Source organism: Strigops habroptila, chromosome Z (genome assembly GCF_004027225.2).
Source record: "Strigops habroptila isolate Jane chromosome Z, bStrHab1.2.pri, whole genome shotgun sequence".
NCBI lineage: Eukaryota > Metazoa > Chordata > Aves > Psittaciformes > Psittacidae > Strigops > Strigops habroptila.
In genome coordinates, this window is record NC_044302.2 from 4404896 (window position 1) to 4549074 (window position 144179).

Consider the following 144179-nt stretch of genomic DNA (forward strand, 5'->3'; position numbering starts at 1 on the left):
TTCCTATTCACACCATGCTCCTCACTTTAACCAGGAAGGGTGAAGGCAGCTTTGTGTCCCTCCTCTACCCCCTGTCAATGCCTGAGTTGGCACTGCTGTGGCTGGCACCAGCTCCTGGCATTCGCAAGGGACTAAGTGTTGGATAAAGTGCATAAGGAGCTTTTCAGAGCATTCTTGCTCCTCCACTCCACTCCTGGTCTGTGGCTTTTCTGAGTCATCTTATAAACATCAGCAGCCTCTGCAGCAGGACCAACAAAAAAGAAAAAGGAAAGAAAAAAAAAACCCAACTAAAATACCAGAGAAATGGAGAAAATTGAACCCCTCCTCCTGCTTCCCACCAACGCCCCTCACATTTGTTATTGCATAGGATCTTCCTGGCCAGACTTGACCTGCAAACAGTGGTCACCAGTGAACCATCAAAGGCCTTTCACATCTCCAGCAGCTGCAGGGAGGGTTCCTGTAAGCGCTCCTATCACTTTGACACCTCCAGTGCCGACAACGCCAATTGTACACTGTCATGGGCTGTGTTTCAGGGACCACCTTCAATGCTTTGGCTCCAAAGAGCTGCTTTTTTTCCAATTCATTGACACAGGGGGATATATATCTAAAAACTTGGCTGAAGCAGTGAGTGCATGCCTTGAGGATTACATAGCAAGTGAACTTTGTCAGTGTAAGCCCTAGTCAATAGGAGGAATTAAGTAGAAAGACCTCTATTGTTCCAGCCAGCCTTCTGAAGGCACTGATTGGCAGTAAAATGTCTTAAGTGACAGATGTAAAGTAAATATTACCCATGCCAAGTCTCTATATTACTTTGATTACCCACCATCAATCAATTTGTTCTTTGCCTTGTAACAATAGCAGCTGCTGTTATACTTTAGAGCCCTCTGATGAAGCCCAAAGTATAATTGATTAACAAACTGAAAAGAAAGGTTACACAAATGACAGGAAAATGTATATTAGAAGAAAAATGAGAGTATTGTCTCCCTGCACATGTGTGTGCCTTAAGTACCTTACAGAATGATATACCTTCAACAGAATATATATATACACATACACACACATGCATACACATATACACATGCCTCATTAAAATTAGGTCAATATTTGTAATATCCCCATGGCTTTTACAATGGCAAAATGTCAGAAAGTATAAGGAAAACTGCAGTATTGAGGTTATCTTGTGAATGAAAGCAAAACTGGAGGTGAAGACGCTGTACAAGAAGGAGATACATTTGCCCACTGCAACATCCCTTTTCCCCTTCATTTTTTTTAAATTAACCAGTGCTTACAGCATTGAAGGTCCTTTTGCTTTACTTACATGATAGAGAATGGCAAAGAGTTTTCAACTCCCTCAAGGTGAAGGGAAACAAGTTTTTGGAAGTGAAGAGTTCACACACTCACGCAGGAGTTTCTTGAGGTGGCCCATGTGTGGCTATGCCCAGGTAGAGTGGGAAATGCTCTACATGCACACTGCCTCAGCAGACGTCCCCCAATGCCCTCAATCTTCTTCCCACTAGCCATGAGAGCAAATTTAAGACTGAAAGCATTTGTCTATGTGGAAAGATGTAAGAATAGCCACACAGGATCATGTTTTCTTCCTCTGACAGGGCCAGTAACAGGCACTAAGGGGAATACCACAATAAAAAAAGAAAAACTAGGAATAGTGTCATCAATATTCTCCCAGTTTATGGCTAGTACCAGTACAGGGATTTCCTCAACTGGATGCTTCATGTGTGCCACTGCTATTCATGGTCACTGATGGATATGTCCCATGGGGATTCCTCTAAACTCTTTTTCAAGCCATGTTTTCTGTCTGATATCCTGTGCAATGGGTAGCACAGGGTTTGCACAGAACAACACTTTCTGGATTTGTGCTTAAACCCTGCTATCTGCTAATGTCACTGAATGCCCTAAGGTCAGCATGCGCCCACGGGGTTCCCATTCTACTCTGAGGGTGATTGCGCAGCTCCTCTGGTGACCCAGGGGTAGGCCAGCAGCCTTGTCCTGCGGGCACACAGGGCTCTGGGCCATTATTTGGACTACCAATAGAAGTACGTGACAGAGAACTGTGACTTTGAAATGTAAAGAAGGTAGAAGATGCTGTTTCGAAGGGCTGCTCCATCTCAGAAACATCTGCAATGAAAGAAAGCCCACCATGCTCTGTTAATAGCTGTTAACAGCTGGTACTGGCTTGGTTTTGACCTCATATTTGTGTTTAACGTGTGTTGCAGCCCTCTATAACCCTGTGAATCATGACAGTCAAGCACCTTGCTTAATAATACTGAAAATTAAGTATATTTCAGGATTCACTTCACATGGTCCCTCTCATGGGTTGATTTGGGATGAGCCTTTGTTGACAGTGGAACCAAATTTACATGACAGTGATTTTACACCTCTTCTCAGTTCTAGCAGCCTCTGTTCAGCATGTGCCTAAGTAATACAGATAAACCCTTTCATATTTCTAGGTGTTCTTTATCAGTTACTGTGTTTGTGAGGTTCATGAAAGTGTCTTTGATAAATTGGTTTCCTAATTTTCCTTCATACATGGGGACCAAGCCAGTGACAAGCTGAGGAGACAACATGGTAAGAGAGAAAGATATGTTTGGGAACACTAAAAGATCAAAGAGGAGGAAAAAGCAGGCATGGGAGAGCCACTTCGAAACAGGATGAGATGCTCTCCCAAAAGTCATGCTCACCCTTTGTGACTTGGTCCCCACAGGGACTTCCCACAGCTGTTGTTAACAATATGGATCTTCATGGTCCTTTCTGTCCTTGGACTCTGTGAACCGCAGAATTTTCCATAAAGCTTCAAAGGTTCAGGAGAGCTATAAAAAGAAAAATAAATCTCTGCATTGCAATATCATCCATGCAATAATGGGGGTGACCATGCACCATGAGGGAAAGGACTCCAGATAATATCCTATGAACCTACAGCACATGCTGTCTCCTTGGCTTTCTGTCTGAGAGGAGATAATGTTGGAAATGACATAAAAATCAAGCTTCCCGTGTGACTTTAAGCAAGGGCACCACACTGGCATTCGTGCCAAGACGGTTTTAGTAGCTTTAATACTGCTGCTTTACCACTAATAACTGCCTGGTTACTATATTGGTTCACACACGACAAATCTAGCTGCAGAATTAGCTGGAGACCCTGATATGTGTATTTTTGGAATTACTTTTATGGTAAAATCATTAAGGCCACCCACCAACCAACATATTATCTCCCTATTGGCTTGGCTTTGATTAGCGGCATTACCAGTAAGAAGCTAAACATTTTCCTGAAAATAGCAATTGTTCGGTGGCCTTCAAGCAGCAGATGGCCACAGCAGCAAGCACTTATTTATGACTGCTGTGTGGTAGCTCTACTTTGTTAACTTGTTGAAACTCTATTTTCCAGCCAAACTGGGAGCCCAAATGGCTATAGAAATGGTTGATTAGGCGGCCACAGCCTTGTTTGCTGGCAAATGGCTTTACTGCTGCCTGGCTTGCATAGGTGGCAACCCAGAGAGATGTGAAGTGCAAAAAAATAAATCCCTGAGCAGTTCTATTGTTGGTGGATGGATTTCTTCTCACCATTTTGTGGGTGGCTTCATTTTTCATTAAGACCCACATACCCAAGGCGAATTAGGAGAGGGAGGTAACATAGTTTTCATCAGAGTTTAGACAGATTTCCTTCTGAAATAGACTCTCTAGGGGATGGCCTTGCACAGTGAAAAATGGCTGCAAGTTCATATAAATAAAAGGGCAGTGTGCCAGAGCAAACAGAGTCACACAGCTCTGCCTGCGACAAGAAATTCTGCCCCCAATTCCTGTCGTTCTCCTTCTTCCCTTTGTTGTAAAATTCAACAACTCTTATGGTTTAGATGTGGCTGCTCATATAGCATGGAACCATCGCTGTCATCCTTGGATGGGTTATAGTGAACATTGGTTATAGTCCTAATGAGAGTAAGAGTCACTCCAGTGATAGATTCAGAATGAACTAATATGCACTAAAGACCTACTACAGCAAAGAGAAACTTCTTTAATGTTTTTTCATATTCACAAATCTTCAGTGAAGTACCAACATTTGTTGAGAGTCTAAACATTAGGACACTTGGTTGTCCAGCCATGGGAGGGTGACAGAAGAGCGGGCTTAGCACCATGTCCCTACCTGGCTCAATGGATGATTTGGGGTGTGCTATTTCAAATCTTCCTAGATCTACTGGGAAATAAGGAAGGGTTTTGTGAAAACAAGTTTAAAAAATTGCAGATTTTGTAGTTGTTGGCAAGTGAGCTACCAGATTTTGACTGTAACTCTACTACATTGTGGCATGTATCATTTCTCAGCCTTCATTTTGCCAGATAGCAATCTGTTGATCTAATTTTATGTTATAACCCTTCGTTATACCTAAATATATCAAGAACACGGACCTCAGCATTCCAGAGTTATAACTCATGTCAAGCTAACCAAAGTAAGCATATTTAGCTTCTGATGGCCCACAATCTATCTCAAAGGTCACCACAATCTCCAGGGTCTGAGGAAACCCACTGCAATGTCTGTTTTCCTTGAAATACAGAAAAAACCCTCTTCTCCTGAAAAATAAGTCTTTTTTTTAATTTCTTGCCCACCGCTCCCAGCCCAGGTGATCTGCAATCCCAGTTTTTTGGGGAAAGTAAGGCTAAATGGAAGAATAAGTATCAGATAAGACAAGCAGCCCAGTCTTCATTAAGTGCACAAAGTTCTTCTGGTTGTATCTATTCTATGAACAGGCTGAAATTCAGAACAGCAGACTGAAAATGAAATGTGAGCTGTAAATTTATTCTTGGTGCCAATCAAGGAAATTCATACAACTTGGCTTGTCGGGACTCTACGTGTCAAGGGCAACATGAAAATAAAAATGTGAGCATGGACCAGAGACTGCTTGTTTTCCTGAAAAAATAAAAAGAAAGGAGAGTATCCTCAAAATATGGTGCTGATTAAAGGTTCTCATGTGAGCTTTTCAAGAGGGTGCATAACCAGAAGAGTAAAGGGTGTTTGTGCTTCACAAAGAAAATATTTAGACCTCATACATAACCATAGCTGAGAAAAATTATTCAAGGTCTAAATAGCATGACTACATGAATTAGACTGATGTCTGTTGTGGTGGGCAAAGGGCATATTTGGTGGAGCAAACTTAACACTGCAGTAGATGCAGTGCAGCAGCACAGAGCTGTGTAAAGCATGTCGCTTGGTAAAACAGACCTTCACCAGGACAACGTGAGTATAAAACTTTGCCTTTGTAGTAAAGCGAGCGTTTTTGTTGATTTTTGTAGCAAATTACAAAAATGGTTCTTCTTCTTCTTTCTGAGGAGTTTTTGTCTTTTCACAGGAGGTTAGCAAGTGCTTGGGTATTTTTTTCCTTCTAGAAGAGCAACTTCATTAAAGCTCTGTATCTAAAATGAAGATGTGTGGGAGGGATGTAAATTAAATATTATGTGTAAATGTAAAGGGGGAAACATGTAAATATGTAAATGACCGGGCAGCAGCAGCATTTTCCCAATACACTGTCACTGTTAATTGTCTCTTTTGCATTGCTCCCCACTTTTGCTGGGCAGTGGCTGGGGCAAGTGAGAACTCCTGCACTGCTAAGGCAAAAAAAGAGTGTGTTAGAGGGAAAACTGAAGCACAAGCCTCCCTGTTTGTTAAGCAAATAAATATGGATATGAGCAAGAGAGGTTTCTGTGCAAATCGTGTCAATGGCAAACAAAGGATTACCTCCTGGCTTTTGCAGAGAGTACTGCTCAGTTGTGTAGCCCTTCATGATGCTGACAAACCTATAGAAAGAGAAATGTAAATACACTGGGGACTCAGACAGCTTTTAAACACCAGATTTCAAGTCAGAGAATGATGGGAAGGGAGTTGAGATTCGTTCCCCAGCCCTGTGGCTGCATGATAGCACACACTTGACCCTCAGTGATAGAGCTGCAGGAGTCATTTTGCACCAAGGACTAACACAGAGGCATTGCCTTTGAACCAACTGCTTTCGATGCTAATAAGTCTGCTACACTTGCTACTTGGATAGCAATCCTCGGCAGAAAGACAAGGGGCACTGTAAGGGTCAGAGACATCTCAGACAGCAAAAACTAAACTTGTCAGAGCTCATCCATAAAGTTTTTTCCAGTGGTGGTCACACAAGATCTCTTTGGTAGGGCTGGGACATGGATCAATCCCTGCCCTTAGTTGAATAGCTGGCTGGGACAGCTTAGTCTCCTTCAGCCTTGCACTGCTTGGTCACTGCTCTCCACTGCTCCACCAGAACAGATTCCTCCCTCCCACAGAGTCCATTTTTCTTGTGATTTCCTACCATAAACCAGTCAAACATTGTTCTGTGTCAGGTTAAGCAAACCAGCCACACTACGAAGACGTAAAAATGAGTGATATATTGCATATATATGAATGCATACTATAAAAAGTCTCAAATGGACCAAGATTTTCATTAAATAAGAAAGTTGCAAAATTTAATGGCCTGGCAGACTCCACCTGCTGCCTTGCTCTGCAAGCTGTTTTTCTGTGGTTTAGTCATGGACAAAAGTATTACCAAGTAGGAGTGACAAAGAGAGAATTCACCCCCTGCTGCCCTTAGGTAAAAGGTTGTGTGCAGTGCGATAGCCATGTATTAATGCTGTTGCTTCAAAAAGCTTCAGTGCTCCTTCCCAATGCTCCTTCCCATTTGCACTCTACAGGATGCCCTGTTGGAAGAGGTCCCTTTTTCTAAGCAGTAACGTCAGGCTTTAATCTTTTCCAGTCATGGTTGAAATGAAAAAGAGAAGAAAAAAAAACCCAGTTACAAGTTTTGAGATCGGGAATAAGAAAGAGAGACAGATGCCAAGACATGATGAAAAAATTGTGTTTCTCCTGCCCACTGCTTGTACTGAGACTCATGTTTCTCCAAGAGTGGAACTGAAGCTAATTAAAACAGGTTTCAAACATTGACTTCATAGCTAAGGCTTGCATGACAAGACATGCAGATAGCATGAGACAGAGCCTCTATTCTAAGCATCTACCTTGGAGCTAATTTCCAGAGTAGTCATTGGGAATCTTTGCACTGATAGCTGAGAGATTCAAATCCAGTCCAACTTCATCACAGGAAACTCAGTGTGTATGTGTCATTCCCAGTGAGCAAGCACTCCTCGGGATCTCTGGCACCATAGTGGATGCAAAAGTGAAATGATGTCAAAACGTATCTTTATGAGGCAGTAACTCAGGTGCTTGCACAAAGGACTGACTATGTGTTAATATTCAGGCTTGAGTGAAAGAACTCAGCAAGACTCCCCCCTCCAAGTTCACTTTTCATGTGGCCCAATTCTTGTCAGTTTGTCATCTTTGTTAGAAAAAACTTTCTCATCATCCCGAAGATGCTTGGGTGAAGAGGTCAACAGGAATCAAAGATTACAGAGACATCTGGCTTTAAAAAGTCCCAAACACTTCAACTTCAGCCTTGACAGAAAGCTGGGGTCCACTGGGGAGGATAGTTTATAGATTAATTGCAGAGCACAGAATCACAGCGCCAAGACCCGATGCCACAGCTTGGATGCGTGCAGAATATTGTAAAAGTGTTTGAGCAATCAGGCGGTCAGCACGCTTGTGTCCTGAACAAACTTATTCTGCTATTTAAAAAAAGCTGCTATTTAATTGCACACACGTGACAAAAATTAGGTTTGCCAGAATGTTTTCCAATCTCCAATGTGCTCCAAAGAAGGAGACGTTTGGGAGACTTGTTTTACTTGGTGCTCTGTACCTGTCCCTTTGTTTCTTTGATGGGAAACAAAGAGTCTAAATGCTAAGGATGAAAGGCAAAGAGCAATCCCATTTACATTTCTTTCAGTGTTGTTTTTTAACTTCCTGTGTTAGCTTAAACAGTTCCCATAAGAGCTATGTAAATGTAATGGCTAATTTGAAAAGCTTGAATGAGTCATCTTTCAAAACCATTATCATACAAAACGTAACATGGTTTGGAACTGTCTCCTGTCTGTGTAAAGTGATATTGCTTCTTTTTGCCTTTTTCTTGAATCAAAGGCAGATGCAGACGTCAATGTTTCTCTGCCTATACAAATGCACACATGCAAGAATAGTTCCTCTTTACCCACTGGGATTAACAGTTGGAGCTACAGACTCTTTGCAGACAGTGATTCATAGGCAAAGACCCACTCAGGGTTCTCTTCCAAGACCATCCTTTCAAGGAAATAACTGTAGATGAAAAGCACACTATTTTTCAGTGTATTTTGCCATTAGTACAAAAATAAATTGCGGTGTATAAGTAGACCGTGTTGGAGAACAGGTGGTGTTAAAGCAGCCGGTTAAACCTACTGAACACTAAGAGGCATTTCATTGCTACCAATCTATGATAAGTCCAATGCTACATTAATGTTGTGTAGCTTTTGGACCTCCAAAAGGAAGTGTGTAGAAAATTCCTCGTGAGTTGAACAGAATAAGAAGGAAAAGGAGGAAGTGCTGCGTGTTTGGTAGAGGAATACCACTTTTCCCTAGCATAAAAAGAGAAGTCAGAAAGAAAAGTGGACTTGCACCTTTGCATTTCAAAGGTAGCAGGGCAGAGATATTTTACACTGAATATCTCAGTGTAAAATGAAGTTCTGGCTTGCACATTGCCTCTGCCAGATGTTTAGTGTGGAAAGTCTAAGCCAGTAGAGCAAGAACTATGAAATCACAGAGCTGCTTAAAAGATAACTTTAAGGCTGCAGGTGCTGACAGAAGGGTTGCAAAGACAGAAGTAGGAGTAGAGCCCTGGGGGAGTGAAGTTAGAAAGAGGTGAGTTTTATAGTGTGGCAGATGACCAAGCCCTCAGGAGTGCTGGTTTGAAAAGAACAAGTTGGACTTGATGATCAACTGCTAAATGGGAGGAACAAATCAAGAAGAAAAAGAAGGACACGAGCAGATTGCAATGCAGCCCAGAAAGCCAACCGTATCCTGGGCTGCATCAAAAAAAGAGTGACCAGCAGGTCAAAGGAGGTGATCCTGCCCCTCTACTCTGCTCTCGTGAGACCTCACTTGGAGTATTGTGTACCATTCTGGTGTCCTCAACATAAAAAGGACATGGAGCTGTTGGACCAAGTCCAGAGGAGGGCCACAAGGATAAGAGGGCTGGAGCACCTCTCGTATGAAGACAGGCTGAGAAAGTTGGGGCTGTTCAGCCGGGAGAAGAGAAGGCTGCGTGGAGACCTCAGAGCAGCCTTCCAGTGTCTGAAGGGGGCCTACAAGGATGCTGGAGAGGGATTCTTCAGTAGGGACTGTAGTGATAGGACAAGGGGTAATGGCTTCAAACTTAAACAGGGGAAGTTTAGGTTAGATATAAGGAAGAAGTTCTTTACAGTGAGGGTGGTGAAGCACTGGAATGGGTTGCTCAGGGAGGTGGTGGATGCTCCATCCCTGGCGGTGTTCAAGGCCAGGTTGGACAGAGCCTTGGGCGACACGGTCTAGTGCGAGGTGTCCCTGCCCATGGCAGGGGAGATGGAGCTAGATGATCTTAAGGTCCTTTCCAAACCTAACTATTCTATTATTCTATGATTCTATGTTTGCCCTTATATACCAATACATGGGAAAAATACAAGAAAACCTGTGACCAGGCAGGACTTTCGGGCAGGAAGCATATGGAGAAAGAGGAGGACACAAGCTCCAAGGCCTTAGCAAACATGGTGAAGAAGGATCCTAAATAACTGATCTAAAAAATCCTGGGAGAACTAGAAAAGGGTGAAGAATTGGTTAAGCAATTCCAAGAGAAACAAGCCAAAGTGGAGGTCAATAGTATGGAGGAAGGAAGTGCCAGTGGTAGAAATGGTGCAACAAGGAAACATCTCCATGTCCAAAGTTATTTCTGAGAAACCCAAAGTGAGAGTAGAGCCAGGGCTGCAGAATAATTGCCTACAAAATACTGTTCCTATGGACAATTAACCACAAACATAGCAACAAGAGTCTCTGAGATACAAAATAATGTACTCACTGGTCTTTCCTCACCATGCCCTGCTGCCCAGGGAAGGGTAGTTTTTCACTGAAGGATGCCAGTCAGACCTGGTTATTAATTTGGAACATCTGAAAATCCCAAGGAACAGTACTTGAGGGGTTAATCCATCCTTCTGTTTTGCAACTGGATTAGTCAGATCGGTTTAGTCTTGTCCCCATACCTCCCCAGTGGTATTGTAGTGTGTTTATAAAAATAGCAAACAAATCATTTGACAGCAAGGGTTGGAAGTAAAAATTAAAAAATGCTATACTTTCCCTATTAAATTTTGATAGTCTCCCAAAGGCTTTCAATATATTGCACACGTCCAAGCTCTACCGCAGCATAATTGAATCATAAAGACTAATACCATGTGTCTTTTGAGTGTGTACACGAGTTAGGGAATGCTGTGAGCAGGAGCGAGAGTACGGGAGGATATGGCATCATTATCTTTGAATTTTTCCAAGTGGATGGGAAAGCAATACATGTCCTCTTGCAGTCCAAGGGGCATCTCCTCTCCAAGAAGGGAGCTTTGCTATGTGTTCAACCATTTTTTAAAAACATAAGTGTTTTCTTTGCATGGCTCAGATATTTTAACCATTGATTAAATAGCTCTTTGCAGGCTATTTTTGGGGGTACTCTTAGGTGAGGTGAGCTGACATGGGGTTGCAGCACTACATCCATTGAAGCGTGGTGGTGGGTCTATAAACTGCCCATGGCTGTCCTCCAGTGTTTTGGGTTTTGTGAGACACTGGTCTGAGCTGAGCTTCAGACTCTGGAAATTGGTATCTGGCTGAGCTCATCCAAGAGACCCAACTTCCCAGAGCTGCAGGGAAAAGTTGGCTGGATTCAAGTATGTTTGGGCTTGGGCTTATGTATTCCTATTGAAAATAACAATGGCTAGTTTGTAAAAAGCTGCCATAGCTGGTTATAGCAATGCTGATGCCAGTGCAGTGATACCAGTGGGAAACATGTGAGAGAGCGAGCTTTCCACAATCATCTTCCACTGACAAACAAAGCTCATTCACCCTCTTAGATTAACCTGTTGGCTCTATAAAGGATGATAAATGAGAGAAAATAAAAGTAAGAAAACATTAGCAGTTATGTTACATTCAATAGGATCATGTTCCTTAAGTCCAAGCTATGTAGGTTCAAATCCAGTGAGAGCAGTTGGACTTCCCTTCACTTAGACCCCTAATAAAGAAAAGCCCTGCAAACATCTCCAGCTGATCCTGCTTTGGACTTTCCTTAAAGAAGGAGGGGGGCATCATTTTTTGCAAGCAGTGTAAAAGCTCTTCATGTTAGAAAGTCTGAGAGAAGCTTTGGCTTTGGTCTAAAAGCTTCAGTGCTTTATTCCAGAGATGACAACACCCAAACACAATGTGTTTGTAATAGCAACACTGCCCGTTAACGGGACAACTAAATTCTCTCTCTGGAGCTGACCTTTCTTAATTGATTTCACTGAGCTAAGAACATGGAACAACAAATGAATCTTTCTGAATGTCTCTTTCTTTAAAATACATTTCTGAATAGGAAAAGCCTGGAATTGATCCAAAAACTTCTAGATTTTTTTCATTTGCCTTATGACTTTATGATCATTCAAATAAATTTCACCTGTAACCACTCAATGCCTGAGGCTGTAACTGTTGGATGCTCTATTGTATACAGGGTTAAGCTTTTTCTACTAAATCATTTAACCCTATTGAATGCTGAAATGTAACCTAGACACCACTAGTTTTCACAAAAGCATGGGTGCACCCATCCAATTTAGTTTCTGCATTTGTTATCATGACATGTAAATAATTATAGCTTTGACCTTTTAGGTAGGGGTCAAGCTATAAGTATAAGAGGTAAACACAATAAATAAATACATGTAAAATACAATCTCCCTGCTTTGAAAACAGTAAGTGTTTTCTGCCTTTCCAAACTAGTTGTGGGAGAGTTAGCTGAACACTCATGCTCTTCATAGAGGCACTGGTTTTAGTTACTAGAATAATAATGCAGGGACTGTAAATAGGGTTTATGACTTTTTATGAGAAAGCCATGTGATGCTTTTACAACTCTCACAAGTAATAAATGTCTACATCAATTTGATTGTTTTATGTGGGTTTTCTTCTTGCTTTACACCATGGAATGGGTTGAACTTCACTGGAAGTCCACTTGAAATTCTGACATTTCAAAATTTGGTTTAGAGCCAAATCAGAAAAAAACCTTTTGAAAACCGTATTTTCTCTTCAACCACATTAAAAAAAGTTATTTGGGATGAATTCAAATAGCCTATTCTGAAAAAACTAAATCAGAACAAAATAACTTCATTTTCAACATACATTATTCAAAGCATAAAATTGAATCGCTTTTGTTACGAAAAGACACTTAGGACCAAAAAATCAAGTAATTTCTCTCCAACAAGCTCCAAACACAATACTTCAACCTAGTCAAAACACTACTTTTTAAAAAACTGGAACAACACTTCATTGACAACAACCTATTCTGATCGGAAGTCTTGGTTTCAACTGGATGGCATTTTCTATTGAGAAATTGCCAGGGAAAGGGTTTTTTTTTCCTGCTAGCTCTAATCTGATATTATCATGTAAACAGCACTTGGAGTTAAATACTACAGCACATTTTGAGGTCTCCCAGAACATATTTTCTTCGGCTCCAGCAGCACTCCTGGGCTTTGCCAGCTGTGAGGTAGAACACTAAGCAATGGAAACTATCTGTCAGCAGCCAAGGTGCTCTGACAGATGGTTAACTAATTGGTAAGCATCACAGAGCAGTGGCATGAGGTTAGTCCCAGCATGGAAAGAAGCTTTTCAGGAGGGTCCGTAGTTTGTTTCACAGAAGGAGATAATCTGTGGATACCCTCTTGAAATACCCCTAACATGCAGCTTGAAGTCCTTGCTGTCTTTTCCCATGCTGTGTCCCAGCAAACTGCCTGTAAATAAGTGGGAAATGGGAACACAGTCTCTGGAAACAGGAACACAACTTCTCTCTTCCCTCCCACTTGGTGAAACCCATTAGATCTGCTAGCAATATAGCATTATGTGTATGGGATCATGACAGATCCTAGAAAAGGTTTACTATTCATTGCTAGAAACCATGCAATTGGCTTGCAACAGTGCTCTGCAGCTCTGAATAGGTTGACCATAAAGAAAATTCATCTTTAAATCACAACTCACTAAAATTGGTGGGGAACATACAGTTGTGCAGATAGAGACACGTACAGAAAAGATATCAGGGTCTATATAAAGAGATTTCATTATGGTTGTATCAGAGAAAGTGATATCAAAGTGGGGTTTATACAGTGGACCAAGATCAGTGAGTTATTTGGTGGTCCTTAGCTCCTATAGAGTTATAACGCCGTATCATCCATCACTAGGTACATCTGTCTCTGTCTGGGAGGGAGGCACAGCTGTTTTTATAAGCAAACTGTTGTACTGCTGAAGACAAGTCCAGGAGTTTGCAAATCTCTGCATAACTCTGAGTACTGTGCAGCAAGCACTCTTGGCAACATCACTGCCGAGGCAGGTCTCATTTCACACATCGGTCTGAGTCCACACAGTGCCAGGTTTGAGACAAGAGTTTACAATCACAACTTGAAGCCTCTTTGTACAGAAATTAAACTCATTCATGCACTCAAGGAGCTAGAGTCGTTATCTGCCTTTTGAGGTCACAGTTTTCTGTGCAAAGGGTGCTAGATGAGGCGACCTGGCTGTGTGCTGGCACAGCTCCCTTGGTCTCGTGGTGAACCTGCTGCTCCACAACATCCTTCACACTGCTCAAAGGCACAAGGGTGCTTGGAGACACTGCAACTGCCTCAGGTCACTTGATGGAACAGCTATCCAGAAAATATCCTTGTTGGAAGAGTGTGGTAGCCCCACGTGACCTGTAGAATCACACGCTTTCATTAAAATCTCAGCTACTGCTCGAATCAGAGCTCTTAAGATGCTACAAAAGGCAGCGAAGGATCACTGCCAGGGAAAGATAAGGGCATTATAAGAGAGAAATATCCCAAAACAAATGGAAAAAACCTGCCAAAACATTTATAGGATCCCTGATAATTAATCTAGGGTGGGGAGGTTCAATTTACAGATAGTGTCTTTCTCTCTTCACTTCTCCCTACAAGAAAATAAATGATGAACTGAAAAGGCGAATAAGCGAGAGAGTAAGTTTTGGAGAGAGTAGCCAAGAGTTTTATTACAAGCCTGTTCCTCATTAAGGCCTTAGCAGCCTCACACACAAAAGCTAATTGCTGTTTTTATGTCATGTTATTTTGATTCATATTTCCTGTCTGGAAAACAGACGGGAGTTTCAGGCAGCCGGCCAAGGCAAGGGCCACAGTATAGCGCAAGCGGGAACCTGCCCCGGCCGTGGAACAGAGGAGACAAGAGCCTTTTTTTTTTTTTGTTTGATTTTTTTTTTGTTGTTTCGAGGAGGAAATGGGAACTTTCCATGTAGGCGTAGTTTGCTCCCAAAAAACTGTTGTTCTCCAGGGGTAGTGGAAAGAAAGAGATGTCCCACCGTTCATTTCTGGTCAGGAAGTGCCCCTGCAGGCAGGGACGTGTGGCTTTTAAGTCCTGGTTACCAATGCTTGGATAAAAGGGAAAGTGATAGCTTCACAACCAGTGGGGTTTTTAGGAAATACAGAATTCTCTGAGGACTAAAATGCTATTCTTGTCCCTCTTATCAACACACAGATACCATGCGGTGCTCTCCCGGTATCTGCTCACAGATACCAGGCTCATGTCTAAGTGCTGTGGTGGGAAAAAACAAAAACAAGTCACCACTGCTGATGCCCTGGTTTTCCATGAGGTGGCAGCAAGGAAAAAAAAAAGGTCCAGCGAATTACTTCTCTCGTCCACAAGAAATTAATCCCAGAATATTTTCTGCCTACATAAATATTTTACCCTTATTATGTATCCTACCTTCTGACCATCATTTCTGTAGCATCCAGGTGCTTCACAAGCAGACCTCTTCACAAGCAGCCAACCTCTTTCCCCTTCTTCAGGGAGCAGAGTGGAGTTAATTTACAATCTGGGAGAGAAAGAACAGACTAAATGAGCTGTCCGAGGCTGCATAATTTTGCCTTCCATTCGATCGATTAAAAAAACAATCTCAGCCTCAGGATCTGTGGAGCTATTCCTCTCCTATATAGTATTCCAGACTCTCTGTAAATGCAAAGATATTGTGTGTATTTTTAGAGCCCCAAATTTTAGCTGAGAAATAGTGATGGCTAGGAAATTATTGATCAGATCTATTACAGATATCTGTTATAAATGAGTAATCATAAAAAAAAATCTATAAAAATTAAAAGATTATATATAAGCCATAATTAATCATTCCATTTCTGAATGTCAGCTCCATTTCTGTTTGCTTGTTTTCTGCATACTTCTTGCTTATGCTAAATACTTAATTACTCCTACTAAGTTAGAAAAAAACCCAAACAGTTTAAATATATAATTCAAAATTCATGGGGTTTTACCTGAACAAATAGATCACAAGAAAGCTTTGTTTTTTTCTGACCTTAGGAGCAGAATTCTAATTCAACAACTTCTAAGTTAAACTTTGCGTGTATGTATTCATGACTACCTATCGCCTTGCAAGATATATGGCCTGGAAACTCATCCCTTGGGCTGATGACGAAGACCAGGCAACGAGCAATTTCTAAGAGGATTCTCCTTTTAAAATGTACTTATTATGGGAGTTTTTCATTTTTTCTTTTTTTGCCAATGCTGCTAATAAAACTATGTGTAATAAACTTATTCAGACTACAGAAAGTGCATTACAATGCTTGGGGCAGAAGTAAGCTTTGCTCAGAAGACTAGTAATAGATGGAGGATCAGGATGAGGCAAAATCCCAGAATAAGTGATCACAAATTAACTTTCATATTTCTTCTATCCTGCTTCCTAGCCTGTGCCAGCAATGGCTCATGGCACCCTGAACTTTTTGACCAGACAGTTGGGTTGACCTCTTATTCCCATTGCATGGATCGATGTTACTGCCAAATACCTACCTTTTGACCAACACATGCCAAGAGGAAAAAGATGACATCTTTTTCCTAGGGGAACTTTTTCCGTAATCTGCCTTATTGCAGGTCAGAGTTCATTCCTAGAAGAATTTAACCTTCTTTTCTTGCATCCTCCACTGAAATGATTCAGCTCCAGGGTGGAGCACACCAGCTTTTTGAGCAAGTCCTAGGGAAAGGGTCCAGTGCAAACCAACAGGCAAATATCTGAGGGGCAAAATATCCAATTACCCATGTGAGCACCTTGCCAAACATCAGGTGTCATATCCTCACCCTTGTCCTAAAACACATGGGGATATTTAGTGCAAGATACGAGCTTTATTTCTGACAGGGAGATGCAATCAGTGTATCACCTCTCCATGCTCACTTATTGGGGGTGAAATGTCATGAGTCTGAAGCTTATCCTTCCTCTTGGACCCTTATATCTCTGCCTGCTCCCTGACAGGGTCCTGCCAGCAGGGAGGGGTAACTGCCATGTGCAAAGGAGGCATCTGGAGGAGACGATGTGGATATCTTGGGGGTAAAAAGGAAGAAACGAAAGAAATATTACAAAGATTAATGTTGCAAAGATCACATTGCAAAGATTAATGTTTGACCCTTGTAGCTGTTTTCTGGAGTCTGAACCAGTCTGAACCTCACCCCCTTTGGAGATGCCACACTGCCTTCCAGACCTCATCCCTGTGAAAGCTGAGGGGATGCCATGAAGCTTAACATGACAATTGGAATGTTTCACACCAGAGTAGGAAAACAGCCTCTTTTCTTCTTTCTGTATTTTTCTTCTTCATCGATTTCTATTGCTTATTCCCGCTTTCTCTTCTTGCTGTCTCCCACCCTGGCAGTCCAGGTATGTTGCATCACCTTTTCCAGCCTGAGCACTGCCACTGCACTGGGTAAGCAAGTGTTTTACGAGTGAACTCCAACACAGTGAAACATGGGTCTGCACAAAGAGAAAACTCTGGTTAACTTTAATTAAGTTTGCATTACTTTTCCCAGTAGGACCTCAAATTTAATGGTATTACGGTTTAAGCTGTTTGGCAAGTCTTGAGAAAACAGTTTAGTGTATTTCACTAATAAAAACAAAAGCCGTGTAATAAACCAGGCCTCTGCAGAACCAAAATAAGAAGACATTGATCCTTTTGAGTGCGCAGAATTTTCTTTTGAAAGATGACACTGCTGACTGTGTGCCGGGACTGAGGGCTTCTTTCCCAGTTTGTCCTTATTTTGTCCTGACTCAAGCAAAATTGTCATCTGCTTCATTGTGGACCCGACTTGAGAGACTGGGCAGAAATTTCACCAGCGCCTTAGAGCGACTGGTTTTTCTAAAACTTTGTTTTCTTATTTGCAGCCCCCCTAAAAATTATCCTCTGCTTGGGATTATAAGAAGGGGATGAGCAAGGAAAGATGCTCTTCTTGCAGCCTGCTCCCCTCCCTCCTGCTACTGGGTCATGAAGCACAGAGCCCTGGATATACTGGACTAGGGTGAAGGTGCTCATTTGGAGGTCAGAAACACCAAATGTAACCACTGGATGATACCCCAGCTGTCACCACTTCCCTATACTGGGAACAGGAAATAGCTGGAGGCATCAGATATCACTTCTGGTAAATGCTGAGTTGTTAATGGTGAGTAAGAACCTGGTCCAAAGCCCATTGAAGTCAATAGAAAAGGTGTCTCCTGACTCTAGTGACCTCTGGATGAGTCTCTAGCACTTCTGCACTGTAACTTCTAAAACTCTGTTGGAAAGAGATGGGAGATACTCATTGGCAAGAACAAACTGCATCTCTGGCAGAGGCTAGGTGCAGAGTTAGTGGCCTCATTAGCAAGTCAGAATGGCCTCAGCTGTTGAAAAGGACAGAAAAGGAGACCTCAGTAATCATTTGAAACTACTGCAGAGAAATGGTAAGGTAAAATGAATGAAAAAGTCTTAGCTTTTACTTCTCCTTGCTATGCAAATGCTTTCATGGTCCGTGGGATGTACGACCTCAGATAACATTGAGCTAAGGGAGTGCATTTTCTCCTGCAGTGACTTTGGGTCCATCCTGTGAAATGAGATACCCAAAGCCATGCAGGGCCTGATCCAAAGCTCACTGAAATGAACAGGAATGTTTCCGTTGGCTTGCCTGGGCACTCAATCTCTAAATATTTGGTAACTCAAATCTAAAATGAAAGCTTTTTTTGAAGATTTAATTAAATTCCTGTGCTAATTCAGAAAAAGGATCATTTCAAGGTCAAGGACACTGCAATTATTTAGTTAAAATCTTGCTATGACTATTTATGGGGTTGACTCTTCTCTTTCAAAAAATTATTGCAAAGATCCTTATTTAAACTATAAATTGAATTAAAACCTCACATTTAATATTTAGTTATGATGTGGTTAAAAATGTTATGTGCCAGGCAGTTGCTCTTTTATTTGCTTACAATGTTGTCTTTAATGAATGCCAAAACCATGCAGCTCAAATGAGCAAGCAGATGCCAAGTTATTAACAATTATTACCTTTTACAGTAATTTTTGGCAGCCTTTCACTTTTTTGGTGGTCTAATAATTTCAAAACAGGGAACTTTGAAATATTACACCAAAACCAAACAGCACAGTGGATTGGTTGACTTCCTCTTTTCTGACTTATTCCAACTTGTTTCCTATTGTGAAATATTTTTCCACCCAACATTTGCCCAGCATGGAGTGAGGTTTACCCCTGCAGCTAAAAGCCATCTTCCTGATGAAAAATAACAACTACAGAGGTCTACAAACCATGTCCAACTACTGTGTACAGCATACAGAAAGGGCAGTCAAAAGCACAGTGCAGGACTCAAAGGGAGTCCTGAGCTCACTCTCAAGGTAAACAAAGGTGTGTGAAATTAATGCATCCTCCCAAATCAGGATTAATTTTGCTATGTCAAAGGCCAGATTTAGAGCCCTGGGTGAGGCCCCTTTATTCTGCTGAAGCAAAGCAAAAAATCCGAAGGCCAGCAACAGGGGTATTGCTAAAAGCCTGTGTGCTTTTGAGAAAGAGAAATGGTTTAAAACTGGGTTGAAGCTAATCAATGGTTGCAACTTTGGTGTAGGAGCAGGACTACATAGTACTGTGTCATCTGCAGAGGCTCTGAGGATCATTTTTCCATTCCAAGTCTTCTAACGCTCTTTATATGGTCTTCAGACCCATGTTTTGACAGTCCATTGATGTGCTGGCTGGAAGCAGGCAAGGCTAAGTCATGCTGCACCCACCTGTGATATGCACTTCATTTTCTGCTGTCGAATTAGGTTGGTGTTAGTGCCCCCCCCCCGCTTCTCGATTACTCACTAATAGCAATGTCTCTAGTTTTCTTGTCTTTTCAAGAGTTTTTCTTGGTTTGCTTGTGGTTCTTCTTGGATTTTATTACGGAAATAACCATGAGTAACCTTAACACATCTTCTGTTTACTCTCAGTTGTTACATCTTCCTAAAGTAAACCTTTCACTCTTCATTTCTTCTTGGAAAAAAAGAAAATTTATTAAATTACCGGCAAAACCCATTGGTAATTACATCATTTTATGAATAATATTATTGATAATGGTCAAAACCTGTGAAAAAAATGGAAAAAACCTGGAAGGCTGTGCTGGTGCCATGCTCACTGCGAGGGAGCTCACACGTGTATTTGTGTGGGCAATGGTATTTAACAACTGGCTTTTTCTTCCTCCCTCCCTCCAGTCCTAAATTGCAATTAGCATCCCCTTGTCTAGGGACCCATGCCCAGAAACCTTTCCTGTGAAGCTGCAGCAGAATGGAAAGCAGGATCAAGTGCAATGCTGAAAGTCACAAAAGTAGTAGAGTTCACTCATGCATGGCTGAAGAGCCTGTGCTTGCTTCTGAAGTGCTCAAGAATCATGGCCAAATTCAGGCTTGGTCTTAATGGGAACACCTCCTGCTTTTCTTAGGTTTGAATTTGACCTATACTGTTTATGTATAACTGTGGTTATAAAGCTGCTTTGGATTTGCTAATCTTTTTTATCATGACTTTTATTCCTTTTAGTGCTGTGTCTTGGTTTCCATAGGGTGATTAGTTTTCCATCAGCCCCTGGAGTAGGCACAAATGTTTGTTTCTCCATGGCGAAGACCAAGGCTTTCCAGTACTACAGCCATGACTATGAACACTTGTAGTAGCAGTTGTGGAAGGCAAAATGGGCTCATTCAAAGCCCCAGAATTTATCACCATATCTGCAGAAGTAGCTGTTCAATTTTTGGGCAATGGTCACCTGCTATGGGACCAATAGAAGACTGCAGAAGATGGTCACAGGAGAGTGATCATTTGGCTTTGAAGCTTTCTATTTCTCCTCATCTTCAGGTCCGGGGCACTGACATTTACTGAAAGTCTATTTCTGGGTGGGAGTCTTGTATCACTGTTGAAATAACTTGATTCTTTTTTTCTTCTTAATTCTTGGACTAGAATAAGATTTCAGGGCAAAACAACTTTTGCAGCACTTTCTTAAGTTAATTTGTCAGTGTCATAGATACTAGATTTTTAGGACAAAAAACAGCTGCTGAATAAAATGAAAATGAAATACTGACCCTTATTATCAGCTATCAAAGCTGCTTGTCTCCTTTTTGTGTGTATCATAATTCATTCTGAAGAGAGGGTACATTTTATTTATTTATTACACTTTAACTTGAGTGGATTAAATTCTGTTCCTCTAACCTAAACTTTTGAAGAATGTTTCCTATTGCAAGATGATGTTGCATAACCAAAGCGAGATTTAAAAAGTCACTGGGGTAAAGTCTGTAAAATTTATGGTGCAATTTATTAAAGGGACACAGTCTGCTACTTTTTATAGTGGTGTGAGTATATGCTGTGTACAGGAGTAGCAGTACCCTGGTGAGCAGCTCTGGGTGGGTATTGAGAGTGAACAGTTAGCATTTATATATGGTAGCAGTTTATTAGGAAAGCAGTTTATTAGGGAAAGAGATTCAAATATTTAAAGTTCTACCAGGGGAACCCCCCTTTCCCAGATTCAGAAAAGACCCAGGGAGGGGAGCTCATTCCCTGAGCTTTCCCATCCTATCTGGACCAGGTGTTTTCCATGCAAATCTGTTCTTCTAAGACAATTCTTGCAGACATCAGGACAAGCAGCCACTGCAGATTTGTTTTCTCCAGAACAAGCTGTGGACAGTGCAAAACCTTTAAGTAAATTCCCATAAGAAAAGCAGAAGTGGCAGGCACTGTGTTCATGATATAGCTCTGGATATTTATCATTGTTTGGTGCCTGTAACACTCAGAAGCCACATGCCCTGAATTCCTGAGAAACTCCTTCCAAAATGAAGCACTTCTACTTAATAATCCCTAACTAATACTGTTATTTTTACTATCGTTATGTTCATCAATAATAATGCTCCTACATATGGTACAATTAGTTTCTGTGTTACAGTATCACCTACTTACTCCACGATTAAGGCCCTGTTGTTCAAAATGTTACATGGACAAATAACAAAGAGGTCCCTTGTAACAATTCCTTTGAAAACAATGTTTCCTGTTTCTATGCTGAACAGAAATGAGACCACACAAGATTTACAATGAGGGAAGAATTGATTACAGATCTTAGCAGCCATTTTAATTTTTAGGTTTATTTTTATTGTTATTGTTATTATTAGTTCTAGGCTAAATAATTCAGGAAGAATATACTTCTCACTTGGACTTTCTAGCTCACAAAGAGCTTTTCGTAGCACTGATACTTTGCAGAAGTTTAAGAACAAGCTACACGCAGTAAAATACCTACACTTCTTTCACATGTGGTGTTTGCTCCCTACCCTGTACCCACTGGAGACTTACAAGAGGCCAGATTTGGTGCTGGGTGAACTCTTTAGCTTTCGTAACTACTTACAGCTTTGGAAGACACCAAGATTATAGCCTTGACAAGCCTAGAAAATACATTTTAGACATTTTTATTGAAATTGCTCTTTCTGTAATTCTAAGCCCTGTATACTCATGGAGTCACGAGCAAGCAACAAAAAAGTTACCACTGACTTCAATAAGGGCAGTATTAAACCAAAGGTTATTGGGGGTGTTTGCTCTCTTGCTAGGGTTAAATGAAAAGTAGCTCTACAGCAAGCTTTAAAAATCCCCTTAGAAAGGTTCTGCTGTGCATGCAGAGGGCACGTGTTAGTTTGCTGTGGTGCAGGAGGGTTCTGTGTTTTTCACATCCCTCCATACCCTCTGGATGGCTTCAGTGTCTTAACACACTTTTTCGCATCCTTGTCCCAACAATGTGCCAAACCCACACGCTGGTATTGCTGTGTCCTTCCAAATACCTGATACCCATTCTCACCTGTAACAACACAACCTATGCCTCTAGGGATAGATTTGAGACCCATGTTATGTAAGGGGGGGGGGGGGGGGGGGGGGGGGGGGAAAAAATTATACTGTTATCAGAATGTGAGGTTTTATTTTAAATTTATTTTCATGAAAACAGTTGTTTCTCCCCTTCGCCTTTTTGGGATCATTGCAGGTAGAGGAGTCCACCAAGCAGCCTGATCTGATTGAATTTTCTTGAAGATTTCAAATTTGGAATGTATGTGTTTAGAAAGAGACACATTAAATTCCCTGCGATGGCACAGGATGGGCACAGGAGGATTTCTAGTGTTACCCACAGAAGGTAAATAGGACAAGATAATAATGATTGATTGCTTGTTTGTATCCCTGTCATTTTACAAAACCTTTCAGAAGTGGAACTGTTTGAGAAAACCACTGGAAATGCTGGGATCTCTGAAAAGGAGAGAGATATTTCCCTTCTCTGTCATGTTCCCAGGTCTGCACAGGAACTTTCTGTCTGATTTGCATTCTTAGACTCCTTTCCCTTTTTCTTGTTGTGTTTCTTTATTTTTTATTCTCTTGCCTATTTTTGCCTGTTTTCTGAGAGGAAGGGCTAGAAGGGAAAAAGGGCTTTTCTAGCCATCAAAGTATGTCACATCACTACATTTACAGCCAGAAAGGGAGGCAAAAAGACTGAGCCAATGCTTTTATACAGCTGCTTGCAAGATACAGGGCCAGCCTTCCAGGCTCATTGCACCATCTCCCTCCAATGCTGGAGACATGTAAGGTCCATGTCTGCAGCCATGAAGAGGGGAGAGAATTGAAAGGAGAGCCTTTGGGGGGTCTGTTATAACAGATTTCTCTGGGACTAAGTGGTAAATATCTTATAATGTTATACGATGGTGGAAAATTTCTTGAGGGCCAGATGGAAACATCCTACTGGCTGCATGCAAAGTAGTAGCTGCCAGATGGAAAAAGGCTGGCTGCAAATATACCAGCACAGTTAAAATAGAATAAGCATTCCCTAGAGGCAGTTATATCTGCAGAGATTAAACATGACAACAGGAGTAAGATGCTCTGGTGTAAAATATGTGTAAAACAGCACAGACATGGTCAGCTTGTAAATGCAGCTCTGGGTTGACAGAGGTTGCTGAAAGAAGGTGGAGATGCTGCAATGGTGTGATGTGATCTGGAGCTTGAACTGGTGCTAATTGGGGGGATTAAAGTCACTCCTTTTCCCCTGTAAACTAGTCACAGCACATTAAAGCCTACTTTTATAGCAGTATTGGTAAAAATTTGCACATCCATAGCCAACAATATTGGCACAGAGCCACAGATAATCCAGACTTTAAATGTTGCACTAATCCCTCTGTGTTGGAGACTCTGTCTTTAAAAGAAAAAAATAATATAGAAAAAAAAAGGCGTGCTAGCTCGTTTAGAAATGAGAACATAGAACAAATAAATTATTCAGGTATCTGAAATCTATAGGCAACAGTCATATTTTATAGTATTGCTTCCCTTTGCAAATGACTTATAAATGGCAAATAAATATTGAAGAGATTTTTATAAGAAAATTGCAAACATGACTAGAATGTGTCAAACATCAGCTAAAACACATCAATCTGAGTTTTTATAGCTAGTTATAAACCAGGGTTATAAGCAAGCTTCTGGTCTCTATAAAAACGATTTGCCATTTATTAAAATGGCTATTTCCTACAGATAAATAAACTTAACCTTTATTAACTATTTATAAGTGCATTATTAATAGACAATGTTGTTATAGTATAGCAGAAACATTGAATTTCTGACTTGCTCCCTGCCAACATTTGTAACCTGTGAAGCAGGGCAAAGCGTATCTCTGTGCTCGAAGTGCAGCCTGACATCTTTCCACTAAGTGTGCAAATAATCCAGCCCCAGTGGAGGTTACAGGCTTGGAACCTAGGGACAAACATCTTTGGCTTCATTTTGCCTAGAAATAAAAAGCTGACCCGCAGCAATCTGATAAGTATTCTGGTAATTTGTGTGTCAAATCTGAGGACTCTAAAATTCGCAGTGCAGGGGAATAGAAGTATAGGGTGTTTATCCCAGGTCAGAATTCCAGCAGTAAGGATTTATTCCATTCTGGAACAATGGCCAAATACCACCAGCTGCGGTGTTTTTGAGCAAATTTTGAGTGTTTTAGCCAACCTGCCTGGCTGTGTTTGCAGAGGAAGGGCCGTGGACAGGAGCTCACCCGTGTATTTCAGGGCATATCTTTTGCCTCTCCCTAACCCCCTCATGATTTGGAAAGCAGCCCTAAGGGCACATACCATTGTTCTGAAGTCAAGCTTTATTATTCTTTTTCTTAAGAACAGGCTACTTGAGACCTCATTTTCTTTTGAACTAGGGAAAGTCCATCTGTGAAGTAAAAAGATCCTATATATCACCCCGCTAATAAGTTTTCCTCAGCAGTTGCTAAAGTCAAGTGTTAGTCTTCAGCTGGAGTCTCATTAAAAAGAAATAAGATCAATAAATAGATACCACTGGCTAGAAGATGAAAAGTATCCTTTCAGTCACATTATAAACTTACCTCCTGCTCCAAGAAGAATTAATATTTCAATTCATGTAGCAAAAGGATTTCAGGGCTGCATGTGCAGAGGAGAGAGGATTTGTAGGGGGAATTGAGATCTTTTTAGCCACCAAATAAAAATACCTTTCTTAGGTAATTCGACGCAGCAAAACAGTTAACACTGTATTGATGCAATGGCTTTTCCTACGAATCTATAATGTGAAATAACAGAGGTAAAACGTATTGATGATGAGCAGCAGCCTCCAATTGAAGGCAGAATAGGAAGGTCAAAAGAGAACATTTTCTTGAAGATGTTGACACATCTTAAATTTACAGGTTGGACACCGGTAAGAGGGAGAGATCGAAGCCTTTTTTCTTCAGATGACCTTGCCACCATCTGATTTCTGATGTTAACACAAACACAGTTTTGATCTCTTTGATATCTTTTTTCTCTCCTCCATTTTCTTTGAGGGAAGTCCAAGTTTTTATTGCTGGGCTGTGAGTTAGGACTCTGTTGTTATGTGAACTGCAGGGAAACCTATGGAAAGGCTTAGTGAAGTCTCCAGGGTCATAAATCCCTCTTAAGCCCACCTTAAAAAGTCCTCATCTTAACATCTCGTGCTTCATGGGTTCCCAAGGCCTAGTCTGAACCCCCTGGAATTGGAACACGTTTCATCACACCCGTTCAGCTACCCCTGAGATGAAGTGCTTGAGCTGGCCACCCTTCCCAGCTTGCTTTCATTCATGCAACTGAGAAGTACAACTGAGAAGTGAGGTTTTATATTTTTTTTATGCATTTCCACTACAGAGATAGAGAGAACTGAACTCATCTTGAAAAAGAGTTTGGAAAATGTGATTAATATATAATATATCAATATTCATACACATCCTCTTGAGAAAAGGACCACGGTATCATCAAGAACTGAAGGTATTCAGAAATTAACTTTTTATTGAGTATCAGAAACACTGTGTCATTCAGCAAGGTCTTAGCAGGCAGATCTTCAGATAGTCATACATTGTGATAGACATCCCATGCTGAGGACTCAAAGGCTGTTTATGCAGAGATTTTTGCAGACAGGGATTTTACTTCTAAGTGGCCATTTGGAACTTGTCATCCATGTTATCTCTGAAAAGAAATATGGAACATAATCCTTCCTGTGCCCTGTGTCTGCAACGTCCTCCCCAGGCTGCTTTGTCTCATCACTACCCTTGCTGTCGCTGGACCTCCTTCAGGATAAACTATTGCCCATAAATTCAGGCTGGAAATTTCTAACCATTACAGCATGACCTGCATTTCAGTGGGTTGCTTGTGTCTTGCTTCCCAGATGACCTCGATATTAAGGATGGTGCTGTGATATAGGGAGGTTTCCTGAAGGTTTGGATTTGTTGACTGCAAAGAGCAGTAGATCCAAGGGGCTTGTCCATGGCTGAATTAGGGCTTTAATTAAAACACCACCTCCTACGCAATACAGTCACATAATTACTGCTTATAGCCACATTTAGCCATGGTTCATGTCAAACGCGTAACATGCATAAACTCCAACAGTGACAGGAGGCATTTATAGTGGCTTGTTTGGCTTTGAAAATGGAAGATGTTGGGTAAAGCCATCTCTTTCACCGCAAAGGGAACAAAGCAATAAATAATGTGATGAAAGGAGTGGAAAGCTTTCTGGTGGGATATGCCATCTGTCGGGCACTGGAACAGGATGGCGTTTTCCTGGTGGGGGGCACTGAGCTTTCTGGACAGGCGTTTGCATGAAAAGGGACTTGTTTGTGAGGGCAGCCTAAGGAAGGAACCCTCTGCTCAGCTTAACACAGGGGTTGCTGTCTGATGCAAACAGGTTTCCAACCCATGTCTCCATCTGTCTCAGGCACTGACCCAGGGGCCCGATCCACTCTGAAACACCCTTTCAGCTGGGATGGACCTGACCTGTGATGTGATAGAGCTCATCCTCGGTCTTCTCAGTGCCAAAATCTCCCCGACTTGCGATGGGGAAGATGAAGGACTATGGTTCCTCTCTGCTGCGTGGCTACAGGGGAGAAGAGCTTTCTCAGGAAAATAGTATGTGTCTTTTTCTCATTAAATATCTAAGTTTCCTTACTGGTTTACGCTTATGGAGCTGCCTGGTGGGAAAGAGTCAGTGGTACCATTCCCCTTCTGGAGTACCCCAAATGGTCATGGGGTTGCACACACATCAATAAACTTCTTTTCTCACCTTTAATGCATATTTATTTGAGTAGGAACACAGCAATATAGGGACATAAAAAATACCATCAGCTGTGCTGCACAGAAGGCCACCTAGCTCTTTTGGCAGGCTCCGCTTGCTGTTGGCTGAACCCTGAGGTCCCTGTTAATAGGATAGCACTGTTTATTATCTCATAGAGATCATTATAAATAGATGCTGTTAAAGATAATGCCACATTGTAAATAAAGGCGCCATATGAAATCACAATATTTAACTAGTTGCTGTTGAGGTATTTCTTTTCAAGAGAAAAGAGTTCAACGGTCAACATTTTGCTGAGGCAAAACCATCCAAATCATCTTGGTGACAGATCCTTTGTAAAAATACTTTCATTTATACAAGAAATAGTTCCTTGCATGTGTCTTTTTTTGTCTGGTTCAGTGGGTGTATTGATTTGGAGCCCCTAACTGATCCAGATCCTGTCATTTTAAAACCCTACAAAACCTTATAACAGAGGGTTTGTTCCTCAAACAGGAAAACTGAGACATGGGAGACATAAACAGGTCATGTTGGCACCAGTTTTTTTTTACCAGGTTGCACATTCAGATTCAGATTTATTAGTCTGGAGACAAATGTCTCTTTGGGGGAATGGAAACCAAATGTTGCTGCTGGTATTTTAGGTATCACATTCAGTGCAGAAAATACAAAGTTAGCAAAAATAGGAAATGTACCTCCCAAAAAATTGTTACTCCATTTACCTCAAAAGTGTCAGACTTCATCACACTCTCAGCACACATCCCCACTCTTTCCCCCTGGTTCCTAAATGAATGGAAACCAAAAATTATTTGTGAATTGCTCCTTTCCCAGGATTTGATGGCATCCCCCTTAGTACAGTCATTGGCCTGGCTTGGGTAGCAGCTTGGTCCCTTTGCTTGCCAACAACACGAATGGGATGTTTCAGTATCATTGGGAGGCCATGGGGCTGAGATGTGATGAGGATTCATCCTGAGCTGTGCAATTCCCCCTAGAGGGTCCACAGAGACATGACAATCTCTTCACAAGGAGGTTGGGGATAGGGAAGATTAACTCTTGCATCACCTGAACCAGCTCTAGAAACCTCTTTTGGGGTCAAGAAGACAAAATTTTGTTTGCATTAGAGTATTAATGTTTAACTTGAGCAGTGCTGGTGGCACAGCCCTTGGTTTGTAATGTGACATGTGCAACAGTACAACTCCCAAGAAAATGTTGGATCTTGCGCTTCTGGCCCACATTGTAGCTTTGGTGTACATTGCCTGGAGAAGACAGTTGATCAGTACCTGCCTTCTATATTGAGAAAGTTTCTATGGCAAAGGAATAGAGCCATAGAAAAATGCTCTGTTGCTAAGTAAGGAACTGTACATAGGTAGGACATATTTCAAACTTATATCCTTGCCAAGTGATTCCCATATCAACATCTGCAGAGACCAAAATCCCCAGCTCACATTCTTTGAGCTGCCAAAGCAGCATCAGGATGGAGTTATAATTATGCAGGACGAAGGATTTCACTTAACAGACTCTAGAGGAAGCCTGACTTGGGCAGAAGCAGCAGTATGATAAGTCAACCAGGGCAAAAGGTCTGATTGCTGTTTCCCTTTCAGAGAATAGGAATAGTCATCTGGGCAGAGAGAAGCACTTATTGTCCTGAGTCAGCCTGCAGTTTTACCCTGTAAAATACCTACCCAACAAGAAATGACAGATGTTTCATGTAAATCTGCCATAGGACAGAAATGCCCAGAAGGTCAGATGTACAGATAGGGATGGGGAGACAGAGGAAACTGCCTTTCCCCTGGAGGAGTACCAGGAAGGAGTTTTCATTAGTGCTTTGGATGCAGGAAATGCAAAGCCTGAGAACTATTAATAGAAATGGCCTCATACATGGATGCTGGAGAAGAGCGGGCCTCCAGGAATGAGGAAATGACAAATCATACATCTACACAGGCTGTTTCACACATGAGTGAACCTGCAAGAAATTCCTATCCATGTCCTTCCACCAGGACCAATAGACCAGGCTGCTGGCATTCAGTTCACTTTGCAAACTCTCCCACTGATTAATGTCTAGGAAAGAAAGGGAAGATGCAATTTGGCTGTGGAAATGCTCACGAGAACATTTATCCAAAGTCCATAAGGCTGATTAGGGTTCACACACACAGGCTTTTCAAGAAAGGTGGCTGCCTTTGCGGAGTGAAGAGAGTGTCCCTGAAGATGGGATGTGAATTTGGGGGGAGTAAAGGACAGCTTTTCAGGAGTCTTATCATGCGTATGAAGGTCTTGCTGACCATATGCTTCCTACAGTGCATGGCCAGTATTACCCCTGTGAAAGATCTGAAGCGGGCTGATACGCCTGTGTCAAGTCAAAAAAAATAAAAGACAAGGGAGTATTTTACCTTAAAAATTGCATAAGGCAGTAGAGCTTCCCTGGGGCTTTTCTTTTAGCCTCACAGGGAATACGCTTTTCCTCTTCCCAGCTGCACTGTAGCACTAATGTTCTTTATGATCCCAAATATTTACTCATCTCCTTATTTTCCTAGTCTGTGAAATGGAGATAATATTTAGCTACTGCACAGATTAATGTCAGGCTACTACAGAGATGTAATACACTCTGCTGGTGCTACATAATTACATTATTATGGTCCTATAATAACACAGGCAAACCTATTTCATTTAAGAGTTGGCAAGAGTAACATCCCACTGTATGCAAAAGTTCATTCAATTTCTTTCCAGTCTGCTAAAATGGCAAAATAATTCTACCTATTCCCTGTGGCAGTAGCATTTACAGTAGTTAAAAATAGCAAAGCAAAATTAGTTCAAAATAATGAAACCAGAGCATTACATTGTCATGCTGCCTACGTTGCTGTTACTGAATAGCTGGCATTGAGGAAGAGAGGAAAAAAATAAAATTGTTTGACTTTGCCAGTAGAATGTAGATATTAAAGACTTTTTTTCTTGGGCAAAGTTTCAGTTTTCCATTATTCTGTGTACACCAGTTGTTTCGGACACCTCAGCTCGTCTGATCAGGTTTTATGGCATTCCCAGATATGTCACCATTTCCATTTGTCACCTGCCCATTGCCTCACAGACCTGAGTTCACCCAAGCTAAAAATCACATGGGTGCCTAAAGGAGGAGAAATATAATGGAGATAGAGATGCCTGCCCATTCCCAGGGCTGGGTGGTCTCAATGGTGGTAGATGGGCACCAGTATGCCCCGCCACCATCCTGACAACTAATATTTGATTAATCCCAAGTCACATCTAAGATGGAAAAAAATTGTGTGAAAGGGGAAAACCTGACAGACAGGTTTGCTAAAGCTGATAAATAGAGGACACCTTTTGATCAGTTCTATGAATTAATGACTGAACTTTATCAGCTTCAATAGAAGCTCATGAGTAAGTTCTAATCGAAAGCCTGCTGCAACCAATGATCTTTCCACTGAAAATTACTTCAGGAAACCAAGAACTTTGGCATGGAGGCTGCGATATCCACAAGGGCCATCTGTGGAAATTCTTCCCAGGCCACTGAGGGATGGTGAATCCTTTCTCTGGAGGTGTTTGTCACCTAAAATATGCGTTCCTCAAGCCAAAACAAGACCCCTTGGACTTCACTGTGTCTTCACCCAATATGAAGCATACCTGCAAAATCTGAGCATCTTGCATACACGTTCAAGCTGGGGAGAAAGAAATAAAAAAAGAAAAAGGAGAGTGGAGAAATATGGTAGATTTTAGGAAAAATAGACTGAGTAATTTTCCATCTTGGCCTGGCCCTGTTCAGAATGTGTGATTTTGCTGGCCTATGCCAAAGGCTCATTTTTTGGGGGTTATTTTTGTTTATATAAAGGAGTATATTTCACTGTCAATATTATAGCAGAGAAGAAAATCTTTTGGAAGAGAAGTATATGCTCAGTTGCTGGGCATTATATCCTCTTCTTTTCCTTGCTCTCTATTTCTCATCAAGCTCTGTGCCCTTTCACTACTGGAAGTCACAATAGTTCTCATGCCAACAAACATCTTTCTTTTTCTCCTTCCGGAGGAGTTTTCAATTTTTCTCTCCACCTTCAACAGCTCAGTGCCATTAGAGGCAAAAAAGGCCTTAAGCTGCTTCTTCTGGTGGCGTGATTGAAGGATGCTCCATTCGAAGAGGCATCACCAATCATGCTTCTTGGGTAGCTGATTGACAAGGGCATTGTCAGCTTCCAGCTGGCCCCAGATGGACAAGCACCTGAATTCACCTGTGATCGAGGAACATGCATCACTGCTTGACAGCCTGAGCCCCATTAGTGGAGGAAGGGTCATTAAAGAAGCAAACTGCTGGCTTGTTCTTGCCATGACCGTGTTTCGCATGGTCCAACTAAAACAAATGTCCAAATTGACATTCCAAGCATAATAAAGAGGTTTCCATATCCGTTGTGCTTTCATTGCACAACACCCTTCAATAGAAGTGTTCAGCTAATGGAAAACCAAAATTGCTCAGGAAAAAAAAAAAAAAGAAGAAAAAAATTGTCCATTTTTTCAACATCCCCCTTGCTTTCAGATGAGAAAGGAAAGGGGGATGTAGAGAAGAATGCAAAGAGCAAACATCTTAAAATGCCAGCAAGGGCCTTTTGGAAGCTGATTAGAACCATTTGTGTGTGGTCAACAAAAAAAATTAGAGTTTGCAGAAAATGGGAGACAACCTCTGCTCTGTTCCGAGTCACAGAACAGATGCCAGCGTTTCTTCTGACTTTACAACTTTTTCTTGGCCATCCGGGTGAAAGACTGATTAAAAATGGGGGCTGAGAATGCTTGTTAAAAAACCTCCCAGATTGTAATCCTAGCACAAGGGCAAATGGAGACTTGCAGTAAATCGTTCCTGGCTGTCTGGATCACTTATCAAATAGAGCAAGCAAAGACATCCAGTCACGGCCGTAGGAAATCGCACATCCAGCGGCCAGCTCCTTGCAAAGGAGCCTTTGCCTAGTGTTCAGTGGGAAATAGAGAGTAGAAACCAGACAATCTGAATTACAGCTGAAAGAAAAAAGAAAAGAAAACCCCAAGATTTTCTGTAAAGAAACCATAGACATGGATGGAAAGAGATTTATCTACTCCAAAACCATTTTTCCTTCACTCCTTCAGTGTCTTAGGTAAAATGAAATAAACCAAGAAGATTGAATTTCACTGGGAGAATGAATGTGAGGTCTGCTGTGCAAGCCAGATTTTCCAACCATACATTTAAAAGCGGTTACTCAAGTTTGTGTAAAAAAACCCAAACCCAACAACAACAAAAAAAAAAAACCCAACCAAAAAAAGCCCCACTTACCCAATTTCCGAGCAGTCTGTGAATTGTTAGGTTCAGAGATGCAGAGAAACAGAGCACTTATTTACGACTTGCACAGAGACGTTCTGAAGGACAATCATGTCAGGACTTTTCTTGCTGCCCTCTTGACCTCTCAGAGGGTTTGTATTGAACTGTGTTTTATTTTTCACCATCAGGGGCTTTAGTGAACATAAAATTCCTTTCCCCATGAATGCTCCCAAGAAAAATGGGCAGCCAACACAAGCTGCCAAAGGTCTGCTAGGTGCAACAGCCACGAGCATTTTGAATTACTGGAGTGTCAGTTAACCAAAGGCAGCTCAAACTGGAAATATCGTGCTCATGGTGAATTTAACACCCATTATACCCACTAGTAAAACCAGCAACAGCTGAAAACACTGAAGACAGAAACAAACTCTAGAAAGCAAGGAATCTCATTCAAGAAGAGTGTTCTTTATAAATGCAAGAGGGTTAAAACCTGGAAAGGGTAAAACTGAGAGCTCAAAGAGCATTGATTTACAAGCTGAGAGGCCCATCGAGCACAGGTAAAGGAAGAGCCTCTTCTGTGTTGTTGATTTTTACAGGATTAAAGGAGATAATTAATTTTCTACAACTTCAACCAAAAGACAAAAATTAGAAGTTTAGCCTCAAATCTGGTGATAACGAAGTGGCTGGGAATTAATAATGATCCAAGATTCAGACCTTACAAATTATCCATGAGATTCACTAAGTTTTTCATTAGCAGTTGTTAGTAATTCAGTCACACTGGCTCAATGTTGAACCAAAGTGCAATGGTTAAATCCCTGATGGGGATTTCAATCTATGAGACCTTATTAACCCCCAAAAACTGGCTTCTATTTTTATCTGGCATAACAAATCTCCTTATAGCACCTGTGTCTCCATATAAATCAGTCAAAAAATTGCATTCATTTTTCCTAGCAAACTGGTTTCTATATTTAATCTGACTTTCAGCATCATCACCATAGATTTTGTTTTTGTACTGAATGTTTATGACTTTTTGGCATATCATAATCTCTTGGCACACCCTAATGCTTCTAATTGTGCTAATATAAATCACTCCTTAGCCTTTTTAATCCAAAATGCTGTATGACTTGATCTGAAATAATGCAGCCAAACTATGCAGCAGTGTTGAAATGGTACAAAGCAGAGAAAGAAACCCAAAATTAGAGTACGGAACAGTATTCCTCATCTATTCTCCATAGGTTTGCAGCTAATAGATATGAATTCATCAGTGGGGAGAAGCAAGCACATTCTAAACACCTATTTTATATTATTAATGTTATAAATGATACATACATGTATATATGGTATATATCATACATATTATATTTAATTGCATTGTAACAGAGAGCAAGATAGGTCATGGTTCAGCTTTTACTGACAGAGAAAACTACTACATTTGGGATTTCTGAGACTGCCATTAGCTCTGTTGCAGGAAATGTTTTCCGAAACTATCACTAAATTACATAGGAGACTTACCTTCTAAGATCTATCATATGACTAAAACCCTCTAATACTTGCACTTGATTCCTAAACTGCTTTAAAAATAATCATAATGTTTGAAATTTGTCTCCCATGAGCAGAAATCCAGAAAGAAGTTATCAATTTAACAAATTCTATTGCTAATTCATCCCTAATTCCAACACTCCTTAAAGTTTACCAGATTATCAGTGGTGAGGCAGTGGATTCGCACATCAGCATCCTTATTTAAACAAGTAGCATAACTTTACAAATTCATCTATATCTTTTTCCTTTTTTTTTTCTTTTCTTTTTTTTATTTCCACCATGGCAAAACCATAATAACCCAGTCATTCTCCAGCACAATAACTTTATTTTTAACCAGGGGCGTGGTCAGAGCCTTTTATTCGTGGAAAGGTTCCCCCAGTGTCACTCTCACACCTGGAAATGCATTAGGTGGGAGGAAGAGGAGGATGATCCATCACCAGCTGCATTAATGAAGACAGAATAAAAGAGAAAACAGGGCTTTATCTTTCTGAGTTTTCTGCATATTTTTCAGCTGCCTAGATTCTAACAAGTTTTCTATAAATCTGCTTAATTCCCTTTTTTGCAGCCTCTGCACAAAGGAGTTGTGGCGAAATTGTGCTGTCACAGGGTTACCTCTGCTAATTCTGAGGGTTTTGTCTGAGACTGCCCTAAGCTAATGCTAGGTACCTTTTAGAGGCTTAGCTGATAAGTAGCTGTCAGGAAGCAGGTAACAGATCTGCTCTCCTTTTCTTTCTTTCTGACAAAGGAAATTGCTTCTGTTTTCTGTCTCTGAGGACGTAGCTTGATTTTTTATGGTCCTAGTGGGGAAAACTAAAACTTCAGAAACTTTCTTTTTTCTGATTTTATTTTTGTGGAGATATTTTGTCTTTCTTCCCAGCTTCAACAAAGCTGCAGCAATACTCTAACAACCAATTACCTCTTCAAAATGGATTTTTTTTCAAGATCTTCTTTTTTGCCGCTAGCGGAGTGAGGAAAGAATTCAGCTGTATCTCTTTATCTTCACTGTAAGGAAAGAAATCAGACAGATATATTACAATTCTTCTCTGTGTCTCATACATATGCTATTGGAAGGAAATTTCAGTTCAGGGAACGTACTAAAAGCTAAAACAGGATAACTGTGCTCAGGGGAGGAGATGGAGTCTCTGCTGCTGAGAGTCTGGCTGCAGAGAGGTACAATAACAAGGCCGCAGCAGGGATAGTTTAAAGTTGCTGCTCTCCTAATATTGAAAGGAGAGAGGGAGCTGCCACTTGCACTCTTTCATCTTTTCTAATTAAAAAGAAATTTGCTTTCTCTCTCTTCCTAACTTGCCAACAGTGCAAAGTGATGTCTCTCAGCAAATAGAATTATGAATAGAATAGAACAGAACAGAACAGAACAGAATAGAATAGAATAGAATAGAATAGAATAGAATAGAATAGAATAGAATAGAATAGAATAGATTTATTTCCTCAGAAAAACTATTGCTGGGCTCACCTTCTGTAATGAACCCTGGCAACATCCTGTGTACTCTTATTTTTCAGTCTTTGGCTATAAGATTTGGTTTCTTTTAAATGGATGTGTGAGAAGCTTACAGTGATATTGGAAAACAAGTTTTGTTCATCATAGTAATTCTGCATCATAAGAGCCATACTAAACTGAATATCTAAAATAAGCCCAGTATCACAAAGGAAAATATTGGCATGCGTTAAATTGTGGCTTTTATTATGCCTACCAGCTCAGAAACACCCTAATGTATAGCAATACCCTCCCAGAAAGCAAAGTGTATCCCATACACCAAGTTTGCTCTCCTGAGGACAAATATCTTTGTTGCTGCTGTCTTTGAAAAATAAGAGAAGTATTTTGCTAAGAGATATTAAAGTCAAGCCCCTGATGTTTTCTTGCTCACTTGGTGAGAAGTCAAGAAATTACTGCTAAAGGGGAGTCACAGATAACAGCTGCAGAACCATGCAAGTGTTAAAATAATTACAGAAAGGGGGTTCCAAAATGCACCTCCTTTTTAATACTCTGTAGGGTACTTCCTATTCTTCGTTTTGGATATTTCAGATAAATTCCTCTGGAAGTGAGAGAAAATGGGTGAGGAAGTAGTAGAATGCCTTTTAGAAATTAACACATCTTCAAGCCTGAAGAATTTTATTTTGTCTGTCTATGCGGGGAAATGCATTTCACACGAGTTCTCCTACCTCATTGAGTTCTATGCTGTAATGAAGAAATGTGACAGAGAATTTGGAAATTCTGTGATGAGGATGAACAGTTTTCATAGATGAGTTCTGATGCTCAGTAACTGAGCCTGAAGGTGACTTGTTTGCTTCCAGCCAAGGCACCCATGGGGATAAGTGAGGTTTCAGAAGCCCAAAGGACAAGGTTGCCATCCCGTGACCTTGCCATCTTATTAAAAAGTGGATCAATATTCACCCTCCTATTGAATCATTCATGTCTCAGCTTTCCTTCCCTGGCAGCAACTGGTAGTGATGCCAACTTTTGCACTGAGAAAGATTTGAGCTGACATGGACAGAAACACTTTTTCAATAAATCTGACACCAGACACCAGAAATGTTTGCCATGAAGCAAGACTGTTCTCCATCCTACAAATGCGGATGGATCTCTTCTAAAGCTCTGTCAACTTAACTCGCTGCAACTTCTTTTGCAGTAATAATACTTTACTACAAGGCGAAATCCAGCAAGTGAGATCTGATTGAGGAGCACTGTCAGCCTGCAATGGCACTCAGGAGAGTGTGTCAGCATTTCTTTTGTTTATAAGCCACCTGATGTCAGGATAACAAGATGATAACATGAGAGTCCACCCCTGTAATGTGCCAGCTACTGGCTGCTCTACCCATTTTTGGTTCAGAAGTTTTAACAAGATGTTTCTGGTCTGTAATCAATGTAAACTTCCCATACAAAACCTGGTGGAAAGTCTTGATTCCTGAATAAAACACTCAGTGCTTCATTTTCTGTCTAAGCATATTGTTGCCCTGCTTTAGCTAAGGCTCTGGAAATGAAAGCAGTTTCTAATCTTTTTTGTCATCTAACATTCTTTAAAACAGGATGAAGCTGGCAGGTGAGATATCAAACAGCACAGCTGGAGTATCTTGGAACCAAAATGCATAGCACAACCTTATCAACATGGGCAGCATCTCAGACTGAGTTCTATTGATAAACTTAAATCTCTTTCATTTAGGTTTCTCCAATGCCAGAAAGCTGCAGCCTCAGTGGGACCCAGGCATAAAAGTTATTCACATGCATAAATACTCAGAAATGAGACGTTCAGTGTGTTCACAGATGACTTTTTTAGTATTGTTGTCACTGTCAATAAATGAACTAAATTAAATGAGCAGCATTAAAAATATATATTGGTTCTGCACTATATTTAGGCACAATTTATTACGGCACTTTTGTGTCATTTTACCAGGAGACACACCAGGAGTGGTATATTTAATGGCATAGCCCAGCCTGAACTCTTGGTGTTCACAGGTGCACAAGGGCGAGATGTGAGCAAGACACCCCTGACAATAAAGATCACAAATTGAGAAGTGCTTTAGAAGTTAAATCAGTGGCATGTCAGGAATACCAGCTTGACCTAAAACACAAGGTTGTATTTGTGTTTGACTCCTGCAGGCTTTTGTGATGAGGACGGATAGTCAACAGCATGTGCCCAAAAGCCTCAGCTGACACCCTGTGGCTTCTGCTGGGAATTAGGATTGCTCCCTGTGCTGGTGAAACCTCCAGAAACGATCAAGTCCATGCTGTGCATTGTGTCACTCTTAGTCTCATATGGTACTCAACCTATTCAGGCAGCACTCTGGGAAACAGGTTTCCTTTCATGCCTCCTCCAAGAGCTCATAGGAGTAATTACTCTCCCAGTTCAGAGGACAGAGGCATAGAAACCCTTCAAGGACTACCAGGGTCCACAGCAGTGATGATTTCCCAGCGTGAGCTCTTGTAACACAAAATTGACTTCCTTCTCCTGGGGCTCAAGCAAAGCAACTCAACATTGCGATATTGTCCCCCCCTTCACTTTAACCCAGGCCTCCCAGCTGCAAATTCAATAGAAAGTGCCTGCTTTCTATTGAAAGTTGCTTAATTGGCTGCTGTTCTTGCTCCTCCAGATGAATTTGCATTAAAGAAAGACCTGCGATCTTTGGCATTCCCTATGCAAAACTCCATATTTAGCATATAGAGCTGGCAGTTCTCTTAACGCCCACATCTGTCTCTGTTCGCCACAGCTGATTTATGTTTAATATCTCAAAGGCATGTGGTGCCAGTCCCACATTGAGCTCTGGATTGTGGTGGTCCGTCTGTATTTGTTGAAATTGGGCCCAAAGAAGCTGGCTTGGAGCAGAGACTGCAAGGAATGCGAGCCAGTGGCCGTCCAGACAGCTCTGTCAGCAAGCTCAGGAAACTGGCTGAAAAATACTGGGAAGAGGCCCAGATTTCAAACAACCTGTGGAGCTCTCATGAGAACACACTGTTTTAAAACAGAAAGTTGAGTGATATTCTTAATTAGAGATTTTTGGGGGAAAAAAAGGGTTAATGATGTCCCTTGCCCTTACAGAATGCGAGGCATATTCCCCAAATTGTGGTCATCGAACAAGCAGCCTTCGTCCTGTTGTGTGGAGTTCTCATTTTCATGTGTTGCATTAAACGTTTTTAACTCCCAGGCAGAGATAAGATCAGGACACTCTGTGGGTTCCCCAGCTACGGGTTAACTCAGGGGTTGGCATTCATGGGCTTGTGCAGGCAGTTCCCCACCATTTCCCATCAGTTACCTCAGAGCTGATGGAAGGTTTTACTTGTTAAGGCTGTCACGCCATAAAACAGAAAGCTATCAGCCCTAGAGATTCAAATCCAAAGGGTGGTTTTATCTCCTGAACTAATGAGGTCCATGGTCTTTTATCAGGGACAGGATACCTTGAGCACAGATATGATTCAACTAAGCACTCGCTTTAGGGCTGAATATTGGAGTTACAGGGTGAAATGCAAGAGTCTGGGTTGTTTGCTAGATGATCTAATGGTCCCTGTTGGTCTTAAATTTTATGAATTTACTCTGTGGATGAAATCTGGTGTATTGTGTCGGTCAGATTCTAGCCTGAAAGAATGAATTACAGCTTTTAATCATGAAGAGGTACCTTGTACCCTGTCTGCACAGTTAAAATAGCACATAGATGCTTTCTCTTGAGAAATACTTGTTGGGTTTTTGCTTTTTTATTTATTGGCCATGTGATTGGGTCAGCATATCTGGAGCTTGGGAAATTGTGCAGATTTAATATCAGGCTGCAATTCATTATACCTGAGCATTTAAGTCTATATATGTTGGGACAGTGTTTCATTGCTTTTTGAGGTCAGGAAGTGACTATCCTGCATCCTGACTTGCACAGAGCTTGCAAAGAAAGATCAGTTAAACCTGTATTCCTCAGATTTTATTCATAGTTTACTTGATTTTCAAAGATTTTATCTCAATTAAAACGTACTCAGAAGATGAATTTTGAAACATTGAAAGGGGCTGCTCATAAAATCTAAATTGGGAAAGCCCAAAAGCAAACTTGGTAAGAGTAAACTATTTTATTTGAAAATATTTCATATGAATGGAAAGGGATTTTTTCCTGTGTTTATAAACTGATCTTCTCTTTATTATTCCACATGTCAGTGCTCTACAAACTTTTTTGAATGTCAGTGATGACATTAGAAAAGGGAGTAAACAGAGAAAAACACAGTAAAAATAAGCTCTTCATAGATGACTCAAGGCTAAATAGGATAAAGCCTTCCTTGTAATATTTGTTAGAGGCTAAAATTATGTGGCTCTGTAAAAACTGTAACTACTGCTGTCTCTCACAAAAATTATCTGTTAAACACATGCTTCTTTTGGTCAGCAGCTTGGTGGCAATGATTTATGCCAATTGGCCTAGAAAACATGAAAATTAGTTTATGGATTAGTCCTGATTCTCTGTTAAAAGTGTCTGTTTGAAAAGTAGGGTTGTGAGGGAAGGAGAGGTCTTAGGGATTTTCAAGTGGAATGGAAACCCAATATAACAGAGCACTGGACTATTTAATACCTATATTTAGAACCTCCTGATCCCTGATGGCTGTTATATGGACAGGTATTAAATGCTGGCCTTGATGGAGAATTCTGCAGAATTTAATAAGCTCTGGACAAAGCCTCAAATCACTGGTTCGGAAATAAGGAACTTCAAAGAACTTCTGGGGTCTGTTTCCTCTTTTTGATTACTTTGCTTCTTACTTTGCTACTTCTGCAGGAAGTTTGTTCCAGAGCCTCTTGATGCCAATGGAAATGACTTGGTTTGAAAAGACCACCAAATTCAGCAAACTAGACATTTTCAGATCATTTATGTTCCCTCTCTACCCATAAATGCCTTTCTGGCCAGCATGTGTCGTGTATGCCAATATTGTTCTTTATCCAGTGAGTTCTCCCTCCTCACCAGCATGTTTGCCTGGATGCAGTTTCAGGGGCCAGCTGTGCCCTGCTCTGTCTCTGCTTTGCTAAGCTAAAGAAAGCAAGGTCCCTGTTCCACTGAACACCCTCATGTCCTTCCCACTGATGCATTCATGTTCAGATCAGAGAACTAAAAGCACATGATATTCCAGGTGAGGACCAGTACCTTTCACCATCGCATTCCTATTTCCCCTTCTCAATGCGTTCATTAGTGTTTCACCTGTCTCTCCAAAGCAAGTCACACTAGCAGCTGCTAGTCTTACTGAGAATGAATACATATGTCAGGTCTGTCTTTTCCTCTATTGTTTCGCACAAGTAAGAACAGAACTGAACTGAACAGAACAGAACAGGATAGGACAGGACAGGATAGGACAGGACAGAACAAAATAGGAGAGGACAGAGCAGAGCAGAACAGGACAGGACAGGACAGGACAGGACAGAGCAGAGCAGAGCAGAATGGAACAGAACAGAACAGAATGGATTCTGACTTGCAGAAATTCTTATTTTCATTCCCTCAACTTCACACTTAAATCTTATATCTTTTATATTACTCAACCTTCAGGGTCCTCTAGTTCTTTCTAGGTGCTATGTTGAACCTCTTTTGAAATGATTAGGTCTCCAGGCTTAATTTTGCTTCTTTGTCTAACTTTATCTGAACTTGGTACTGATACTTGAGAACATCACTTAAAATTGGTCTCAAGATGGATCTTTGGGAATCGCCTATAACCTCCCACCATCCAACCATCCCAGACAATGTGATCAGCTCCTGTTTAGCAGGTTTCTTACTGGGTTACAATATGGCGCAAGCTCCCATCTTCTTCACTTTAACCAAAGGCTTCCCCTTAAGCACTAAATGCTTTTTTTAGCTCTGCTTAGAGAATGCAAAAAAGATCAGGGAAAGACTTAATGTTAGAATCACTTCAGGTAAACTCACATCACATTTTGTTTGTTTTCTTTATCTTGATGTCTGTAATCACTCCCATTCTCTCTTGTCTTTCCTAAAGCTTTGTGGAATACTGAAGACAGTTGCAGACATCTGTAGTTGCTCCAGGTCACCACAGTTGGATATATCTATTTCTATCCTGGCTAAGGGACTGAGCCAGTTTTTCTGCTGTTCGGTGTGATTTTTTTCCCCCTCTGTACACTGATTTCAGCATCTCAAGTCCTCTGTGTTTTCTTTCTACCTCAGATGTGGTAACTTCCATTCCCAGCCACTCACGAGCCATCCATCCTTTACCCCATATTCTATACACTTTTCCTTACTGAAAACACATGCAATGCATTCATTTAATTTTGGGAATTATACTCAGTTTCTTTTAATCTCAATGCCGTCCCTACTGCATAGCAAACTCGTGTCTTCTTTTCTAGTTCCCTTTGTATTCTTCTGGTTAAAGAACTTCTGTTGTTTATTTTAATATCCTTTGCAAGTTCTAACTCAGCTTGACTTTTGGCAATTCTCACTTCACCCCCATGCTTTCTGACCTCTAAAATTCAGCTTCCTTTGCAGATTCATCTTTTTTCCGTTCTTATCCCTAACAGACCATATACAGTGAGCCAGTTAGCTCTGGACCCTTCCTGTTTTTCCTCTCTTATTCACAATGTGAACCCCACATCAGTTTTCCAGTTCTGGTGCACAGAATTTTCAAACGCTCTGTGAGTACAGGTCAGCAAAAGCTTGGTTGGAGCAGATTGTCCTAGTCAGAGCATTTAATAATCAGAGAACACTCTTTGAAATAAAATCAAGCAAGCAGGCAGACGTCATAGCTACAGACTTTGAGATTTTTTTTCCCTCTCCTTCTTTGGGTCAGTGGCTGAAGTTTTATTCTGATTCTCAATCTCCCCTTCCAGAAGATCAGCTCTAAGTGCCAAAAAAAGGGCTTAAAATGTATTTACTTTAGTGGTTTTCTGCTAAATGTATCTACTGGGAATTACATCCCAGGATAACCAGGTCTTGCCATCAGCAGTAGTTTTGCCCTTCTATGTGTATCTGGCAGTTAAAGTCTCACATGTTGAAAAAATTCCTTGTGGTATTACATTGTATAACAACATTTCAGATCTTTATTGAAACCCTGAAATGTTAACAATTTTATTAGAATTAAAAGATATAGCACTAATATGAGCTTGACATTACTGCCATGATGATAGATAATGTGGTATACCTTAAACAACAGACCAATTTACTACGACGAAATGAACTGGGGTGTTATGAAATGAATAAAATAAAGCTATCTCTGCCTCAGGAGCTCACCAACAAATGCTAACAATACCAGAACTGAAGAGCTTTCATATGATATGGCTGTTTACATTCACAGTAACTTGAATCCCTGTGTTTAGAGAATAAGCAAAATTACTCTAAAAATGTCATGTGCACATATTTAGCAAGACCAAGATATATACTTATTGACTTCAGAGGTGCTATTGCACTTACATGAAAAGCTATCCCACTACCTGAAAGCAGGAACAACTTCCTTGTTTGAAAGAAACTTCCATCGTATTGCCTGAGGGTTTAATCTCAGTAAGGAAGTAAAGAAATGAAAGTTACTCATTACTTGGATTCCCCAAAAACATTTTTCCAAACCATTATTTAACCAAAAATTAAAGGCTTTAATTCAGTGACTTTTTCCAAAAGGTGTCTGCTTTGGTTGCCTTCATTTTTGATTAGAAGCTTGCAAGGTTTCTGCAATCTTTCCAAAGAAAACTGAAATGTGGGCTTTCTTCGTAATTTTTCCATTTTCGCACCTCAATTTTTGCATAATTTTGCTTTTGTGGTGAAGGTTTGTAAATGCATGAGTAATTTTTAGGAAAACAATCTTTTTTTCCGTGTTCTTTTTTTTTTTTTTTTTTTTTTTACAAATATGCCCCTGGGATAATAATGTGCCCTTGTCCAAATTCTGTATTGAAACCAGGTAGCTCACACAGTGCTGAACAAAATGTAGAGGAACATGCAGCTCCTGTCCAACAGAAACGCCGAACTGCAAATGAAACTGAGCAGCTGAAACTCCCATTGAGATACATGCGGGCTGATGTTGCACAATCATGATTTAATCCTATGTTACTGTTTGGTTTATGCTTGCAAAATCTGAACAAATATCCAGAGATCATATTTATTCAATATTTCTGCCACAGAATGTCATGGGTGCCAAAAGAACATATTCAGGAAAAGATTAGACGAATTAAAGGTGTATAAATTCACTGATGGCTACTAAACATGGGAGTCTGGATGCAATATCTGGAAGGACAAACCAAGGAAAGGATCATTCTGTTCTGTTCTTTCTTTGTTTTTAATCTCTTTTCCCTAACCAATAACTATCTGCTACTAATAGAGCATTATTATAATTTTACAACAAATTATCTATGTTTAATTTAAAATTAGAAATAACTGCATTCTGTTGCATCTTCAAATCTTATATTTTCTCATGCTTCAAGACTAGGTTTTTTAATCAAACATAATTTCATCAGGAAAAATATCATTCTCAATAGCACACTAGGTAGCGTCATAATCCCATCTGAATACAAAATATCTGTTACTATATCTTCATTAGAAATAAATGACTTTCATCATTGAGTGAAATATTTATGAAGCACGAAACAGTTTTTTGTTTATTTGTGTTTTAAATGTACTTCTATTCATGTGAGTTTTCTCCCCTGACTAGTTAGAAAAGTATTGATCCCTGGGCTACATTTTACTGTGCTGCAACTCTGTCAACTAAACAGTAAAGATATAATCCAAGCCCACTGGAACTGCAAAATATCAATACAAAGACAATGGTAGATACCAATTCACTTTGTAGTTTGACTATTCAAACTGGATTAGAAAAGAAAACAAAGAGGAAAATTTCATTTTCAGCCAACCCACATGATCTTATATCACACCAGTTTCATTCTTCCTACCCAAATATATAAATGTTTGCAGCACTTCACTCAGATTATTAAAACTGCTTTCAGAATATATAATGAGTAAGTTGGTTTCTGGTTTACCAGATGAAAACAGAGCAGAAAGAAACCCCTTCTTTTTTAACGGACTAACATTCAGCCAGACAAAACTGGATTGCTGGCCACAAAATGCCATTATAATCAAATCTGATTTAAACAGAGATTTTTTATTTGCTATATACCACTAGTAATTTTATGCCCACTACCAGTTAAAAACTAACAACAAATATGTCTTGAAATGTGTTTTTTGTACTGGCTCATGGAATATCAGTTTGTAATGCCCTTGACTTTATTTGTTGTCCTGCTTTGTTTGATGACAATCTATAGATATTTTATTTCATTAGACCCTAAGTTTGTTCGGGAATTTTGGAATTAGAACTTTGTTTCTCAGTCTTGGCAGACCATATAGCATTTTTCACTGAAAGAGCATAGCAAAGATATCTGAACCTTGAGACTGAAGGTCTGATTTCTATAATACCTTGCAGATTGCTTTTCACAAATGTTTTCCCAATATACTTCAATTCTTATAGCCCCTTAAAAACCGAAGTGCTTGAGGATTTATTTAGATGCTGAAATGTGTTGATGAATTTAACTTAAGAACATGCTTAAAGTTAAGTACATAAGTAAATAGTTTGCTGAATTAGCCCAAAAGATTGCAAAGTGTGATCGTCCCCCACCCCCATAAATTCAAATGAATGCTCAAGGAAATATTTTGCATTAATTTCCCATATGGTATTTGAACAAGCAGGCAGGGAGGCATCACTGGCTACTGTAGCCACAAGTAAACACTGCAAAGAAGGTTTCATCCTCTGGACCCGTCCTTCACAGGAGCAGACCTTTGGGCAGTGGGGAGTCCAGCAGGTTTTGGCACCAGACAGGAGCAGCAGTCCCAAGGGAGCTGCCTAATTGCTAATTACCTGGCAGGTACCAAGGTTGATCCAAAGAAGACACATGAAAAGATTTCTATTTATATGAAAAAACAAATTTTAAGAAGACACATTTAAAATAGTGAGCATAAATTCGCATTTTTTAGATAATCTGTTTCTCTGGGAGCTAATTGAATAGCTAATTATCAGATTTCCTAGTGCTGCTATGATACTATGGAATATTGCACAGATGTAAAAACTGTGCCCTTTCTGAAAAAAACTTGTTGGTGAACAAACTCAGTTCAGACAGCAACCTGATGGCCATGAACTCACTGATGTCATCCGTATTCAGATGAGCTTTCTGATGGCTCCAGAGAGAGTTTTGCCTTAGTAAAAGAATAATTCAGAACTTCAGCATCAAGCCTTGGCTGCTCCCAAAAAAGTGAGTCTTTATGAATGACTTTGTCTGTCTGTACCACACCATTGGTGTGTTTCATAGCCCCTTCGTGGAAAGAAAGCAGGAGGAAGAATTTCTTTTCATAGTGCAAAAGATTTTTCTAATCGTTTTGTGGTCTGTCATGCTCAAAGCATGACAGGTCAGTGCTCTTGTATTCCTGCTCCGACGAATGGTCAATGGGCATTCTCTGCTTTCCTTTATTAACTTGGAGACCTTGGTGGGCTGCTGGAAAAAAGAACATTGGGAAAGGGGTACCGGGGAGGGGAGTGTGAGCGCGTGAGAGAACCACATGTTAACCTTGCCTGTGTATGAACAGCAAGCTTTCTGGCTTGACATTTATTGAAAAAATAGATCTTACACTGTATCCACCCAACACCTGTTGAGAAACACTGACCCCATTACAGAGGTTGGATTTACACTGGCTCTGTATAACACCCTATAAAGGAGGCCACTGGTGCAAAAGATTAAAGAATGCTGTTAAGTAAGTTGTTTTATTTCTTTTGAGACTGAAAGAAAGCTGAAAAGTGAGAGAAAGCTTTCCTCGGTTATTTACTCTTCATTACTGGGGATCTTGAAGGGCCTTGTATAAACTGCTCTAGTCGGGTCATGACAACACTTTATAAGGTGCAAATGTTGAGGTGGAGCCAGTGCTGTACTGCCGGGGAAGCAAATGGAAAGGTCCCTCCCGACTAAATGGAAAGTTAGTGCTAATAAAAGCTCATGACTTTGGCACAGCTTCCCAGGCACAAGGGGCCCATGAACACGGGTTTGCACCAGGACCACTGAGCCCCAAGCAAGTGCCTCAGCCCCGCACATGGCCGATGGCAATATGCACTACCCTTGGTGAAGCTTCTCCACATGAACTTCGTAAAGTCCTTCTTGGAGCTAAAAATCATATGTTTAAAGGCTGGAGGGAAAAATATCCCTTCTTTTTTACTAGCTGCTGTATAATGAATAGCCCATTTCAAGAAATGTGTGAGTTCCTATTAGGGCTGAGTGAATGCTGCAAAATATTTTCAGTCAATGTGTGTCCCAGTTCTTAAACAAATGGCTTTCTGTGTATTTGCTCCCTTCTGTTCTCTGCCTTCCTCAGTCATTTGTGGGGTCTGGTTCTACCTGAGTAGAGGCTGATGGAGGCAGCTTGCCTGCATGCACCAGCGGTGGGACCAGAGCCTACATCTCAACCCTTTTTGTTCAGTGAACTATTGCTCGTGATGGGAACACTCAGCTTTTTTGGGCCAAGCAGACTGGAAAGCGAAGCAAGGCTTGCAAGGGGTCATCAAGTAGTTATGTCCAAGTAGAGCAATGGAGGATTGGCCTTGACCCAACCATAGACTTTTGGGGCATGATATATTGCCTTGACACATCCTGAAATATCTGAGGCACCTACAAGGGCCTGCCAGATTTGATATGGGACCTCTGGGAGACCCATATCCTTTGGGATTAACTGTTTGGGCTGGAAAGACCCCTGAGTAGATCCCAAACAACATTAAACAACTACATGTGGGTTGATAATTTGAGCTCTTTAATCACCCTCTGCCTGGAGACTGTCTGGAAGCACGGAGACTCAGAAAACCCCAGCCAAAAAAGATAAACCAAAAAAAGATGTGTCCACTGCTCAAAAGAGGAAAATGCAAAGGAGACACAGAAGGAGGAGGTGTTTGCTTTCATCAGCAAAGATGAAGACTCCTTCGAGAAACGAGAACCCTGATAGGAAACTGTTTTGCTCAGTCATCATTCAGCAGAAGCTTGCAGCTCTTCTGTATTGCCTCAGGATAAGCCCTTTGCTTTGGAGAAGATACAATGCAAAATCTAATTTCCTTCTTCTGTTTTCCCATGTGACTGAAAAAAAATTGAACCACAGCTTCAAAAAGCTCTGGAGAAATGGGCAAAAGCAGCTCAGAAGCCTCTGGAGCTTCTCTGCTGGCTTTGGGATGTCTCCTGTATGATCTGGGACATGTTGCATCAAAAAATCCACTTTAGGCAATGAGTTCCTGTCCCTCCTCCTGTGACTCCCATCACTAACAACTCTCTCTGGCTATGGGGAGGGATGATGGACTCTGGGCAGCAGACATCAGGGTGTGAGAAAGTTTCCCTTTATTCAGTGTGCCTTGAGGCAGGCTTCTTTCTCATCCCACCCTTCCACAGCTTTGTTTGGACACAAACAGTTTTTGTGAAGGAATAATTTCTTCATAGCCAGGAAATACACCCTCAAAGAGACCTTCTTTAAAAAAAAAAATAAAAATTGGGTTTTTTTAAGTCTCTCTGGGTTGGGAATAGTCCCTTATTTCCCATGTAGAGATGCAAGGCTGGCATGTGCTCTGCGTTTGCAATAGGCAGAGCAGCTGTGTGGTGCTTGGAGAGTTGAGCTCCTTATGTGTTAGGAGAACTAAGCCCTGCAGGTTCAATTAATAGACTCTGGAAATGAACCAATGCCTGACGATCCCCAGGCTTGTTTTAAGTGAAGGAAGGTGGCTGTCGGAGAAGAATTAGGCCTGCCAGGGTCTTAATGCAGCTGGGACACACAGTGAGAGCCTGAAAAGCCAAGAGTCTGGAACCTGTGCTCCAGTGGCTGCTGAGCCAAGAAGTCCCATTGCTGAGACAATAAACAAACAGGAACAGTCTGTGCAGATGAATGCCTCGTCTTTCGGTTTTCATGGACTGTAAAATCCATATGCTTCCCAAGTCACAAGCCCCAGTATTTAGCTCTGAGGTCTTTAATGAGAAGGATGAACAGAAAGTAGTTTCATAAAGTGGGAAAAGGTTGGGATTTATATTAAAAAAAAAAAAAAAAATTCCAACAGTCCTTTTCAAACACTTGAGGGCCCATTAAGTTAAAAAATCTTTCCATTACTAATTTCGGTTAATTACCATCTCAAACAAATAAAGACCTTGGTTACTCAGATCAAAGACTGGTGCTTCAAACTAAGGCAAATTCTCTTGAAGTCAGAAATTTGGAAAAGCGCCTGAACACACAGTGTGGAGTTGGTGGTACAGAAGGCCCAGGAAGGTGTGCATCATGATTGCTGATGGGGAAGACAGACCCGTCCCCACGCCTCCCTTCACCTGGAATGTGGGCACACTCCCCTGTTGTTTCCACCATCCAGATCCAGAAGAAATCACAAGGCTATTTGCTGTCTGCTGGTCATCTGGGTGTTACTGTTCCCATCCTTCTCGTTAAGCCTCTGCATTTTGGCTCTGGCAAAGCCCAAAGTCAGAATAAAACGTACTTGGTTGCTGATGACTGATGACTAATTTGGGGTGAAAAGTCCTGCGTAAGGAGTTTTCCACCCAAGAACCTAAATTCTCTGCTCCGGCACTACTTATTTTAGAAGAAGTGCATTCCAAAACCAGATTTCAGGATGAATCAACTGAGCAAGAGAAGCTGGCATACTGGCTGAATATTTAATTGTTGTATCTGTGCAAGCAGTAAAAGACTAGGAGGGGGGAGGCAAGGAGGGAGGAACAGAAATGCCCTGGAATGACTGGGAAATGCACAAGTTTTTATTTATCAACTCTGTTTACTTTAAAATACATCCAACTGGAACACTAGGTGCAGATGTAAAAATTAAAATAGAAAACATCCTGGGCCAACCTCTTAGAGGATGCAAATTGGCATGGGAGTTTCCATGGCTTCCAGCAAAGCCTGCTGCATTTACACCAGCTGTACTCAGTTGTTCTCAGTTAAGTCAAATAAAGTCAACTCCATGGCTGGAGCTGATTTTGCAAGGAGAGAGAAGAAGGGAGAAAGAGATGAGGTCTCTGAGGTACCTGTGAGCTAAACCTTTTGGGGCACAATGGGTCTGAACGAGACCAGAGATGAAGGGAAAGCCAACACAGGTCAAGGAGCGCAGGTGTGCTCCAGATACGAGCAGTGCTACGGCTCGCTGCCATTCCTGGGTGGTCCAAAGGTGTAGTCCCACCAAGGGCTCATTGCAGTAAACCAAGCCCTTGCTTCCTGGACTTGCCATGGACTTAAGGGAAGCAAGTTCAAGTGGGGTCAGCAAAAAGAATACGACCATTGAGTGGTAACAATGCATACAAATTACCAACAGACCATGAAATTCAGCCTCAGTCTGTTGAAAATGTTGAAAGTGTGGAAAAAAAGAGTAAAGTTAAATTTCATCTGCACAAAAGGTGGTGTTGAGGCCTTTCTTAAAGTCTGTGTGATACTTGTGGCATGCTATTTATACAGCATTAATAGGAATAATCTCATGTTTCCTTACTGCATGGATTAATCCCTTCCTGAAGTGTCAGAATGGCTGGACCAGTCTGTGATGGAGTTCTAAAGAGCACCAAAAATGCCAACAAATCCATGGCAGCCCTGGCAAATTTGAATGACTACAAATGGCCAGATCTGCAACTGGAAATACATTTTCCCTCTCCTCAAACAAGAATGAGTCTCTGAGGAGATTGGAGTTGCCAAAAAAACCTTTTCTGCAGGAGCCTGGACTGTAAATCATGGAGGCTCCATGGGAGATACCCATCTGGGAATTTGCATCAATCGATAAATAATTTGCTCCTCTCCTAGCAAGGACTTCACGGTTGCTGTGGGGTGCTGGAGAGCTTTTTCACAGTCAACATATCGCCTTTTCTAGGATAGACACAACTACATGGGTGATAGTGGCTGTGAAGAACTGAGACAGACACTCAAATCGTCCTTTCCGAAATGAAGCCCCTCTAGTTTTTAGGAAGGGAAAGCAAAGCAGAACCATTTAAATCTGAACAAAAGATGTGAGAAATAGAATATCTACTTATTACAAAAAATCTCAAACGAAATTATGGTCAAGGCACATTTGATCAGCTTTTCCTGCTCAACTCACCTTTATTAGCTGAAGATAAAAGCCTGCTGACTGCGCTTGCAATAATACTGTCACAGAAAAATACCCCAGTGAACTCTCTCTGAGATAACATCTTCAATAATCTTTCCCGTGTTAAATAAACAGCCTGAAAGGAAAACAAGAATGGATCCAAATATTCATTTCTCCCTGGCAGTTGTGTTTTTGGGAGTGGAATGGTTCTGGATGGAGGATCCTACATATGGCTTAGTTAATGGATCGTGATATGAGTGAAAACCTTCCTAAAGAGGAATTTAAAAATGAGGGCTCAAAGAAGAGCCTTTTTTGCAATAATTTATGGGCTGAATGCTTGCTTCAGGAATGCAAATAATCCCTAGCAGACATGACTGCCATTGACATCTACGGGATCAGGCACTGCAACAAAGGGAGCTAGGTTTGGGCTGCTGAGAGAGATTAGAGAAATGTGGCAGCATGTGGTAGTGCCTTTAAGGAAACTATTAGCTGAGGAAGCAAGTCACATTTCTCTAATTTTATTAGTATTGGCCAAAACAGGGAGTTCTCACCTAGATTTTAATTGGCCAAAATTTCTCTTGAAGTCGGTTGGAATTTGCTTGAGTAAGGGGCTCTGTAACAGCTGAAAAAGGTCTTCAGGACTAAAACCCACTATCCTTTCTTGTACCAGATGCTCTGATTAAGTGTCAAGAAGTCCCCACAAGGCAGTTTATAGGCAAAGTATATGGGCTTGGAGCTGTTTAGCCACTGTGGCTGATGATAGTGAACAGTATTTTCCCTCGCATCTGAACACTATTAGAGAGAGAAAAGAAGACAGAACCATATTTGAAAATGTGAAGCACAAGCAAAAATTTAGATGGAGACATCTCTGGGTCTGCTAACACCATTAAGAGCACATATTTTGCTGTTTCATCTCCATTTCTACTGTTTTCCATAAAACAACATGTTAGCCTATTCTGGCCCTCAGGGGTGAAGGTAGAGAAATTACCTCCCTGAAGATTAACCACTTGAAGAGCAAGGACAGTAATACTTGCTTTGGGTTTTTTAAATGGTCTTTCAGATTTTTGATCTCTGTGATGAAAAAATTGCTTCTCCAAACAACACCTTCAAAGAAGAAACGTCAGAGTGTATAGGTGAACTATGCTATGCCCATCATGCTTTGGGTACCAAAGTAGCTAATGTGCAGATGGATTACAGATTGTTGCTTCTCAGGCACAATTGTAGAAAAGGACAGCACATGAGGTCCATGATATATTCAGTCCCTTCAAGGATTCCCTCTGAGCTGGATCTGAGTCAAGATTATAGATGTTTGTGATGGAGCCAAACTCTCAACCATTTCTCTAAGCAAGATGCTGAAGACTGTTATATGTTTGTAAATGAAGGCCCTAAGATCAAAGCATGAAGATAAACAGCAATTCAAAAATGAAGAAAACTAATCATAAAATGTCTACTAAAGAGAAATCTTGGCAAAACCCAGAGAAAAGATTGAATGAAAATTGTCAAGTTTTTCTTCTTTTCTCGCTGGAAGCAATCGTAATTTGGTGTCTCTTGGAAGCTACTCACATCTGAGATTGGAAGCCATGGAAAATGGTCAGCAATGCATCTAAACGAATGAAGTTTGGAAGGAAAATGTTATGGATTCATTTGCGATGGAATCCCATTGTTATGGATTCCGACTTGTGACAGAATTTTTGAAAGACCTTTAAACTAATGATGGCTGCAGTTTCAATTCCATTAAGCTATTACTTGACCTAAACACCTGTCTGATCGCTTGTATTTCAGCATGCTTTATCCACTCAATTTTTTTCTTAATTTCCCCATAGAATTTTGTTATAAAAACATCAGTGCGTGTGTTTTGATTTAAACTGCTAAAATGCTGGTTAACATTGGTTATTTTAAATAGTTAAGTCTTGTTTAAATACTTGGAACTTTTCTTTTCTATGGAAAATTGTAGGAAATTAAGAAAATGTTCTTGGATTCTATATGCTTATATATACTAACGTTTGGGTGGTGGTCATGTGTGAGTGTGTAGGCACATACACATACATGCATGCATGTATGCATGTACGTGTGTGTGTGAATGAAGAAGACAAACATACTGGAAGTTTCCTAGCAGTAGAAGTAATAGGCCATTATTCTTAAGACTTTTACTGGGATCTATTTTGGGGGCTAAGGAGTGAAAATTGGCAGCTCTTTGCATTTTGTGACAGATGGCTGAAGACTGGCTAATTAGAAATAAAGTCCGATTCCAAGTCAAACAATCTGAGGCCACTAAGTCTTCATAGGATGTTTGTCTGAACCATTTCAGTGAGCGCTAACATTTTCAGAAAGAACAATATTGTTAACCCGTGTTCACAAGTGCAATATAGTATTTGCTATAAAGCAAAACTGGTATAAAATTCGCTTTATGTGAGTGATCAGTCTTCACGCTCCTTCCAGGCAGGAAATAGAGCCCAAACCATATGATATGTTTGTTATTTATGTAAGTGATAACACTGATTTAAGTGCAGAAGCTGGCTTTTTGGCAAAGGGTTTGATGGTTTATTCAGTTTCCCAGCTGGGGTGATTAAAGTCAAAGGACTTCCCAAAGGTCACAAAATTCAGTGATGCACCAGCCTCCATGGAAGCCCCCCATCCTCCACCCCTTCTCTGCCCTCTAACAAGCACCACACTGGTAAGGCTGAGGACAGAATTTTGGCCCCGTTTCCTCAACCTTATTAATTTCAAAGTGCTTTTCTACTAAACACACACCATAGGCTTCACAAATCCACATTCTGGCCAGAGAGACCTGTTAGACAGTGAAATAATTATCCCCAAAGACATGATGGAAGCGTCATAACTCAAATCACACAGAATTGGGTCTGACAAAGCATGGGTGAACACGCTAGTGTGAACAGAGTTACTTTGGCAGAAGGAATCACAGTGGAGGACTTAACATGCAATATGCTCTTGTGCACCATTACTCACCCTGCGGTCTGCAAACCACTGGTGGTCCTTGAGGCATCAGAACATGGCCCTAGAGATGATAGAAATTTCTTTGTTGTGTTTATTTTTAATAAATAGGCACATTCTGAAACAAAAATAAATGAAAGAGGATAAAATGTAAGCCCAAAGCACTTAAAACTTAGGCTCTTTTATTTGTTTATAAAGGAAAGCCCTCACAGCAGCACCACACAGGATGGCCCTTGGATTTTACATCCATGGATTTGAGGATGCTGAAAAGCATTGAGGCAGCAGATGCAGATGAAGACTGAAGACTCATTCTGCAGAGGGGCCCTGGGAGTGATAGCAAGCTTTCCAAATGATTGGGTCATATCATTTCCCATTTCTGTATCACATCATGGTGTTGATTATAATACTATGTCCACTTTGGGAGTTGAGAGTTCTGCTTTCTTCCTGCCACGTCTGCTTTTATTTGGCTTGTCACTCTACATGATTTCTTGTGCCTCTATTTGCTTGTAGTAAAATCAGGATTGTTTCAGAGAGGGTCACATACTTTTACTGTTTTGGGGGCTGTCTAAACCATGCAAAGCATCTGCAAATGCCTGAGATGCTGTTGGAAGGTCTCTCAATCATGCAGTCTGATTCTCTAGTCCGTCACAATTAATATTATGAATTATAATGACTGAAAGGTTTGTGATGAAACTCTGGATTTGGTGTTCAATGGATGGGTACTATGCAAAGTGGAATTATTGTGAAAAACATGTTTGACAATTTGCATTTTCCACAAACAGACAAAACAATAATTTCATTAATTGTGATGTTACCTGGTTTCATAGTCGTAACACAGAAGAGATTATCCTAAAGTATTTTAAGGATGAGACAAAGCTTTGGGAGAAAGCAAGGAGGGCAATTCTCTGTCTCTGAAATCAGCTATTTTTATTCATTCCTTGTTGAGACTGAACCCACACAGAAACATCCATTTTTCCCACTGTGAACAGTTAGCCAGAATAATGCTTAAAGAATGGGAGCATCCCCCATCCTCTCACATCAGAACTGTTGGATTCTTTAGGCTTTGTACATCAGCGTGTTGTTAAAATGATATTAAAGTGTCTGTGACTTCATGGCCACCATGGAGCCATGCTGAGGTGGCCTCGGAGGCCATCTGCATTCCCGAGATATGTGGTCTGTACCATGCAGGCTTAAAAATGCTCTTTGTGGTACAAAAGTTAGCCTTAAGCCTGTTTTATTTATTCTGACCATTAAAACCACCATCTTCTTCTGAACATGGCCATTTTTCGTAGATTGTGGAGATCATTATTTGCACAGCTAACTGCTCTCTCTTTCACTTTTAACTGTTTTTCTTATATACATATGAAGTACTTTGGATCCAGCAGAGTTCATAGAGTACAAAGACTTGTGCTGGAAAAAATATTTGCATTTCGCTAGTATTCAAGAGAAAGGTCAATAAAATAAAGCAAGATGAGAAATCACGGGGTGAAATGCTGGCCCCACTGTAGTCAATGGAGGTTTGCCATTGACTTCAGCGGTGGCCAGAATTTCACCCGCGTTGCCTCAGATATGGTGAATGGCTCCTTTTTGTCCACATATTTCAAGCATTAGGAGGCAAATGGAGTAGAAATAAATCAATATCCCATCAGAAATGCAGATTTCACCTTATCCTCTATGTTCTGAATCCATAAAACATAAATTATGGGCAAACTTTGATCTCTGTGTTTGACTTAGATTTTTGTTATTGCTTCAGATTTCAGGAAGGGTGACTGTTACAGAGGTTGTCTGGATGGGCTCTATAGGTGGAACAACCTGAAAGACTTGAAATGCACAGCATTCTTAAAAGATGAAAGCATCCATCGTATAGATTCAGGACCGGACAGGCTGTCTGCTCCACACAGTAACAAAGACTGAAACCATATTGGCGTGGTGCCTGATACAACACTAAATGCTTCCCTGTGGCTTTCTACTCCCAGGGAGAAAGAGCAAAGGAATCAGCGGGGAGACCAGTGGAAGTCATGGTTTGACAACATCAAAGAGCAGCTTGGACCCCATCCTTATAGAGAGAAAAAGGTTGCCAGGATCCCATGAGTTGGCTGACTAAAAAGTGAAGTGCTGCCAATGCTCCGATTCAGGATGACTTGGGGTGACCCAGTGAGTGATGGCCATTGCTGGTGGAAGAAGTTAACAGAAGAAAAGCAGGGAGATAAAGAAAAATAACTAAGCAAATACAGGAATTGGGAATGTATAGGAGCACAGGGGGAGTCGCCTCTTGAATCAGAAACGTCTGTGTGAGTAGTAAGGTCAACAGTGACTTCTGAGAAGGCATTTGCAGCCTTCGTTGCTGCTTCCGTCCTCTGACAGAGACACATTGGTGTGTGGTGCTATTTGTCTTGTCCACACTGGTCAGGATAATAGACAGCATACATCATTTAAAACCCAAGATGGCCAGATGTGCATTTGTACTGGGATTTCGCATACTGCATGTGGGTCAGCTCCTGCTAGTTATTACAAATGACCTTGTGCTCCTTTATGGAGACCAAGTCCCCAGTGAGGGCTGAGTGAGTTGATTTGCTCATTTATGTGAGGGAAAGCAACTGCAGCATGTGGCATTATTGGAATGGCACGCTGCTACGGACAAGGGACAGGCAGTTGCCTCTGGGCAAGAAAAGGCTTAGTGACTGTTTATTGGGTAAAGGACTGCCCACAATGTATAGAAAAGGTTTTGTGGCTCTCCAGAGGTTGAAACATTGTGACCATAGGCAGTGCCAGGAGCCCTTAGCACCCACCGGCTTGCCACCAGGATTAGCTTTCGTCAAGAAGAAGTGCAGACAGGCATTGGATCTTACAGGGCATTACAGATATAAAGACTCCTTGCTTTGACTGGATTCCTGTTTCTGCACAAAGAACTCAATAGGAAATAAAGGGGCACAAAATAGTGTCATATTTAAAGAGATGAGGAAGTAATAGTTCAGCACCCTTGAGCCTTAGAGTGCTTATTGCTAAACTCTGATACCCTGCTGCTGCATATCTGATTAACGACCGCCTTCAAAAACTGAAATCAATGAATCTCCTCCTGGATTGAGGTGCTGCCAACAGAGTATCCACCTCTGTTCCCTGTCTTCTCCAACGCAGGTCCAGAAGGAGCTGCTCTGTGACTCTGAGGAGCATCTGCAGGGAAATCGGGAATCCCCATAGCTGCTGAGAGCTGAGTTTCCAAACACTGGTCCGAGTTCATCAGTCTTCCTCGCTGAAAGACTCAAAGTTGGAGTTTATCGTCTCAGCTGGTTCAAATTGCAGAACACAAGAAGGGAGAATGGTTTTCCAGCTTTTAAGCCAGGATAATTTGTTTCCCCCTTTTTTTTTTTTTTTTTAATAAATTGCAAGAAAAGTTTTAAATCCATCAAGTCACTCTTCAGAATTATAGAGCTGCAATAATTTCTAATCTGTTTGGACTCAGTTTCCGATTAATTGTTTTGCCAAGCACCCTAATAAAAATGGATTAATTTAAAGCTATGCAGAGAAAATATATATAGAATTTTACAGCAGCCATTTTTTAGCTGGAGTATGCTTTTTTTGTATGCATGTTTGAATCATTATAATAGCAATAACAAGAACTGGTGATTACATTGCCTGTAAAAAGTCATTAAACAGGAATGGAAACGTATTAAACCTCACAATTAATGGTAGATGAGTACATACACACACGTACACATATGTACTTGAAAAAGTATTAATATAGAGGATAATTATGGGATATGGACAGGAAAGGAGACTGTTCTGAGATTTAAATGAGTTGTCTTCTAGGTTTGTGGGATTCTATGAGTCTTGGGGAGCCTCATACATTCTTTAAAAATGAAATTCATCCTGTACGACCGCCAAACACATCTCTGCAGCAGATTCCTGGGCAAGGAACAATGTGGGATGACAGAAGGACACCCCATTCAAGTGCAGTGGGCATCCTACCCTGCAAAGCTTGCTGGATGGAAACACCCACATCTGGAGCGGATCCCGAGAGCTGCATAGACAGGTTAAAATGAGGAGGGACAGTGCAATTTCTGTAGCCACCGTAAAAGCAACCTGCCCTAATTTCTCAAATGAATTTTGTATAAAACTATGAATGTCAGCGCTTGACATTTATTGTCCGCAGTCCCGATCACTGTCTCAAATCAGGGACAGCAAATAAACACGCGGCTTGAAAGAATCAGTTGTGTGCAAAGACCTGAATATTTCTCCCTGGAAGTATTTATGAACCCCAGTGTGATAGCTGCTGCCTGGGCAGGCAAAAATCATCATTATCCTTTGGATAATCTGGGAGCAAACACAGCATGGTGAAGATTTTTTTAGCCTAAGGGAAATGAAACATTGCCAACCCACGGGAAACCATGGAAAGAGATGGGATCCCATCACCCGGGAGCAAAGCAGGGAGACCTCTGGGTTGCACACCACATAGGTGGTCTGGGCCAGTCTTAATGAACATATGAGAAACTAAAAGAAAAGGCCGGGGAAGAAAATCATCCCTCCCTCCCTCAGTCATCACAGTACAAAAGGATTATTCTTAAACATATGTTTTAAAAGCGTTGTCAGTCCTTGAGGCCAAATTCTTAAAAGAGCAGCAGCAGATGCTCAGAAGTTGATCAGAGGGGTTCATTTGCATGCTCAATTCAAAGAAAATTTAAAACAAAAATATCAAACTTCAAGAAAAATAAGCTCAAACAAGTGAGATTTTCTTGCCAAATTCATTCAAAGGATTTTTTCCCTCCTATCAGCTGCTCTTGCATCCAACGTCAATGTTCTTTTCCCCTTTTTGAAAAAGCTTTGGACTGACATTTGTTTATAATATCTTATTAGAATTTACTAAAATATTTTCAGCATAAGACCCATGGCGTCAACTCATCTTTCCTCACTAAACCAATATGCACACATTAAGGCACAACGTGTTGGGCTTCCTGTTTACATCCGCAGATGGCGAACTAATGCGTGCTCATTCCTCCAAAGTATTAATCTCGCCTTTTCCCACATAATCCGTAAATGAAGCCCAGATGGAAAGAATTAGCTTGAAATCCCTCTCTTGTCCTGCCCCTCTCCCTGCAAAATGTTGGGAGAGGGGTTTTGGTAGCGCTGATTACACTGCAGAATTTTTTTCTGATTCCTTCAGTTCTTAAGTATATCACTATCTCCTAACAGCAATATAGGATTATACTGCTGGTATAATATAGCACATGATATATTAAGGTTCCTATGCTACTTTTCTGCTTACAAGACAAGGGATATTAAAAAGAAAGCATTGAAAATTTGTAAAGCACTTAGCTAGAAACTAACAGACACTAATCTGAGCTCAGTGAATTCAGTGCAGAGACTTCTAAACAACAGACATGGGATTAAATTTTTCCAAGTCTTACAAAGCTAGGGTTGGTATAGGTTCTAAGCTCTCACATTGTTTATACACTTCAAGAACTTTGGATGGCTATTTCCTACAGTATCTTTGCCAGGTGGCGGACTATCAAAGCGGTATGACCAGTTGCGTTTTAATCACACTGGCATTTCGAGCTGTTTCACAGTGTAGATCTATCCAGTAGTTTACAGGTCCAAAAGCACAACTACATGATGGATGCCTTCCCCGCATAAACTAGAAGTGGAGGAATTACAATGTGAGCTCATGCCTTAAGAAAATGGACCGGGAAGGGTCACGTCCAGCACCGTCTTCTCCATAAAAGATTTCTTGTGCCTGTTAGGACACACCTGTCTTATTAACAATATTCACCACTTTCCAGGCTCCAGAGGCATGCCTGAATCTCTTGGTACTCTTTCCCCACCTACTCCACTTGGTTATCTTCAGCTCCAGAGATGTTGTATTGATTGACCCTTTAAGGGTGGGGAATATCCCATAGCATTCATTTTCTGTAACCACAGTTATGTCATGGCCAATTCCTGAAGAGCTGAAGCTCAAGTGAGTCTGTGCTAACATAAAGGCTTTCCAAACCGACAGTGAAATTTACCTGGTTAGTGAATACCTTGGGAAAAATTCATCAAAGGGAATTAAAGAACTGGTCCAGTTACACATTCATCTCATTCTAGTAAAAGCAAAACCACAGATAAATTATTTTAATCCTCAATTATTAAATTGCTTAAAGGAGTTTACTGTACTGGAGAACTCTGAAACATTTTAGACACAATGCCAGCAATTTGTCTAAAGCCCTGCATGCTGCCGCACGCACTGAACTACTCATGAACTCAGGGTGGCTTCAGCATTCCTAATACCCAGGTCATGCAGCAGCATCAGCTCAGACCACAGAGGAGTTTGAATCCCAAGTGGAAGAAATTGCTTTGTAGAGAGTGCAGGACCAGGCACAGCTCTGAAACCATGTGCCAGGGGTTGAGCTGGCACAAATATAAGCCAAGAAGCCACCTCATTTTGGTTTTATACCACAACACTCACCTCGAGGCAGAGCACCTTCCTGCAGAAGTTGGTAAATTCAATGGAGAAAGACTTCTTCAATAGGTAATGAATAGGAAAAGCTGAAAGATCAGAATTAATTGCCATGAAACAACATTTTAAAAAGCTTTTGTACATGGGTGATTTTGGAGTTCTTTGGGGGATTTTTTATTTTATGTGTATTGTAATAGTCAGAAATGTTATTATGTTAATGTTATGTGAGTGTTTTATTTCAAAACATTTCTTTTAACTTGAGAAACCCTCCTCAGCAAGGAAACTGAGAAATCTTTGCGGGCAGAGAGGAAAACAGATCTGAACTGAAAACCAAACGAAAAATGAGAATCAAAATGAGCAAATTAAAATTACCAAAAAATATAGAAGCAAACCCAATTTAATAATGGTCAGTGACCTTTACATCAACCCTCAAAAAGGAAAAAAGCATCCAAACAATCAAAGTGTTTGCAAGAGATCTTGCAACAAAATTACTCATCTCTACTCCACTAAACATCAAGGTAGGATCCAGTGGAGCGCCCATTATTCCTCCTCCGAAAAAGCGCTGAAAATAAAAGGAATAAAAGAGTTACACAACTTTAGTTGAGTAGTTAACTGTTCAAGGAAACAGAATTTCCTCCAAGACTGATAAATACCATAGGCTATTTCAAACAACAGAGTAGTAAATCAAAGAAGAGTGCTGTTAAATTACACAATGAAATCAAAGTGATTTGCAGAACCCTAAATGTTTCTTCATTACCCTTAATCCTATACCATTAAAGTAATGAGGAACTCTGATAAGGTTTTCAGACAGTGACAAGGGAACCAGAAAATTATGGGCATTTTTATTTAAAGCATTTTCTCTCAGTGCTTTTGGTTGAAAAGATAATGAAATATTGTAAAATCTTTTATGAGGTTGTAATAAAACCACCCTGTAAATGAACCTAAAACTGTAAGCTTTGTCAAAAGTTGAGAACAAGACCAAGATATGATACTATCTTGGATTAAAAAAAAAAAAAAGATAATTTTTTTTATCCTAGTATGATTTTTGCGTTAAAACCTACCAGAATATTTAAACAAACCAAGCCATTATTGTTCAGTGGCACAGAAAACATATTAAAAATGTAGATAACTAAAACCTAGGGTTTTTTTAACAAGTATAGAGAAGACAAGTGAATAATAAGTTATTTGCTTCCTTAAATCACAGATGTCGTGTACTTTTGACACAATGTATAATACAAATGTACATTACACTAGATGTCTTTCATATATTGACATGTACAGAATGACTTGTAAAGACATAATATAGTTAATACATTTAGTGGATGTGCTAGGATACAGATCCTACCTATTTTCATATAATTTAATTGTGTGTACAGTCACAGTGGAAATAAATATATATTTATAAAGGCATAAGACGCCTTTATGCTACAGACTTGAAGACATCTGTACTGACTGGCTGAACACACACACATACAGAGAAGTGGAAAGAAATTCAGAATATCAGGCATGACTCTACTTTCCTTTTCTTATGAAGCTGGGCTTAATTCCATGGCAGAGGAGGACACTGCCTACTTTCTGGTTCACTTTGGGCTCTGCCAACTCACTGGAGATTTTCCCAATACAGATGATATTCTCCATCAAAACCAAATGGAGCTGCATATGTGATTAGATCTGAGCATCTCTGCATGCAGCAAGAGGGGACCGCTGACAAACCCTTATGACTATTCACTGGCAGCAAACTGCCGCCTGGGCAGATCTTAATCTGGGTAGTTTATAAAATGCCACGCTTCTCAATGCAGGGAACACTGCTTTAATTCTTCTGAACTGGATTAAAAGAAACATATGCTAATAGAGGGGTTGCTGTTAGTGCAGCTGCTGTATACAACCCCGCGTAGCAGTGACAGAAAAGCCATAACTCACTGCTACTAGTGAGCTTTCTGCTATTTATTTATTGAGTTCAGCCAACAGACTTCTAAGTGATTTAGATGTTCCTTAAGATAAAAACAGTATAGTAGTCAGGATTTTTTACAAATCTACCATTGCATCAGCAATGGAAAGGGAGCGGGCGAGAGGGCAGAGAGGGGGGAAATGACTTGGGTGTAAATGGGCATGGTTTAGTCTTTTTGCTGACCAGTATTAGCACACACCAGAAGGTTTTAGTGCTCTACAGGCATGTCTTTTGTTTGTTTTTAGTACAGAAAAAGAGACAATATATGTACAAAGATGCAGAGTAGCACACTAGTGGAATGGTGGCAGTTCTCTGAGATGCCAAGTAAAAAGGAAAGTAATAAATGGCAAGAATCAAAACAAGGGAGGTTCTGGGGAAAGGAAAAATAAAAATAAAAATTAAAAAAAAAAACAATTACAAAAGGGAATAAAAGGGTCACTGTCAGAGGATGACAGGAATTCCTAATGAAAGGGATTTAGCAGTGAAGGACAGATTCCTTTTCTCTTTTTCTACTTAAAGGCACAATATATGTTAACCCTGACGAGCATTTTTGAACTTTGAACTCTCTGACCTTTAAAGCCTCCAAAATAAAACCCAGCCAACTCGGAAGAAATGGCAACAAACAGCAGAGTCTGTCCCTCGGGTGGCTTCGGCTGCACACCCGCGGCATCGCTTGTCTGCGTCCAGCTCCACCGCAGTGACAGCAGCTCCTGTGGACAGACAGACAGATGGATAGTGGTCAAACTCTGCTCCCGCATCCCAGCCTCTAAACGGAGTCACGTGGTGACTGTCCTGGCACTGTCCTGTCCAAGACGGGGTTGTCCTGGCACTATGGCAGAGGGTAAAAGAATTAGGCTGGGTGCACAGACTGTTATTACCTCTGCTTTATAATGGGTGCTAACTATTCTGTGAATCTATGATTCTATGATACCAAAAAAAGTCACATTTTGCCCCAGTTTGCACCTTCCCTCCTTCCTGTAGTTTGCCCAAGTGAGGTTACAATACAGTATCAATCATTTATGCAGTACAACACGGTATTAATCAATTTATGCCAAGATGTAAAACACCCAGAGCCATTTTATATTACAGAGACCTTTAAATCCTGCTGAACTGAAAAAAAGAAGTCTATTCTCAATCACTACGTAAGCAACTATGGGCCTTGGAGGAATAAAAATGCCACCCCTTTTAGCCCACTTGTAGCAAGTTTCTAGGAGCAAATAAGACTATCCGCAGTCATTTGCAGTGATTTGAATATTTCCCAAGCAGGATTAGCTAGAGATCTTTAATAAGCACATGAACACATCTCTGCCTTCACATGGTAATGGGTGCTTATCATCCCAAGAACCATAAATCACAGGGATCATCCTTAAGTTAACCTTTGCAAAAGGTTTGCAAGGAGAAAGCAGATCAAACTCCTCACCTCTTCTGCACTGATCTCGGTGGCACATTTTTGCACCAAGTGAGAAAGAGGAAATCTGTCTTTACAACATCTCCTGAGCTTTACTGCTCTGTCCCTACCTGCACCGTGTCTTCATAAAGTATAAAATAGTGCCATCTACTGACACTGCACTTTAACAACTCATAACAAGACCTTGAAGGACAACTTTTCTATCCCATCACTGTACTAAGTGTGTAACCAGGGCATGTTCCTCAGATGTTACTAAAGCAGTTGTAAACTGATACTGGAAGAAAATATACTAGGGCTAGCAGGACTGTTGCAAGGGATTAAACCTACTGGTGCCAATCCAGAGCCCCTAATGAAAAGGCAAAGCAATTGTGCAGGTCTGGATTTTCCTCTGGAAAATGCAGGAAGGTGTAATGAGGAATGCAAGGATGGTTAGCTGTCCTCAGCAGTGCTCAAAAAGCATGTTGTTGTATGAGGCTGTCATGGTTTAAAGGGATTTGCACATGAAATCCCTTGTCATGTTATTTAAGACAAGAGGAAGCACCTGAAAGGAAGGACCAGAGACAAAGCAATGCAGCTTGCAGCAGTAACGTGAGCAGGGCCACCAGTGTCTTATATATGGGGGAAAAAAGCCTACTTGGGAGCTGCACACCTGCAGGGAGGATGTGTCATCTCCTGCCACCCGTTGTCAGCTAAGGCACTTTCTCTAAAGGTACTTCACTGAGCTACCATTTACCAGATAGCGTAAAAAAAGGGGGACAGGGGGAAAGGAGTGTGATTTCTGTGTTTTGGAGATCTGTGATCAGAACTGGTTAGTATTGATATGAACATTAGCTTCTGATAACACCAAAATCACAGGGTACAAATGAGATCAGCCCCAAAGGTAGAAATGCTCCTCATAATTTCACATTGCTTATAGACATCCTACACCCAAATGCCAAAAACAGAGCAAAACAATGTGCCATGGGCATACCTAATACTGCTGAAGAGGGTTTGCTTTGAGACATACATATAGGCCAGGTTTTCTGAGCATATAAACTGTATAAAAAATGTGTACACATGTCAAGACAACCTTGATTTAGGAATAACTTCAGTCTGCAGCACCTATGGTAGCATGTCCTGGAGGCTGGTGTCCCAGTCCTCAGCAGAATTATTTAAAACTTGATGTTTCCTGCATCTCCCTGTGCTGGGTGAGGTGCACCCCATGCCTGCTGGCATCACATTATTGCTCCTCCATCCTCCCACCCATCTAATTGCAACAGGCTTTGGCTCCTTGTCCAGAAGTCCCCAAGTGACAAATGAATCTGTGTAACTTTCCATTTACCAGCCTCCTCAAAGAGGATATGCAACTGCTTGATTACAGCACGTTATCAGATACCAGCACTGGGATTTTTCCCCTCTCCTGTTGTTTTTACGATGATGATAAGTTGTTACAATCTTTACTTTACAAGACAGCGCTCATTGCCTGAGCCGACTGAGCCGGGTCACTGATTGCCATGACTTCCCTGCAGGTATAAAGGCCGGTGATTTATGGCAGGGGAAATTCATATTAACCATAAATATCTTAATAACTAGCCATCTGGGAGAGAGAGCAGGCTATGCATCCAACACAGACTGATTGCTCTTTAATGGGCAGCATCTACAGCACTCTCTAAAACAATGCTTTTGGCAGCGGGTGTTGCTGAGGTTATAGAAAGGGCTTTTAATCTGCAAGAGGAAATATGCCACAGTGGTGCCGACTGCTGCTCTCAGCTCAGGCCTGCTAGTCTGCATCCCACAAGAGCTGATTATCTTGTATTAAACAGACAGATGCAGTCTCCCACCCTCGGCCAAAAACTGGACCCGAAACACACAGCCGAGTCTGCTATCAACATGGCTGTGTTCACCCTCCAGCTCCCATGTGCCCAAAAAGGACCTGGTATCTCCCAACCTCAAGATGAGGATTGTAAACTCAGCTAAAGGCTGAGGAGTTTGGTAAAATATGACATCTTCTTCATCCAGGAAGGCTCATAGGTAGTTTGGTGCAAAGTTGGCAGAGGAGGCGGAAGGTGGACACTGGGATGTTGTGCTTTTCTAAACTAGCTTCCTTCACAGTAAGATGGGAGGTCTGGAGATATCTCATATCTGTGTGACCACCCTGAGGATCCTGTGTCCAGAAAGAGCTGCATCTTACCACCTCACCCATTGCTCTTTTGTTCTTAACCCAGGAGAGATTACTCTTTGGATCAATGTCTTTCCCCAGATATCAACCTCCCTCCTCCTCTCTTAATTCAGACTTCAAAGTAACCAGATCCCAGCAACTCTTTCACTGCAGGGGGAGATAAATGAGTCCAAGAATAGTTTTCATTTTTTAACTTAAACCCCATTGCTTTTGGTTCACAGGGTCTCTTTCAACCCATGGGGAGGTTTCATCTGTATTGCATCCTCCACAGAGGTTTAAGCCAAAGGACCTCCTCAGCGTTTGCACCCAGCTAAGGTATTAGTGAAAACAAAATGACTTCAGCGTAACCCGTGGCTCTGCCTGGATGTAGGATCATTTACAGTTTCTTTGAGATTAGCTGAGGTCTGGCAGGAAACGTTGCTCACTTATTAAGTATGCCTCCTGCCTTTCTATTTGGGATCATTGTTATGAGGGAGTCCTGCACAGAAGTGAGTGATGAGGAGCCACAAAAGTAGTTCAGGGGTCTGGCTGTTTCCCTGTTTAGCCACACTATTTGATGGAGTGTAGCTGAAAACATTGTTTAAGGACTCTGCTGTTTTAGCAAAACTTTTCAAAGTTCCCTGGATCAAGAGGAGAATAGCTTTCCACCGATCTTGCCTTTCCTCACTTCTGATGAACTTAAAAGCAAGAGCTATTAAATACTTGTTTTAATTTTTTATTATTTTTTTTTACCTTAAAATTAGTCTAAATTTCTGAAAATGGTCTACAAAAAGATTGTTTGGGTTACCTATGGTACATGAACAGTAGACACTGAAATAACCAAACCCTGGGGCAACTAGAAAAGTCCCTATACAGGAAAGAAGAAGGGGAAAGAGAACCAGTGTACCCCTGGAGAGCCGAACATGCCCTTTGAGGCGTCAGGTTTCTTTAAGCTAACAGTCAAAACAAGGTGCCACCGAGGAGTAAGGCAGTTGGTGAAACACTTGTGGAAAGTGACAAATGCTCCATGGTGCGGTATTTATTTTCCAGCCCTGCAGCTAGTTTGTGTATGCTGCACACAGCTACCCGAAGCCAGGCAGGCTCCTGGAGAGCATGTCCGCAAACACGCCAAAGCCATAAATGTGGGCTGCAGATGCTGCTTTATGGGACATATGTCCAACAAATCCCTTCTGATAAGTACAGAAGGTGTGGAGATGTTACTCCTCCTTCTCCATGCGTCATTTTACTACTTGTCATGTAGTTTTCACTCAAGACTTTTGCTTGGAGCATCGGTATTGATGGATCAATGTGTTGGCTGCAGATTAAGCATAACTGTTTAGGTGTTTAAATCCTCTCATAGTCTCCCCAGCATCACCAGAAATGCTTAATGTGTCAGAACCTCATAAGAAAATTGCCGTATTCACTGCCATGATGAATAGAACCTACCTCTTCCACAACTGCCTGGAAAATAAAGCCCAGATCCAATCTGCCCAGCAGAGATCAGTGTTTCCTGCAGAGATATTAGTGCCTCGTGATGCACTCTGCGATTCTGACGCATGAGATGACAGAAACCTCAGTGCTGGTTTTCATGTACTAAAAAGCAGCTTTTTCAGCTCCTCTGGAATCAGGATCTAATGCAAAATTTCATCAAGCTCTGACTTCTTCAGGTGAAGTGACTTGGCTATGTTGAAGGTGAGTCACCTGCATGAACAACTCTCCCTGTGAAGTCACATGCCCCAAAGGGAACACATCACTTCCCACCAGGCAGAGACACATTTAAACCATTGTGCGTTGGCACAGGGACTTGAGCCTCTTCTTGGTCTGTTTTGGTTTTAAACAGTAAGATAATGTATTATCATGCTGTAAAGCCCAAAACAGAGGCAGAGGGGGTAGGATTTGTGGAAAGAAGAAACTGATTTCATGAGATCAAGCCAGAAGAAGTGAGGCTCCAGGTGTGCTGACTGTGAGTTCCACCTGGGAGATGGATCAAGTGCCACAACAGCTGAGTTTACTCCACAGAATTTTCTCATCTCCATTATGGTTTTGCACTGGGAGTGCTGATATTTAACCCTGGGAAACCCAACACCACCATCTTCCCAAGACAAAGACTGAGAGCTGGAGGTTTTACCAAGCTGTTATTGTTAGATGTCCTCCCAAATCCATGTCTTAGCAGATGTGGAGGCTGCTTTTCAGCACATTGCCTGAAGTTACAGTGCACCCCAGCTATCTCCACCAGCTTTTCTTCTGTTGTGCAATCAGTGCACAGCAAATGCAGGAGGCATTAACCTTCTCCTGAAACCTCACCACAATTTGAGCAATTTGTAGCCCATGCCTTGTTTTCGTCTTTGAAATAAATCTGACTTGAAGAATTGCTATGAAAAATGGACTAGTAGATTCATGGCATGGAGGTTAATCACTAAGAGGACTGGAAAGAATACAGTTTGGCAGTAAAATGCCAGGCATTTGGTACATAAATTTCTCACAAGCATGAAGACAACTGGCAGGCAATGTCAAAGGCGTTAGCACCTACCATTGAGTGTAATTTTTTCAGTCTGTTACCAGTCAAGGGGTTGATATGCATTTCAAAAACTCTGTGAGAAATCAAAGCCTGGGAGGTCTGTGCAAACCATTTCAGGAGGCTGTAAATTTTATTTTAAAAGGAAGAATTTAGAATTGCACAAACAGTGAACCTCTTTCTACTAAAAGGTGGAACATTTTACAGCATCAGCTTTAGTCAATAATCAAGTTGTCTTTTCTATTAAAAAAATCTTTGAATTCAGAATTATATACACATTTGAGGGAAAAACACAAACACTAACAGAAAGCCTCAACAATATGTCTATTCCCACAGACATGCTTTTCCATTTAAACTCAGTGTCTGGATTTTAATAAAACCCACCTACAGATGCAAATCATTCCTATTCCCAAGAAATGTTATCCTCAGACGCAGCCATTGCATCTGATTATGACCACCATGGACCTCATGAGCAGCCAGCTGATGAAAACGTCTTCTTCCAAATAACAAGTACAATACTTGAACAACAGTGGCAACAGGAAAACCTCAGCTGATGGCTGCAGGGAGCATTATCTGCAGTGCATATCCACACTGCAGGGAAGAGCTATTCTACTGTCAGCGTTTTCCACTAGTGTTTTACACTTGGAGATCACCTGTATTTAGCTATGGCAATAGGAAGCTCAGGGCAGGCTTTAAAACTCCTCTGCGATATAAGGTACCTGTTTTGGAGCTAGTGACCAGTTCAAAACTAGTGACCAGTTCAAAGCCAACACAGTCACACTAACTACATCATGGTCACATCCCAAGGACTTCTGTAACTGTGATCTTGGAGGACTTGAGCATCCATCTCTTGGAAAACCAAGAAACAACGAGGAAATGCCATTTTCAACAAGATCTTCTTCCCTCTCCTTACATTGGATTTACTGCTATTTTAAGATTTTTAAAGACCACAGATATTTTCTACCAGATAGTAGTCAAACTTATAAGAGCATTTTGCCGCTGAAACATGTGTGCAGGGAAGAGGGACTAGATGCTCATCAGGGTCAGAGAGCAATGGAAAGCACTGGTTTTTCCAGAAAAGAATGAAACCTTGAGACTCTTCTTTGCTCTGAAGGACGATAAAGGATGATTTCTGAAGGAGCTTCCACTTAGAAGAGACACAAGCCCTAGTAGGGCCTTATTATTAATTCTGTTATTATTTTCCTTTTGTGATTTTGCAAAAAAATACCACTGACACCTTTGGTGTAAGACACACTGCTCTTTCTCTCTGCTCTAACAACACTCTTTTTGTGTGCACAGGGGAAAATCCATCAATTGTCTAGCAGCCTTCCTGAACTTTGTCTGCTTGGAGTGAGGAATCACAGAAAGGAACACGGGAAATCTTTGTCATTCTGCATAACTCTTATCTTGGTTTCTCCATTTCACTTCTGACACATCTTTGCCCTTCTGTATCCACAGCCCCAGGGATGCCAGTTCAAGGCTGCAGCACCACCAGTTGCAAAAAGCTACATTTATTAGTCCCCACGTAACTTAATTTCTCAATGCCAAACGCAATTTTACACAGTTCAGAGACCATTTCTCCAAATACCAGTTTCATTGCTTTTTCTTTTTTCTCCTCAGCTGAGGACAGCAATCTGGCTGCACTTAAAACACTTCATTTCCCATTTTTTATCCCTTCGAAAGGACTTGAGAGGTTTATTGCATACTGTGATCTTATCACCAGCTACTCCAGCACAGTCCTTGGCAGTAAATGGAGATGGAGTCTGGGGTGTCCCATGGTGGTTGCGACTGCACCGTGGCATCCCTGCAAAGGATCCATTCCCATCACAAGCTTCTCCAAAGTACTTCTGAAAATACATATATCTGGACATATATATACATACCATCCTTTTCGAGCAATGTTGGCAGTTTATTTCAGCACCAAACGGTCACTGGAAGATTTGGGTGGGATATTTATGAGAGCTTTAACCAACTTGGTCATAGTAATGGTGATGTTACACTGTATGCTGAAAGCCTTTCCAGCTAAAGGCTGTTGGGCACTCATAGCGCTTATGGCAGCTACAGCAAAAAGGAATTAATCTCCTTTTAAGTTAACTTATTATTTGTTGTTGGTATATCTTATTATTAATTGTTGGTATAGCCAGTGGATTGAGTAGCCCCAATGTATCAGTCACCCATCATGAGAAAGGTTTAATGTCTGAGGAGCAGTGCTGAGAAAAGAAATAAAGAGATCTGAAAATTATCTTCTTCCAATATGTTCAGCACCCACCACGATCTGTATATGCAGGGGAGAGCATAATTTCATATTTTCCAGCACACAAATTCATCAAGATTAAACACCTTGAGCTAAACCTTTGTCTGATGGAAGCCAGCTTCTGTGGGACAATGTTGATTTACACCTGCCCAGGAGCTAATCCTCTGAATCCAGCCAGAAAGCTCTCTCAGATCTTTAAGAAAAATAAAACCAACAACAGTGATTTGCTCTATTTTTAAAAAGGATAAATAGATTAAATGATACAGGGGAGGACAAAGAACTCCCCCATCCAAAATCAAAGTTCAGGGCAATAGCCAAAAAGAAACGGTATCATTTAGGGGCAGATGAAAGAACATGTAAGTTCAGCATGATGTCATGGCTGTTTATGCAGTTAAATGGCTCTTTATCATACACCAGACACATAATGACTTTCTAAGGCTCCCACTGGACGGATGGTCCGTCTCCGTAATAAATGTTGACAACTTTTATATAAAACTGTATATCATTTTCAATTCCCAGTGTAGCCATTTGAACCTGTGATTAATAACCTCGCAAATCTTATCTGTTTGAAAATAAGAGGAGCTGGGTTTGTTTCCTTCAGATTAGGGTTCAGGGCTTAACAACAGGAAAATAGCCTGCTGAGATCACTCTGGTTTTCATGGCACATAAAAGTAAGAACCAAGAAAATAGAATTTAAAAATACGCTAAACATTCATATCACAAAGCAAATAAGATACTTCACAAGTCGTGATAACATTGATTCATGAAGTCTGTAAGCAAACAATTGTTTTATATCGGGCAGAATAACTGTGAACAGAAAGATAGGCACTTGTACATTTAAATTAAAACCCTAATTGGCCGATAAGATGTACCACAAAAAAATAATATCTAGACTCAAACTTCTTGGTGGTTTGTCAAAGTGAAATGAGAAAGCTTTAGGCAAAGATAGAGAGCAAAATGGGGCAAGAATTTAGGATTCCAGATCCATGTTTGGCTGGGGTACAGCTGATATCCAGGACTGCAATAAAAGGGTCAAAAAAAACCCAGAAAAAAAATAATTAAAATCCCCACTACCACATTGCTCCAGTCTAAAAAATACCCAGAATTTTACTGTGGGAATGTGCTTGTTTACAGTCAGCACAAGGACAAGAATAAATTAAAAACTGGTGCTAAAAATTACACAGGTGTAGGAGCTGAGGAGAGAAACCCGCTGAAGAGAAAAATTTACTCTAAAATCCACTTAAAAATCCACATAAAATATGCCTAGAGCACAGTAAATAAAGCATTTCTAGCACAGTCTGGGAAAAGGAGAGCCAGCTTTGAGCCTCAAGAGCTTTACCCCCTTTTTCCCAATTCCCATTAGAACATCGCACCAGCAACCAGCGCCACAAAGGACATTGAAAAAATATTGCCAGGTCCTTTTCCCAGCAGAAAAATAGCAGAAAAGAATTCAAAAGGAAGTGCCCAATCTGTGTTTTTCCCCTGCAAAAATCAAAGTGTTTTCAGCTGAAATATGTCCCGCTCGTTTGGTTTTTAGCTTTCTGGTACATTGAAATTTTCCTGTGAAATCAAGCTCTTCCTGCCAAGATTTTAATTTATTTTTGAAATGTAGCTTTCTGTCCAAAATTCTCAGCAGATTTGCTCTTAAAATAGCTTAGAGTTACTGCAATATTAAAAAGAAAAATTACCTTGCCTTTGACTTCCACACAGTGGGCTGCTCACAGAGGCTGGAGATAAACACTGAGAACTGAGTGCACTCTAATTATATCTCCTCGGTATAAAATTTTTTGTCTGCCTTTAATTTTATGGCACTTTCATGCAAAGCCAGGGCAGCGAAGAAAACAGCCATTTCTCCTCATGTTTTTCCTTAACTGAAAACATCAAGGGTCACCAATAATTCACCTAAGTGAGGAAAGGATGGAACTGGAAAATGAGGCGGATCATGGAAAAAGTTAAATAATCTCTCGAGAAAGAGCAATTTATCCCTGCACTAGCAGATGGGTACAGACATGTGGATTTTGGTACAACCTCTCACAGGAGACACCTCCTGGGGCTTGGACCCAACCAGGTTAACACATTTTGCAGGCAAAAATGTTGAACTTTTTCATCAATAAATAAAAATTCATTCTCTGGTTTATTTCTTGTTTAAGAGCAATGGCTTTCAACCATTGAACACCTCCTGTCAGCCTGAAAAATGCTTGGTAACTCCCAGATTCCTCTCTGGTTGATGGAAATTTTCTGCTTTCTGGCAGAGCAAAAATTGTCATTAAAAATGAGGGGGGAAAGAGTCAATAAAATTGATTAATCTTCATAGGTTTTTAGGATGAGAAAAATTACTACATTCCAAACATTGTCAACAATAAATACATAGGAATAAAATCTAGTATTTCTTTTTTAATTCTTCCTCCTATAGCATCTATATTGTCTTGAAAGCTAAATTATTAAGAAAAACCAAATCCATTTTGGCGAAGAGCAGTAAGTCAGCTTTGTGAATGTGAATGACTTTCACTGTCACATACCACTTTAGAATACAAAGATCCTTACATAAAAATAAATTGCAGAACAAGGTGATGGAGAAAGTAGATAAAATGATTCAAAGAGTTATTAGCTTCATCATCACCATAGAACCAGAATCAGCCTTTGTGTCACTACAGGCAGCTAATAATACCACACTGGGTTAAGGCTTGGGGAATAAATGCAACCCATCTCTAAGGCAACCATGTCACATGGAGGAAACAAATATATTTGTCCACGAGAGGTCTCTAGAGCCCTGTATAATCACAGGACATTTCCATGGATTACTCTTCTGCTTTGAAATGAGACAGTATCTGGATGCTTATGCCCCTTCACCAGCTCATGGGGACTCCCATGTGTGCTCCCTCTGGATCTGGCACATTTTGGCCTTCCTCAGCCAGGATGAGGAGGAGAATGGAAGGGGCATCTGAAAGGAAGGATGGGCAAATGTCTCCAAAGGGGAGAAAGAAGTAATTTGTGGCAGCAAGGGGTTGCATCCATGCTCCACCTGGACAGAGAAAATATACATTAGCCCATGGCTTGTGAGAGCAGCTAAAGCAGAAAGCAAGTATTGCTCCCTTATCCCACAGATAAAGAAGGGAATAGGTATTTTTCGTTGTGAAAACATTTTATCTAATACCAAAAAACTGGCCAGGCAATGGTGGCATTGCTGGCACTTCAAGGGTGGGAAGGATGGGAAAAGTGTCTTTTTTTAAGAATTTTAACTGGAGGGTATTTGCAAAAGGTGCTATCTTAGCAAATGAGCAGTTATTTTAGCAATTTCTCTGCTGAAATAATGGCAATTCCCTACAAGCTGTTGAACCTTTCTAGAATGTCAACATTTTCAAGGGTTTGCACATCTCTACTATCGAAACATTAATATCAGTTTTGACCTCCTTACAAATATTTCTCCTACTCTTGTAGAATAGTTCTAGAAAGTACGTTTTTATTCAGAACATTCAGAAATCAAATAAAATTACATTTTGGCTGTATAATTACCAACTCTTTCTGCTTTACTCAGTTACTGACCAGCAAGCAGAATAATTACCAAATGTTTACAGCACAAACATTTTTATATGTAAATCCCAATTCCAGGAAGACTTTGTAAACAAACATATCTTGAAAGTATTTATAGGCGATAATGGACACATCTGGAGAATCTATTCTCACAATTTCACAAGAAAAGATTATGCTTCTCTCTGCTTGTCTAAACAACAAGTTGAAAATTGTTGGCCAGTCCATAATTTACTTCCTGTGGGATATTGTTTCTTCAGTCTCAGTAACTGCCCTTCTGAGTACAGGTAAGATTAACTCTACGTTAATCATTCCGACAAAATATATCTATACATCATTCCCACAAAATATATCTCCTTGCTGAAGAGCAGGAGCATTTTCGGCACCTGACAATTCCTCTTACCACCCTGTGACCAAAGACTAAAGCAGAAGACACATATTAAACAGCTCACTTGAAGACAGCAGAGAGCTCTTAACTTTTCTGTGTTATTCAGTGACTGAGGTTCGCAGAGAGTACAAATGGAGAACACGAAGCTGCAACACGCTAGTTTTACCAAGCACGTCTGAAAATCCCAGCTACTATTTCTGGCTTGGCCAGCCTTGGAAACTGCTAAGCCTCATCAAAGTATATCACAAAGAGAGTAGAATTCAGCTCCAGGAGTTTTACACAGGAATAAAACAACCCTTTACCTCTTCTAACACACATTTCACCAAATCCCCATTGGCTGTCATAAGCAGGGCATAAATCTCCATAACTAATACCTTTGCATATTCTTCCTTGGAAATCTTTTCGCTTGCTTCCTTTACCAAAAATGGGAACATATCCCTGAAAGATAAACAGTGTGTGCCTGAGAGCGGCAGCCCCATCCAGCCCCGGGCAAATGGGGTCTTGGAGTCGGATCTCAGCACAGACTTCCTCAGATCATGGCCTCATGGAGCCTCTGTGAAGACGGCGGCCCCCAGAAGATCTGGGCTTTGAACAATGAATGCCTTAAGTGTGGGTTTCAATCTTTTTCCCTTTTTTTCTTCTTTCTGATTTGTGGACCATTAAAAATATTCCAATGGGGATACAGGATACCTTTTAAAATATGGAGATTTCTGTGTAGCATATGTGAACTCTTCTTCCTTACTCCCCTTTCATGGAGCCCTAGGGAGCTGCTGGAAACGACAGCCCTGGGAGATCAAACAAGCTTAGACCCTGTGAATCAGACAGGGGAAGCAAATTCAAGAGACAAGGTCCTCCCGGAAACACCCTCTGGAGTCATTCGAGAAGATGAATTGGAAGCGCAAGTCCCTGCAGAGGGAAAGGGAGAGACAGCAAAACCATCCCAAACTCATAACAGGAGAAAGCAGCAACTTGAAGTGAGCAGAGAACAAGGTGGTGCGTTCCTCTGTAACTGCATCGCTAATAGATGCAGAGGAGCTTTCCACCAGGACTGACTGTGCTGTGTCAACACAGCTCCAGCTTATGTGGAAGGCAACGAACACATCTGGGTACTTTCCTGTGCTTGGTACCCATTCATCCACACTCCTGCATGAAATTGCCTAGAGTTCTTGCTCCTCAGTCACTGTAAACTGATATATATAGTCTATATAGCCATAAGCCATAAGCTATATAGACTATATAAACTATACAAACAATATATTTTATATAAACTGTTTATATATATATTTATAAACTATATAAACTATGAGATATTGCTAAATAATGGTAAAAAATAGCATTTAAATCAGATGCCTGGTGAGTGAGGAAAGATTTAAGTAAAATAAATGCAGAAAAGAATCTCCATGGAATCCTTTGATATTTTTTCCCTTGAGACAGAGCCAGCCAAGTCCATGTAAAAGAAGATGCAGAATCACAGCTCGTCAATGAAGCTGAGAAAGCCTGAGGGAAAAAGAGATGGTTAGAAATGGGTCTTCATCATCCAGCCTATGCCAGTTCAGAAGAGCTTCAAACATCAGCAGAGCTTGTGCTCCAGTGCTTCCCAAATGCTGCATGAGCCTTTGAAGGGCTTAGTGTTGGCCTAAGTCAGCTGAAACCAAACTCCATAACCACTTCCCACAGAGTAATATTTAGCATATCTAGCATCCTGCTTATATCAGGACTTGCATATCCATGGGAAACTACCGTGTTTTGGAGATCGTAAGTGTGAATGCACATCCCCAGTCTTCTTCTGAGCAGCACTCCATGCTTATTTGTGCTCAGAGCTGGACTTCTTTTGCGTGCTTTGCCACTACGTCCCTTTCTGAGACAAATGTAAAAACATGGAAATAATGCTTTGGAACACTATCCACAGTTCATTAAGTTGAGGGATAACTGAGCTAATCATCACTTATTTCAGTGCTTTTCCATCACTTCTGGGATACTAAATTATCCAGGAACAAGGTGCTCCACTAAATACACAGATAATGCTAACTCTGCTGCTTGAACTGATCCAGTCACCACTATGAAACCCCAAGACTCACAGTGATTTGAATGAAAAATCTTGGTACTATCATCACAGTATTCATAATGTATATCAAAACTGAGGATTCTTCATAGTCATGGGGCTCTTCAGAATTCAAAGCAATGATTTACAACTGATAACACGCACAACTTCTGCAAAAATATTTTGCCATCACTGTTTAAACTTTTTCACTGGGACTGACTGCACAGCATTTACATGATGCAACACACATTAGGTATCTATTATGGGTGCTGCCTTGTTTCATGCATGGGTTTGACTGTGTTTTGTTTCTTTTGCAGACTTTTCCCCCTTCTTCATCTTGCCTGATCCTCAAAATGTGTGAAGGCTGCTATAGGTGTGGGCAGAGCTCACAAGATGCTCTGAGGGAGTATAGGAAGCTGTGACAAATGTAAAGTAAACTCTGAGGTTAGCATTTGAAGAATGGTGCTATAGAATTGGCCAGACAATTTCTTCCCCAGCATTTTCCCGTGGGTAAAAGACAGACCATAGCTCTTCCTTCCCATGAAAGGCACTTTGATCTCCCTTGATGACATGCTTTATGTATTTTGGGAGTTTAGTGTAATTGGCTCTGATAGCTCTTCCCCATCCCCAAAACGTCTCTATGTTGGTATTTGTTCTGTAAGTCTCACACAACACACGGCTCTTCTAAGTGCACGACAGATCAAAAAGAGAGTATTTATGGATTTTGGAAAATCTTATTAGAGATCATTTAAAATACTCCTTCATTATGAAAAGTGTTTTGTGTGGCTGCTTTGTCTTTTTGGGAGCCAAACTCCATGTTGTCAGAAAGCTGCCTGACATGCACAATTATGAATTGCTCAGTGGTGGCTGCAGAAGCACTCAGTCATGTCTGATGGGACTTATTCTTAGATATTTGGACCAAACATTATGTCACCCCTCCTGTCACAGCTGAGGGCTGCCAGCCCAGCAAAGCAGTGGTGTGATACCAGGGCTCCCATGAGCAGAACATGTCAGGAAAGCAGAACATTTCTCATCAGCACGGAGATGTACAGATACATCTTACCTCAGTATTTAGGCTGATCAGCTCTTATTTTCTCACCTCTCTGTGAGTTACGACATTTATTCACAACGATTGTTTTGGTGTGGAGAGTATGGTAAACAGGGCTGTATCTGAAAAGTCACTTATTTTGTTAATCTAATAGAGGAAGGAAAACATTCCTGGCATTATGTTTTTATCAGCTTATAAACATGTGGTAGAAGCCTACATGCCTTAGAACAACAGCAGAAACAAGACTGGGAAAAGAAACATTGAGATCTGGATGCTTTAGTAAAGACAACCAGCAGCACAGCACATTGTGTAACCTCAGAGATTTTCCCATTCCTCATCCCTGCAAAATGCTATTAAATATTCTTAAGCTTTGGGGGCCTGTAGTTCATTTTTTTTTAGTTCCTTATCAACTGGTTAGCCAGCCCTTACTCAAAGGACGTTTAGGATTGACAACAAACGCAACAAACAGCGGAATTTCCTATGCTTCATCCAAAACGAGGTTTAAAAAGTTAATTAAAAGGTATTAAGTGTGCGTAATTTGGATCCTTTTGCAGAAGGAAAAGAAATGTGATTTCCAAGGTAAAGGAGTCACAGAAGTAAAAAACATCATTGTTTCCTTGAATGAATAGTTACTACTTGCCTGTCATTAGGAGTAGAAGAAAAAATATAAATAGCATTTTTGACTTGTCCTCATAGTAACTTTTTCTCTGTTTATAGGCACATACACAACACTGGCTCATGTCACCACAGAAGTGTGCTTGGTACCATGCCCTCAACCATGACAGTTCTCTTTGTCTTGCCCTGTCTCTGTGGCTCACTGGGCTTTCTGGGGCTTTTACCCTACTGGTGCTGAGCTGAAAAGCCCTGTCTGGTTGTCCTTTTCCCCTTGCCACCAGACAGGACCAAACCTGGCCTTAAGCAACTTAGATTTTATGGTAGAACTCCTTCTGAAAGCGATAATCACCATTTCCACTTGCACCCAGATATCAGTGTATGTAGTCACCCACAATGGCACTTTTTCTGCACTGGGTACAATATGCAGAATGCAGATCTGCCCCTTCAAGATACAAACAGGATGAAACCAAAGGCTTTTCATCCTTTTCCCATAGTTTTCATCTTCTCATCCAAAAGCATTCATGCCTCCTGACACATAGAAATTTGCTGGTTTCAGTGAACTAACTCAAATGACAGTCATACGAGGATTGAAACCAAGGCGGCATCTACATTGAGGTTTATTTGCTTATGAAAGTCTCCATTTCTGATGGTTAAAGGCACTGCCTTAAGGCTATTGTAATTATTCAGTGCTGTTTTCTCCTTGTGTGGGTGTTTACTTCACCAGTAGTGTTCATGCTTTGGCAGAGGCTGCCCAAGAGCTCCTTTCAGCCCTGTTTTGAAAAGTCAGACTTTAAAGGGGTATGGGCAGTTATTTATCCTTGCAATTGAAAACATCTGAGACATCTAATTCGCATTTTATAAAGCCACTTTTATGGGGTGAGCTCTCTACGTGCTGCAGAAGGTTACTGCATAATCATAACACCACAAAGGCTAGAAATTTGCAACAAGACAAACAGATGACAATTAAAAGAAAATCCAAAACCCAAGAAGATGCTTAAAGCCAATGCAGCGGGTGGGAAAAATTCTTAAGCTGAGGGGAAAAATAAGGCCATACAGTTAGTTGAAGCGGTGGGGCCCAGATGTGCCAGAAATGCCCCTGAATGAAGAAACAAAAGTCACTTGGTCACATGCAAAAAGAAATTTCCACCCTGTTGAATGTCTCTATGCAAATAATGGCAGAAAGACACTCTGTAGAGGTAATAACTTCTCTCCCTCATGCCCCAGCCTTCCGAAGCTGGCACAGCCATGGGCTGCACCGCACTCCTGTTGACATCTCCTTGCTCAAATGGCATCTAATGGAACTCCTGCTATAAATCACATTTCTAACATAAATAGCAACCAAAAGTTCCTCACTTGCCTGAGGTGCCCCAGGGGATGTGACAAGGTTCAGCCATGAAACTTTCCCAGGTTTATTGTGCACAGGGCCATTTCTAAGTTACTTTGGCCAAAGCATTTGGGGTCAGCACTTAAGACATGCTGTCTGATGCACAGCTACGAAGCAATGTAGGAGGATACTCCAGGAGAGCATGGCACTCCTACTTTCTCCTCCCTTATCTTTCCGGGAAAACATGATAAATACATGAGCGAAGCTGCTGGGACATGTCAGATATGCATCTCCACCTCCCCACTGTGGATTAAGAAGAAAAAGTCATTCACCACTCAGCATACTTGGAAAGTCTCTTGTGCACAGGACAGACACCTCCAGACGTCTCCATCGGTGATGTTATTTATAAGTGGACCAAACAGCTTTTTAGGCTAATTGCTCCTGGAGGGATTTAACTCTATTGAGAAAGCCTGAACAGGGCTCAACTGTTCCAGAGCATTAGCTGCCACTCCTCCTTTTGATTTACATCCCTCATAAAATTTTATGGCCAGATTAGAATGAACTTCACTTGCACTGTGTTTTTAGTAAAGTTTTTTTATGCTGAATGGAAGCAAAAAAAAAAAAAAAATCAATGCTGTAACTAATTATAGCCTCAACCAGGAAAGGAAAATACCTCAAAATGGGGGGGAATAATGTCAAAAGCCCTGCAGAAGAGATCCCTTTGGAGGCCCTGCTTCAGACACCTGAGCTCGAACTCTAAGTATGTTAAGAGAGCAACAACAGTTAAAAATGCCACAGTTTAAGGAAGAGCAATTTTGAATGGAGAAAGACTGATGTGGCTTTTTATGGTAACAAAGAAGGAGTGTGAAGCAGTCGGTTCCGATAAATGGGAGAAGAGAGTGGGTGCTTATCAGTCATTTTGTCTGGAATGTCTTTGAGTCATTTGGCTGCTGACCTTGTTCATGTGGAGGGAAAAGTCTACTTTTGAAATAATTGGTTGCTTGCAGAGATAATTAGTCTATATAGTGCTTTTTCTTCTGTTGTTGATAAATTACGGAACTCCCTGGGCTACAGTTTGCTTCACCAACTGTAAAGCTAGGACATAAATCCAAACAGAAAAAAGACTTTTTTTCTTCCTTTCTTTCTGACAGTGAAATACAGTGTCACTGAAAATGGCCTTTATATCTATACTATGAATCCATGAGAGATTGCAGAAAAGAAGGAGAATAAATAAGCCTAGTAAAATATTTACCATTCTAGACATCGGTAGCCAAGGCCAGATTGATGGGAAATGCTTAGTTTGGGGCTGACAGCCTTTAAATGACCTCTTTACAAGTGCCTGAATCTTGAAATTCAACATGCAAGTGAGTTCCACTGGGACATACAAGTATTTTGTGCAAGTATTTTGCCATGTCAGGCACTGGCCCATTGACAGCAGCAGGAATTACAGGTGTTCAGTTCCTCCCAGATGTGCAAAACGCAGATGCTGGAAAGCAGCTCATCCCGACGAAACTCCAGCTGACTCTCTTCATGCTGGACGAGGGAAGATCATATGCTACATTTCACTTCTGGCCAGGACTTACTTCCATTTACTGCTTTTTTTGCTCAAAATTAATGCTTTTGGGCTGCAGAAGCACTTCCCAAGATGGATTTTTCCACCGAGAAAGGAGCCGCAAGAGAAGGACCACTTCATATGGTCAAAGCGTGGGGCTTGGTAGATTTATTTTAAATTAAATAAGTTATTCCATGTGTTCTGGACACAAACTCACTATAAACTAATTTAAAATCCAGGGAGAAAACCCCTGACAGTCAATTTTTCAGTCCTTCATGCTGAAATACCGTACCAGTAGTTCATCACCTGGCAAATAAACCTGCCAGCTCAAAACTTTATATTAATCATTTTCTGTACCCTGCTTGAACTTTTCAAATCTGAACTCAGGAGTACTCTAATTCTCTATCCACTGGTACCAAAAGAAACAAGTAAAGAGGAGAAAAGGAGAGCGATGAGGAGCCATCCTCTTCTACCTCCTCCACTGAAGGAACATGAACTTCACAAACTGTGATTTAAGGGAGGTACCTGCCATTTGCCCCACAGCATCTCCAGCTGTAGCCCAGTCTCAGAGACAGAAACAGCCAGACCTTCCTTGATGGGATGGATTTTTAATTTCTGGCCTGGATGAGGGATTCTTTTAATAGTAATTTCTCAAACTATCATTCCACATTAATAATTAATATTTTTTCTCATTATCTACGTTGACATCTACAAAGACCTTGCTTGATTATGTGCCTATATTACTTCTTCTAGATGTTAATGTTTTAGTCTTCAAGAAAAAAGAGAAAAGGAAAGAGATGACAAAAACTCCACAGAATAGAGGAACAGATGTTCCTGAGATCATAGCAAAACAAGCCACAAACTTAGTAGGAACGAACTGTGATGTATAACATAGTTACTTTTCTAACCTTTCTAAAATTACCTATTTGACTGATTTCTTATGTGTAAAAAGAGGCATAAGGCCTTCCCTTCTGTCGAAGTACTATTGTCTTGAGTAATTTAGAAGCTCCGTTTTGATGCATTGAGACTTCCAGCACATAGACAGATTTAAGGCATCTCTAAGTGTGTGCAAGAGTCACAAGAATGTATTTCTTAATACCACTGTAACTAGAGAAGTACTTATAGGGGAAATATTTATAGGGGAAGTCCAGCTAAAATCCAAAGCTCTGAATCAATGACTATCCCATAAGCAATGCAGTCATAAGTCTGCTTCGCACTTACAGATGATGGTTTGGGGTGCAAGGAAGGGCACAGCATCTGCACCACAGATCTGTGCCTTCAGTGGGGTTCAGCTTACAGGCACAAAAGCAGAACAAGGTCAATGTCATAGATTAGGGATTGGGAATCTCTCTACCCTACTGCACAGCTGCAGAAGAGACTGCTGATAAATCAACCTCTTGCATCATATAAGGCTGTTGCTTGTGTCATCCCAGCCTGGTTCAGTAATGCATTCCAAATTTGAACATGCAGTCATTGCTGTGATATATAGGCTGAATAATTTTCCGTTCATGCACCTACTCTGTATTTAATGCTCTTATAGTAATAAGTGTAAGAACTTTCTTACAAAGGAGAAAGTCTTCTTTAGAGACTATTGAAGTCTCCTCCAGTGTCAGCCTAAGCAGAGATTATAAGCATATATACGCACCCAGATTTCTCTACTTTCTTAAATGGAGCAGAGGTATGATTATGACATGATGCTCCCAGCAAATGCATAGCATTACTGCCTGGTATAGAGAATGAGCTTCTTTCCTTAACTCCTTCTGTCCAGATCTTCCACTTGACTTTTTTTTTTTGACATACTGTAAGAATGTTTAATTTTCAGTACTTAACGGCAAGACATATCTAGGTAGGGAATGCACTTTGGGCTACCTTGGGCCAGCAGCTATCAGTGAGTAACATGGATATTGTGGTTAATATGGCATCTGAGTTCAAGTGAATGATGAGAAATTCGAATCGTCTTCTGAACTGGACTGCCAGACCTATTTCCTTCAGACAAGGGAAAAATGTGTTTGTACCATGTATTTCACTGGCCATTTATGCTATTCCTAGAAGACACCTCATTTAAGTGTGCTTTCTCCTCCTTCTTCCAGGTCAGCTCTCATACAGTCATAAGCAAGACTATCAAATCAGTGTTGTTTCCTATAATGGTTTTTTCCCATGTTTTAATGACTATAACAACCAGAGAGTTCAGAAAGATACTGATTTTATTTCAAAAACAAGTCTGAAAGAGCAGAGGGACTGCTAAATTGGGTCAGAGATCCACGTAAGCCCAATATCCTGGTCTTCACAGCGGGGAGCAGCAGGCAGTTTAAGAAAAGTACCAAAAGACAGAGCATAGAGTGATCTCTCCTAATGCACTCTTTAATTTGCCTCTAGACCACCATGGTTAGCTACCACTAAGCGCTGCACAACTAAAAATGTATCTATCTCATCTCTCTCCTAATCTTTTTATACCCTCAACCTCCACAGCATCCTGTGACAGTGTGTTCCACACCCAAAACTGTGCATTTTGCAGTGAATAAATGTTGTTTTTGAAAGCTGCTGCTTGCTAACATCACTGGGACAAGCTTGCAAACGCTTACAGGGGAGAGCCATCAGCCACCCAGTGTCAGGAGGAAAGATCAGGTCCTTTGGCTTTTAAACCAAGCTGCAAATTCGGAACCAGCTGGGCAGCTTCATCCCTGTAAGAAGAACAGCGTCGCTGAGTTAGTGTCCTCCAGCGAGGGGGAAGAAGCAGACACCCACCCTTTAACTTCTAACATGATTTTGATTTGGAAGCAGATAGGAGATGGGAGCCTACGGGAATTCTGTCAGTATTGCTAAATTAAGCCTTCCTGGGGCGGATCTACAAATGTCCAGGACTGCCCGGACTTGCAAAAGCTGCCTTGTTTGGGTTTTAGCTGAGACTTTCCATACTGGGTCATTTCCTCCACTACGCAGTTATTGACAGCAGTGAAGGGAGTGGAGCAGGTACCTGGCAGCAGCTACAGGCCACAGTTTTCAAGTTCAACCAGCAGGTGTTTGGCAGTTTAGTGGTCTATTTTATGTGTTTCAAATGTGTCTGGTTTTCAGAAGAAGCTGAGCTCTCATTCTGAAAGTTATCTATGCATTACCTCTGACAGTCAAGAATTAGTGTTTATTTTAAAAAGCAAACTAAGTGTAAACAACAAAACTAGCTTTTTTTTCTTGAGAGAAAAGACTCAATATGGAAAAAGCTCCAGTAAAAGACTGCAACAATCATGTGGCATGAGAAATAGCACTTCATGGGGAAGCACATATTTTGTCGATATAATCATTTTCTCTAGAAGAAGCACTCCCATATTGATCTGAATATTTATCTGTTCTGTGCTCTTGTCTGACAAATACTTGCGTGAGCAAATTTCACCCTGTAAACGGTTAGCCTGCTGTTTAGGGTAGAGGACTCATTATTTGTATAACGTGATAGACTGCCTGAATAAGACAGTCTCCAGAATGTACTACCCACACCAACTCACAAACCTATAAGGAGGCCTACATAAAATCCTATGTAAACCTATACAACAAACAACTGAACAAGTGCTCATGGTTTGTCTGCATATATGAAGTGCTTGCATAACCACTGTTTTCCAAATAATTCATAGTATTTGCAACTTAACAAACATAATAAGCACTAAATGAGCCACATTTCTTTACATCAGATAAAAAATCTGTGCATTTTTGCTTCAAATACCTATAGAGCTGTGGCCACATAGGTCAATAGAGAAGAAGGGTAATTCTTTACCACTTCTTCCTTGTCATTATTTTACCTGAAATAAAATTCAACCAAGCCCCAGCCTTGAGTTATCCCGTTCAGTTGGAAATCTGCAATGCATTCATGGAAAACGCCGCTTCCAGTCAGGCCATTATACACCATGGGGCAAGCCTGCTTGTCCAGCGTTGCAGAAACATCAAAGTACTTGCCACCTTTGATAAGAGAAAAAAAGGAAGAATGTCTCCAGCCCTCAGTAGTATTTAATCCCAAAAAATCCCAAGATCCATTATTTTTGCAGATGGTTTCTTCTCATGCTTTTCCAAAGAGCAATAGTTTTCCTGTCTGCTTTGTAAATGAAGAAAAATCCTGGATCAAGCCATATTTCCAGAGCAGCTGAATCCACCTCGTAACATAGGTTTTGACACCCAAAAAGGCAAAAATCACATTATTTATCTTGATTAGCAAAAGCAGCTGTCACCACAAATGGAAACTGTAACCCTCCCTGGTACAGTTGCCTGTGGCCCTGATCCTGCAGTGAACACACACTGGTACACTGATGACAACACTACGCATAGGACTTCAGCACAGAAGTAAATTTCTCAGGGTGTAAAACGATGCATTTACTCCAAGGATCACATGGAATTTCACTGAATATTCTTTCCTCCACTAAATTAACTGCATGCCAAAAAGCTGCAGGCAGATATAGTTGGCCTGCTTTTGGCTTACCAGCCATAAAATTGACTCCATATTCATCCTTGATAACACCATCATCAGCCATCTCAGACAGCGAGGCATTGGACCACTCAATGCCAGCCTTCTTTCCATCAGGGAAAAAGACATAACCTACAGCAAGGCTAAAAGGGAAAGAAATGGAGCAGATTGAAAGTTCAACCAAAACTCAAAGGGATCAACACATTTGCCTTCCACGGGAGCTTAACCCTGAGCATGGCCTTCATCCTTGGAAAACAGCAGCAATAAATGAATAAGGTTATATTGTGGAATATCGCAAGTGCTGAATGGAGGAAGCCATGCATGCAGGAAAGATGAGGTTTGCAGGATGGATTGTGGTGGGCAGGCAGACAGGCAAGTTACTTGTTCCCACTTGGTCCCATCAGGGCCATGAGCACTGATTTTCAAGGTTCTGGATGCACAGAGCACCAATCAGCAAGGCAGGGCTCCTAAGCAATGCCTTACAGATGGACACACTGTCTTAAATAGCTGGAATTGCTGAATTTGTATCTCTAAATCTAGGCAGTAAGACAAGCAGCTGCATCAGTCAAACAGTAATTGAATGGAAAAGATGTAATTGAAGGTAAAAGCTGCCCTTGTGACTAATTGCAAATGGAAAATTGGGTGGAGGGAGTGAGGAGCAAGAGGGTGTGGATAGAAATCTGGCTGCGCAGGTTCAAAGCAAGAATGTTCAAGCAATAGAGGCGTCCTTCAGAATGATTTCTGCCACCTTCAAGATGCATATTTTTAGCAGCATAAACTTCCTTGGTTACTTACTTAGTTGTGGTAGCTGGCAGATTAATAACTGTTAAATGTGCTGCAGTCCCATCCTGTAAGACAGCAATAAAGAAAAAGAGTCTAATTTGGACTTCCTTCTGTGGATCTTAAAACTGACTTGACCAAGAAGACATCCGATATAACTCAGGTGACGCAGTGAGCTCTGACTTTATACTTTTAAATCTTCTCAATACATCTTATATGAAAATTTGTCTGAAAATCAGAGTCCAAGAATATAAACCAAACACATTAAAGACAAATTAAGGACATTAAGGACAATAGAAGGTATACAGCAAATGGACTTAAGAGGAGGAGGGAAAAAATACATGTGAAGATGTAAGCTAGCCATGTTCAAAACCGACAGGCAGCCTATCAAAGCTGGCCCCGTTTTGGCCAGACATCTCTTCCAGCCTTTATTATTCCATGCCTGGGAGCAGCATACAGGAAAAATGTTTAAAAAGAAGGAACTGGAATCTCACGTTTTTATCAATTTCTCTTTCACCCTTGAGTCTGAATCCCTTCATGCTCCATTTGGGCTGTTCTGAGGCACGTATAAGCCTACACTGTGCTGTTATACATGTACAGTATGAGGACTTCAAACTTCAATCATCCATAAACTTTAATTCCATCTTAAAAACCACTCAGATGGCTTCTAAATAAGAGAGACAGAGCCACAGTAATTTTGAGTTCTGTATAACTAAGAAGAAAGGGAGGGGTTAGTACCTGGTTATACACATCGCAGTGCAAAAGTACAGTCTTATCAAAAGGTACAAATGCATGTGTGAAATCACAGCAGCTACATCTGCAGAGATGTGAGATTGTCCATGGTGTGTTTTTATGCTAGCCAGCATATACGTGAGAAAAGAACTTTTATGCTGAATTCAGTCCTAACTCCTGTAATGTTGCTTATAAGAGAGAGTTTAGATCTATTTACACCTGTGTTGGCAAAGAAAATGCCTTTTCAGGAGCATCTGTTGGGGTTGCATGCCAGCTTGTAAGGCCAGAATTCAGCATTTCCCCAGGCTGTGTGCTCCCAGCAGCCACAGAGCTGACTCTCCTCCAGCACAGCCACCATTGCAAAGCAGAGAATTAGAGCTCAGCACAGGCAGAAATACTTGCTGACTGCTGTCATGAAGGCTTAGGATGCCTTCAAACACCTCAGGCTCTCAATTAGAGTGAATCAGCACTGCATGAACTCCACTGAGTGCTCGGTATTTGCGGCAGCTGAAAATGTGTCCTGTGAAGCTGCCTATCTAATTTTTCTTCAAAAAGCTGAAACAAACAATTTAAAGTTGTTGAAACAACTGTTGGTTTAATCAGTGTAGCAGAATCTCAGGTTTGTACACACACGGCTCCCAACACTGATACTTGCTACTGCTGACACTGGTTAGCACTTCTGATTGCACACTGTGGATGCTGCCAATGCCTATTTTCTAGATACTTAAATGTGACTGATAAGTTCAGAAACACCTCTAATTTCATGGTTAAGTAGCACATTGCCATGTTAATACCTACTTCAAAGTGTGCCAAAATCATGACGTAACGGTAAATCTCAGACCAGTTCCGGACACCTGCAAAAAAGAACAAAACCACCCAACCTGGAATTCACCATTACTGGAAAATGTGAACTAATCGTACCTGGTTTGACAATAATGTGGATAAAGAAATATCCCGTAATTGATAACATGTAATTGATAACATGGTAAGCATATGCATGTCCCCAAAACAGTAATGGCATTTCCTCTGAAATGTCTTAACTTCCTGCCCAGTCACAAAATTGGTTATTTTTAAAGATCACCTTTAGTCCCGCTGTCCTGCCAGTACCAGCTATTGTGAAGGAAGCCAAGCGACTGAATTGTTTCCGGTGCTGTTACCATAAGAGTGGCTCCGAACGCCTTTGAGAAGAAGTTTGGTTTTCTCATAATTTTCTATTTCAATTTCTCCAACAGACTGGCCCCACTCCTCATGTCGGAAATGTTGTTCCCTTTGTCTGGAAGAAAGAAAAGTGTGAATCAACACAGGCAAATCAGTAAGTCTCCTAATCAATAAGCCTCAGTGTCAGTCTGCTGGACTTAATACCCCAAAACGAAGAAGAGATTTCAGAGCATCTGGATCCTGGCTATGCCAGATGTTACACATGAGCAATCACTTTTAAATTTCCCAGCTAATAGCTGCATAACATCTATCAGACATCTGAGAATGAAACAACAGCCAATTCCCACCCTGACAGACTACAAAAATGCACTTTCTTTGAAAAAATGCTATACTACCAAACAGTTGCTGCTTAGAACTCAGCAGGTATCACCAAAGACAATGCACTATTGGTATACATATTTTCTGCTTGTATTTAGACAACACACTTTTGATACTCAAGTTTTCTTCTCATATTTTCAGCTCTCTGAAGCTTGTATTGTAATTAAAACAGCCACTTTAGCTTTCCTTCTCATGATTATATTTAATCCTTTTCTTCGATATACCTGGACTGATGACCTGGGAAGCAGCCCAAATTAGGTTGCTAGCAATGAAAAAAGACAGAGTAAGAAATATTCCAAATGCTCAAGGTTTTATAGACCAAAACTGTGGGCAGATCCCTCCACCCCCATATTAGGAAGACCATATCTGTGTGCAGGATCCTCCTTTGAGGTTGCCAGGTCTGGTGTGGTAGTGAAACCAGAAGACACCTGATAGGAGGCATGTCCTTCATTAGCTCACTTCAGATTAAACCCACCTTCTAAAACCACCTGTAAGAACACATGACAGACCCTTAAGAGATCTGTAGAAAAATTACTATTAAACCAAGAAGAAACTAATTTTGCCTCTCACTTTCTGACCCTCTGGAAGAACTCTATGGTCCATGGTTCCTGAGCAAAAGCATGCGCAAATGTGCTGGGGTGACTGTCGACATTGAAGTTAAAGACTTCTGTAAAGTTCTCCCAACTAGGAAAAGGAGTGGGAAGAAAATAAGAGACATTATTAGCATACGGGTCACACTAGGTGAAGTTTGCACTTCCTTCTCTGACAGTGGCAATCTTGCATTTTATGTTTATGAGAAAATTCTGGTTTTTATAGTTTTAAATATGTTACTACTTTTCAAGGAAGCAAATGGAAGGAAACTGAGAAGAGCAAAAACGGTCTGCAAGAGACAACAGGTTACCTAGGAAAGGAAACTGGCAGGGCAGAGCTGCATGCCAAATCATGCTGCTTTCTCTCACGTATCTGTTCAGAGGTACAAATGCAGCACCAGTCCAGAAATGTTGTGCTAATTTGGTAGCAAATCCTTTTTCATCAGACAAATAGAGTCCATAAGCAGAAAGAGAAAGCAGAGGCAAGGGCTTCACGTGTTACTTTGTGCACATGACCCTTTGAAAACAACAACCAAATCCCTAACCGGGAAGTCAGTACACATCCCAGTGCAAACGTGAAAGACTCTTACTGGAAAGAGAATTTAACTGGTACGAGTTCGCCGTCCTCTTCACTCCACTGCTGTCGGTAGGGTCCTTTTCTGTAAGGCAAAGCACTATAATTTTGTATGACTCCTAAACAAACAGTAAAATATTTCTTAAATGTTTGGAAATGGATGCAATAGTAGATACTGCAGAAGAATTTTGCTATTGTGTGCTAAGGTAGGATAGCAATGCTATATATTACTCACTGTGTTTTAATTCCACAAAAATAAATGCATACTATTGTTATCAAATAGCTTTTGGGTCAAGTCAGTTAAATATATTTCCAGTGTTCAAAAAGCCTTGGTCTTAAGTGTACGTAAATGAAACTATAGATTGCTACAGTACCTGAGTAATCCATCAAAGCTTATTTTCCAGATTGTTTGGGGCTCCAAGTATTCAATAGTGAGCCCTCCTCCACTCCAAATCTCCTCAGATTCATCATTCACCATCATGTTTGGATGTTGTGGGTGCTAAAAAAGACATTTCAGGAAAACATTTGATTAATTGTGAGGATGCAACATAGGTGAATTCCTGCCCTGATGGTCCTCTGCAGGATGAACATTTGGTTGAATTGGCTTTTCAGTTCTACCTGCTTTCTGGTAATCAGACTATCAGAGAGGAAAAACTGCATCTAAAACACCAAAGATAACGCATTGTTTCAGATAACACAACTGAGTTACTAGTGTGAAGGGAGGTTATTGCAAGAGCTCAGCTCCTTACACTAGTGACTGTCAAGCTCACAGCCAAGCTGATGCAGGGCTTTGGGGGTAAACTTAGACTAAATTTGGTGGAAGTCTAAAATGATGTAAATTTCCAGTGCATGCAAGCTTGCTCCCAAAACTCTTCACCTGCTCTTTGAAAAGTATGTCTTCTTTCCTAAAGCTGTCACCTTTCTAAAAGAGACCTTATGCCTGTTGCTGTAGGGAAGGATCTAAGAAGGTCCCAAAATTGGCTGGCAGTTCTAAGTTACAAAGCCACAAAGTGGTATCATTATACTAAATATTACTAGAAAACAAAATAATTCACATAAATATCCTTTTTTTAATTTTTTAATTTTTTTTTTTTTTAATATGATCTGCAAATAGGATGTGTCCTGCTTTTTCTGGTCATGACTACTTGGTGACACAAATCTGTGAATATTAAGACAGTTGAGCGCAAAAGGATTTATGCCAGATCTTCCCTCCTTCTTTATTATGTAGTCAGCCATTAACAAAATAGAAAACACAGAGGCAAAATGATTACACATATATCAAATATGTATATATATCATATATACATACTATATATGATTAATACTGTTTTCTTTTTAGCAAGAATGAAGCAGATGCACATATAAGCTTTCCCTAAAAGTCCCTAAAAGCTTTCCTTTCTCTTTTAAAGAGGTAATTCCACAATGTTTTTATATCATTCGCTTATTGAAAAAGGGGAAAAAATCAACCATAACCATACAACGTAACTTATTAACCATGTGCTTGCACATTATCAGAAAGACTGAATGCTCAAACTCTTCCTGTGAGACATCGTAAGATATTTTATAGAAAATATGCTATGTTTTGTGCGCATTATAGAAAAAAGGGAATGAGTGTCAGACACCTACTCCAAAAATCAGACATAGCCAGTAATCTGGCCAGTTCTACTGCCGTCTTTAGGCACAGCACTGATGTCATACTGTCAGGATATTAATGCAGTGAAGGTGCAGAGTATATTAATTTTTGCTTGGGATCCTCACAGGGGTTCAAGATAGGAGTTAAGCACTGCTCTTGAATGTGATCTCATATCCACCACTTACTTCAAACTCCCCTATTCCATCCACCCTCAGGAAGAGCCACATCTCACAGACCCCATCGGGACGTTTTGCAAGACGAGCAATCACAAAAGTCTTGTTGGTCTCTGCAAAGCCGGTGAAGTAAACCGAATCGAGTGCCTAGAGAAAGGGAAAGGGATAATGGATTTCAGCTCCAGCTGGAGGCTGGAAAGGGTGGGGAGAAGATGAGTAATTCCTTGTTTTTCACAGATTTCTTCTCACGAATCAAAATTTACTTTCACTTTCTATATCTGATAGCACGCACCCCAGCGAACAGCCAAGGAGTCCTGCTAGCAGCAGTGAAGTCTCATCCATTAGGCCATGTCCTCAGGAAATAACTGAGATCCACAAGATTTAGTCAATCTGGTGCACAACAATCACAACGTTCATTGACACAAAAGCATTTTTCCTTTCTTGTTTGCCCACTGCCTCATCAGAGCAGACACAGAAAGCAGAAAGCGAGCAGATGAGAAGCAGATTTAGAGAGGGAATGCAATTACTGCATGATAGCTGCAGACAAGGTGAAGTATAATAATCTGAATTAAGATGCTTATTTTGCAACAAGAAGTTCCCTTGACCAAAATCCTTATGAAATGTGTCCTCAAAGAGTGTCTGTGAGGAGGAAACTGAGCCACAAGCACACTGTTTCCCCATATAGCTCCAAATTGTATGGAGGATAATTTATATGTAGGGGAAACATAGGAATGAAAAAGAAAAAAGGAAGAGAAAGGAAGTTATAGAAACCTCAGCACTTTACCAACATGATTAGCAGCTGGGCTGCCACAGGGCCAGTTAGCCTCTCAAATCTTAACAACTATTAGGAACAGAAGTCCACAAGTTCAATTTCAGATGTCTGTTTTCACATATTTCTGCAGAACTCACTTGAAGTTTTAAAAGCTGGAACGTGGAAATTAAGATTTATGTGTGCACTTTTGGGCATGGATGAAATTCTGCTTCTGAAAAAAGATCCATCATAAAATGCCAAAAAAAAAACTAAACCCAGATGATTATTGCCCTTATGCATACAGGTAAGGGGGGATTTTGAGGGCACAGTCTGGAAATGTATATGGAGCGAGCCTGCTGGACGCCAATGCAAAAATCCAGAGACATCATTTTCTGGAAGTCTTTTCCAGATCCATTTTTAGACGTCTCTTGTACGTGTTGCTCCAGTGTGGCTATTTGGAGCAGCAGAGGAAAGCACAGACCTCTTGGCTGTATCTCAAACCACTTTGGATGTCGGTTTGATTTGGAAGACACTGACACTCCTGCCCTATCAAATCTGGCCGAGATTAGCAAAACACTTCAAAATGCTCCAAGCAGCAGCTTAATTAGTGGAAAGGAAAAGCTGAAGAAAAGAACTTTGTTTCTTTGAGGCTAAGCAGAAGCCTCAATGCATTTGTTAAATAATATGACTTCAGGATTCCCAAAAGGCTTCAGGATATGTTAGCAAGAATTTCACAGAAATGACTTAGGATCCAACATCTCAGCTGGCACCTGCAAGGCAAATCTTGATGGAGCAAACAAAACGGAGGGAAATCGTATCTCATCAGCCTTTCTGCTTCCCCTTCTCACCAAATAATACAGCAAAGCCAACCCAAATGCCCCTGTTAGGTACAGCGAGTATTTTGACAGGATAGTACATGAACACAGGCAAGGTACAGGTTGTAGATAGAGGATTTATTATTTGTAAAGCAGACAAGTACACCTAGAAAATAAGTTTCAATTCACTAAGTGTGCTAAAATAAAAGGCTTCTGTGTCTTATAGTGCATCTGCTTTTCCCCGCTGACATTGGCTGCTCTGATTAGAGATAACTTCTCCCTGCAAAGGACAGCCGAAGTGACATCCCCAACCTGCCCTCCCTGGTATGTGTTGAACGGGGGTGGAAGGATGTGGGCCCCATGGCTTCAGGGATTGGGCTTTGGGAGATGACCAGGATGCAGGGAATGAGTGTCCTGAGGGGTGCAGGTCACAGGTGGATGCAAGGTGCTGAGGATGTAGATGATGCAGAGGGGTGCAGTTCCAAAGGGATGTGGGTTCTGCAAATGGAGGTGCTGTGGGTCCAGGGGAGTAGGAGTCCATGGGGAATCGGTGTTGTGGGGGAACATTGGTCTCAGGGCATGGGGGTTCCAGGGATGGGGCGTAGGGCTGCTGGGGATGGATGGGGTCCCGGGGAACAGGACGTCCAGAGATGGAGGTGCCGGGGAAGGGGTTGTCAGGGAAGGCGGTCGCGGGGAAGGGTGTCCCACGATTAGAGGTACCGGGGGGGAGCGGCGGGACACTCACGTGGGGGTCGGGGCGGAGCGGGCGCGGCCGCCGCGGCTCCGCGGGGGCTCCGCCGGCCGCCCGCTGCCTCCAGGCGCCGTGGCAGAGCAGGAGGCAGCCCAGGGCCCAGCGCTTCAGCGGCGCCGGGGCTCCGAGGGCGGCCGCCCGCCGGGCCCCGAGCAGCGCCAGCAGCACCAGCAGCGGGAGCAGCAGCAGCAGCAGCAGCATCGCGGGCCGTGCGCGCAGGCGGAGCGGGCGCGGTGCTCGACGCTGGCTCCGGCCGCCGCCAAACCCCGCCTCGGGGCCGCGCATCGCGGTGTCCCGGGACGGTCGCGGTCATTTCCGCGAGAGGCTTGTCGCGGCTGTCGGCGGGCTGAGGTCACTTTGGGAAGTGGGATCGGCTCCTTTCAGTATATTATTATTACTATTATGATTATTATTATTAATAATAATACCAATAATTATTATTATTTGTATTTTTCTCCCAAGAAACGTGATCTCACCGCGCATCCCGCCCAGCTATATGGAAGCGCCCGAAGGGAAGTTCAGGCTGTTCCCCTGGAAAGGCACAACCAAGTGTCCAGGAAACCCTCCGGGTTAAGTGCTGTGGTGCAGGAGCGTTAAGTTTCGGGGTCCCCCCCGGGGCAGTCAGGGGGTACAAGGGCCGTATCAGCGGCTTCTCCCTGAGGCCGAGGGTTGCGGATGTTCCCAGCTCTTCAATTCAGTTCCTATTGCAGGTTTCTGACCCTGTTTTCTCGGGCTCTCAGCTCCCACCACCAGTTCCAGCCTGCCTGGCAGCCAATTTCGTATAGGACACAAAAAAGGAAATCACATTGGGCATCCCTTCAGTATCTCTTGTAGGTACCATTTCCAGAAGCTGTATTAATGAAGGCTTTTGGTGGCTGCACAATTCATCTTTTTATTCCATCTGGAATTAGCAGCATTTAATCTCATTTCCCTATACTAAAACACACCCAACCTCTCAGGGGTGGTTGTAGCGTAGCTGAGCTTGCTTTGGAGAAAGATGGGGCTCTCAAAACCCACGCTTTCTTTTGTCTGCTGAGTGCTTTGTCTCCCTATTAGCTCTACAGTCTTCTCAGGGGACTTCCTTTTACTTGAAATAGCATTTATTGTACGTTTTTATGCCTCAATTGTCCCTCAGTTTGGTTTTATAACCACCTGTGCTGTGGTCTGTGTTTAATGGATCAGTGCTTCTGGTTCTTTCGATTTTCTTCTCTGAACGCAACTGTTTTTAATAACCTCCTTAGCTCTGCTGCTTCTTTTTGCCCTTTATCTAGGCTTTTCTGATATGGATGTGCTCTTCCTCCACGTCTATGATCATGTTTCTATCTATTCTTCAAAAGCTTTTATTGTCTTAAATGTTCCTTTTACCTTCTTAAAAAGCTTCCTTATTTTTACACAGTTCCGCTTTTTCTGAGACCAGGAACAACTGTTCTGTATTGCTTTACTGCTATCCATGGACCACATCAAATCAAAACAGAAGGGCAGGAACTAAAAAGCAGAAAGCACCAGAGATTAAGACAATGAGGTTCGGAAACATTTCTGTAAACTGCCATTCTTCAGTTAATACTGAAGGGATACATCTTAAAGTCCACCACAAAGAGCAGGCAGAGAGCCAGAGAGATAATAGGTTATTTTCTTACTTCAAATTGTGTCATGGAGGGACTGAAAATGGTCTAAAAATAGGAGATGTGGCACAATGTTATCACCCTGCACCTGCAGCACAGCAGGAACAGTTCAGTCCAGAGAAAAGCTGCAAAAGGAATGGATTATGAAAACCAGCTTTTATTTTTAGTTAGAATTTAAACACAGTCTTGACACCAAGCAGTATTCAATGGGGAAAGTTACACACAAATGACAAACCTTTGGGACCTTACAAATAATTAAACCCTCATCAGCTCTAGTCTGCTGGAGATGGAAGGGCCTACGGCAAATGTCAGATTCTTGTAAAGTCTCTCTTTTCTCCCTAAGGCAAGCCATGAGCAGCTTTACTGCCCTGTGCCAAACTGCTGGAGTCCTCATACAAATCATGCGAATGTCAGTATTTGCATTTCTGAGGGGAGGATAAATGGGGCACGAATATTTCATATTTTCCTCTGACATGTGAAGGATTCAGAAACTAAGTCTCACCCACACACCAGTGAAGATATTGTGGCTGTCTCTATGCAATCTGCAACAGAGATAAGTGCTGTTCCTTCCTACGAGGACAGGAAGCTCAGAAACAATTTGCTTTGTGCAGTGCTATGTTCCAACATTTCTTAGGTAATTTGTTTGAGGACTTCAAATTATCTCTGGCAAACAATTTATCTTGGCAATATTGTTTGCTGTGGAAATAGGCTCCAAACCAGCAGGACTTGCAGAAGAACTGAAGTCCTGACATGCCTCGTAATGTTTCTAGCATGGTAAAACCAACACTGTGCACATTAAAACAAGTCTAAAATCTGCTCCACAAGCTTTGCAAAGATGCGGGGAGGAAAATATTCAACCAATTGGTTTTAAGTTCAGGAGGAAATGAGGAATCTACAACTGATGCACAGTGCTGAAAACACAGAAAATAAAGCCAGCTGAATTTAAGAATTTCTGCTAGCATAAATTTGCTCTTAATCATCTCCAACATTATCATCAAACTTCTCACTGCGCAGTGAACACTTTAAACAGCACTGCCTCTTTCAAATCCAGCTGCCTGGCAAAGGAAATTGGTATGTTAGGGCCATATTCCATCAGAAAAGAAGTACTTTGGCACCCTGAGAAATCAAGGGCCTACAAAATCAGATGAAGTGTGGCTCTGAGGTCCAAGCTGGTTCTCAGGGTCTCTGCACTGCAGTGAGCACTGACTTTATGTGCTGTGCAAAGCCACTGAGTCTCTCTAGCAGTGTTCAAGCAGAAATCAAAGCCAAGAGAAAAAACGTGCATAATGGACTTTCCTCCTCAGAGAGCTGCAAATGTAACTGGATTTTCAGAACTACATCCAGAAATAGTGGCTAGAATCACAGCTGTAGTATGTGACCCAGACACGGAAAGCTCAGATCGCAGAATTTCCTGGTTTCAGCCTATATTTAAGTTACATGTCATTATATATGCCATATATATATTTCTTTAAAAAAAAAAAAAAATCAAATAACTGCCTTGTCTTGTACACCTTTTCTCCCTGCATTTGCATCTGGCGATGCGCTCTTTGCCAGTCTCATATGGTCACTGTGACAAACGCTATTTAGGCTGCCCCACGGCTGCAGAAATAAGTCATGCACCATCCAGTGGACAAACGCACTAGTTACACTGCGGCGGCGGGTTATTAAGCATCAGTTCCACGGAAATCGATTGCAAAACTTCCACTTAATTAGAAGCTCTCAGGGATAAAGGATGTGTGGGAACTGCTGAAGTATACACCTCCAGGGTGTGAGAACATGCAGAGTCCTGTCTAGCTGTTAATGCTAAAAAAAACACCCCAGCACAGTTCCTGACTTTTTTGTAGCTTCTGGGTAATCATAATTTCTCATCATTTCTCAGCCATCCTGAGATAAAAGCTCATGGACATCAATGCATGTCGGTTTTCTCAAGGGTTAAGCTCACTATAATCAGCCCTGAACCCCTTGTAAGCATATACCCAAGAAAAAAAGCTTTTCTTCATTTTTTTATTCCTGGCTAAATGGCATCAGTTATATTAAGGGAAAACATGGAGAGAAATAGTTCTAGAAAAAGATCAGCCCTTACCATTTTGTGTTTATAGATGTTTACATACTCGCATTTGAATAGCAGAGATATTGGCATCGACTAATTTATTTTAGCATGTGAAACCCAGCTGTTGGGAGATAGAAGACTACACACAAACCCAAGCTTTTCTTAAGTCCTTAATATTTCAGCACAGAAGCAGTTCGAAATGAAAAACAAACGCAGAAGCACACAGAGGCATGTGGGCAGCTGAACGTTGTAGTTGTAGCATGCACAGCCCTTCACGCACTTGGTGCCCAGGTCCCACTAGATGGTGGTGGTGCTGCAAGATAAAAAAGATGCAGAAGCGTGCCCGAGCTGCTGTAATTTTGGTTTGTTATCCTTCAGCATTTTTATCATTATGTGCTTCAAATGTATTCTCAGTTCATGCATTGCATTTGCTATTTTGCATCAAATTTTTAAAGCTATTGGATATGTATTTTTCCTAATGGAAAATTCTGAATGAGTGTCATTTGGTAGCGTTTCATAGAATCACAGAATGGTTTGGGTTGGAAGGGAGCTTAAAGCTCATCTAGTTCCACGGGCAGGGACACCTTCCACTAGAGCAGGTTGCTCCAAGCCCCTGTGTCCAACCCGGCCTTGAACACTGCCAGGGATGGGGCAGCCACAGCTTCTCTGGGCACCCTGTGCCAGTGCCTCAGCACCCTCACAGGGAAGAATTTCTTACTAATACCTGATTTGAATCTCCCCTCTGTCAGTTTAAAGGCATTCCCCCTTGTCCTGTCACCAAGTCCTTGTAAAAAGTCCACTTTTTATTTCCATATAAAACTGTGTAACTCAACTACTGATGTTGAAGCCTATAACTATCAACTTTAGTGAATACGCTCTTGACTTCGCTGCCAAACCACTCTCCTGAAGTAACGAACTGTAACGAACTATCCCCACAAAAACCTGTTTAGGCATAAAGCAAACACCCTCACGGAAGAGCTGAAGGGAACCCCCGTGGGTGTGTTCTCTGTTACGGCGGGTGCAGGGGGATGTGATGAGAGCTTCGAAGAGACAATGCCGCTTCCCTGAGGCAGCAGCACCACCATGGCTCACCCAGTGGCACGGTGAGCGCGGGGCCGGGGCTGCGCTGCCAGCACCCCCCGCACCTTCACTCCGCAACCGAGGTATGACGGAAAGAACCCAGTTTTACTCTCATATCACGGCTGTTTGTCAGGCAGAGGGGAAGAACCTGAAGCGACCCCTACCTCACAGCTCCCGCCTCACCCGCCGGCCTCACTCACAGCGCCCCCGAGCGGCGCCGCCCCACACACGCACCGCCCGCCCAAGGACGTCCCGCTCGGGGCGCGCATGCGCGCAGCCGGCCGTGCCTCGCTGCGCTGCTGTGCCCCTGCGCTGCGCGCCCAGCGGCCGGCCCCCGCCCGAAGCGGCGTCTGCGCAGTGCGGCGCGCCCGGCTTCCGCCTCCTGCGGCGCTGCCCTTCCCGCTTCCGGGGGTCCTCGGCTCCGCGGAGCGCCCGGCGGCGGGCACGGTGGCGGCGACCGCGGCGGCTCAGCGGCGGGGGCTCGGCCCCGGGGGCTCGGCCCCGGCTCGCCCCACCACACCGTCGGTACGGCGCCAGCCGCAGCTCTGAGGGCAGCGGGGCAGCCGTCGCTGAGGTAAATCCACTCCCGTTCCCTTCCAGGGTTACGGTCCTCTCACCGAGCCGGTTCCCCTCAGGGCGCCCGCTGCCGCGGGTCTTCCTTTGCACTCTTCCCCCTTCCCGGCCCCGCGGAGAAGGAGCGTGGGGGCCCTAGAGAAGGGCGGGCGGGGAAGGTTATCGGGATCAGCCGCCTCTCCGGGCAGGAGCTGCGCGCCCCTCAGTCCCCGTCCTTGCTGGCGCTCGGTGACAAGTCTTAACGGGGGGTTTCTGTGTCCTGCCTCTACTCGGGTTATTTAAAACTGAAACCTGTCAGCAGCCATGGAAACAAGCTCAGGGAAGCGTCCCTGTGCCCCACCACGGCTGTGTTGTGGAGTCGCAGCTGCCGCCGTGGGAAGCTGGAAGGAGAGGGAACAGCAGCCGCTTTTCGGTGGTGTCCTGGCACTTGCTTACGGGAGTTTCTCTGATCTCTGTGGTGCTAGTTTTCCTTATTTCCGGGAGGGGAAAGCATCGGTTAGAGGAAGTGGAGATGCAGATAGTTCATACTCTGAGAAACGAGAGGGTAGATTCGTACAGCACAGCACATATGTGATCTGTGCCATAGAAAAAGGATTGGGAAAGCATTGGCTATTTTCTATACTACAGATAGAGTTGTATAATGGTGTCAGGATGCTGAATTACAGTGATGTAAGTGCTCGCTTTGCTGAAGACATAATTAGGTTGAAGCCACTGTGACTGTTCATATTAACAGATCTTTTGAAGTGGGTGCTCTCTGACTTTGAGAATTTGCAGATAAAGTAGAGCCGTACTGATTCATTAGTAGATGAAACCGGTGTGAGACTTTAGTGGGCTTAGATTAACTAGCTGAAAGCTGGTTTTTGCTGAAAGAATCTGATAATACTTCTCATATCTAAAACTTTCTTGGTTTTGCTCTGATACAGTGTATTTTGTATCATATATATCTGATGTATTTCTTTCTTATGCCTTCTATGAAGACATAGAACTTTTAAGGAATTCTGCAGAAGTTGAAAGACTGACGATGAAGAATATAGAGGAAGGGTGAGGCTTTATATGTGTCTGATATTATGAACCATTGAAACAAAGGCTTTAACACTCTTTTAATTGATATTGAAAATTGCTGGTGAAAGTAGTTGAATTTTGGTCTATGACATTACTTTTTGGAACCTGGAAGAATCACATGTGGATGTGGATATAACAGCTGATAGAAAAATGTGCTTGCCAGCCTGATAGCACAATGCAATGAGTATGTGTGATACCCAAGCTATCCTCAATTCAGGCGTGAGGCTATAGCACATAGCTATATGTGGTATAATTAAAGCACATATAGCTTTAAGTAAATATAATTAAATAATAATACTATAAAAATTTTTATTTGTATTTACACAAATTAATAAAATTAATATAATGTAGTAATAAGCTTTAAATAAATATAATTATTTTTATTAAACATAATAAATATATATGCTTTTGATTAAAGAAAAAAACTAGAATTAAAAAATTATCCTCTGAAGTAGAATGTGATTCACCCAGTTGCCCTCGGCAAAGGAGCAAAACTTTCTCTTTCCACTTAACAATACTGATATTGGTTTAGGCATCTAGCATTCTGGATTCTAATCTGAATTGGAATTTGTGGCCCTATTCCAAAAGAGGTAAGATACAAAGCCCAGCCGTAGATTGTGTTCATGTCCTTCTCTCAGATGAAGGTTGTTCTTTAGCTCAGAAGTGCTCTGTCCTTGCTGTTGGAGCTCAGTGAATTCTTTGTGTATCAGATATAGTGCGGGGGAAAAATTTCTTATCAGAAAGATACCATGCTGAACAGTGCTTGTGGAAAAGTGATTTGGTATCACAAATCTTCTGTTTATTTCTGATAGCAGACCTCTTTAATACTTCTTACAAGTACATGTTCTGAAGACATGTCTAGATGTTTTTTTCCTTTCATTTTGTGTAACATGTTTTACCTTGAATTCTCATTGCTGGGTTTTGAGAATGTTTATAAATATACTATTGCCACAAAGACTTAAGTAATTAGAAGACCAGCTTCTGTGTAAGACATCCATACTTATGCTTAAGTACTTCTTCTATGTAACCTTTTTCTGAGAGTATTTAGAAGCAGCATATCCCCTTTTCAAAGCTGAGAAGAAACAATTCCAGTGTTTTTCTGTGGCCTGACACTTGCTGTGTAATAAGAGACTGGCATAAGGAGAATCATTCAATAGCTTGAAACTCGACTGTATTGGAGATGTAGTTACTGAAGATTGTCTCTTGAGCGTGTTGCCAGGTGTTTGCATATAAACAGCATCACATGAGTTACATGTTTCCACTGTAATGTGTCATTGTGCTTGCCGTAGAGCAGATAAGGGTCAGTACAAAAAAGGACTATGAGGCATAAACAAGAAATTCATAAGATGTGTACCATATTTAATATATTAAATATATGCCATATTTATAGTACAAAATATATTAAGTTAGAGCAAAAGCAACAAGGATTTAGAGAGATGATGAGCTGTGCCACTAAGGGCATGGGATAGATCTGGGGATAAGCTGATAACACCACTTTGGGGTTGTATCATGGGTTGCCATCACAAGCTATTTCAGCTGCTCCTTTCCAGAGCTGTGTGCGCTGTGTTACATATGTCCCAGATTCTTGAAATTGGGCATATCTCTTTGTAATTTCAGATAGCAGAAGTGGAGTCTGTCAGGGCTAAATTGGAAATGTAGTTGATGGACTGGTTCTTCTGAATACTTGTTACCCTGTTCTCTCTTACTCACATTATGGTTGCTGAGAGAGGTCAGCCCTGAAGCCCTGGCAGAGGGCTCCGTGTACGGAGCTGGGCTGCTGCTGGGGCTGAGCTAAAGGGTTTTCAGTGCATTCACTGGTTGATGTAGTCATTAGAGTCACTTTATTTGTTGTGAGGTTGTTTGCTAGACTAGTCACTGAGAAGAAGTTGAAACAAACCACAGTTTACTTATTAAATGGCTTTGCAATTTGGATTGCATGTATCTGTAATAAAAAGTAAGTTATTCACCTAAATTAGGCATGATTATGTCTAGACAGTATCTCGTGGGTATGTATCTGTCAGCAAGAAATGGTCCAAATTGCCCATAGCATTGGATGCAGTAGTAGGTGTGCCCTTGTGCTTTACTTAAAATTTCTGCGGTTATTGAAGTTAATGTTCACGCTGTAATCTTTTAATAGAACTACAGTTTGGCGATTTTGATTTGCCACCAATGCCGTGCTTTCTAGGTAGGACTTAAAACCATCGTGTGTAAGTGCTGTGAGATTATTATTCTAGTGTGCAATATCTGTTCATGTCCCTGCAATTATTGACCTATCAGTGTGCAATCAATAATGTTGAAATTATCTTTATCTGCATCATAACTGAAATATGACGATTCTTATGAATCTGTCCACTGTATTGTATGAAGGAAAAAGTGACCAAAAAAGATGTAGGCTTTGACAGCTGATGGATTTTTAGCCTGTATATTAATTCTTATCTGTATATCTCTTTAAAAAAAAAAAAAAATCAAAATTTTCCCACAACGTTTTTACTTTCTTCCTCAAAAAATAGCAGGGAAAAGAACTGTGATTAACCCTGAGGTGCCCTTTTTGTTTAATTGACAGTGCTGGGGCCTCACAATACAATAGTTGTGTTATATCATTTGTCTTCCGAATGCCCTTGATAACCTTCTTCCAGTAAACTTAGGGAAGGGAGGTTTACTGTTGCAGTGGATCATTAGCCTCATTGGAAAACTAAAATCATCTTAGATGCAGCCATTTTACAAGACATCTTTCCAGTGATCATGAGTTTTGTAAAGTAACTTCTTTGAAAGGTTGGTGTTTGGGATTTTTATATATATATGTGTGTGTGAGTGTGTATTTTAAATTTCAATAATACATCTGCATTTGGGCCTGCATTTCATTAACAGTGAGGTGCAGGTCAGGTGAGACATTCTCAACCTGAGAATTTCAAATAACCCCTAAGAGTGGAACTGCATTGGATCAGGTTTAATATAATCACCTGTGCAAAAGATGATGTTTTGCATGAGACATTGGATAATTAAATAATTGAAAGGACATTAAATAATTAAAAGGACATTAAATAATTAAAAGGTCAAATTAATAGCAGTTGCTTGGCATATTAGATGTTGAAGTGTAATGCTTTGTCTTGGAGGCTTGTACTTTAAGAATACAACAAAGGCTCAATGTAAATCTGGTTAGGACAGGCATTGAAGCAAATAAATGACTAGTCTAGAGGAAAGCTGTGAGAATCTCAGTGGGGATGCTTAGCTCTTCATGAAGTTTAAATGCTTTTCGAACATTGATCCTCTTTCCCTTGAAGGGGACCAACGTGAGGGGTAATGGTGTAGGCAGCTGGAGAGGAGAATAGCATGCAGGAGCAGGAGAAGGAGAAATTACATGAGAGTGACTAAATCTATTATTCTTGCAAAAGCTGAACTATGGCACTTCCACATAAATGGGTAACCAATGAGGCCATGGTAACTGCTGAAATGTGGCACAGAATTGCATTTAGGATTACGGAGCCGACTGCAAAAATCATGTCCCTGTCTTCTCCATAAATTCTCTGTAACAATTTGGAGTGATTACTCTGACTTGTAATATTTCACCTGCGGAGGCTTAGCGTGTCATCTTCTATTGCTCGTCATCTTCAACTGGAAGAATGGGTGGATGACACTGCAAATTAATGTGATACACTCAACTTCTTTTTGTGTGTTTCTACTTAGCTTCCACTAAGTGCCATGTCAGTGACAACTTAATGATTGTGGATTTCAAAATGTTGTGAAAACTGGTTTAACAGAAGTATAAAAGCTTATTTATAAAGCAAAAAAGAAAGCAGTCAGTAGCTTCATGCAATTATATGTGCATAATCAGTGTTTGCATTACTGTGTAGGCTTGCAATAGAATATATGAGTTTGTTTAAATAAGACGAGGCTTCTCATTTTCAGGGGAAGTCTGCGTTGATATAATTCCCATTGCATTGGGAAAATTTGAAAATATATAGTGAAGAACAACAGTAATGTTGTTTTGGAATACCTTTTTCTAACAAGCTAGTTTTGGACACTTTCATTTACAAGTAGTAAGTGGTGGTGTATTTTCTACAGCTGTTAAATGTCAGAATACTCATGTTTCTTTCAAAATATATTAATTTAAATTAACCTTCCAAGTGAAAGAGTAAATCTTCCATGTCACAAAACTTATTTTGAATACCAGAAAATAAAACAACTGAAGAAATAAAACTAAGTACTTTTTTAGCCAGCTTTAACCAGACACAAATCCCAAGTTCCTACTCTAAGCTATAAAACAAAGCAAGAAAATCTTCCTTGATCATGTATGGGGGATTTAACTGCCAGACAGACACTATGGTTTGCAGCAGTAGGACTGGGTGAGACAACAGCAATGGCAGTCAATGTTGTTGCATACAACATGGCTCCCAGCTTAATTTGGCAGAAACCAGTGCAGCAGCACTTTCTGTGCACCGTGTGTGTGGTCACAAACTTTTCCAGTCAGAAATTCAGGCCCTCACCTTTTCTGTTCTCTTCCCCAGGTAGAAATCTAACTCAAGGTTTTGTGCTTCATTCCCACTCCAAATGCCTCGTGGTGATTTCCAAAAGTGAACTGCTAAAATTTTCAATCTTTGAAGTACCTGGTTTTCTAACTAAAATAAGTTCATTCTCTTCTTCTTTCACTATGAAAACAGAGATCTTCTACACTTTTAAGACTACTGATGAGCACTTACTTTCCACAGTCTGTGTTGGATTTGAATACTGTGTCCTTGTGAAAAGGAAGGGGTGTGATTCAAGATCATGGAACATTTGTATTGTCAAATTAAGTACAGTTAGAACAGCTTATGCTAGCATTTCAGTCCTGATACTGATTTGTATATCATAGGTTGTATGGTGATTATTTGTCTATATGGTGGAATTCTAGGAAAGAGAATTTTCTAAGTGTATATTCTTTTTGGCATAGTTGTGGGCCATTTTCTTTTATATACATATTCTTTTCTATAAATTTTCTTTTATATATTCATTTGAGTTAAAACATTTTTTTCCTGTCTTATCTTACAATTATAAAAATAGTGGTAGGCATGTATACTTGTTATTAATACTCTGCTACCGAAAACCTTGCTGTAAGTTCTAAAGATAATCAAATAAGATTATTATTTTTTGCATACTCTATCTCTTAGACATACAGGCATGGGAAACATGAAAAAGAAGGTGGTCTTTGGATTCATTACTTTGTAATGCTGAAATCTGGAGATGTGACAAAAACAGTGAACAAGACAAAGTTACTTGAAACACTGTTTAAAGTGTTGTAGTTTTGTTCTTTGATAACTTAATCTGAAAGTTTTTTTCTTCTTGGTCAGAAGCTTGTTTGCTGTACCTACATGCAGCATATTTCAAAGTACTACTACCTATGTATATTATTTGTTTTTAACACTATTTTCCTAATGAAACAAGAGTGCTTTACTGATCGGTTTGTTGAGATCTTTTCAGATTACATCAGATATGACTATGTGAATAGCCTAGGATAGCCAAAAGGAAGGACATGATGTCAGAATAACATACAAAAACATTTGTGAGGTATGTGGGGTTTTTTCTGTTATGCTAAAGATTTCTTAGTTGTCTTTAATATAGTTAAACAAAATGAGAGCAGTAATTTTATGCCATTTTATTTGTATGCAAAGGAGTTGCTTGCAGAATTGATCTAAAAATTCACATTTGTTGTGATTTATTTCTTATTTTCAGAATTACTTAAGGTAACTTGTTGATTTGAGCAGCTGAAAACTTGCCCTGATTGAAAAATAATTATTCTTTTTTTGTCTTCTGAGGTATTGCACCTTAGCTGGGAAGAATTCCAAATTTGTGTTCTATAAGAAGTTTCAGAATTGGGAGGTTGGTTTCAAGTCATTGATTCCTCTCAGATACTTGAAAACATCTGGGTAATGCTGCTTACCTCTTTAGAAGTTTGGCTTTTTAGAGCCTTTGTTGGGTATTTTGTGTGTCTGGTAACTTTGGCTGTCAGCTCCTCATATACTTCAAGGTTTAGTTGAAAGTTTATTGTAGATACTTTCTTTTTGTGGGTCCTTTTTTTTTGAGATGGAGAAAAAGTTAGACAAAAGCTTTTGTTAAAAGTTTTATTTGCCCATTTTTGATGAAATAATAGCTGCATGTTCCAGCTGTTAAGTGCGTAGGCTTCCTGAAACTGGAATTTTCTTTTACAAGTCTTCACCACAAGGAGTGGTTAATGTCACAAAATGCTATTGAAATGAATTGGCATAGATTGTAATTTTAACTGTAAACATTTAGAAAGATTAGGATAACTGAAAGTGGCTGAAAAGTGGGCCTTATCTAGGTTAAGTTAAGCATTAATTGCTTTTAAGGGAGATTAAGTTTATTCTTTCCTAAGGTATTTTTCTAGTATGTAACCACCTTCCTTCATGGCTTAGCTGCATTCTAGTAAGAGAGGGGACTTTAGTGTAAAAAAAACCAAACCCCAAAACAACAACAACAACAAAAAAAGACGATAAAAAAATTCCTCCCCCCCTTCAAAAGCAAAACCAAAAACCCCCAATGGTTGGATAGAAAACACAGTGTAGCTCCCAGAAGTTTTAATACTGCATTGTTAGTGACCAGATCCAAGCACCAGTGCTGTATTTCAGTTGTTGTGTTTCAGAGCCAGAAAATGTAGCTCACACTTAACTGCGTTCTATGAGCATCTTGGCTAGTTATTTTAACTGTTGCTCTGGGATCTTTACACTGCAATCTACGTGTACTTGTTTTCATTTCTAGTCTCTTGGATTATTCCTGCCTAGTTCTAGCATTAAAGCTTAAGGATCAGAAGGATTTACTGGGCACAATGTGTTTGTCTGATTCCTGTTAGATAGGACTGAGAGTTTTTAAAGGATTTAGAAATACACAGCTTCATCTGCAAACGATCTTAGTGTAAGAGGCTCTTTACCTGGTAATGGACACTTTGACCATTTTAGACTAACAGAATGATCCTATATTCAGGGTCTCAGGATGTAAACTGAAGTGCCATAATTCCTACTAGTCATACATAGGCTGCCTTAATAAGAAATAAAAATGGAGACTTCTGCTTGGCTGTCATAAATCAATATAAATGCTTTCAAGTTTCCCTCAGACGTGGCCTTTAGTTGCATGAATCAATATGAATTTTAGAACACAGTATACTTCTAAAGTAGCAGGTTATTCTTGATGCATAATGTTAAAGCTTTATTTTGTCTCCCATTTGTTGATAGCACTTCAGTTCTTTCATATCTTTGTTTGTTACAGATATCTGGAAAATAGTGCTGTTTCATGAAAACTATCAAGTTTTCAAGGTTTCAGGCTTGTTTTTGTTCCATGTTGGAACAACAACAAAGTCCTAGAAGGGTTTTCATGAAATTAAGTTAATGTGTTCTTTGAAAATCTGATTCATATTATCCATTGCCATGCTAATTTAACCACTACCGTTGGTTTCCCTGAAGTTTGGTCTGATCTGAATAAGTTTTGTAAGTTGTCCAATATATCTTTGTATCAGATTTCTGGGTTTTTTTTTTCAACACAATAGCGCTTTTGTCAACAAATGCAGCTGCTTGCTAACTTGCTGTGGTTTTTGTTGTGAACAATGTACTAAACAGCTTTATTTCCATTCTGCATTTCCTTCTGCTCTTCCCAGGGCTGCTGCAGCAGTATGAAAAGCCAGCAGTCTGGTGCCATTACTTGCTGTTTTCTGAGAGACAGGAGCTATAATTTAGTGAAAGCTTTGCCATTTTAGTTTGAGATAAAAGAGATTACATTTTCAACAGAAGAGGAAGAATGGTTTACAGGCACAACAAAATGGAAATGAAACTATTCTAAAATCGCTTTGTCAAGCATTGAAGTTGCATGATTGTGGTGGGTTGACCCTGTCTGGATGCCAGGTGCCCACCAAAGCTGCTCTATCACTTCCCACCTCAGCTGGACAGAGGGGGAGAAGAATATAACCAGAGGCTCGTAGGTAGAGATTAGAACAGAGAAAGGTCACTCACCAGTTGCCATCACGGGCAAAACAGACTCAATTTAGGGAAATTAGTTCAATTTATTACCAATCAAATCAAAGTAGGATAATGAGAAATAAATACTAAATCTTAAAAGCACCTTCCCCCTACCCCTCCCTTCTTCCTGGCCTCAACTTTACTGCCTGTTCTCTACCCTCCTCCCCACCAGTGGCTTGTTGGGGTTGTGGTCAGTTCATCCCATGTTGTCTGTGTGGCTCCTTCCTCAGGGGAGGACTCCTTACACTCTTCCCCTGCTCTAGCTGGGGTCCCTCTCACAGGAGACAAGTCTTCCACAAACTTCTCCAAAGTGAGTTCTTCCCATGGGCTGCAGTTCTTTATGAACTACTCCAGCATGGGTCCCTTCCATTGGGTATAGTCCTTCAGGAACAGTCTGCTCTTGCAAGGTCACAAGTCTTGCCAGAAAACCTGCTCTGCTGTGGGCTCCTCTCTCCATAGGGCCACAGGTCCTGCCAGGAGCCTGCTCCAGCACAGGCTTCCCATGGGGACACAGCCTCCTTTGGGCATTCCCCTGCTCCAGCGTAGGATCCTGCACAGGCTGCAGGTAGATATCTGCTTTCCCATGGACCTCCATAGCCTGAAGGGCACAGGCTCCCTCACCATGGGCTGCACTACGGGCTGCAGGGGAACCTCTGCTGTGGTGCCTGGAGCACCTCCTCCCCTCCTTTCTCACTGTGTCTGCAGAACTGTTTCCCTCACATATTCTCACTCCTTTCTCTGGCTGCAGTTCCACAGGGTTTTTTTAATGCCCTTTTTAACTATGTTATCGCAGAGGTGCTACCACTGTTGCTGGTGGGCTTGGCCTTGGCCAGTGGTGGGCCCATCTTAGAGCTGGCTGCATTGGCTATGTTGGACATAAAGGAAGCTTCTGGCAGCTTCTCCCAGCAGCCATCCCTGTAGGCCCCCTGCTACCCAAACCTCGACATGCAAACCCAAGTAATGAAAAAAAAAATTCTAGTATTATAAAACTCAGAAATTGGCTTACGAAATTGTTTATGAAACTTTGTAAATTAGTAGCTTTTGATCACAGAAATATTTTGTCTCTATGTAGTCATAGAATTGTTCAGGTTCTGATTCAAAAATATAATCTCAGTAAGCTATTTTCAACTAGTATATGTTTTATCTTACAGAAACAATAAACGAGAGCCACCTGTATTTCCAGTTTCCTCAAGTATAATAATGGTATATCTTTGCTTCCTGCAGGGCAAGGCCAGAAAACCATGCAGTCATCAGGGCACAGATTCCGCGATATTGAGCACCACCCGCTTCTTGCTGAAAATGAAAGCTACGATTCCTCTTCCTCAGAGGCTGACATGGCAGAAAGGGTTTGGTTCATCCGAGATGGCTGCGGTATGGTCTGTGCTATAATGACATGGCTGCTGGTTGTCTATGCAGACTTTGTAGTGACTTTTGTCATGTTGCTGCCTTCCAAAGACTTTTGGTACTCAGTGATCAACGGTGTTCTCTTTAACTGCTTGGCAGTACTAGCTTTGTCATCGCATCTGAGAACTATGCTGACTGATCCAGTAAGTATGCAATTGTTCCTTCACATTGGATTGTTCTCTTATGTAGCTCATCGTCTGCAGAGATGTGGACAAGTGGTGTCAGTTGTCTCCTGCTAGGAAAAGCAGTGTTAGATTCAAAACCCTCAAGGTGAAGGTATGTTATCTGTACTTCTCCTGTTGTTCTGTTGAAACCTTAAATAATTTTTGACTTGAGGAGCAGGCAGTATAAAATAACGTAAGAGGGAGAGGTAGGCTTATGAGAAATTTAGTTTATTTGTAAAATATGAACCCAGGTTCTGAAGAAGCCAATAAAGCTTTAGTCTTTTCTGTCCAAATTTTTCTTACTTTTGTTTGTCAGATGTATTTTCAAAACTTCACAAGAAGTTGTGGCTTCACCCTGGTGAATTATTTGAAATATGTATTACATTTATGGCACATGACAGAACTTCTAGAGGTAGACGTGCTGAAAAATCTCAGTCACGTACTGACATAAAGAAAGAACTACTGTCCTACTTGATTCTGTGATTATGGTGTTTAAGTAGGTGGAGTCAGTGGGACGGGAGATTTAAGTCGAACCCACACTGGAAGAGTGTAGGTGTGAAAGGTCTTGAAAGTACTCATTTCTTAAGACTTTTACTCTTCAGTTCAAGAGTTCAGGAGATGAAATTGTTTATTTTGTGTTAAAATCTATTACTCTCTTAAGGGAATAAATCTGGGAAGAGAGGGGTGACGGGAAACACTTCTGTTTTTTCCAGATTTTTGAGATGGTAACAGTGTATACAGAACTTCTGGGAGTGTTCACAAAAACCAGCAGGGTGTTGTAGTTAATGGTTTCCTAGGTCTTTGATGTAGTTCTGAGCCCACACCCAGTGATAAAATGTGCCGACTTCTACAGACTGCAACAGCTAAGAAAGTTAATGGTTTAAGGATACTTGCTTAAGAATTCGTCCTGGTAAAACTGTGTGTCTTTCTACACCTGTGTTGTTCTTTATGGATAAAACATGATAGAAATTGAGATGAATCACTACCTTTTTTTTCACCACTCTTCTCCTGGTGACTCCTGGAATGGAAGATGTGATCATGTGATAGAAACTAAGATTGAAGGAAAAAAGGAATAAACTGCCTCAAAACACATATGAATTATATAACTATAAAAATAGATTTTTTTTTTTTTTCCTATTGAAAGGAATTGGTGACTCTCAGAGACTATGAAAGATGGTTTTGAAACAGAGCATATTTTTATCAGCAAAATGCCAAAAGTACAGCCTGAAGTTATTGTCTTTATCGACAGGTGAATAGGTGGATGTGAAATGTGTTTTATAAACACAAATATACCTGGAAGAAGATAAATTTGTCCTTTTGGAGTTCTCTCTGAGATAATTTACCATGTTTACACCAAAGTATTCACTTCAATGAGAACATTCATGTTGCAAAAAACACTTCAGCAATACAATGTGAGAGTTTAAGAAACTCTCTTTGAGTTTGTGCCCTTGAAAAGGCCAGCTGGCTTGAGCTTGAAGCACCACTTAGTCAAAGAGTTCATCTAGGGCAGAACTTGGGCTGTGTCTCAGGCAATACAAACACAAGATTGTTATTCCAGGCCATACGCAACAAAAACTTTCTGCCAAAGTAGAGGGGTGTTTTGCAATTGAATTTGAAGTGCCTCCTGTTTTTTTAATTCTGTCCTTAAAAACTTCCTTAAGGTGTGTCTGTAAATTCATGGTGTTGCCAGGGGGCTCTTTGTGAATGAGAAATAGAGAGTTGCAGATGATTTAAGCCAACCTGGAGAAGGTTGTCTCTGTGTCAGGTAGGTGCTGGCCTGCAGGGGTTGGTACAGAAACCCCACTGCACTTTGATTTCACATTTCGGTTAATTTCATGATCACTTCGTGTTGCAGATAAGCCTTTAGCTCCATAAATAAGCAAGATGGCACTGGTAATGTCCATTATTTTCTTCTTACTAATCCAGAGTTAGCTTCTGATCTTACAAGGCTCTCAATTGATATTGTTACTGGAGGAAGCAATCATGCCTACTGTTCCTGTCTGTCCATCGTTTTCCTCATTGTGTTGAAACAGCTGCTGATGCAGCTCTGTGGTGAACAGCTCGAAGAACTAATCACTAAAAAATAATTTATTTTCCTGATGGGTTATTTGTCTTTTGGATCAGTTCTTTCTACTGTTTACCATGTAACTGCACAAACTTCCACAGTAGCAGAAGGCAGCAAGCGACACTAGATGTAGAATAAAGAAGCCAGTGGTGGTTCATGCTGACAGTGTCCAAGCTAAAAGCTTAAGTATAAAGTTAAAAAAGGTGACTGTTGGTTCTCAAAAACCTGTATACATGGGGCTAAATCTTGGATTCAGAGATTTGAAATAACATCTTTCAAGTAGTTGTTGATTGAACTTTTGCGGATGTCTTGGCCTAATAATCAAGTGTCACAACAATTAACATATGCTTCTGTAAGAAAGTATGTCTTCTTGTCAGCAAATATTGTACCCATAGGGCTTGTATCTGCACGTAAAGATATTTTATATATGCTGGTGACAGTAGATTCTATCAGAATTATGCTAATACTTGGCCACAGACGAGTCTTGCTGAAATGAAAGTGAATTTGAGGTCAAGCAGAGGTAATATATTCGTTTGGAAATGATTCTGGCTTATAGCAGACTAGCTTTGAATAAATGAACTTATTTCAACAATTTTCCTGAGATTACTGGTATGAAGTCTATAAAATGTATTTTAAACACTCTCCGAGCATTTAAGAAGCTTTCTCTCCTTTAATTGAAATTATTTCAGGGGGCTGTACCCAAAGGAAATGCCACTAAAGAATACATGGATAATTTGCAATTGAAACCAGGAGAGGTGATCTACAAATGTCCAAAGTGCTGTAGTATCAAACCTGAACGTGCACACCATTGCAGGTATGCCATTTATGCATATTGAGTCTTGGAATAAGGTTCCTGATATTTGTGTTATTTTCTTCCCCACAAGTTGATTTTGGTGTCCAGTAAACTTTCAAATTCATACATTGCAGAGTATGTATTTTATAAATGTAGTATGCTATGCCCAAAAGTGAATGCGGGTGAGAAGAAAAAAGCAAGAGACTCAAGAGCTTTTAAAAATAGCCATATTGTGGTGTCTTAAATAGTTTTTGATCTGTGAATATTTTTTCCTGAGCATCATTGTAATTATTGTGCCATACTGTTGATAATGCAGGGCAAGGGAGAATCTCAAGGAAATTTCTTTTAAAGCTCATTTAAGAAACATCTCCTGCAACCTAAATTAAAAACATACAGATGAATTTTAAACTATCACTTTAGGTTGTGTCTTCCTGTCTTCATCGTGTGTCATTTGAAGTTACATGTGAATTATCAGATTATTTTCCCAAAATGGTATGCATGATTGTTTAAATGCATTTCTGCTTATTGAAGATTCATTTTAATAAGGACAGACGTGATAATTTGAACTAAAAGAAGAGATAGTAAATATATACTGTAATTCTAATTCTCAATCTTTGGAGTTTTCAGGCACTGTGGATATGCACTTGTAATGTTTATTGTGTGAGAGCTGAAAGTAGATATGCCTGCATAATTAAGATTTACATAAATATGTAAATGTTCCTGGTGGCTCTCTAGGTGTAAGGAGTGATATGTATTGAATTGTGTGGCGTATTTCTCTGAGTTAGTGCCTATCAAAAGAACAGAGTGAAGTCTTGTCAGGACTCTCAAATTATTCTGTAAATTTGTGGTTTCTAAATTAAATGTCTCGGTGTATGTTAGTTATCTTTGTGAACATTATGGCTGCAGAGCTATTTCCATTATAAATACTCAGCCACTGAAGTCTTGTTGTTTTCTCAGATGTGAGTGGGCTTTTGTATCTGGAGTGTGAAGGGAAAAGTTCCATGTATAAATAGTCAAGTATAGAATTATCTTCAGCTAGTTTCTCTGTGTTGTAGGTTAGCTTTTGCATGGATGCAGGTACCGCGCCTTTCTTCCTGTGCAGTGAGTTTGATTCTGGCTGGTTTTATTAGCTTCAGTAGAGCATTACATGAAGACAGCTGTACCCATTGCTTGGTGGGCCTGGGGGTAGAAGCAGCGCAGCTGCTTTCTTGTGGCAAAATATAAGCTGTTAATCTCTGGGGATCCCAAACAGCTTTGTGCAGCCTGTTCATTGGCATTGTGTTCATGGGAAGCAGTAATGGGACACCTGAGAGTGTCTGCTGAGTGTAGGTTGGATCTTGCTAATTTTCTCATCTTGAATTTAGGCTGGTTCCTAAGGGACTTTGCAGGTATCTTTGTGTTTTCCATATCTTCAGTCCTGATAGGATTTACTAATTTGGAAGTAGTCTTAAATGAAGACATCTTATGCATATGAGCAGACAAGCTGGAATATCGGAAAGCTGGGCTGTGCTCTGATGGGCAATGTTTTTCTGTTAGACCTGGAGCTAGCAACTATATAGGTTTTGGGTAAGTCTTGCAGAGTCCTTTGGGTACATTTGGGCCATCATCCTTTGCAGGCACTGTGTTATCTTAGATGTTCCAGTAGCCTGTGATCCCAGTTAAGGTGGTGTTGACTGAAATTTTTTTTTTTTTGTAGAAGAAGAATGAAAATAAACTAAGTAGGGACTTCAGGTATAGTGCTTATAGCAAGAATTTGAGTGACATTTATTGTTAAAGCAGGGCAAGAATGGGTAGTGTCTACAATAAGGGAAATCTGTGATACTTTCAAAGGGTTTGTTTTCAATAGCCGGTGGCTTAGGGACCTAGCTTTGAACTTCTTGTGAATTGTTTTACTTTTTATGCTGTGGTAAAATACACTGTGAGATGTTCCATGTAAGGGCAAAGGATGCATTTTGGTGCTTTTGCATTGCATAACTGCCTTCACAGAACATCTGAAAGAGAAAGCCTGAAAGTATATCTGTTGTAAGCCTGCTGTCATGTTTTTCTCGGTAGTTGGATATCTGGTTTAATTGTCTTTGTTTCTTTTAATCTGATTCTTTGCCATGGACTTAGCACTACAGTAGTTTACTGAATAGAAAAAAGGTTGGTTTGATTATACTGCCAACTTTTTATTGGCTTACAAACCCATTCCGAGCACATTAAAAGGATGGTCTAGTCCCAAGTAGTCAAAGTGGCAATTTGCTGATGGAAGAGACTTGAAAATGGAAATTGAATCTGGTTCCTGTTGGGAAATACTTACACTCAAAGCCACAGTGTTTTGAGTAGTAAATTATTAACAGAAGAGACTCTTATGATGTAGTTATGAAAATTGTTGTGCAACACTGCAGCAGAATTTCTTTTATGAAAGAAAAATAGTTTCATAATACACATTAGTGATGGCGAAAAGAACAAGAAACTTTTATTTACAGCTAAGTAACTAGCCTCAGAGAAACACGTTAAACTGAGATTTTACTAAGCAGTTAACATTTTCAGCATAAGGAAGAGGTTTATCCTGAGTGAATGCTATTTCATTTTCACTGAAGGAGCACAGCTGTCATTATTTCTAGCCTATTCTGAGTGCCTGCATTTGTGTGTGGGGAGCTGTTATCCAGAAACAAGTCACTGAGATGTTTGCATCAGTCTTCCTATGAATTTCTGTTATCCAGACCAATTTCTCTTAAGCTATTAGCTGTGTCTTTCTGAATGTTACCTTTGGCATTCAAATCTGTAACTGCATCTGCTGTTGCTTGGATGCATTCAGCAGCAGTGCCAAGCTGGAGAAAACTGTCCTTCATCCACAGCTGCTTGTTCTCACTACCGTATTGCTCTTTCCTCTTGTGTAAGGCGTGAGTGTTCATACAGTACTCAGGTTGCAGCTAATAGAGTGACTTCCCCAAACTCTTGCTGCATAAACATCTGTGCTTGGACAAGGAAAGGACTAGAATACAAGTGGCGGTGGTAGGAAGAAGGCAGAACCACTGTGTTAAGCATTGCTGTGTGTTTGTTGGCTGGAAGTGTTTGTTGAATCGTGGTGCGAGATTAGGAAGGAAGGCAGGGTTCCAGACATCTGATGTCTTGGAGAGCTCTGTGTGGGCTTGTGTGAAATACTGAATGAGCAAAAGTGAGTCCTGCCCACATCACATCTTCCAATGTTTGGCTTGATTGAGTCTGGGTATGATTTTACTCAGTATTTCACGTTAATATTCTTTTCAGAGTGATAGTGTGTATTATATGTTACATTAAGAGGCTTGCGTGGTTGTGGTAGCTGGAGTTCGCTCACCTTCCCACGGAGCTTGGGAAATTAATGAGAGGCTGAACTTACAGGCAGCAGGCTGTGAAATGAAAATCTTTTGGTGAACCTTCTAAATGCCTTCTCTTCAGTGATGTGTGTTTCTTCTGCACTAGAGAATGCTTGTGGTGTTTAGTTATGGTGTTGGGTTTTTCATGTGTAACTGGCATTACTAGTTAAATTACTAGTTAATTTAACTAGTTTAATTACTAGTGAAAGAGTAATTTGTATCTGAGGATGAATTGTCTTTACTGTCCATAAAACAAGAGGCAGTGGGAATGTAGGGGCTAGGTTAAGATAGCTCAGGGCAAAGTTGAGTTTCAGAGGAACAGTGAGATATCTGGGATTCTCCCATATAACCTGCACAGGAGTATGTTCTGTCTCTTGATGAATTACCTTAAAATCATGCATATATGATGACTTAAAAATTATTTTATGCCTTAGAGCATTGATTTCCCCACACAAACACCCTTTTCTTCACTTCAGTGACAATCATCTGGCTTTGCTTCATGGCTTGTCACTGCAGCACTCACAGATACCATACATAAATAAGCATGCATTAAAACCAAAGGATTTTGAATAATAGTGCTTGCATTTTTAGGCTTATTTGCCTTCGCAACTGCCAAAATGAAAATGCTTAATATTTTTTATTTTCTGCAGGAAAATCTGAAATATTTTGTGTGTGGCTATCTTAAGCACAAAGCTGGGAAAATTCAGTATCAGCATTACTTATGATGAACTTAATGGAAGAACTTCAACACATGTTGCAACTGTTTTATTTCTCTTGTATAGCTTCATGTTTGGCTGTAGATGCACCTGAATATAAGAGAAAAGAGCCCTCTGATGCTGTATGACCTAGCACATTTAAAATGGAGTTACTGAAGTATTTGACTTGTGGAAATAACCTTGGCTCAGAACTGGGCAGCACCAAAGCAATTAGTTGCAGAACTATCAAGGAACAGCAGTGTTTAAATATTCATTATAAGAAGGCAAAGAATGTGTGCTGCTTATAGTTTCAATATTTTTGTTTTATGTTGAGGAGGTGAGGAGTGACATTGTAAGCTGTTCTTTAGTTGAGATTTTGCTGGCATATGTTTACAATTGTATGGCCAGTTGAAACCTCAGTTTCTCTTTGAAGATGTGAAATTTTTTTTTTTTTTTTTTTTGTGATTCACAAACTGAATTTAGGACTTGAAAGTCTGCAACCTTGAAATAATTACTTTGTGTAAAATAGGTTCTCCAGAGGGGAAGATTCTACTGAATCTGGAAAGAACTAAAATTTTGCTCATGCGGTGCCACAAGTGTCTAAAACAAGTTACTGGATTCCCTTGATTGTGCTTTTGGATAAGCAATGTTTCTCATGTTAATTCTGTTTTTCTTACATGAAGAAAATTTTATATACACAATCAGTTCTGCAACAACCAAAACCTGAACTGTGAGTGAGCAAATGGTTTCTTTAAAGAAATGCAAATATAATAATTCTTAGCAGTTTGTCAAGAAAGAATTCAGCACATCATCTTATGACCACTGGATACTGTTGTTGCAACATTAAAATGTGAAGTACTGTTCCTCAACAGAAGTCTCTTTTTCTATCCTTCAGTATTTGCAAACGATGCATTCGAAAGATGGATCACCACTGCCCATGGGTGAATAATTGTGTGGGGGAGAAAAATCAGAGATTTTTTGTTCTGTTTACGGTAAGTGAAAACAACAGCTTGATTTCAGTACAAATCTACCTTAATTATAACAATTTTGGTTGTGTTAGCAGTGAGTAATGGTTTAAGGGCACAATTGGGTTTTGTTGGTTTTGTTTTTGTTTTCTTCTATGCAAGATATTCTCCAAGAAGAAGATATTTCTACTCATACTCATTTTAATCTTATAAGGTGTTGTTATTTTTAAACTATCTTAATTTTGCTGTGTTTTATGTAATAATAATTGGTGAAATGGTACTATGTTTAGGAAGCTAATCCTTAAGCTTTCATTGTTACCCATGTTTTTATGTTCAAGCTTAATTAGAATTTGGTTTTACATCATTACGTTGAATTAAAAATTGAAATAGGAAAGTATATTCTCTGTGCAGTGGTGAAGGTTGGCTGAAAGCAATGTCTGCTTTACTGCCTGGCAGCAGTAAAAAGTAAGCACTTTCTCTTATTTCCAGATGTATATAGCCCTAATTTCAGCTCACGCGCTCATACTGTGTGGGTTTCAGTTTTTCTCCTGTGTCCGAGGGCAGTGGACTGGTAAGCAGATACTTAACTTTCACTGTCATAATATAGCAGATATTAAGGGAAAGTTACACCTATTTCAGTCCCATGTATGAATATTGTAGGACTTCAGTCTTTTTAAAGTGAGGTCCTGAAAATATTTCATACTTGGTTTGTGTTTACCTGTCTCTATCTCTTTCTGGTTCTCTTTATTTTAGACATTCACTGTAAGAGCTGTTTCCACATAGTAAAAAATTTACTACTTCTGTAATATGAAGTAAGCAGATAGCTGGTCCTCAGCCACGTCAGTGCTATATTACCTGAAGCTGCTACTTGGGCTTTGTTTGTTGAAGCACAGTTCTGTGAACAAGATTTTCTTCTTCGTTTTGTTACTGGAGCCAACTGTGGGGCTCCTGTAGAAAAGAAATTTCCTAAATTGTCCCAGTTGTTTGCTCAGGCCCCCGAGTTGCATTTCTTAATGTTCCAATGTGCCAGAGCTCATTCTGACCTTGTGCTTTTGCCAGAAGATGGTTGATCATATGTTCTTCCTAGTATCTGAAACAACAGGGGAATCCATCTGACTGGTTTCTGCTGAATGTTCCATTAGTCCTTTTTTTAACTTGAACATTAGAATGTTCTTAGTCCTTTTTATAACTTGAAACATTCTGCTGTCTTTATACTATCCCATTTCTTTTGTTTAACTATAATCAGTTGATCAGTGGATCTCCCGAGATGTGAGTGTAAGTTTAAGTCAGAATCTGCTTACTTCGTGTGGGGAATTAAAAAGAATAACAGCAATTGCAGCAAAATGAAACATCTGTATTAACTAGCAAGTCAGAGCTGGCAGTATTGGTGCTTTTTACAGTGTTCGTAATGCATGAAACTTCAAGCTGCTCTCATCTTTATATATGTGCAGTTCTGAGTACTTAAATCATCTCACGTGCAAGCATTTATTTGATATCTTTGAAATACTGAGACAGGATTGCAGCAATGCAGTACCATGTGCTTTATAGGAAGCCAGAAGTGTTACTTCCATAAAATTCTTTATTTCCTTGGGCAGCAAATAAAGCTGCTGCAGTGCTAGAAATTGGGAGTTTGTTTTAACTGTGAAGTACTTTTTCAAGTGTCAGATATGTAGCTTTTATTGCTGTTTGTTGAAGAAATGTCTTAGTGTGAACATGCTCTATAGACTTTATTTATTTATTTATTATAACTACATATATAATTTTCACAGAATGCAGTGACTTCTCTCCACCTGTAACTGTGATCCTGATGATCTTCTTGTGCCTTGAGGGTTTTCTGTTTCTCACTTTCACTGCAGTCATGTTTGGCACCCAAATCCACTCAATATGCAATGATGAAACGGTAAAGACCTCTACTTTCATATGCTGTAACAGTTATTCTAGGAAGATGTGATTAGACAATATTTTATTTAATGAGGGGAGGCTCTTGCTTTGGAAAAACCCTCAGAAGACTTAGAACATAAAATGCCAAATCAGCTACTTTTATTTCCTCCTTACTAAGTAAGTAACAGTAAGAAACTAATCAGCTCACTAGCTGTACGTTGAAAGAATGCCAAATAGTCATCAGTTTCCATAAGTGCTATTAGACTTTGCGGAACTTATTAGACCTAACGGTGTGTCGCTGCATGTCTGTTTATATCAGGAGATTGAAAGACTGAAGAGTGAAAAGCCAACATGGGAGCGGAGACTGCGTTGGGAAGGAATGAAATCTGTTTTTGGGGGTCAGCCTTCACTCCTGTGGATCAATCCTTTTGCAGGATTTCGAATCAGGCGACTTCTACTGAGAGCAAAGAAAGGAGGACCTGAGTTTTCTGTTTGAGTCTAATTATGCTGGAACTTAGAAGAATACTATATAATATTTATTTTGGGGCCAGAGAAGGCTGTCTACATATAGTCTGTGACCAGGTGAAACTGATATCAGACATTTGCTTGTAGCAAGCAGAGTTTTATACGTTTATTGTCACAGACATCTCATTAACTTTCAGAGACGTGAACTGGATCTGTAATGGTCTTAAGTGCAAGATAATAAAGGAAAATCACGTGGTCACACTAAAGAAGCCAAATGTTGTCATGCTACTGTAATTTATTTTGAGATTTAATTTTTGTTAAAATTAATTTTCATTTGATAAATGGGGAATTACCTGTGTGTTTTTATAAAAAGTATATAGTTAGGTGCAGTTGTCAATCATAAGAAGGAGCATTATGGTGAAAGTTGATCTCAAATGAGACCTAGCCTTCTAAATCCAGTTTTCAGGGAATAGTGGTTTGCTCAGTTTTAATTTATATTTCAGCTTGTCCTAATAAGCAGAGCTTGTGTCCCACTTCAGGCACACATTCCTCATATGCAAATGATTCAAAGGACTGGTGCACACAACAGCATAACACATGAGAGGCAGTCTTACACGCCTGCCAAATGTCTTCCCAGCCTCACAGAAACATGTCTTGTGTTTGGCAGTATTAATCTCATACATTTAGGTAAACTCTCAATCTTCAGTAAACACTACTTTTGACTGATGACTGTGGTCCAAATTCCGCCCTTTGATACGCATCTCTAGTTCTTAATGCATTGATTCTAGAGGAACTTAAGTTTAGATGTTTGGGGATTGTGACTAGTCCTCTGCAGGGATGAGTGGGACCAGTGACTATATCGTCCTGGTCTCCTGTGTGAGATTAAAATGAATGTACTACAGACTGGAGTTAATTCACAGAAAACAGTTGTCTTTGTAAGGTCTTGCTCAATCCCTTTTTTTATTGTGCAGGCGTACAAAACAAAAGCTGTTAATTTAATGATCCCTTAAACAAACACATCAGAGGACATCAGAGGAAAGAGGAATGTACTTTCTCAAGTAGAACAGATCTTAAATGCAGAAAGATCTATAGTCTTGGGTGACATGGTTTAGTGTGTGGTGTCCCTGCTCATGGCAGAGGGGTTGGAACTAGATGATCTTAAGGTCCTTTCCAACCCTAACTATTCTAGGATTCTATGATTTAGAATTCAACCATTTTCCAACCAAATCTATGAAGAAATGAGAGCAATATATATCTAGAACTGCTTTATGTGGGCCTGGCAAACAACAGTAGTGCTAAGAAATGTTTATAAATCTTCATGTACTGAAATACAACCTGCAAGTAATGAAATTCAGCTAAAAGTGGATTCTTTAAAAATTACATTTAGACTATTTTTTTGTATTCTTGTTAATCTGTTCTATAAATTACAATATAAATTATAAAACAGGAGCCTTGATGCATAGCTTGAAATTGTGCCTAGAAAGTAAATAGCTCCCTATTCTGGGACTTGCCTTAAAATTGTCCTGTTCTTGCTTTTGCTTTGCCAGTAGCACTGATGATCTGTCCCACCTCAAGCAGTTCAATGTGCTGAAGACTCTTGCATTATTGTCGTGGTTTGAGCCCAGCCGGTAACTCAGAACCATGCAGCCGCTCGCTCACTCCCCCCCACTTCTTCCTACCCCCACTCCCGGAGGGATGGGGAGGAGAATCGGAAGAATGTAACTCCCACGGGTTGAGATAAGAGCAGTCCCGTAACTAAGGTATAACACAAAACCGCTACTGCTACCACCAATGATAATAATAATCAGTGAAATAACAAGGGGAGAGGATACAATTGCTCACCACCCGCTGACCGATACCCAGCCCGACCTGAGCAGTGATCTGGGCCTTCCGAGTAACTCCCCCCAGTTTATATACTGGGCATGATGTGCTGTGGTATGGAATACCCCTTTGGCCAGTTTGGGTCAGGTGTCCTGTCTCTGTTTCCTCCCGGCTTCCCCTCCTCCCTGGCAAAGCATGAGACTGAGAAAGTCCTTGGTTGGAATAAACATTACTTAGCAACAACCAAAAACATCAGTGTTATCAGTGTTGTTCCCAGGCTGAAAGTTAAAAACACAGCACTGTACCAGCTACTAAGAAGGAGAAAAATGACTGCTGTAGCTGAACCCAGGACAGTATCCACCCCTTATTCCATACCATTCACGTCATGCTCAGATCCCACATCTCTCAACACACCATCGCCCCTCTCCCATATATACACATATATATACACCCACACCCACACACAGAGAAAGATATCATTCCCTAGTCTATGGACCAATCCCTGTAAAATTGCTGAACTCATCCAGTCCATGATGTCAGGCTCCATCTCTTGTAATAGTCTTTCAGGGCAGGAGGGACGGTGTGTAGTGTTGGATTGTTGCCTGTTGATAATACCGCCAAACTCGTCTGGTCACTGCTGAGCTCGTCTGGTTTCCTCAAAATTCATTCTTTGTTGAGGTGATGATCGGAGGGAAGTCAGGGTCAGTTGCTGGCGACCTGAAGATATCTAGCTCGTGAGCTATAAAAGTGTTATAGAGCAGGCAACAGCGTACAATTGAGTTCATTGGCTGTTTTCCCCCAAAATCAAATCCCCTTGAGGTGCACATCGGACTTCCCCATCTTCCCGCATTACCCACCAAGTATATCCAGGTCCCTGAGCAAAAGCAACCTCACGAGTGGGTTTGCCTTTACCTGAAGCAGGAATAACCCAGACTGTCTTCCCCAGCAAATTCTTTATGTGCACCACAAGAACTTTATCCCCCTCTACAGTACGGAAAAGTTCTGATTGGGCTGGGCCAGCCCTGTTAGCAGATCCCCTAGTGTTGACCAACCAGGTGGCTTTTGGTAAATGTGTATCCCAGTGTTTGAAAGTCCCACCTCCCATTGCTCTCAGCGTAGTTTTTAACAGCCCATTGTACCGTTCGATTTTCCCAGAGGCTGATGCATGGTAGGGGATGTGATTGATATACCCACTCAATGCCATGCTCTTTGGCCCAAGTGTCTATAAGGTTGTTCTGGAAATGAGTCCCATTGTCTGACTCAGTTCTCTCTGGGGTGCCGTGTTGCCACAAAACTTGTTTCTCAAGGCCCAGGATAGTGTTCCGGGCAGTGGCATGGGTCACAGCGTGTTTCCAGCCAGCCGGTGGTTGCTTCCACCATGGTAAGCACATGGCGCTTGCCTTGGTGGGTTGGTGGGAGTGTGATATAGTCAATCTGCCAGGCCTCCCCATACTTGTGCTTCAGCCATCGTCCTCCATACCAGAGAGGCTTTAACTGTTTGTCTTGCTTAATTGCAGCACGTTTCACATTCGTGAATAACCTGGGCAATAGTGTCCATCGTTAAGTCCACCCCTCGATCACGAGCCCATTTATATGTTGCATCTCTGCCTTGATGGCCTGAGGTGTCATGGGCCCACCGGGCTAAAAATAATTCACCCTTATGTTGCCAACCTAAGTCCATCTGAGCCACTTCAATCTTAGCAGCTTTTTCCACTTGCTGGTTATTCTGGTGTTCCTCAGTGGCCCGACTCTTGGGTACATGAGCATCTACGTAGCGTATCTTCACCACCAGGTTCTGCACCCGAGCAGCGATATCTTGCCACAATGCAACAGCCCAGATGGGTTTACTTCTGCGTTGCCAGTTGCTCTGCTTCCATTGCTGCAACCACCCCCACAGGGCATTTGCCACCATCCATGAGTCAGTATAGAGATAAAGTACTGGCCATTTTTCTCGTTCAGCAATGTCCAAGGCCAGCTGGATGGCTTTCACCTCTGCAAATTGACTCGATTCACCCTCTCCTTCAGCAGTTTCTGTAACTTGTTGCAGGGGACTCCACACAGCTGCCTTCCATCTCCGATGCTTTCCCACAATAGGGCAGGACCCATCAGTAAACAAGGCATATTGCTTTTCACTCTCTGACAGTTCATTATATGGTGGGGCCTCCTCAGCACGCATCACCTCCTCTTCTGGTGGCATCCCAAAATCTTTGCCCTCTGGCCAATCCATGATGACTTCTAGAATTCCTGGACGACTGGGATTTCCTATTCAAGCTCGTTGTGTAATTAGTGCGGCCCACTTACTCCATGTAGCATCAGTTGCATGATGTGTAGAGGAGACCCTGCCTTTGAACATCCAGCCCAGCACAGGCAAGTGGGGTGCCAGGAGGAGCTGCGCTTCAGTTCCAATCACTTCTGAGGCAGCTTGAACCCCTTCATAGGCAGCCAGTATCTCTTTTTCAGTGGGAGTATAGCTGGCCTCGGATCCTTTATATCCCCGACTCCAAAAGCCAAGGGGTCGATCTCGAGTCTCCCCTGGAGCTTTCTGCCAGAGGCTCCAGGTAGGACCATTCTCCCCGGCTGCGGTATAGAGCACATTTTTCACATCTGGCCCGGCCCGTACTGGTCCAAGGGCTACTGCATGAACTATTTCTTGTTTAATTTGTTCAAAGGCTTGTTGTTGCTCAGGGCCCCATTTGAAATCATTCTTCTTCCGAGTTACGTGGTAGAGAGGGCTTACAATCAGACTGTAATTTGGGATGTGCATTCTCCAGAATGGGGCAGTCGGTTCCAAGTGTACTGGACGCCCCTCCAAGTGAAAGCGAACTGTGGCCTGCATTCTGCTGCCAACGGGATTGAGAAAAATGCATTGGCAATGTCAATTGTGGCATCCCACTTGGCTGCCTTTGACTCCAGTTCATATTGAAGTTCTAGCATGTCCGGTACGGCAGCACTCAATGGTGGTGTGACTTCATTCAGGCCACAATAGTCTACTGTTAGTCTCCACTCTCCATTAGACTTTTGCACTGGCCATATGGGGCTATTAAAGGGTGAGCGGGTCCTGCTGATCACTCCTTGGCTCTCCAGTCTGCGGATCAGCTTATGGATGGGAATCAAGGAGTCTCGGTTGGTGCGGTATTGCCGCCGGTGCACTGTTGTGGTCGCAATTGGCACTTGTTGTTCTTCGACCTTCAGCAACCCCACAGCAGAAGGATCCTCTGAGAGACCGGGCAAGGTGGACAGCTGCTTAATTTCCTCTGTCTCCAAGGCAGCGATACCAAAAGCCCATCTATACCCTTTTGGGTCTTTGAAGTACCCTCTCCTGAGATAGTCTATGCCAAGGATGCATGGAGCCCCTGGACCAGTTACAATGGGGTGCTTTTGCCACTTCCTCCCAGTCAGGCTGATTTCAGCTTCCAGTATAGTTAATGCTTGGGATCGTCCTGTCACTCCAGAAATATAAATGGGTTCCGCCCCTTGATACCTTGATGGCATCAGAGTACACTGTGCACCGGTATCTACTAGAGCCTTATACTTCTGTGGGACTGATGTGCCAGACCATCTGATCCACACAGTCCAGTAAACCCGATTATCCCTCTCCTCCACCTGGCTGGAGGCAGGGCCCCTCTAATAGTGATCATAAAATTCTCCACTTATGTCTTGTAGAAAGGGATTAGTATTCCTTATAACAGGAGCTGGAGTAAAATCAGCTCTTCCACTCCATCTGGGAAACTGCTCACCAGACATTGGAGCAGCAGCTTTCCTGGGAGGATCATCCTTGACCATTGTTCTCCTCTTCAGTTCACGCACCCGTTGCTCCAGAGCTGAGGTAGGTTTTCCATCCCACTTTCTCATGTCTTCTCCGTGATCCCGCAGGTAAAACCATAGGGTGGCCCGTGGCATGTACCTCCTATATCTTCTCTCTCGAGCAGTAGGGCGCCTTCTGTTAATAGCTGAGACATGGGTTGGTACGTGTGGGGAGCTGGATAGATCGGATAAATCGTCTCTCAATTGTTTGAACTCCTGGGACAGTTTTTCCACAGCTGAAATGATGGAAGGGGTGAGATTGTCTTTGAACTCTCGGAGTTGACGAATCAAGCAATCCACTGTTGGTGATATTCCATCATTCCAGGTCATTGATGCCAATGTGTGGGCATATGATGATGGCGCACTCCGTGTAAGTTTCCGCCACATGGGTCGTGTACATTCGACTTCATCTGGATCTACGGATGTGTTCCTGGCATCCGGCCTGTGATAGATCATCTCTATAATGGCGGATTCCCTCAGGGGCTGGATGCCTTTCTCTATCGTGGTCCAGTTGGCTGAGCGACTTGTAATATCGTCTTTGTAGGGAAACCTTTCCTTCACAGCTGCCAGGAGCCGCCTCCAAAGACTGAGGGCTCGCTTCTCTCTTGCAATCGCTTTGTCAATTCCTCCTTCCTTAGCAAGTGATCCCAGCTGCTTGGCTTCCCTACCTTCTAGTTCGTGACCGTCGGCCCCATTGTCCCAGCATCAGAGCAACCAGGTGACAATGTGCTCCCCTGGAAGACGGGTGAAATCTTTTCGCATATTCTGCAGCTCGGTTGAGGTCCGGGGTCGAGAAGTCACCTCTTCTTCTGCTTCTTCCTCTTCCTCTGACCCACATAGTAGTAACTCTTGTTCAGATGCTGTTCCATGTAGTAATGGCATTGGGTCTTCATCTTTCTTCGCTTCGCGGGTTGCTCTTTGTGCCTCTTGTTTGCTTTTGCTTACAGGGGCAACAGACATTATCACAAACTGGTCATTTGGTTTAGCTGCAGTGTTTGTCACTGTGGTTGGAGTGGCTGCAGTGTCTGCCACTAGGATTGGAGTGGTTGCAATGTCTATTGCTGGGGTTGGTGCAGCTGTTGTGCTTGGGAGTTGAGTAACACCAACAGCTGCATTGCCTGTTGCTGTCGGGGTTTGAGTAGCTACTGTGCATGTCACTGGGGTTGGTGTAGCTACTGTATTTGAAGTTGGAGTAGTTGCATTGTCTGTTGTGGTCAGGGTTTGAGTAGCTGTTGTGCTTGTCACTGGGGTTGATGTAGCTGCTGTACTTGGAGTGGCTGTGTTGTCTGTTGTGGTCAGGGTTTGAGTAGCTGCTGTGCTTGTAGTTGGCATAGCTGCGTTGTCTGTTGCTTTGCCATCAGATCCAGAGACTTTTTTTTCCCTTTGAAGGTGCTGGATGGTGTTGAGCAGGGCTCTGTAGGCATAGGCCAAGCCCCAGCACGTTGCAGCGAGTTGTCCCTCTCTGGTATAAATAGAATGACAGCACACCTCGTTTAAGTGTTGTACTAGTTTTTCCGGATGTTGCACTTGTTCAGTGGTGAAGTTCCAAAGCACTGGAGGGGCCCACTGGCCTAGATACTTGCCCATACTATCCCACACACCCTGCCACTCATGACTCTCCAGCCTCAGGGAAAATCTCTTGGTGGTCCTCTTATATCGTCATCTAACCCTAGACCAGATTTGACCCGACACTGCTTAACTTTCGAGATTAAATGAATTAGGATGTTCCTAGGATGGGATGGCCATGGGTAAAACACACTCTGTATGTGTGCCAACATGCTGATCCCCAGCACAATCAGCAGGCAGGTTTCAAGGGTATTCAAAGGCCATCTAAAACCTTCAGAACTCTCAACCGCTGTTGCAAATAGGCTGGTGGGGGAACGGGGGGTGAAAGAGAATGCCTCCTGCGTAAGTTGACCCCCCGAGGAGAAAAAAAAAGATATGCAATTGCTAAAATATTTCATTATATACCTCCCAATGTATAGAGGTGATGGCCACGCTGGAAGCACAAACCAGACCAGTTTCATGATCAATGAGTCTATTGTATTACAAGTCATTACCACGAAGTACAGTGAAACAAGAACCTTAGCCCAGGCCCCCCAGCCGATAAACACTAAAACAGCAAATAGTGGCTGTAAGTAAGGTACAACATGCTGAAACTCTGAGATCAAGCGCAACAAGTCTGAGAGCCAAATAATCACCATTGTGACGAGTAGTAACAATGAATGCTTATCACAAATATGATTAGACACACTCTGGTCAGATCTGTCGTTATCTCAACCCTTCGAGCCCCACGTTGGGCGCCACAAAGAACTGTCGTGGTTTGAGCCCAGCCGGTAACTCAGAACCACACAGCCGCTCGCTCACTCCCCCCCCTTCTTCCTACCCCCGCTCCTGGAGGGATGGGGAGGAGAATCGGAAGAATGTAACTCCCACGGATTGGGATAAGAGCAGTCCCGTAACTAAGGTATAACACAAAACCGCTACTGCTACCACCAATGATAATAATGATCAGTGAAATAACAAGGGGAGAGGATACAATTGATCACCACCTGCCGACCGATACCCAGCCCTACCTGAGCAGTGATCTGGGCCTTCCGGGTAACTCCCCCCGGTTTATATACTGGGCATGATGTGCTGTGGTATGGAATACCCCTTTGGCCAGTTTGGGTCAGGTGTCCTGTCTCTGTTTCCTCCTGGCTTCTCCTCTTCCCTGGCAAAGCATGAGACTGAGAAAGTCCTTGGTCGGAGTAAACATGACTTAGCAACAACTAAAAACATCGGTGTTATCAGCATCGTTCCCAGGCTGAAAGTTAAAAACACAGCACTGCACCAGCTACTAAGAAGGAGAAAAATGACTGCTATAGCTGAACCCAGGACACATTATAAAGTTTACGTACTACAGAACCTATAATTCCTTTTTTCAGTGATCTGCTTCTTCATTTCTTTGTAACCGTTTGTGTCATCTTGATTCTAGCTTCATCAGTTTTTATACCATTGAGTGGGTGAAATAGCTAAGGGATCCATTTCTAATCTGTGGCCCCGAGAACAAAACAGTGCAATACTATGTAATATGTTCACTCTGCCTGGGGGGATTGATGGGTAGGACTGGAGAATTTCTAGGCAGACACATCCAATGAAATTGCAGTCAGATGATCAAAACTACGTCTCGTGTAGCTGAGAGGGAAGGTGGAAGTTCCCAAGAATCTTTGCATATTCAGTTGCACATCTTAAAAGATTGGGAAGAAGTCTGGCTTTGTCATGAGGCTGTTAATGTGTATATTGTTTAATAAAATATCCTGGTGAAAATCAGAAAATATCACTTCAAGCAGCTGAACCCTGTGACTTAGCAAGTGTGTGCGTGTGAAATCAGGTTTACTCGGCTTTTCGAACCCTTGTTACGTTGTAATTTTTTTAATGTAAAAAAGAATAAAGTAATGAATTGAAGTCTTAGTTGATTAAATTCTGCTCTGTATGTCACTTTTTTTTGCGCATATACTTGTATATTTACACATATTTAGCTTACAGCAACTTCAGGGTAATGGTCTTGCATCCTTTGCCTCGTAATTTATATGTACCTGTATATCAAGTAACATGATATTGCTCAAAGTTAAAGATACTGCTCTGGTTCTTAAAGGTTTTAAGCTATGCTAACTGCTTAGCTACTCTTAGGCTACTAACATCTTGTTAGTAGCTGTTTGTCTGAGGCGAGTGGGATAACACACAGTGAATACTTCACACTTGAGAGCTCTGAATAGAGTATCTCAGCTTTGCACTTTTGAGGGATTTGTGTAAAATACAGGTTTGGATTCCATGGTTTCTCTGTGCAAACGTTGACTTTTTCCACTAGTCCTGTAGCTTCAGGTACAAGGATAGCCACCTATGCAGCCTAGAGAGCAGCAGCGTTCAGGTAGCTGACGACAGAACAAGTGACCCAGCAAGGGTGAGGGAGAGGAGGAAACAAGGTTTACAAAGGCACTAAAGGGTGGAGAGGCTGGAAGCAGCTTATTTCCAGTTTGCAATAATTCTAAAAAATCCTTTGGTACCTTTCCAGGGTATAGTGCCACGCTTTGGTACGCTGCTGTTTCTTTGAGGAAATTAGCTCCAAATACATGAATATAAATGTTGTGCCACTGCTGCTTGTATTTTTCAGCAAGTTAATGATTTGATTATATTTGTATGCCAAAACAGTTAGGCTCTGCTTTGTTTACATATATTTCAGGGAAGAGCTTGTTTACTCTCCAAATGGAACAGATGTCTCTGCAGATGGATCCTGCTAATTTATCTCCTTTTTGTTTTCTTATTTAATTTCTAGTAGTAATGTCAGGTTGTTTCATGAACCCTTTCTGAAGTATTAGACTGCAGCAGTGGCAAGTGAAAATTCATTTATGGACTTCTTCATGCCTATCCTGTGCGGAAGTGTTGTGTTTCTATGATTGTTCTCACTTCCTTCTGTTGGCACTGTGTTCATGTGTGAATGTATTCGATGCTGTTGGAGAGAGAAAGTGACATAAGAGGTTTTGAAATACAGAAATTGGACTGTAAAATGATTTTTGAATCTGTTAATAAGACTAAAATGAAATGCCACCAGGATTACAGCTCTATATTTTTCCAAGTGTTATTCCTACGAACAGAATGCAAGGATGCTCTGTGGCTGAATATGGGTTGGTGCTTCTTGGTCTGTGAAAACGTTACATGTTTTTGCTTGTGTCACCCATTTTTTTTTGTGTTCTGAATATCTTTATGGAGAAATACCATCATCCATCCCTGGCAATGTTCAAGGTCTGGTTGGGCAGGGCTTGGAGCAACCTGGTCTAGTGGAAGGTGTCCCTGTCTGTAAAATCATAGAATGGTTTGGGTTGGAAAGGACCTTAAGATCATCCAGTTCCAACCCTCTGCCATGGGCAGGAACACCTCATGCTAGACCATGTCACCCAAGGCTCTGTCCAACCTGGCCTTGGACACTGCCAGGGATGGAGCATTCACCACTTCTTTGGACAATCTGTGCCAGCACCTCACCACCCTCACAGTAAAGAACTTCATCCTTATATCCAACCTGAACCTTCCTGTTTCAGTTTAAACCAACTACCCCTTGTCACTACAGTCCCTGATGAAGAGTCCCTCTCCAGCATCCTTGTAGGCCCCCTTCAGACACCATGGCAGGGGTTTGGAACTGGAGGAGCTTTAAGGTCACTTCCAACCCAGACCATTCTATGACTCAGTTTTTGCAGTATTGCCTGACCATATTGCAGTAGCATATATGCTACTATAATGCACATTACTTGTGTCATACCCAAATCAAGCTCTGGAAAATAGCCAGCATGCATCAAAGCAATCACACTCTTAATTTCTTAATAATATAAGTGAAACTTTGCACCTCTAAAATATTTATGCAATTTCTCTTAATACTGTAGTGCAGGATAAAGGTGATATAAGACCTAGATTCAATGTTAATAAAGCCAAATGTTAGAACTGGTAAGGAAATTGGTGACTTAAAGAAATAGGTAAAACTTTATTACCTGAGGTGGACAATTTATGTTGTTCTCACAAAGCAGCTGGCATCTAGCCAGACAACTAAAATATATTTAAATGGTGGCTTTGAATCTTTTATTTTAACGAAATCAGGATTCCAGCAAAGCAGAATTCTAATAAAATAGTCACTTTCAAGGTATGTTTGCATAAGAATATTGGTTTAATTTCAAGTGGGATTGACATAGGGAAGCCAGAAAGAGATTTTTGCTGTGAATCTGTTACGGCCCTTAACACAGGCCCCTTGTAAGACAGTAAATTAGTCTTGCTGTGAACCTTCGCCAGGCTGGCTGAACACTGGAGGCTGAATCACGACATTATTTTCTTCTATTAGATAATATCTTAGATTGATAGCATACCAGTTTCAAGTGAAAGCTGGGCTTTGCAGCCACAGGTGATTCATTTTTTTTAATGAAAAATAAATCCCGAAGGGTATTTGCGTTGGCTTAATCATTAGAGAATCATTAATCATTAGAGAAACTTGAAAATTTAATTTTGATTTAAAGAAAAAAGGCAAACTGTCCATATGAAATATGAGAATACGGATTTTTATTTCCCTCCTAAATTGATTTTCTTACCATTAATAAGTATAAATGTACATTTAATTTCTAGAAAAGTAGCCTACATGATGGAGGAACTGGAAGTGATGCTAAATTAGCTAAGTACCATTGCATCTGTCATGCAGCGGGAATGCTTGCAGTGGAACTTGGTTTCCAGATATAGCTGTTTCAAATTAAAGTTATCAGCATATAATGACAGATCAAATTCATCATAGCCAGTAGAAGAATAAAGCATTGTGATCCTAGGTGAAATTCAACCCAGCTTCAGGTCTTTTCATCTCTCTCTTGTGCCATAGAATGGCAACTCTAAAACGTCTCCCCAGTGAATGAAATAGGAAGTGTTTGCCTTCTGATGAAAGTTCAGATGCCCTTCCCAACTTCTCTTTCAATCAATAGGATCGCATGTTAATAGAGTCCTCCAGCTGAGGATCTCAAAGTTCTTCACAAGCAGTAAAGAAAGAAGCTTTGCAAAGCAGTAGCTGGGCACAGTCATCTCATTTTTGCCATGAACAGGGATGCACGTGGGCTGACGGATTTGTGGAACGTGGCAGGACTAAGAATTCTCCATCATGTCCTACTGTTCAGTATGGCCGCTCCTAATCCCTCAAGAGCTGTCTGATGGAGGTCACTGGACTTCTATACAGGTAAGCATAGTGTTGTAGAAGTCTAGCAGTCTAATAAAGTCCAATGCATCCAAATAAAGACCCTAGCGCAATGACTGCACTTTAGGCACATTGGAGGTTGCATAGACTCTTGTGTTTTTAAGGAGTTTTTTTAAGTATAATTTTAAGTAATTGTAACATGGTTATTAGTTTGTCACCTACCACTGATAAAGTTTTACATTAAAACCTTATGTTTTAAAGAAAAACATTATTTTTATAATAAGTGGTTTGTAGGACACTTGCTGCTTCCTTTTTTGGCTAACTTAGAAGTTTAGGTTGCAGACATTACAAACATACATAAAACTACAGCAAAAATCATATTTATGTACCGGGAAATCAGCATTTTTTCATTGCATTTTTGTACTACTCTCACTTCTTCCAAATATGTTTACAGTAAAAGTTTGCACAAGAGACAAAGCAGTGATTTGGTAAGTCAATAGCTTCTTGAGCTTCTGGCCAGTTGTGGTTTTACCACAGCCAGCAGCCACAGGCTGATGCAGAGATCCTTGCTCCTATCCTGGAGCTGCATTAGATGCACACACAGAGTAGAGGATACATCAAATGGCTCTATGTATATTGGAAATTATAGAAGACAACACAAACGCTGGTGTTCCTGATCACAAATAATAAGTGATCAACATTAGATGTGGAAAAAGATACATCTATTTGGCATAAGAAACCATTGGCCTGCTAAGGGTTAACATATTCTTCCTAGAGCTTAACATGCAGCAGGAGAAATGGGAGTGTAATTAAATTTTTAATGGGAACAGACGTTTTCATACTGACAATTTAAGATAGACTGGACTCAGTAACAATTATCAGGAGCTATGTAAGGCATTTGGTTTTACAGTGGTAGCGGCCGAAGGCTTTAAAAAGGTCATGGTCACACCAAGTTAGCTGATGACACATGCAATCAGAAGCCCTGCTCCAAACAGCTTATAGTCTTGGTCCTACTGACAACAGCATTAGCCCAAATCCCTTATGAAATGAGGGCGATGGTGGTGGGAAGACTCATGGTGAGACTCCTGCTGCAGTCTGGTACCTGGTGCTTGACTCACGGATGGGAAAGTGTGTGACTGACAGATCCGGGTACAGGCAGGGAATTGCTGTGCTTTGCCTCTGAAAGAGAAAGGGCCCATTTCACTTTCAGCACGGTTTCCACATTGCTCCCAGCTTCTCCTTCCTCCTCTCCCTATAGAATCTCCTGCTTGGTTATCACTGTCTGAGGCAAGAGCTGCGCTACAACGTTGGGTCCTGCGCTAGAGCCTAGTTTATAGTCTTCACTGCCTGTACTTGTAGAAGGAGATGGAAGGGATGTTTCAGGAGAAGCTGTGGGAGAGAAAAGAAACAGAATTAACAGGGACTTGGATGCTGTTCAATAGAGCAGTGCCCAAACAAAATCACAAAACTATCCTGCAAACCAAGGAGCAGGAGCTCGGGGGACAGGCAGGGGGATCCATCCCAAATTCAGGCATGTTCCAGCATATTCTTCCTTCCTGGTTTGTGATGAGGCACAGGGTGGACTGGTAAGCGCATATCAACTCTTCTTAGCATTTTGCACTTAGGGAAATTCCCCCCACTGCTTTTCAATCCTTCCGCTCCTCATCACAGGAGAGCTCTACTTGCTGGCCACTATACTTCATTTACAGAACGCAGCGTCTCTCTAACTTCCCTTGCAGTAAAGCAGCTTAAAAAAAAAAAACCCAAAAAGCTTAAATACATGATACCAACATTTATATGGCTGAGAAATAGCAAACTTGCTGCAAGAGGTATAAGGCTGTAACTGGCAGAAGGAGACTGTGTGTGCCAGACATGGTGATTACATGGGAGCGGTTGTTGAACTGCAACTCCTGTTCTACGTTATTCTTTTTTAATTGCATGGTCCATTTGCTACTACAGTGGATAAATGCCTTAACCAATAGCCATTGCCTAGCAGCAGTGCCTGGAGTGGTTGAAGACGGTCTTGTATTCTGGTCATATTGTTCTGTTTGACAGCTACCAAGATGCTGTACATAGGGAAACCCTCGCCACTAATAACCATCTGTGCTGCTTTGTGGCATTTCCCAGTGCTGCCCACGTTCATAGAAACACACTGTCACCAATCTCGATCTCTTTCTTTTTTAAACTTGTGATGTGTAATAGCATCTCCAAATCCCTCTGGATCATGCTATCATGTGAAAATCTCAGCTTCTCTTTAGAACCATGTAAAGGAGTCGGCAAGGTGGGCCATGAACTCTGACTCAAGTGTAATGCTTAAATATATAAACTTAAAGGTATTTTTCTTAACTGCTTCTCCTATCCAGTCCCTTCATTATGCTGACACTAGTAGCATATAAATGGACACGTACGGTCTGGAGCAGTGTGAATCACAGAGCTCATGTTGCCTGGGAGGACATGTCCTGGCAGTGATTCCAGGTTGAGGTTGGGAGGTCCCGACTGGTACTGAAGGTCAATGGAGGTTCCTGCAGTGGAAGTGGGAAAGACGTCATTCTTTGTATAGTTACAGAGAAGCCAGATGCTCTGGGCCAAACGTCTTCTATGCAGAGAATGTGGAAGACCCCTGTGGAGGTTGTCCTGGCTTGTTTCTGCTTCCTTCGTACTCTCTGTCCTCTTTGCCCTCACCATTCTCACTGGCTAGGGACAACCTCCCAGAACGGCTGGGGTTTCAGCTAACACCCAACTGCACTGTTCATCTGTCTCTGTGTGTCCCCCAGTTACTGCTGTTAACAGGGTTCCCCAGGAAGTTACAACTTTTGCATATTGCTAAGAAAAAAATACATTGTCTTCTTGCAAACTGCATCAGTTTGGTAGGGTGCCTAAAAGTCAAGTGTCCACTGGCATGAAGCACCACAAACTGTACCCGCTAACTGATCCTGGGTCAGATTTTCAGAGTCAGGTTGGAAAGAAAAGGCTTGGGAATTAAAGTGGAGTGAGAAGGACCAATATTCAAGCTACAATTCCACCTGAGCTTTCACTTCCCTCCTCCCAAGACCAAGTTCTCTCTACCATATGTCCTCCAGAGAAGGACACAAACCCAGACATCAAGCCCTGTAAATGGCTTTGAAATAGGACAACTTTGCTGTTGTTTCTCAGCAGGGTTCATACCTCCCAGCAGCATCTCCTGCAGCAGGCTGTCAATCCTGGCCACACCAAAAAGCTTCATGAACTGGACTTGCTCTATCATCTGCCAGGTGATGCTCTGCAGCGGGGGCAGTAGGAGGAGGATGTCGCTGAACCGGCCTCGGGAGTCGTACTGGCGGTCATTGATGTAATCTTCTAGGTTAACTTGGACTTGGAAGCGCATGTTCTTCACCTTCGCAGGCTCGCTCAGGCCTTTACAGTCTGGGAGGAGGAAAAATGAAGGTAATTGCTGGCCTGTGTAACCAGAAAGTGTTACCCTGTCAGTCAGGCTCTGCAGAGGGAAAAGGATGAGATGGCAGTGATCCTCTGACAGTTATCTGTCAGAGTCTCCAAGTTTATCTGACACATTAGCATTAGGCTGCCACTACTGTATATCTCACACGGAACAGGGAAACAGTAAGTGGAATTCGAGGGGGAAAAGTAATTTGAGGAGAAATTGCGGTGAGACAGTAAGAAAATCAGATCTTGCTTCAGATGGATACATGTGGCTATTGCCATTAGTGAAGAGGAAGGATTTAGGAGTTGAACCGTATCTGTCCTTCCAAGGAAACGGCCTGGAATTTTCCCCTGAAAAGAGTCCTAACTATTGCCACTAAATCCATGCAAGTTTAGTGCCTATATGGTGTAATTACACCCTGTGCAGCACCAGATTCTTATCTTGATTTCCTGTCTTTGGCCTGTCAAATCTGTTTCTCATGCACCACTGGTCCAGCTTTGCCTGAGCAAGAATGTGCGCTCTGGGTAGGGTGAAGTGCTGGGATTTGCAACATTCCGCTCTCCTGCTATCTAAAACTGAGATTTCTGGCTCACTGGACCATTTTCTTCACTGCCTAAAAGAATCCACAAGCACCACATTTTCAGGATCATCATGCCAAGAGAGTAGATAAAGTGGTTATCAAGTTAGTGTATGTCAGCACGTAACTCTATGGACATGCCTACTTGTTAACATGAATTAATTTCTCTTCTGTAGAGCTTTGCACTTTTTCCTTTCAGATGTAATCCCAGCGCCTCACTGTCGCAATGATCTAAAGCTTTGCTGAGATACTGATCAGCCGAGAAGGTAATTTGTCAAACTCAATTTGATCATACCACCCTTACTCAGGTTTACAGCAGACTCTTTGGCGAGCCAAAGTCCATGATGTTTGTAAAACTCCTGTGTCTTGATTTCAAACCAGTGAATACGGCAAAAAATAAGTAATGGAAGAGACTGTTATTTCTCCATGCTAAGAGATGCCAAAGACAAAAGAGCATTGTTCTGGGCTTGGGGTTGTTCCCCCATCTCTGCTCCAAACTAAAATACATACTCAAGGGTCTCCAAGAGGAGGCTGTGTGTGCTGCAAGCATGTAGAACAGGAATGTGTGGGGGGAACCTGGGCTGAGACAGAAACCCTCGTGTTTGTGAGAATACAGCAAAGGTTCAAAATGAGCTTTTGTTTGCCTCTGTGTTTCCCTATTCCCCATCCTGTACGGATCAGCCCTGCCCTTGGTCAGTACTGGTTGCCAGCAAGATCCATTAACAGACATCCTTGATATTTCTGGGTACTCTGAACAGTCCAGCTTTCTATGGCTTTTCATGCTACTTTCTGAACTCTGATGGATGCTCCACACTACTACTCAGTTGACTCACTTCTCTTATGCATAATTCAGTATAGGCATGTATGTCCTTAATAGTCGTCTCCTTCATTTCAGACTGATGGGCTTTCCTGAAGCCAAGCTACGGAAGAAGCAAAACTACTTTAAGGTCTGCAGAGTCCTGCACATGAGTCTGGATGGAGTTAATACTTGCTAAATAGCAAAATGTTCAGGAATAGGTCACTTCTAACATGTCCTTACTGCACTACTAGGTATTGCTCATTACAGCAGAGGCAGGGTGAAATGTAGAGCTGCTGCCAAGAGGTTTTCCTGGTTATTGAGAGGCTCTCAACTCCTCTTCAAGCCCCATGCTTGGCAATCAGGAAGGAAGCTTACCTGGATCAAAGAAGATGATGGCTTTGAGACAAGCATACTCATTGTCATCGATCTGGATGTCCCGCAAGGGCTTCACCAACTCATCCAAGATTCTGGTGGCCACACGAGCAATTTCTAGTTCTGGGCAGTGCATTGGGATGATGAAGTCATTCCCTGAGGAGACAAGAGAAATCCATTTTCACATTTTCGCTCTAGCTCTGCAGACACAGTCACATCCAGAAGTCACCGCAGGGAATGTTGCCATAGTCCCAGTGCCCATGTGCAGAAGGTTTCCAGTGTGCAGCTTCATATTGAGATTCACAAGTGAGAAGCAAGCCATGAATCTCATCCTTTGGTCCTTATTTATCTCATTTGCACATGTCATGCACCCACACTGTACTCAAAGCCTGCTCCACGTTCTGCTCTGGTTTACCTTCTGTTATACCTAGCATCTGTTTGCAAGTGGTGTGGCATCTTTATTTTTGGCATGTGTTTTTTTAAACAAAGTTCTCCCTCCCTCATTTCTTTAAAGTGTGGCTTTCCAGACCAGTATTCTCATTTTCCCAAGAATAATCCTGCCTGTGTTTCTGGTGGCAGAAAGGAAATACCTATTTGCACTATCATTTTTAATAGACCTTTCTGCTAAGTTTTTAAGCACCAATACCCAAAATACCCCATTGCTTGTGTCCTGGCAATTTCAGCTACAAAAAACAAAGGCAACTCAGTTTGAGATGCCATTTAAATGCTCGGAGGTTTCTCATCCAGAATTCCAAGGCAGTAAGGAAGGGAACTGTTGTATAAGTCCCAGTGAATTTGTTTGCTCATTTTATGCTTCTCCAGAGACCTTTTCAAGCACTTCAATCTCAGAAGAGATGAACAGACCATGCCCAGGAGTGCAGAGAGGATTGCATACAGGCAGGATACTTGGCAATAACTCGATTGTGTGAATTATAAAAGCAGGAGTGTACTTCGTTACATTACCTAATAGCAGAAAATCAGTGTATGGTATGGACCGCTTGGCTACCCCGAGGAGAAGGTGTTCCCCCGCATGGGCTCTAAGCAAGGCAACCTGGAGGTGGCACAAAAGAAAGAAACGTACAGATAACATACAATTAGGAGTAATTAGAAGTTATTAGTATATTATATTATTAGTATAGCTTCACTTTTCAGAAATGCCGCATTCATGGCAAACTAAGTAAAAAGTTGTTTTCAACTGAAAGAACAAAGAGGGGCATGAGTAATTTGAGTTCTTATGAAATAAATGGCTTTTATATTCAATTATCAGGTACTAATAAAGGGAAAATCAGTCTTTTTCAACTGGGTCCTTGAGCAGACTGGAGTGATTGACTATTGTATTTTGAGGAACTTTGGCTGCTTGACTTATTTTTAATCAATCCCTTGTCCTTTGTTATTATTTCTCTCCTGACAGTTTATTAGTCTGCGTAGGGTGATCTATACATTAATGTCAGATTCTCCTGTAGAAAGGTCTGGCTGGCAATTCCTATTGAAGGCAGTGGCTTTGCAGGGAAGAAGCATTTGCATTATACCTGGTCATCCAGTGGCAGCTCACAAAACGCCGGGATGTATTTTGCCCATTCAACCAGCACCAGAAGCTGCTGCTTCATAGATTCAGACACATCATTGATGGTAGCCACTTTCTTCATGGCAATGTCCGTGCTGTGCACCGGACTCAGTGCTGAATACTGAAATAAAAGTGACCCAGTTACATCGAGAGCAGATTAGTGCTTTCTTGCCATCCTGTATGGCAACGATTCATTGATAACATGGTGAGCTTTCACAAATGTTCACTTCATCAGGTCATTGAAAAGACATTTGGCGTTGTGGTTGCACACTTATATGCTTAGCAGTGCATCGTGTCCAATATACAGCCCATGGTAAAGCTTCCACGAGGTGGTGCTCAGTCCCAACAGACACCCCTCCCTCCTCCGCCTTCTTTCCCACTTTCCAGGCTGGCTCAGGACAAAATCTGATTGATATTCCCATTCCTAGCAGTAGCCAGCAGCACTGGGTCTCAGCTTTCCACCGACCACTTGAGCCAGCCAAATGCATGACATGCATCCAGCCCTTTTTCCCCCAGGTTGCTGTCTGGGACACGAAACACCCATTTCAATCTCTAAAGAGCTGCATGGTGGGCAGAGGGTTAAAACAGTACTTCTTGAAAAGGAAGTGGACGCCTTGTTGCATGCAGTGTGCAACATCTGGACTGTGTGTTTCAGTGAAGAAAGGATATTTACATAAGAATTTAAAGGACGCTCAGGGTGAAATTTATTGTGGAATATGAAATGAGAAAATAACCAGCATTAGCCAAAGCTCAGCAATTTTTTTATCTATATTTTTCTGCCCTAAAACTATTGCCCTGCTTAAGGTACAAGAAAAGACATAATCAGCCTTCTCAGGAACAATATGTTCTGAGCAGGATGGAGTGTGCAGCAAGAAGGGATAAACTGCTGTATGAAATGCAGTGAGTATTTAGGATGCAGCAACAATTTAGGCTGGGGCAGAGGGGGCCCGGGGTCTGCAACATCCCTCAGCCCTTGGACTTTCAGGTTTGTATCTCACTCGCCAAAGGCTGCATCTGCTTCTTGCAGGACATGTTGTCTTGATGATGCACTGATGATTTTTACTGTCTGGTTTTGGCTATCTATCTCTAAGGCACTTTCTTCCCTGTGGCTTTGTGCAAGAGCCATCCAAAGGCAGAAAAAGATCCAGTTCTGGTTAGTTTAGTGAGTTTGTAACCGCATACAGAATAGCTGAAGGCCATGTACTTGTTTGGAGGGCTTTGCCCGCATTTCATACCTGCTGTGCCATGGCCTCTGCCTGAGTGAGGACGTTGATGGAGAGCGAGCTGTTGTCCTCATAGCTGCTTCTGCGAATGCTGATCCTGTCGCGCTCATTCTGCACAGCTGAAATGAGAGCAAGCAATGGTTGTGTTAGCAAGAAATTCCCCACACAACCCATGGCTGCTGTAACTTGTGGTCCCCAAATAGGAGTAGATGGAGCTTCAGCGCCCGCGAGAGCATCTGCTCTTGTTGGATGCTGGAATAAGATTAAGCAGACCCCAGAGGAGCGGGGAAGGCCACCAGATAGGGAGAAGACAAAGCACAGGAGCAACAGAGGGAGATAAAGCCATTTGGCAGTCCAAGCAACCCTTATGGGGCATTAGCTTGTCCCACTGGTTTTGATGCAGTTCAGGGGGAGTTTGGGGATGTAATGTTGGCACTTTTCACTTGGCAATGCACCCACACTGCTGGAGTCCTGACCTCTGACACCCTCTTTGCCATGTCTGAATGGAGGACTCCACTCCTGCGCTCCTGGTACCGCAGGATGCTCTTGAGGTTGCATCTCATCTTACTGCAGCACTGGAGAGAACCATCCTCTGATCCCACCTCAAAGCAGCGTGGATGTGTTCTCTGCCCCTGAGGCATCAATGAGCATCTCCACCACTCACAGTGACCAGGAAGAGTCATCTCATGAAGGAAGCTCCAAAGAAAGGAAGCTTAAATTCACTGATTTCCCTTAAAACCATTCCCTCAGCCTTACCCATTTGCTGCTAATTTCAATGAGTGTGCAATCCTGAGGCACTGCTGGCACACAACGGATGGAACAAACCAAAGCCACGGTCTGGCTCCAGCTCTGCTGGCATTCTGTGCAAAACACTGCTGCAAATCAGCTCTGAGTGTCCTGACTGTTCATAACAGTGACAAAACACACCTTGGACACACCATGGTGACCACAGCCAAGTGAACATCAGCCAAGGGCCTTTTGCAAGTAGAAAGGTATGGCCACCCCATGGTGAATTAGATAAAAGAAACACTCATATTTTGAGGCCCATTCCACCCTTTAAACCATCGTTTTTCCTGAAGCACAAGCTACATGTAGCTCCATGCTCCATCAAACCCACATGTTGAACATAAGGGATTTATTGCACGTTGACAGCTTATTTTTGCAATTCAAGCTCCAAGAGCTGATGACTCCACTGCAGTCATGAAGTAAAACTGTAGCAGAGAAAAAGTAGGAATGGTCCAACCTTGTTTTCAATGTTTTAGTTTCTCCACCAAGCTCTGCTGCATCCCTCCAGCAGCCAGCAAGGCCATAGGGGGCTGCAGGAAGGAACAAGAACGCAGACTCCGCATTTTCCTGACAGCTTATATGTCTTGCCTATGTACAGCTTGGAAAGGCAATCTTCAGGTCCGTAAAGAGGAGGGAACAGGAAGATGCGCCATGTGGTGACAACGCAGCACATCCCTCCTTCTTCATACAGCAATTCCAGGCTCCTTTTCAATTTATTTAGGGGGAATGACTCCGACATAGCTGTCAGAGCACGACTCATTCTGCTTTAACCCGTGGGATGTGAAACAACGTGGTTTTGACTGAGAAGTGGCCACTGGAGAACATCTTTCCAGCAACCTTTTTTTGTTTTTGCAGAGTCATCAAAACCATTTTGCCATCACTCTATTGTGACTTTGCCTGGCTGATGGGCCTTGCTTTAGAGGAAGCATTACTCTTTGCATGGGACAAGTTTCTCTGAGTTCATGCAAAGAAGAAGACGTGGGCACTGTTTATCTGGGAAGGTGTTTTTTTGTCAGCTCATGTCCAACCACTGATCTGTTTTCCTAGCCAGCCTCTGAAAAGGAGCCAACAAAGTCAAAGGGCAGAAAACAAGCAACAGTTTCAAAAATCGATACCCCTTGTTATCGGCAGGAGCACAGGGTTTGTTTTCCAGGATCTGGGGCTCAGTCTTGCTGTCAATGGGGACTCATTCCCTGATGAACTGGTCCAGCCATCAAAGCCATTTGGCACCCCAGGGTCAGCCTTGCCTGAACAGCTGCAAGGGACTGGATGGATGCAAGATATACACATTACTGTAGTCTTTTCAAGCTATGGATACTATGTACAGGCAATTGCACATCAGTTTAGAGTAAAAACCCACTACAGCCCTTGGAAGGCTCTACTAACCTACCTTAGACAACAGCATGCATTACTCTATGCATGGGGTGCTGATGGAAAAGGCTGTTCACCCACCAGGGATCCCCAGCACTCCGAAGGTGAAGGTGGTTATAGGAACCATAATCTATGATTAACCTTCAGAATAGATTAAACCTTCACATCTTTTTTGGTTCACCAGAAAGACAGCAGCAGCATCCAGCATTGAGCAGAAACAAGCCCACTCGAATCCATGTCATCACTGATATCCTTGGAAAGTCCCCACCTAACCTTCTCTGCCTGGTTTCATATCAGATGCTCCCCCATGTAGATGTCCAGGGGCAATAAGGCTCTTTTTGCCCACTTACAAGAAAAGGTACAAGTTTTGCCTTACCAACTGAATTACATATTTTAAGTAAGTCCTATGAACCCAGGCAGACCTGGTCCTAGTCCCCAGTGACAGACACCTTTAAAAAGCCTCAGCCTGTTTTTCTTCTGTGTCCTTTTATGGCACATATTTCAGTGCTTCCCTCATGCTCTGATAAGCAAAATCTTCAAGTGTAAGTGGATGGTACAGACTGACTTTCTCAAGGTGATTTGAGTGTTATCACTGAAAGTACCCAAGATGTGATGGAATTAGATACAAAAGGGAGTTAATGTTTTACCTGCCACAAAATTAATCTATTACTGTGTGGTAATTATATTGCTATATTTATTGTGTTTGTAAAAAGGAAGGGATAGGTCACTCCTGGTGAGGCATCAGGAGTGCTCGGGGGGTGTGCTGGCACTGAGGGTGCTCAGGCTCAGATGTGATCTTGGTTTTGCAGTCAGTAAAACCCAGTAAACTTGTGGAAGGATAACAATCCCAGTGTTTCCCAGGGACTATTTCCAGTATGTGCCTGTCAAAAGCTTTGTTCCCCTTTTTTTTCCCTCTAATCCTGTAATCCTCACGGCACTCCAGCTCCCACAGCCAGTAAACACCACAAAAGGCTGTTGCAGCCCCGCAAGAGGGTACGTCAGTGGGAGAAAGTCCCCACGATGCTGCTGGTCAGGGACAGTGTGACCCGACCTGGACTTTCCTCTGGGAAAAAGGGAGAGAGGACGAGATGATGCCTGCCTCTCCCTCCAGGGAATTGTCCATGGCTGAGGCATGTCCTGACTGTGGGAAGTGGATGGGAAAACAAACATATTCTCCATCTGACGTGGAGAAACCATTGGAGAGGTTTTGTTATTGAGGGCAGGCCAAGGCCCTTTTTGCCATGAGCGTGGATGGCCCTTTTTGCCATCAAGGATGCTGGCAGCCACCAGGCTGCAGAGCGCACACGGTGGCTCTTGAGCAAACAGCGGTGTGTTTGTGGGATTGCAACAAACCCCTGTTTCCAAAACATTTTGTCCTTGCTGCCTTGCCACATCAGTACAAAACCTGTGATGAAGAAGCTCCAGGGAGTCCAATAAATATGGGCAAAAGTACTGATTGGAAGAGGACAGCAGCAAACCGGTAACTTTCCACAGCAACTGCAGAGGTTAAAGCCCTGCCTACGTGGGAATTACCGTTTCTATTATCATTCCACTAAAAACATCCTCATTTAACACCAGTGGAGTCGAAAATGTGTTAATAAATAGCACAAAGAGAAAGCAGGAGGAGGCAAGTGCCCCAGCATGGTGCTGGCATTCACCAGTACTCACAGTGTTTCTGCCTGTAAATCTGTAGATTTACTCCTTCTGTTGCCTGGTTAATTTATATGCACAAATAACTTTTTTTCCCCAAGCTACCTCTGATTTTGTAGGTGTGGTTTATTTTATTTGCAAATAAATCCCAATGGTACATGCACATTTAATCCTTTCATGGGCTTTTGGCTCAATTTATGAGTATCACAAATTAGGGAAGATCCTCTATCTTTTTCATTCATCTTTGCAATAAACTGCAGTCCCAGCCTTCTGAAAGCTGGCAGAAGAGATGTGCAAATAAAAGGTATGAAACAAGATGATAGAGGTTCTGTGATACCCTAATAAAACTGTCCTATAAACCTGCCCAATTTAAATATAAATTAAAAAATAACCTCAAATCCTCCTACTATGTCATGGCAGTAAGTGATACAGTAACTCTTTTTACTTCTGCATAAAACTTAGGGAGTCTATATATGTTCATAAATTACCTTAAAGGGGATGAGAGGTTAAATATTAACCCTTCTCTTTTCACCAGCAAACTGGATCCTGACAGTGCAGTGCTGGCATTTCAAAAGGCTTCCAGGTTTTCTGATGCTCACCTCCATGCAAATAGATGACCTGGCTCACTTGAAAAATCACACCCTGCTAATTTACTCAAAGTTA

The 144179-nt window shown here is 41.5% G+C and overlaps 3 protein-coding genes and 1 long non-coding RNA gene across 10 annotated transcripts in view; 1 reads left to right on the forward strand and 3 right to left on the reverse strand.

Annotated features, from left to right (window-relative positions):
• Window positions 1-25750: 25750 nt before the first annotated feature.
• Window positions 25751-71906, reverse strand: LOC115601217. 2 transcript variants are annotated; one of them, XR_003989264.1, is made up of 8 exons: window positions 71703-71906; window positions 62272-62410; window positions 59762-60314; window positions 53338-53386; window positions 34771-34856; window positions 27763-27823; window positions 26752-26851; window positions 25751-25947 (listed from the first exon to the last, which is right to left on the reverse strand). It is a non-coding gene; the product is annotated as an uncharacterized LOC115601217 (long non-coding RNA). The 2 variants fall into 2 exon arrangements; XR_003989265.1 differs by lacking the exon at window positions 34771-34856.
• Window positions 71907-82696: 10790 nt separating this feature from the next.
• Window positions 82697-93520, reverse strand: LOC115601082. The gene is made up of 11 exons (XM_030470599.1): window positions 93281-93520; window positions 90982-91116; window positions 89538-89662; window positions 89180-89248; window positions 88570-88683; window positions 87621-87736; window positions 87262-87317; window positions 85747-85799; window positions 84967-85094; window positions 84296-84452; window positions 82697-83191 (listed from the first exon to the last, which is right to left on the reverse strand). The coding sequence occupies exons 1-11, from the start codon at window positions 93485-93487 to the stop codon at window positions 83119-83121; spliced, it is 1233 nt and encodes a 410-aa protein (XP_030326459.1). The 5' UTR covers window positions 93488-93520; the 3' UTR covers window positions 82697-83118.
• Window positions 93521-98426: 4906 nt separating this feature from the next.
• ZDHHC7 (zinc finger DHHC-type palmitoyltransferase 7) lies at window positions 98427-120794 on the forward strand. Of its 5 annotated transcripts, none has more exons than XM_030469990.1 (9): window positions 98491-98612; window positions 105128-105214; window positions 105463-105573; window positions 108895-109217; window positions 111993-112117; window positions 117025-117121; window positions 117584-117665; window positions 118864-118994; window positions 119295-120794. In XM_030469990.1, exons 4-9 carry the CDS (start codon window positions 108912-108914, stop codon window positions 119469-119471), a joined length of 918 nt encoding a protein of 305 aa, XP_030325850.1. In that variant the 5' UTR covers window positions 98491-98612; window positions 105128-105214; window positions 105463-105573; window positions 108895-108911; the 3' UTR covers window positions 119472-120794. The 5 variants fall into 5 exon arrangements, with proteins under 5 accessions (XP_030325851.1, XP_030325847.1, XP_030325850.1 ...); XM_030469989.1 differs by having other exon boundaries at window positions 105463-105526; XM_030469987.1 differs by lacking the exon at window positions 105463-105573 and having other exon boundaries at window positions 98453-98612.
• An 11331-nt stretch (window positions 120795-132125) lies between these two features.
• LOC115600928 (hepatocyte nuclear factor 4-beta-like) overlaps window positions 132126-144179 on the reverse strand; it is a 24800-nt gene continuing 12746 nt past the window's right edge. The window contains exons 4-10 of one of the 2 annotated variants that reach the window (XM_030470398.1): window positions 139722-139828; window positions 138452-138607; window positions 137886-137973; window positions 136926-137078; window positions 134922-135158; window positions 134165-134278; window positions 132126-132935 (exon numbers count right to left, since the gene is read on the reverse strand). In XM_030470398.1, coding sequence (XP_030326258.1) covers window positions 132871-132935; window positions 134165-134278; window positions 134922-135158; window positions 136926-137078; window positions 137886-137973; window positions 138452-138607; window positions 139722-139828 — 920 coding nt within the window. In that variant the 3' untranslated portion in view covers window positions 132126-132870. Of the gene's footprint in view, window positions 133146-134164; window positions 134279-134921; window positions 135159-136925; window positions 137079-137885; window positions 137974-138451; window positions 138608-139721; window positions 139829-144179 lie in introns of both variants that reach the window. The other variant, XM_030470397.1, reaches the window with a different exon arrangement.

Bases quoted from the DNA above. Each gene is read 5' to 3' on its own strand.
- LOC115601082 (XM_030470599.1), bottom strand. From the start codon at position 93,487: ATGCTGCTGCTGCTGCTGCTGCTCCCGCTGCTGGTGCTGCTGGCGCTG. The intron at 91,117-93,280 runs GTGAGTGTCCCG...CCCTTTCTCTAG, and splicing joins CGCTCCGCCCCGACCCCCAC to GCACTCGATTCGGTTTACTT. The intron at 88,684-89,179 runs GTAAGAGTCTTT...TCCTTTTCCTAG, and splicing joins CCAGTTAAATTCTCTTTCCA to TTGGGAGAACTTTACAGAAG.
- ZDHHC7 (XM_030469991.1), top strand. From the start codon at position 108,912: ATGCAGTCATCAGGGCACAGATTCCGCGATATTGAGCACCACCCGCTT. The intron at 112,118-117,024 runs GTATGCCATTTA...TCTATCCTTCAG, and splicing joins GAACGTGCACACCATTGCAG to TATTTGCAAACGATGCATTC. The intron at 118,995-119,294 runs GTAAAGACCTCT...TGTTTATATCAG, and splicing joins CAATATGCAATGATGAAACG to GAGATTGAAAGACTGAAGAG.